The 120,621-nt window shown below is 38.9% G+C and overlaps 1 protein-coding gene across 1 annotated transcript; it reads left to right on the top strand.

Annotated features, from left to right (window-relative positions):
* Positions 1-45,651: 45,651 nt before the first annotated feature.
* On the top strand, positions 45,652-87,658 carry LOC103567342 (nuclear envelope pore membrane protein POM 121-like). The gene is made up of 3 exons (XM_008543986.2): positions 45,652-45,674; positions 56,548-58,050; positions 80,915-87,658. Exons 1-3 carry the CDS (start codon positions 45,652-45,654, stop codon positions 80,916-80,918), a joined length of 1,530 nt encoding a protein of 509 aa, XP_008542208.2. The 3' UTR covers positions 80,919-87,658.
* Positions 87,659-120,621: the final 32,963 nt, after the last annotated feature.

Below are 120,621 nucleotides of genomic sequence, written 5' to 3'. Positions count from 1 at the left end.
AAGTATACAACAAAGCTGTAGTAATCAAGGTCCCATGATACTGACAGAAAAACAGACACACAAATCAAAGGAACTGAATTGAGAGCCCTGAAATAAGCCCACACATCTAAGGACAGCTAATTGTTGACAAGGGAGCCAAGAATATACAATAGAGAAAGGAAAGTCTCTTCAATAAATGGTGTTGGGAAAACTGGACAGCCTCATGCAAAAGAATGAAAGTAGACCACTATCTTACACCATACCCCAAAATTAACCCAAAATGGATTAAAGACTTGAATTTAAGACCTGAAAACATAAAAATCCTAGAAGAAAACATAGGCAGTATGCTCTTTGACATTGGTCTTAGCAGTGTCTTTTTGAATATGTTCCCTCAGTCAAGGGAAACAAAAGAAAAAATAAATGAGTGGGAATACATCAAACTAAAAAGCTTCTGCACAGCAAAGGAAGCCATCAACAAGACAAAAAGACAACCTAACAATTTGGAGAAGATATTTTCAAATCATATATCTGATAAGGAGTTAATATCCAAAATATAAAGGCCTCATACAACTCAACAACAAAAAAGCAAACAACCCGATTAAAAAATGGGCAGAGGATCTTAACAGACATTTCTCTAAAGAAGATATACAGATGGCCAACAGGCACATGAAAATATGCTTAATATCACTAATCATTAGAGAAATGCAAATAAAAGCCACAATGAGACATCACCTCATGCCTATCAGAATGGCTATTATTAAAAAGACAAGAAATAGCAAGTGCAGAGAAGATTTGGAGAAAAAGGAACCTTTGTATACTGCTGGCAGGAATGTAAATTGGTGCAGCCACACTGGAAAACACTGTGGAGATTCCTTAAAAGATTAAAAATAGAACTACCATATGATCCAGCTATTCCACTTCTGAGTATTTATTCAGATAACATGAAAACACTAATTTGAAAAGATATATGCACTGCAGTGTTTATTGCAGCATTATTAACAATAACCAAGGGGCCGGGTCTGTGGCTGAGCGGTTGAGTTCATGCGCTCTGCTGCGGCGGCCCAGGGTTCGGATCCTGGGCTCAGAGATGGCACCACTTGTCAGGCCACGTTGAGGTGGCGTCCCACATCCCACAACTAGAAGGACCTGCAACCAAGATATACAATTGTGTATGGGGTGGGGTGGGGGGGTGGAGAGGTAAATCAGAAAAAAAAAAGATTGGCAACAGTTGTTAGCCCAGGTGTCAATCCTTAAAAAAAAGAAAATAACCAAGACTTGAAAATGACCTAATTGCCCATCAACAGACTAATGGATAAAGATGATGTGGAATATATATACAATGGAATACTACTCAGCCATAAAAAGGATGAAATATTGCCATTTGAAACAAAATGGATGGACCTTGAAGGTATTATACTAAGTGAAATAAGCCAGACTGAGAAAGCCAAATACCATATGATTTCATTCATATGTGGAAGATAAAACAACAAAAACAAGCAAACACATAGATATTGAGAATATATTGGTGGTTACCAGAAGGGATGATGGGGGAAAGGCGAAAGGGTGACATTTGTATGGTGATGCATGGCAACTAGACTTGTGGTGGTGAACACGATGCAATCTACAGAAGTTGAAATATAATGATGTATGACTAAAATTTATGCAATGTCATAAACCAATTGTGACCTCAATAAAAAAAATACTTTCAGATGAGTGAAAATGAACACATAACACACCAAAACTTATGGGATGCAGACAAGGCAATGCTTAGAAGGAAATTTATAGCTGTAAACACCTGCCTTAGAAAAGAAGGAAGATCTCATCAGTAACCTAACCTTCGATCCTAAGACAGTAGAAAAAGAAAGGCACAACTAAGCCTAAAGAAAAAAGATAGAAAGAAATAACAAAGATTAGGGTGGAAATTAATGAAATTGAGAATGGAAAAACAATAGAGAAAATTAATGAAACAAAAAGCTGGTCCTTTGAAAAGATCAATGATATTGACAAACTTTTAGTTAGGTTGACCAAGAAAAAATAGAAATACAATGTAAATTAGTAGAATCAGAAAGGAAAGATGGGACCCTACAAGAATAAAAAGGATTATAAAGGAATACTATAAACAATTGTATGACATGAAACTGAGATGAAATGGACAAATTTCTAGAAAGATATAAACTACCAAAACTACTTCAGGAAGGAATAGATAATCTGAATAGACCTATAAGTAAGAGATTGAATTAGGAATCAAAAAACTACCCACAAAGGAAAAACCCAGGCCCAGATGGCTTTGCTACTAAATTCAATTAAACATTTAAAGAAGAATTGATACCAATTGTTCACAACCTATCCTGAAATACAGAAGAGAAGGAAATGCTTTCCAACGTATCCTATGAGGCCATTACTACCCTGCTACCACAACTAGACAAAAACATCACAGAGAAAGAAAACTACACCCCAATGTCTTTTATGAGTCTACATGCAAAAATCCTCAACAAAATACTAGCATACCATATCTGCCAACATATAAAAATAACTATACCCTGTGACCAAGTGGGATTCATCCTAGCAATGCAAGGTTGGTTTAACATCTGAAAATCAATTAATGTAGTACACTAAAAAACAGAACCCATAAGATCCTCCGAATCATTGTATAAAAAATGTTTGACAAATCCAGCAGCCTTTCATGATAAAGCACTGAGAAACTAGGAATAGAAGTGAACTTCCACAGTCTGATAACTGGCATCCATGAAAATCAACTAACACCATTGCTAATGGTGAAAGATTGGATGATTTCTCCCTATTGTCAGGAACAAGAGAAAGACATCTGCTCTTGCCACTCCTATTCAACATTGTATGGGGGTTCTAGCCAGGGAAATTAGGCAAAAATGAAATAAAATACATCCAGATTGGAAAGGAAGATGTAAAATATCTCTATTTGCAGATGACATGATGTTATACATGTAGAAAAGTCTAAGGACTCCACTAAGAAAACTATTAGAACTAACAAACAAGTTAAGTGAGGTTATAATGCACAAAATCAATACAGTCATGCCCACGTAAGGACGTTTTGGTCAGTGATGGACAGCATATATGACCATGTATAAGATTATACACGGAGCTGAAATATTCCTATCACCTACTGAGGTAGTAGTTGTCAGAACATTGTAGTGCAGTGCATTACTCCCATGTGTGTGGTGATGCTGCTGTAGAGAAAACTACTGCGCTGCCCGTAGTATAAAAGTATAGCCTACACAATTATGTACAGAATATAATTCTTGATAATGATAATAAACAACTATGTTACTGGTTTATGTATTTACTAGACTACACATTTTATCATTATTGTAGAGTGTACTCTTTCTACTTGTAAAAAAGTTTACTGTAAAACAGTACGCTGTGTAACTCCAGCAGCCACCTCATACATCTTGTATTTACCACATCTCTTGATTGCAACATTTTCTCTTGTGCCTGATTTAATCTCGTGTTGTTTTGTTTGTCGTGGCCCCTAAGTGTACAAAATCCACTGCTAATGTTGCCAGTAAGAGGCCATGTTGAGTGATTGCCTGGAAACAAAATTAAATGTGATTAAAGTCTATGAAGGTGGAAAATCTGTGATGGTTATTGCTCACCAGTCAGGAATGTCCCATTCCACCCTAGCTATGATCTTGAAGAACAAGAACAAAGTTACAGAAGCTATTAAGGGATCTTCTTCATTGAAGGTAAAGAGACTAATTAAATTCAAGAAGAGCCTATATCAGACAGGGAGCAACTTGTAATGACCTGGATTGAAGACCAGACACAGAAGTGTATCCCTCTCAGCACCGTGATAATCACGCCAGAGCAAAAAGTTTGTTTGCAATGTTGAAAGAAAGGACTGGACCTGACTATGACGTCGAATCTACTGCTGCCTCTGGGTGGTTTAAATGATTCAAGAATCCTTGTTCATTACACAATGTGGAAGTGAGTGGTGGGTCTGCGAGTGCTGATGTGAAGGCAGCTGAAGAATTTTTGGAAACTCTAGATAAGCTGATTGTGGAGGGAAATTACTTGTCAGAGCAAATATTCAATATGGATGAAACTGGAAACAGGTGCCTGAAAGGGCTTTCATCCATAAGGAGGCCAAGTCAACACCAGGTTTCAAGGCTTTTAAAGACAGGATAAAAGTTCTGCCTGGGGACAGTGTGGCAGCCTACAAACCCTTTGTGATCTGGCACAGTGAGAACCACAGAGCCTTTAAGCATATCAAGAAGCACACAGTGCCAGTGTGCAAGAAGTCATGGATGACCCAACTCCTCTTCCAAGATGCCTTCCTGCATTGCTATACTAGAAAAATGGAGAAGTACTGTTTAGAGAATAACATATCTTTCAAGATTTTGCTTATTGTTGATAATGCTCCTGGAATCATTTTATTGGTGATTTTCATCCCAATACCGAAGCAGTGTTTCTCCCTCCAAACACCACTTCTTTGATCCAGCCAGTGGATCAAGAAGTTATAGCAGCTTTTAAGGTCTACTACCTGAGGGGGACCTTTGCCCAGGCTATTGCTGCAACTGAGGAAGACACTGATGCAATTCTGGAAGGATTACAACATCTATGACTGCATCAAGAACCTTTCTTGGGCTTGGGGTGATGTCATGAATGTGTATGAATGGCATCTGGAAGAAGACACTCAAGAAATTTGTCCATGACTTGAAATGATTTTCCAAGCATGAGGAGGTTGCAAAAGTCAACAAGGCTGTGGTTGAGATGACAAACATTATGGACCTGGGTGTGGGTGAGGATGACACTGAGGGGCACCTAGAGGTGGTTCCTGAGGAGCTGACTAATGAGGAGTCGTTGGAACTGGAACAGGAATGCATAGCTGGAGAAGAGGCAAGAGAAAGGGAAACTGCAGGAGAAGAAAAGAAAAACCCCTAAGATAATTCACAATGGAGGGTTATCAGAAGGTTTTGCAGACCTCAACAAGCTCCTAAAAAGTTTGAGAGATTGGACCCTAACACCAAAAGGTTTTCATTAAGAGAGGAATGATCATGGTGCATTATCTGCTTACAAGCAAATCTATGATAAAAAAAAAATAAACCAAGCAAACAACATGGACATATTTCTGAAAAGAGTCACTCCTCCTCAAGAAGAGCCTCAGGCAGATCCTTGAGGAGCTGATCCAGAAGAGGCCTTATTATCACAGGAGAGGACAGCTCCATGTGCATTATTATCCCTGAAGACCTTCCAGTGGGACAAGATGTGGAGGTGGAGGACAGTGATATTGATGATCTTACTAGCCCAGACCTACTAGTAGGCTAATATGTGTGTTTGTGTCTTAGTTTTTTGTTTGTTTCTTAGTGAGGAAGATTGGCCCTGAGCTAACATCTGTGCTAATCTTCCTCTATTTTGTACATGGGTCACTGCCACAACATGGCTGATGAGTGGTGTATGTCCACACCCAGGATCTGAACCCATGAACCTGGGCCACTGAAGCAGAGCATGCTGAACTTAACCACTACACCCCTGGGCTGGCCCCTGTGTCTTAGTTTTTAACAAAAAAGTTTAAAAAATAAAAAATTTTAAAAGTAGAAAAACCTTATAGAATAAGGATATGAAGAAAGAAAATATTTTTGTACAGCTGTACAATGTGTTTGTGTTTTAAGCTAAGTGTCATTATGAAAGAGTCAAAAAGTTAAAAAAATTAAAAAGTTTATAAAGTAAAAATGTTATAGTAAGCTATGATTAATTTATTATCGAAGAAATAAAAATATTGTCTATAAATTTAGTGCAGCCCAAGTTACGGTGTTTGTACAGTCTTCAGTAGTGCCCAGCGACGTGTGAGGCCTCCACACTCACTCACCACTCACTCGCGGACTCACCCAGAGCGACTTCCAGTCCTGCAGCCTCCATTCATGGTAAGTGCTGTATGCAAGTGTACCATTTTTATCTTTTATACTATATTTTTATTGTACTTTTTCTATGTTCAGATACACAAATACCATTGCTACAGTTGCCTACAGTATTCAGTGCAGTAACATGCTGTACAGGTTTGTAGCCTAGGAGCAATGGGCTATACCATGCAGTGTGGGTGTGTAGTAGGCTATAGCATCTAGGTTTGTGTAAGTGCAATCCATGATGTTTGCCCAATGATGAAATTGCCTAATGATGCGTTTCTCAGAACGTATCCCCGTTGTTAAGCAACACATGAGTGTATACAAAAATTAACTATTGCTGTACACTAGCAATGATCAATCTGAAAATGAAATTACAAAAATAATTATATCTATAATAGCATAAAAATAAAGTACTTTGGAATAAATTTAACAAAAGAAGTAAAAATCTTATACTGTGAAAACTACAAGACATAGTTGAAACTTTCAAGAAGATCTAAATAAATGGAAAGATATTTCATGTTTTGGGATTGAAAGACTTAATATTGTTAAGGTGGCAATATTCCCCAAACTGATCTGCAGATTCAGGTAATCCCTATCAAAATCCAAATGGCCCTTTTGCAGAAATGGACAAGCTGATTTGAAAATTTGTATGAAAGCCCAAGGTACCCAGAATTGCCAAACAATCTTGAAAAAGAACCGCAAAGTTGGGACTCACAACTTTCTGTTTTCAAAACTTACCACAAAGCAACAGTAATCCAGACAGTGTGGCACCGGCATAAGATAGACATAAAGGTCAAGGGAATAGAATTAAGAGTCCAGAAATAGACCTATTTATCCACGATCGATTGAGCGTTTTGGGTGCCAAGACGATTCATTGGGGGAAGGATGGTCTCTTCAACAAATGGTAGTTAGAAAGCCACATGCAAAAGAGTGAAATTGGACCTTTACCTCATACCACATACAAAAATTAACTCAAAATGTATCAAGATCTAAATGTAAGATCCAAAGATACGAAGAAAATGTAAAGGTAAATTTTTGTGACCTTGGATTTGGCAATGGATTCTTAGATATGACCCCCAAAGCACAAGCAACAGAAGAAAAACATGGATAAATTGGACTTCATCAAAATTAAGAAATTTTGTGCATCAAAAGATACTATCAAGAGAGTGAAAAAAGCCCACAGGATGTTTGAAAATATTTGCAAATCATATATCTAGACTCTATAAAAAACTCTCATAATTCAATAATAAAAGACAAATAATCCAATTAAATATGGGCAAAGAGTCTGAATAGACACTTCTCTGAAGAAGAGCTACAAATAGTCAATAAGAATATGAAAAGATACTCAACATCATTAGCCATCAAGGTAACGTAAATCAAAATCACAATGAGATGCCACTTCACACTTACTAGGATGGCCATAATAAAAACAATGGAAAGTGACAAGTTTTGATGAGGAAGTGAAGAAATTGGAACCCTCATACACTGTTGGTGGGAATGTTAAATGGAGCAACCACTTTTGAAACAGTCTGGCAGTTCCTTAAAAAGTTAAGCATAGAGACACCAATTTCGCTCCTAGGTATATACCCAAGAGAAATGAAAACATATGTGCATGAAAAAATGTGTACATAGATGTTCATAGCATCATTATTTGGAAAAGCACAAAGTTGGAAACAACTCAAATCTCCATTAACTAATGGATGTATAAGTAAAATGTGGCATATGCATTCAATGGAATATTATTCTGCTATAAAAATGAATGAAGTACTGATACATGCTATAACACAGATGAAGCTTAAAATCTTGAGGCTAAGTGAAAGAAGCCAGTCACAAAAGATCACATATTGTATGACTCTACTTGTATGAAACGTCCAGAGCAGACAAATATGAAGCAACAGAAAGTATTTTAGTGGTTGCTTGGCTCTCGGGGGCATAAGAGCATAGGGCAGTGATAGCTAAAGGGTACAAAGATTTCTTTTAAAGTGATGAAACATTCTAAAGTTGATCATGGTGTTGGTTGGATATACAAAGAGCCAATGAATTATACTCTTCAAATGGACAAATTCTATGGTATATGACTTAGTAGCACAGTTTTATACATTAAATGGTTAATAAATACATAAACTGCAATAAGTATGCCATTTTACCCTGAACAAAACCTCAAGGTTCTTGTGGAAATGGTTGTTGGAAAGGTTGCATCTTATAAGACATTGTGAAGTGGTGGAAGCGAGCTTATCTGAAATTGGGGTGGGATGGAAAGTTGTTATACCAAATGTGGATAGGTATGGTTCATAACACACATGTGATGAAATGACGGAGCTGGTAGGTGTTGGAGGTGGATGCTTTTGTGCCTTTTGTGCACTTCTACATCTGAATCAGCTGCGACTGACTACAGTTTTATGCATTCACTAGTGTTTCCTGCAAATGAAATCACCAGGAGCAAATGCAAAATTCATGTTATGCTGAAATTGTTCCCTAATATATTGTGTTGGATAAAATCCAAATATTCAAAACAAGCATTACAGCACAACTGATTATAGCTGTTTCCTGATATTTAAAATGTCTCTGGTAAACACCATATAGTTGAATCAAAAGAAAAAAAAAAACCCAAACAAGTAGACTGACAATCTTTGACTTTAGTCCATTTACACTTAATGTAATTACAGTCAACCCTCTGTATCCACAAGTTTGGAATTCCTGGATGCAATCAACTGCTGATTGAAAGGCCTATGAAGGTTGCATCTGTACTGAACATGTACAGACTTTTTCTTGTCATTATTACTCAAACAATAGAGTATAACAACAATTTACATAGCATTTACATTGTATTAGGTATTACAAGTAACTGAGAGATGATTTAAAGTATACAAGAAGATGTGAATAGTTTATACACAAATACTACCTGAGCATCCTTGGATTTTGGTATCTTTGGGGGTGGGGGTGGGGTGATGGAACCAACCCCTTGAGGGAGGATAGTACTAAGATATTTTGGTTTATGTCTACCATCTTGCTATTTGTTTTCTATTTGTCCCATCTTTTTGTTGTTAATTTATTTCTTCTTTCTTACTTCCTATGGATCCATCAAGTGGTTTTTTAAAATAGAATTCTATTTTTTAGAATAGCTTTAGGTTCACAGCATAATTGAACAGAAGGTACAGAGATTTCCCATATAACCCCTATTTCCACACATGCACAGCCTCCCCCATTGTCAACATCACCTACCAGACTGGTACATTTGTTACAACTGATGAACATACATCGACACATTACTATCACCCAAAGTCCATAGTTTACATTGGGGTTCACTCTTGGTGTTGTACATTTTATGGGTTTATACAAATGTATATATTCACCATTACAGAGTAGTTTCATGCCCTAAAAATTCTCTCCTCTGCCTATTCATCCCTCCCTATCCTCTAACCACTGGCAACTACTGATCTTTTTACTGTCTCCATTGTTTTGCCTTTTCCAGAATGTCATATAGTTGGAATCATACAGTATGTAACCTTTTCAGATTGACTTTTTTCACTTAGTAATATGCATTTGAGGTTCCTTCATGTCTTTTCATGGCTTGGTAGCTCATTTCTTTTTAGCGCTGAATAATATTCTGTTGTCCAGATGGATCACAGTTTATTTATACATTCACCTGCTCGAGGACATCTTGGTTGCTTCCAAGTTTTGGCAAGTATGAAGAAAGCTGCTATAAACATCCATGTGCAGGCTTTTGTGTGGACATAAGTTTTCAACTCCTTGCTGGACTGTATGGTAAGTGTATGTTTAGTCTGTAAGAAACCCATCAAACTGTTTTCCAAGTGTACCATTTTGTATTCCCGCCAGCGATGAATGAAATCTCCTGTTGCTCCACATCCTCACCAGCACCTGATGTCAGTGTTCTGGATTTTGGCCATTCTAATTGCTATGTAGTGGTATCTCATTGTTGTTTTAAGCATTTCTCTGATGACATATGATACTGAACATCTTTTCATATGCTTGCTTGCTATCCATATATCTTACTTGGTGAGGCGTCAAAGTCTTTGGCTCATTTTCTAATTGGGTTGTTTGTTTTCTTATTGTTGAGTTTTAAGAGTTCTTTGTAAATTTTGGTAACAGATCTTTATCAGGGTGTCTTTTGCAAAGATTTTCTCCCAGTCTGTGACTTGTTTGATTGTTCTCTTGACATTGTCTTTCACAGAGCAGAAGTTTCTAATTTTAATGAAGTCAGATGATTTCTTTTACGGATCCTCTCTTTGGTGTTGTATCTAAAAAGTCATTGCCATACCCCAGTCATCTAGGTTTCCTCCTATGTTAGGAGTTTTGCATTTTACTTTTAGGTCTATAATCGATTTTGAGTTAATTTTTGTGAAGAGTGTATGGTCTGTCTGGATTTATTTTTTAACATACAATGTCCGATTATTTCAGCACTATTTGTTAAAAAGACTATCTTTTTTGCGTTTGATCCTTTGTCAAAGATCTGTTGACTATATTTATGACGCCTATTTCTGGGCTCTCTATTCTGTTCTAGTGATCTACTTGTCTATTCTTGTTGCCAGTCCCACACTGTCTGGATTGCTGTAGCTTCGTGGGAAGTCTTGAAGTCAGGGAGTGTCAGACCTCTGATTCTCTTCTTCTTCTTCCGTATTGAGTTGGCTATTCTGCGTGTTTTGCCTCTGCATTTAAACTTTAGAATCAGTTTGTCCATATCCACAGAATCAGGTGCTGGAGGTTTGATTTGGATTGCATTGAGGCTATAGCTCAAGGTGGGTTAAGTGTTTTTCACTACTATATTTTTTATCTCCTATTAATGTGGTAGATTGCAGAGATGGCCACCATCCCTTACTTGTCCCTGTGTCCACGCACTTTTACAATGTGACTTTGCAGCTTCTCCCATGAAGAGCTGATATTGATTTCTTCCTTCCTTGGTGTCTTGTCTTCCTTTAGCCAAGAGAATTTGGGAGAAGTGACAGTGTGAAGACCTTATTCCTTTGCACTCTGAGAATCTGCCACCACACACGTACATGCCCAGAGTGGCCTGCTGGAGGACAGGAAGCAGAGGGGTCACTGGCAAGTAATGACTCTGCTGTGACTTGCAGATGAATGAATTCTAAATGTTTAATGCACAGAACAGAGAAAACAGGCCGAAAACTGGAGGGCTTTTGATTTGCAAGTGCTAGAAAAAAGATTTTGGCTTGGCCAGAAAAGGCGGAGTGTGGACTCAGACCACACAGTTTGTAAAATGAAGTCACAAAATAGGGCTGTAGGTATGGTCTAAGAGGCATTTCTCCCAGGAAGACATGTGTGTCATAGTTCAACAAGAAGAAGGGTAGGGACCTGAGTAGGAGTCTGATGAGGGTGGGTCCTCAGAGGGACCCAGTGTTCCTAGTACATGGGCCTTGGCCCAGAAGGGGGTCTTGAGATGATGGCTGGGGCATATCTCAGGGCATGGAGGCAGTGCTCTGTTTGCTTGGGATTACCCAGGAATAACATGGGCAGTACAGAGAAGCCCATGTCCAGCATCGTGCTGGAGCCCTCTGGCCTGTGGACAGTAGACAAGTGAGGGCTGAGGGAGATGCCCACAATGACAGGCCCAAGGCAGCCTCCCAGAGAGGAGCCCACACAGTGCAGGCCAGGGAGGCTGAAGAGAGGAACCATTCCCATGACAACAATGCAGGTGTGGCTTGGAGGCACCATGATCACAATAGGATGTCACAGTAGGGCCGTGGCACCAGGCAGCCCAGCCACACACCAGCGGTCCAAGACAGAGGAGACCCCAATCTTGCTGCTGAGGGTGGAGTGGACTTCAGGGAGCCTCTGTGACATCCAAACTTAGATCAGCCTCAGGGAGGAGAAGGACACAGAGCGGAGGAAACCTTGACAGACAGAGCGTTTACCAAAAGGAACCTGAGTCAGCCTGAGAGGATCTGAGGTTCAGTCTAGAAATGGCTGAACAAACATCCAGGCACAAGTTGCGTGTTTACCCCATCTATGGAAATGGAGGTGGTGCCTGAGAATAATTTCATTCAATTATGGATAAAGAAACATACATTTCTGTGCCTCTGAGTTATAACGTGTGTATGTCAAAACCTCCACATTTGTGTGTGAGATGGAAGCCCCACGAAACGATTTGGTTAAATAAATCAATATAGTTACTCATCGTGGGACACAAGACAGCTATTGAAAAGAGGAGCCTGCTTCGTATGTGCTGATGAGCAGAGACACCTACGACATCTCATCAAGGGGAAAAAAGCAAGCGACAGAGCAAAACACACAGTGTGATCCCCTTTAAGTGAGATAAAGGAGAGCAGGTGGGTGGGAAGGCTGAGCAGGCCTGGGCCCTTGGAGTGGAGGAGGAGCAAGCCTCCTTGCGCTGGAGCCCCTCGTACACACCAGCAGCCCCGCCCCATCCTCATGGGCCGTCCCACCTGTTAGTCCTCATTCCTTCCCTGCACAGGGCATGCCCACGACTTCATTTCCCTCCAGGTTGTCCTACATGGGGACAGTACCTCATCCTCAAAGACCTAACGGGCTTGTGGGAACAGGATTTGATTCCTTCTGTCTGTCTCTGAACGACTGATTTAGGGGACAATCGAATTTTCAAGTGGTTCAATTTTGTTTCTGAAGACCTTGCATAATTGAAAACAAACACTTAGCACGACTGATTTTTCCCTTAGCCCTGGGTGTGTGTGCGTGCGTCTCCTTGGTTTAAGGCTGTCTTCCCTCTTCTCCAGTTGTCTCTTCTACTTCACAGACTGTCTGGGACCGAGTCATGGCATAACCCTGGCAGAGTTTGCCAATTTGCCACATGTAATTTCAAACAGTGATTCTTGTTTGTGGCTCCCAGCTCTGGCACTAATGCTGCCACCTAATGCCAAGCTCACACTGTGATAAGAATTTTAAGACAGCAGAGTCACAGAGGCCGCTTGCAGAAGGCCGGATGCAGGGGTACAGCAGCCTGGGTTTCAAGATCCTACACAGCCATGGCAACAATTTGGTCACTGCCTAAAGGTCGCCACCGTGTGGCCATATTGCGCCACGCGGCCACGAGCTCAACACATCTTTAAAAATCACTGCCCCTCTTACCTTTTTAATTTAGAGGGATTCACATTATCTTCAAAAACAGTGTGTCAAGGTGAGGCTTTATGAATGACTTTTAGCATGCAATTTCAAATTCATATAATTTATACCTATAGAAAACAAGAGTGTACCAGGAGACGCTTGAGCTGAACTACTTTGAAGAAGAGCTGCGTAGACAATATGAGTCAAGAGGGTCCATCTTTCCTCTTTCCACCTGTGCTGGAATGCTTGTGCCCAGAGAAGAAAACCCCTCTTTAAAGCCGGTGACAGATCCGGTAGTGGTTGCCCTATTTACCTGGCACTGACTATGGTCAGCCTCCATGCTAAGCATTCCACGCGTTTACTTATTTACTTCTTCATTCACCGGTTATTTCTTGCCCTCCTACCATGTGGCGGGCACTCAGGATATAGGGGTGAATGAGCAGGAGCTCCGTGCTCCTCTATAGAATCTACTGGCCTCACCACAAGCCTGTGAGGTATGTACTATGCCAATCTTCGCTTTTCTATTGGGGAACTGAGTCACGGCGCAGTGAACTGACTTGCCCATGGCATTACTCCATCAGTGGTTTGAGATGCCTCTGCCCTCCACGGTTCCCAGCAGAGGCATCTCTTAGGGATGGATCACGCAGTCAGGCAGGGCCACAGACGTGAGGAGCGCTGCCTAGCACACCAGAAGATCTCCACAGACCTCTGTCACTTGTGGATTTCCCACTTGCTCGCTCACTCAGCAGAGACACATGGGTCCTGTGGAAGGAGCTCTTGGAGGCACACGTATGAACAACCCTTCAGGGCTCCGAGTGGGAACCTGAAGTTGGAAGGGCCCTGAGAGATGATCCAGCTCGCTGTCTGGCCTAGCACAGCACCCTCTGCAGAGGCCTCTGCAGGGGCCTTGGCCTGGGCTTGTATACTTTCAGTGACAGGGGGCTCAGCCCTTGTAAAGCAGCTGGTAAAACAAGTCTCTCTCTCTCTCTCTCTCTCTTTTTTTTTTTTTGAGGAAGACTGGCCCTGAGCTAACATCCATGCCTATCTTCCTCTGCTTTATATGTGAGATGCCTGCCACAGCATGGCTTTCCAAGTGGTGGTGCCTAGGTCCAGGCCTGGGATTGGGGCTTCTGAACCGGGTTGCCCACCTGGAGCACAGGAAATTAACTGCTACAACACCAGGCCCGCCCGCAAGTTTCCCTTTATATTTGAAGAAAAACAGAAGTGCCATAAAGAAGTGAATCTTCATTTTCAATTAGTATTTTACCCACTCATAAAATTAAGTAAGACTTAAGTATTTCTTTGCCAAAAATGCTGACTACTTCACACACACACATTGAGCAGCCCTCCAGACCCTTGAGCGACGGAGCTCGGTCATTTATGCCACGTGGTAAGGCTGGTCTGAGATGGTCTGTTTCCGGGCTCTCAGCTCTGGTCGATTTATCTACCTCTGCACAGGACCAAACTGTCCTAATTATCACAACTTCAGAACGAATCCCGAGATTTTGTATAACAGATCACGTCTCTTTATTTTCTCTTTTGGAAGCATCTTAGTGATCCCAATAGTGAGTCCATAAATTTTGTGTGTGTGTTTTAATGTAAGTTGATTCATTATTTGTGTGAGGCTAGGCCAACAGGTGATGAGAAGACTGTCATTGAGAAGATCCCAGGAGGAGGGAACAGCCTGCCACACCGTGGGGGCCACACAAGGAAGCACAGGGGGCAGGCCGGAGACAGCAAGAGCCTTTATTGTGGTTTCTGCAGGAGGAAACAGGGCGAGGCAGGGCAAGCAGGCTTAGGAATAATTTGAATAACTTCAGGGGACTCTGGGGTGTAGGAGCTGCCCCTAGGTGTCTGGTACCCGGCCCTGGGGTGATTAGGGCAAGTGGCCTGAACGCGAGAGCCCCATAGAAGAGGTGGTTGGGGGTGCGGTCTGGATTGGGTGCTTTGCATTTGAAAATCACGCTCCCTAGTGAGTGGTTCACTCTCTGGGAATCGGTGAACCCTGGGAGGGGCAGTCCCTCCAGGGTCAGCAGGCTCCAGATGTTAAAGCATCAGAATCCAGGAAACGAAAGAAATGTTAGTACTGTATCCATTTTAAAATGTATTTAAAAATTTACCTATAATAAAATCTGTGATACACAGCTTTATAAATCTTGCCAAATGCATAGACGGGTGTATCAACTACCATACTCATGATACACGAGAATTCCATCACTCCCCACATTCCTTCTTGTTGCCCCCAGCCTCAAGCCCTGGCAAGCACTAGTCTAGTTGGCGTTTTCAGAATATCGTATAAATGCAGTCATGCAGCAGGTAGGCAGTCTTTTGGGTGTGGCTGCTTTCACTTAGCGTAATGCTTTTGACACTCATCTAAGTTGTGTGTATCAGTAACTAATTCCTTTTTTACTGAGGTAGAATTCACATGACCAAAGTCACTATTCTAGTGTGCTGTTCAGTGGGATTTAGTACCTTATAATGCTGTGCAGCCCTCGCCTCTGTCCGGTTCCATACCATTTTCATCTCCTTCAAAGGAGATGCAGTACTTATTAAGCAGTCATCCCCCACTCCCCGCTCCTCATCCCCCCGCAAACACAAATCTGCTTTTGGTCTCTGTGATTTGCCTATACTAGATACTCAGATAGGTAAAACCACACAATGTGTGTCCTTTTGTGTCTGGCTTCTTTCACTGAGCATGTTTTTGAGGTTCATCATGTTGTAGGCTGTGTCCTGCTTCGTTCCTTTTTGCGACTGAATGATATTCCATTGTATTATTGCTTACCCACTCATTTGTTGATGGAGATTTAGGATGTGTCCACCTTTTGGCTATTGTGAATAGTGCTGCTATGAAGACGTGTTCATGTACGTGTTTGAGTACCTGTTTTCAGTTTTTTGGGGTACATACCTAGCAGTGGAATTGCTGAGTCATGTGGTAGTTGTAGCTTAATTTGTTGAGGAACCGTCAAACTGTTTCCATAGCAGCTGCGTTATTTTACATTCCCACCAACAATGTATGAGGACTCCAGTTTCTCCACATCTTGGCCAACACTTGTCATTTTTTTCTTTTCTGGATTATGGCCATCCTTGTGGGTGCGAAGTGGTAACTCATTGTGGTTTTGATTTGCATTTCCCAAATGACCAGTCACATTGAACATCTTTTCATGTGCTTGTTGGTCATTTGTATATCTTCTTTGGAAAAATGTGTATTCAAATCCCTTGCCCAGTTTTTAATTGGATAGTTTGTCTTTTTGTTATTGACTTGTAGGAGTTCTGTATATATTCTGGATACTAGAACTTTATTGGATATATGATTTGCAAATATTTTCTCCCATTCTGTGGGCTGTCCTTCCACTCTTTCAATAGTGTACTTTGAAGCACAAATTTTTTTTCTTTTTTAAAAATATTTTTTGAATGTATATTGATTTTTTTTTTTGGTGTGAGGAAGATTGGCCCTGAGCTAACTTCTGTGCCAATCTTTCTCTATTTTATGTGGGATGCCGCCACAGTGTGGCTTGACAAGTGGTGCTAGGTCCGCACCAGGGATCCAAAGCAGTGAACCCTAGGCAGTCGAAGTGGAATGCACAAACTTAATCACTACACCACTGCGCCAGCCCAAAGCACAAAAATTTTTAATTTCGATGAAGTCCAGTTTATTTTTTCTTTACCGCTTATACCTCAGATGTCAGATCTAAGAAACCATAGTTAAATCCCAAGTCACAAAGATTTATCCTCACCTTCTTTCTATGAGTTTTATAATTTTAGCTCTTACAGTTAGATCTTTGATTCATTTTGAGTTAATTTTTATTTACAGTGTGAGACAGGGATCCAGTTCAATTCTTTTGCATGTTGGATATCCAGTTGTCTCAGTACCATTTGTTGAAGAATCTGTTTTTTCCCACTGAATTGTCTTGGGCACCCAGGTTGAAATTCAATTGACTATAGATGTATGAGCTTATTTCTGGACTCCCAATTCTATTTCATTGATCTCTGTATCTATCCTTATGCCAGTACCACACTGTCTTGATTACTGCTGTTTTGTAGTAAGCTGAAATTAGGAAGTGAGTTTTCCAATTTTCTTTTTCTTTTTCAAGATGATTTTTGTAGTTCCCTTGCAATTCCATATAAATTGAGAATTGACTTTTCCATTTTTAAAAAAACTGCCATGGGATTTTTTTTTGAATTTTTATTTTTTTCGGATGTACATCATATTTCAAATTCTGGATACAGTACATCATGTTCACTACCCAAACACTAATTATAGTGCCTCCCCTCACATGTGACCCTAATTACCCTTTTTGCCCTCCCCCCTTCTCCAATGGTAACCACCAGTCCAATCTCCAATGCTGTGTTTTTGTTTTTGTTTTTGTCATTTTTATCTTCTACTTATGAGTGAGATCATACGGTATTTGACTTTCTCCCTCTGACTTATATCACTCAGCATAATACCCTCAAGGTCCATCCATGTTGTCACAAATGGCTGGATTTCGTCATTTCTTATGGCAGAGTAGTAGTCCATTGTGTATAAATACCACATCTTCTTTATCCATTCGTCCCTTGATGGTCACCTAGGTCGCTTCCAAGTCTTGGCTACTGTGTATAAGGCCGCAATGAACATAGGGGTGCAAGTATCTTTATGCCTTTGTGTTCTCAAGTTCTTTGGATAAATACCCAGCAGTGGAATAGCTGGATCATATGGTAGATCTATCCTTAATTTTCTCAGGTTACTCCAAACTGCTTTCCATAGTGGCTGCACCAGTTTGCACTGCCACCAGCAGTGAACAAGGGTTCCCTTCTCTCCACACCCTCTCCAACATTTGTTGTTTCCTGTCGTGTTAATTATAGCCATTCTGACCGGAGTGAGGTGATACCTCATTGTAGTTTTGATTTGCATTTCCCTGATAGCTAATGATGTTGAGCATCTTTTCATATGCCTGTTGGCCATCCATATATCTTCTTTGGGGAAATCTCTATTCAGATCTTTTGCCCATTTTCTAATTGGATTGTTGGTTTTTTTGTTGTTGAGCTGTATGAGTTCTTTGTATATTTTGGATATTAACCCCTTATCTGATATGTGATTTGCAAATATCTTCTCCCAATTGTTAGGTTGTCTTTCCGTTTTGTTGATGGTTTCCTTTGCTGTGCAGAAACTTTTTAGTTTAATGTAGTCCCATTTGTTCATTTTTTCTTTTGTTTCCCTTGCCTGGTCAGACATAGGACTTGAAAATATGCTGCTCAGACCAATGTCATAGAGCGTGCTGCTTATGTTTTCTTCTAGAAGTCTCATGGTTTCGGGTGTAACGTTGAAGTCTTTAATCCATTTTGAGTTGATTTTTGTGCATGGTGTAAGGGAATGGTCTACTTTCATTCTTTTGCATGTGGTTGTCCAGTTTTCCCAACACCATTTATTGAAGAGACTCTCCTTTCTCCATCGTATGCTCTTGGCTCCCTTGTCGAATATTAGCTGTCCATACACGTGTGGGTTTCCTTCTGGGCTCTCAATTTTGTTCCATTGATCTGTGTGTCTGTTTTTGTGCCAGTACCATGCTGTTTTGGTTACTATGGCTTTGTAGTATAATTTGAAATCAGGGAGTGTGATACCTCCAGCTTTGTTCTTTTTTCTCAGGAATCCTTTGGCTATTCGGGGTCTTTTGTTGTTCCATATAAATTTTAGGATTCTTTGTTCTATTTCTATAAAAAATGTTGTTGAAACTTTGATAGGGGTTGCGTGAATCTATAGATTGCTTTAGGAAGTATGGACATTTTAACAATGTTAAATCTTCCAATCCAAGAGCACGGAATATCTTTCCATTTCTTTGTGTCTTCTTCGATTTCTTTCAACAATGTTTTATAGTTTTCGGTGTACAGATCTTTCACCTCTTTCGTTAAGTTTATTCCTAGGTTATTTATTCTTTTTGTTGCAATTGTAAATGAGATTGTATTCTTAATTTCTCTTTCTGCTACTTCGTTGTTAGTGTATAGAAATGCAATGGATTTTTGTACATTGATTTTGTATGCCGCAACTTGACTGTATTCCTTTATTATTTCTAAAAGTTTTTTAGTGGACTCTTTAGGGTTTTTTGATATAAAATCATGTCGTCTGCAAAGAGTGACAGTTTCACTTCTTCTTTTCCAATGTGGATCCCTTTTATTTCTTTTTCTTGCCTGATTGCTCTGGCTAGGACTTCCAATACTATGTTAAACAAGAGTGGTGACAGTGGGCAGGCATCCTTGTCTGGTTCCTCTTCTTAGCGGGATAGCTTTCAGTTTTTCTCCATTGAGAATGATATTTGCTGTGGGTTTGTCATATATGGCCTTTATTATGTTGAGGTATTTTCCTTCTATACCCAATTTATTTAGAGTTTTTATCATAAATGGATGCTGTATCTTGTCAAATGCTTTCTCTGCATCTATTGAGATGATCATGTGATTTTTATTCTTCATTTTGTTAATGTGGTGTATCACGTTGATAGATTTGCAGATGTTGAACCATCCCTGCATCCCTGGAATGAAACCCACTTGATCATGATGTGTGATTTTTTTAATGTATTGTTATATTCGATTTGCTAGTATTTTGTTGAGGATTTTTGCATGAATGTTCATCAGTGATATTGGCCTGTAATTTTCTTTTTTTGTGTTGTCCTTGTCTGGTTTTGGTATCAGGATAATGTTTGCTTTGTAGAAGGAGTTAGGAAGCCTCCCCTCCTCTTCAATTTTTTGGAAGAGTTTGACAAGGATAGGTATTAAGTCTTTGAATGTTTGGTAGAATTCACCAGGGAAGCATTCACCATCTGGTCCTGGACTTTTATTTTTTGGGAGGTTTTTAATTGCTGTTTCGATCTCCTTACTGGTGATTGGTCTATTCAAATTTTCTACATCTTCTTGGTCCAGTTTTGGAAGGTTGTATGTTTCTAAGAATTTATCCATTTCTTCTAGGTCATCCAATTTGTTGGCGTATAGCTTTTCATAGTATTCTCTTATTATCTTTTGTATTTCTGAGGTGTCCATTGTAATCTCTCCTCTTTCATTTCTGATTTTATTTATTTGAGCCTTCTCTCTTTTTTTCTTGGTGAGTCTAGCTAGGGGTTTGTCAATTTTGTTTATCTTTTCAAAGAACAAGCTCTTGGTTTCATTAATTTTTTCTATTGTTTTTTTTTAGTCTCTTTCATTTATTTCTGCTCTGATTTTTACTATTTCCTTCCTTCTGCTGATTTTGGGCTTTGTTTGTTGTTTTTTTTCCAGTACCTGTAGGTGCCCTTTTAGATTGTCTATTTGGGATTTTTCTTCTTTGTTGAGGTAGGCCTGAATTGCTATAAACTTCCCTCGTAGAACTGCTTTTGCTATGTCCCACAGATTTTTGCATGTTGTGTTTTCATTTTCATTTGTCTCCAGGAATTTTTTGATTTCTTCTTTGATTTCTTCATTGACCCAATCATTGTTCAGTAGCATTTTGTTCAATCTCCACATTTTTGTGGCTTTTCTGGTTTTCTTTCTGTAGTTGATTTCCAGTTTCATACCTTTGTGGTCAGAAAAGATGCATGGTATTATTTCGATCTTCTTAAATTTATTGAGATTTGCTTTGTGGCCTAGTATGTGATCAATCCTGGAGAATGTTCCATGGGCATTTGAAAAGAATGTGTATTCTGTGGTTTTTGGATGGAATGTTCTGCATATATCTACTAAGTCCATCTAGTCTAATGTGTCCTTTAAGGCGAGTGTTTCCTTATTGATCTTCTGTTTGGATGATCTATCCATTGGTGTAAGTGGAGTGTTAAAGTCCCCTACTATTGTTGTGTTACTGTCTATTTCTCCTCTTATGTCTGTTAATAATTGCTTTATATATTTAGGTGCTCCTATGTTGGGTGTGTAGATATTTACAAGTGTTATATTTTCTTGTTGGATTGTTCCCTTTATCATTATGTAGTGCCCGTCTTTGTCTCTTATTACAGTTTTTGATTTAAAGTCTATTTTTTCTGATATAAGTATTGCTACCCCCCCTTTCTTTTCTTTGCCATTTGCGTGGAATATCTTTTTCCATCCTTTCACTTTCAGTTTGTGAGTGTCTGTAGGTCTGAAGTGTGTCTCTTGTATGCAGCATATACATGGATCTTGTTTTTTCATCCAGTTGGCCACCCTATGGCATTTGATTGGAGCCTTTAATCCATTGACATTTAAAGTAGCTATTGATAAATATGTATTTATTGCCATTTTGTCACTTTTTCTTTTTTTTTGGGTGTTTTAGTAGTTCTTCTCAGTTCCTTTCTTTTTCTCTTGCTCTCTTCACTTGTGGTTTGATGACTATCTTTAGTAATATGTTTGATTTCTTTTGTCTTACTTTTTTTCCTGCTTGTTATAGGTTTCTGGTTTGTGGTTACCCTGAGGATCCTATTTAATATACTATGCATATAACGGTCTATATTGAGTAGATAGACTCTTTAGCTTGACCTCTTTCTAAAAGCTCTACTTTTTCACTCCCACATTGTATGTTTTTCACATCATATATAGTCTTTTGTTTAGTGTGTGTCTATCCATTACCCTCTTATCATTGAAACAGGTAATTTTAGTACATTTGTCTTTTAACCTTCATATTACCTTCACAGGTAGTTGACCTGCTGCCTTTACTATACTTTTACCTTACAAGTGATTTTATTGCCTGTTTTTTCTTGTTGTTGTTTTGGGTTTTTTTGATAATTTTTTTTCTTTTATCTCTATTTGTGGTCATTACTTTCCCACTTAAATAAGTCCCTTCGGCATTTCTTGTAGAACTGGTTTCTTAGTGATAAACTCCTTTAATTTTTGCTTGTCTGGGAAGCTCTTTATCTCTCCTTCCATTCTGAATGACAGCCTTGATGGATAGAGTATTCTTAGTTGTAGGTTTTTTCCATTTAGCACTTCAAATATGTCATGCCATTCTCTTCTCGCCTGTAGGGTCTTGGCTGAGAAGTCTGCTGAAAGCCTGATGGGCTTCCCTTTGTATGTCACTTGTGGCCTTTCTCTTGCTGCTTTTAGGATTCTCTCTTTGTCTTTAATTTTAGACATTTTCATTATAATATGTCTTGGTGTGGGCCTCTTTGGGCTTCTCTTGTTTGGAGCTCTCTGTGCTTCCTGAACTTGGATGTCTGTTTCCTTCCTCAGGTGAGGAAAATTTTCGTCTATTATTTCGACGAATAAATTTTCTGCCCCTTTGACTCTCTCTTCTCCTTCTGGGACCCCTATAATCCGAATGTTAGCACACTTGATATTGTCCCAGAGTTCCCTTACACTGTTCTCATTCTGTCTAATTCTTTTTTCTCTTTTCTGTTCTGCTTGGGTGATTTCCTCTAATCTTTCGTCTAGCTCGCTGATCCGTTCTTCTGCTTCCTCTACTCTGCTATTGAGTCCCTCTAGTGAATTTCTCATTTTGAGTATTGTATTCTTCATTTCTGATTGGTTCTTTTTTATATCTTCCAATTCTTTGCTGATGTGCTCACTGTGTTCATCCATTCTTCTCTGCATATCTGTGAGCATTCTCATTATATTTTGTTTGAATTCCTTGTCAAGGAGGTTGCTGGTTTCTGTTTCACTTAGTTCTTTTTCTGGTGTTGTGTGGTGTTCCCTTGCTTGGAAAGTATTCCTCTGCCTCCTCATTATGCCTCTTTCTCTGTGCTGTTTTCTTTGTACTAGGTGAGTCGGCTATGTCTCCTGATCTTGGAGAAGTGGCCTTATGTATGAGATGCCTTATGAGGCCAAACAGTTTGCTTCCCTCTCGCCATCAGACCATAAGAACCAGGAGTGACTCCTTTGCGGGCTACTTGTGTTCTTCTGCTGTGGCAGGGTTGCTCCCACTGCAGGTACCCAGGGAGTCCGATCTTTCCTTCCCTGGCCAGCTGTTTGTAAATCTGGTTTGGAGGGGCCTCAGCACTGTTGGCTACAAAGTCTATTAGCACACTCTTATTGCAAGTGTCCTCTTAATTGGGTTGGTACCCAGTGTAGCTGGTTGCTAGGCTCAGGGGTGTACAGTTGTGATAGGCCTGAGGCCAACAAGGCTGATGTCAGTTCTCTTAGGAGTGCAGCTGAGTGGGGCTAGCCCTTGGCATGGAGGCACTCAGTTGTTTCAGGCTTTGGAATGTGGGGCTGATCCTTTTTATGGCTATTTATGAAGCACAAGTCTTCTGCCGCTGATAAGCCTCACCCCCCCCCCACTGGACCACATACACTGCCAACATGGTCCTGGTCCATGCACACTTCTCAACCCCCTGGAGTGTACCCCAACTCCAGCCTGCAGAGGTCCCCACCTCTGCCCCAATGCCCCCCACATTTCACCTGGTCCTCACACAAGCCCTGCTCTACAGAGGCAGACACACTTGCCTGCCTGTAGAGGATCAAGGCATTCAGTCAATGCAGGCTGAAAAGTAGCCTGAGGGCTTGCTGTTAGGTGGGGCCAGTCCCTAGGGCGGGTTGCCTGCCCTGGCTGAACTGGATTAAATCTGTGCTCCAGTGGGTGTGGCAGACCCCTGGGCTAACAGCCTAAGGGACGCACGCACCTCAGTGGCCCCCACCAGTGTCTGTATCAGCACGCCTGGACCAGCTCAGAACAACGGCCCCCCACCAATGTCTCAGTCTCAGGAGAGGATCCTCCTCTCACCAAGATGCCCCCAGAGCCCACCAGGTGAGTCTTGTTTCACCAAAGGACAGTCAGCCTGCTCTCTGGTGATTTTAGGTTGCTACAATGAGTGAGTTTGTGCATGGGCCCTTTAAGACCCGGATCTTTCTGGCTTTCGGCCGATAGCTTTTCTGGAGTGTCCTCGCTGCAGTTAATAGCCAGCAAAGCCAGATAGTAAGACCCCCATCTCAGTTGGGCTGAGTCCGAAGGATGGTTATAGCAGTATTGCCCCTGCTCCGGACCTAACTCCTCCAGGGAGGGCTGCGTACCTTAGGGTGGCTCCCGCCTGGCCAGCTGAGAAGCTCCGCTGCTCCCAAAGGTGGCTTTTTTCCTCTCCGGCCAGACTTACTGCCTCTTCTCCTTTCGTCAGGACTGTCCCTTGTCATGGGGGTTCTTTTTATCCAGTTTTCAGTTTTCAATCCAGGGTGATTCTTCCCAAAATTGTTGTAACCTGGTTGTGTTCGTGGGAGGAGGCAAGTTCAACGTCTGCTCACGGCGCCATCTTGACGAGAACTCCTGCCATGGGATTTTGACAGTGATTGCACGGACTCAATAGATTGCTTGGGGAGACTTAATTAACAATATTAAGTCTTCCGATCCATGAACATGGGATGTCTTTTGCTAGTATTTTATAGAGGACTTTGTATCTATATTCATGAGGGGTACTGCTCTGCAGTTTTTTCCTTGTAGTGTCTTTATTGCTATCAGGATAATGCTATCAGGTGTTGCTATCAGGATAATGCTGGCTCATAGAATGAGTTAGGATGTGGTCTCTCCTCTTCTATTTTTTGGAAGAGTTTGAGAAGAATTGATATTAATTCTTCTTTAAATGTTTGGTAGTATTCACCATTGAAAACACCTGGCCCTGGGCTTTTTTATTGGGAAGGTTTTGATGTACTGATTCAAGCAATTTACTTGTTATAGGTCTTTTCAACTTTTCTAATTCTTCTTGAGCCAATTTAGGTAGTTTTTCTGTTTCAAGGAATTTGTCCATTTCATCTGTGTATCTAATTTGCTGGTAGCAAATATCATCATCTTGTGATTCTTTTTTATTTGCATAAGGTCAGTTGTAATGCCTCCATTTTCATTTATGATTTAAGTAATTTGAGTCTTCTCTTTTTTCTTAGTTGTTGTAGCTAAAGGTTTGTCAATTTTATTGCACTTTTAAAACAATAAACTTTTATTTTCATTGATTCTCTCTACTGTTTTCTATTCTCTTTTTTTTAATTCATCTCAACTCTAATCTTTATTATTTTCTCTCTTTGCCTAGCTTTAGATTTAGTTTTTTCTTCTTTTTTAGGTCTTTAATGTGTTAAGTTAGGTAATTGATTTGAGATCTTTCTTTTTATTAACATAAGCGTTTACAGGCATAAATTTCTTCCTAGGCACTGCTTTCAGTGTAGCCCATAAGTTTTGGTATGTTGTGTTTTCATTTTTACTTTTTCACTTTCTGTATATTTGTGAATTTTCTACTTTTCCTTTTGTTATTGATTTCTAGTTTCATGCCATTCTGGTTGGAGAAGACAATGTATGATTTCAGCACATTTTAAAATTTTACTTTTAAATAAATTTGTTGAGACACTTTATCTCCTCACCTATTGTGTATCCTGGAGAATGTTCTATGTGCACTTGAGAAGAATGTGTACTCCACTCTTTGGGTGGAGTGTTCTGTAAATGTCTGTTAGGTCTTGTTGGTCAGGTTGTCTATTTCCTTATTGATCTTCTGTCTGGATGTTCTATACAATATTGATGTTTGAGTAGTGAAATCTCCAACTATTATTGTACAGCTATGTATTTCTCCCTTCAATTCTGTCAATTTTTTCTTCGCATATTTTGAGGCTCTGTTGTTATGTGCATGTATTTGTAATTGTTATATATTTTGATGGATTTACCCTTTTGTCAACATCTAATGTCGTTCTTTATCTCTTGCAATAATTTTGACTTAAAGTTTATTTTGTCTGCTATCAATATAGCCACACAAACTCTCTTTGGACACTATTTGCATGGAGTATCTATTTCTTTACTTTCAATCTATTTGTGTCTTTGGATCTAAAGTTAGTTTCTTTTAGATAGCATATATTTGGATCATGTTTTTTTCTTTTTTATTCATTCTGCAATTTCTGGCTTTTAACTGGAGAGTTTAATCTATTTACTGTGATTAAAAAATTATCCATAAGGGAGTGTTTACTTCTATTATTTGGATATTTGCTTTCCATGTGTCTAATATCCTTTTTGTTCCTCCATTATTATCCTATTTTGTGATTAATTCACTTTTTCTAGTGTACTATTTTCATTTCCCTGTTACTTCCTTTTCTGTGTATTTTATAGTTATTTTTTAGTGGTTACATTGGGGATTAAAACTGATATCTTAAATTTATAACAATATCATTTGATTGAATACCAACTTAGTTTCAATGGTATACAAAACTCTGTTCCTACACAGCACATCACCCCCCTTATGTTGTTATTGTCACAAATTACGTCTTTATTCATCATGTGCCATTACTGTAGATGTATAATTATTTTTCTATGTATTTGTTTCCTAAGTTGTATAGAAAACAGAAATTACAAACTAAAAATTTAGTAATACTGACTTTTATATTTACCTGGGTAGTTACATTGAATTGCACTTTTTGTTTCTTCATGCAGCTTTGAGTTACTGTCCAGAGTCTTTCATTTCAGCCTGAAGGACGTCTTTTAACATTTCTTGTAGGGAAGGCCTACTAGCGAGGAACTCCCTCAGCTTTTGTTTTTCTGAGAATATCTTAATTTCTCCTTCATTTTTGAAGAATAGTTTTAACAGGTCTATTTCTTGGTTGACAGTTTTATTCTTTCAGCACTTTAAATATATCATTCCACTGGCTTCTGACCTCTGTATTTCTGATGATAAATCAGCTGTTAGTCTTATTGAGGGTCCTTCCTATGTGACGAGTCACTTCTCTCCTGCCGCATTGATCATTTTCTCTTTGCCTTTGCTTTTGACGATTTGATTGTGTGTCTTTGTGTGGATCTCTAATTTTATCCTACTTGGAGTTTGTTGAGCTTCTTCGATGTGTATTTCCATATGTTTCATGAAATTTGGGAGTTTTTGGACATTATTTCTTCAAACACTCTTTCTGCCCCTCTCTCTCTTTTCCCCTTCTCAGATTTCCATTGTGCATATGTTAGTATGCAGATGGTGTCCCATTGGTCTCCAAGGATCTGTTTATTTTTCTTCATTCTTTCTTCTTTCTGCTCTTCAGACTGAATAATACCTAAATTTGTTGATTTTTCTACCCATTCAAATCTGCTGTTGAAACCCTCTGGTAAATTTTTCATTTCATTATTGTACTTTTCAGATTCAGAATTTCTTTTGGTTCATTTTTATAATTTCTATATCCTTACTGATTTTATGTGTTCAGACATTCTCCTGTTTGTTTTTTTTATTAGTTCTTTGTCCATGGTTTCCTTTAATTCTCTGAGTACAGTTAAGATGGTTGGTTTTAAGTCTTTGTCTAGTAGGTCCAGTAACTAGGCTTCCTCATAGTTTCACTTAAATCTCTTTTTTTCCCTGGACCATACTTTCTTTTTTTTGCAAGCCTGATAATTTTGTTGTTGTTGTTAAAAACTAGACATTTTAAATATTAGAACATGGCAACTCTGGAATCTGATTCTCCTCCTTTCCTAGGATTTGTTGTTGATACTTGTTTTGGATTGTTGTTGTTTGTGTAGTGGCTTTTCTAAACAATTTTTTAAAATTTGTGTTCTTCGTTGTGTGTGGCCACTCACGTCTATGTATTGTTAACTTAGCAGTCTCATTATTTGACAGAGATTTCCTTAAATGACTGGAGACCCCCAAAATTCTCCCAGTATTTTAAGATTGATTTTATGTTGAGGCACACCTTCAATGCTTACCAGGCTATTTACAACTCTGCCTTAACCCCTCTTCCTTTTTGCTCATAGCCTAAAGGTCAGCCAGAGGTGAAAGTTTAGGATCTTCTCAGGTCTCTTTTGAGCACACATCAAGCCCTGGGCCTGGATATGGCATTCCAGATTCCCCAATATAGGCAGGAGATTTTCAAAGCCCTTATTCCCCCAAGTATCTGCTTCCCAGGTTTTTGCTTTGAGCATTTCTCGCCCAGATGGTTATCCTTTGCCCCAGCAACTGCAGCAAATATATTTGCAGTGAATACTTTTGCCTTTAAATACTTTTGACAAATGTCACCCAGAAAGCTACTCAGTTCTGGAAAGGCTCCAAGGCAGGTGAAACAAGAGCAAGCTCTTGAGTTGTTCCTTCAGGGAGCCGCCAGACTGGTCAAAGATACAAGCACAATGAGAATAGGTCTCTACTGATCTCTCTAGTGCCAGCAACCTGCAGCAGCCTGCTGCTGTCTTTCTGGCTGCTTCCAAGTTGGGAAGTGGGGGAAACTAAGCAGGTAAGTTAAAATGCCACAGGACTTTCAGTGAAATTCAGCAGCTTCATTAAGCATTCATTATTATTTATTAATACTTCATTAAGCATTCCCTTGTTGCTGTAAGTTTTTGATTAGATTTCAGAGTTATTAAAAACTTGATTCTGAACTTTTTGTAAGCTTCTTTGTTGCTTTTATGGAGGGATGGAATGTTAGAGTTCCCTACTCTGCCATCTTTGGTTACAGCACTCAATTACTTCCTTTTAAGTGCCCAATAGTATATTCCATTGTGTGGATGTACCACTGTTTGTTTATTAACCAGTTAGAAGACATTTGTATTAGTCTCAGTTTCTGGCAATTATGAATAAGGCTGCTGTAAACAAGCTTAGTTAACATAAGCTTTTCCCCTAGGAATAAGATTGTTGGCTAATAAGTGAGTGAATAACTTCATAAGAAACTGCAAAACTGTTATCCAGAGTGTCTATACCATTTTGCATTCCTGTGAGCAGTGTATGAGAGTTTTGGTTACTCTGTGGCTTTTTCAGCACTTGCTATTGTCACTTTTTAAAAAATTCAGCAATTCTAGTGGGTGTGTAGTGTATTTTATTGTAGTTTTATTTTACATTTCCATAATGATTAGTGATGTCGAGTGTCTTTTTGTGTGCTTACTTGCCATCTTCATATCTTTTTAGGTGTAGTGGGTTCAGATATTTTGTCCCTTTTAAAAAATTGGTTTTTTTTATTGTTGAATTTTAAGAGTTCTTTATATTCTGCATACAAATCCTTTATCAGATATATGATTTGAAAGTTTCCTCTCCCAGTATGTTGTCTCTTCTTTCATTCGTATCTAAAAGCTCATTGTCAAATACAAGGTCACACAGATTTTCTGTTTTCGTCTAGAAGTTTTATACTTGTATATTTTACATTTAGGTGTATGATCCATTTTGAGTTAATTTTTGAATATGGTTTGAGGTATGGATTGAAGTTATTTTGTTGCATTTCTATGTTCAATTGTTTCAGCATCATCTGATGAAAAGACTGTCAGTCTTTTCTTTTTAATCTCTTTACTGGCTTTGAAATCTGCCATAGAAGTAATAAATACTTGGTTCCATTTGCTATCATTTTTTCAGTATATATGATCTAAAGTTTTTTTCATCTCATTTGAAATATTTAATTATTTAATACATCCAGGGTTCATTTAATATGTAAGTTTATAACCGAAATATGTAACTTATTTCTACCAAATTGTTATACCATTTATCATTACATTACCGTCAACTCTATACCTACTCCTGCTTTAAAAAAGCTTACTTTACAAAAAAAGAAAAAAGAAATAAAAAAAATAAAAGTGAAGCATCATATCAATTTTTTGGCTTTCCATTCTGTTCCAGTACTCTGTATTTTGACTTTTGTACCAGTATCAATAGTTTTAAGGTTTGTTGTTTTATAATATACTATAATATTTGTTACTAACTGAGTAGTCCTTTGCTGTTCATACCTATTAATTTTTTTCAAGAGACTTTTACAGTTATTGTCTTAAATATCCTTTAAGGAATTAGATTTTAATTTCATTGAATTTGTTTGCATTTAGCAATATGTATTTACATCTTGGTACTTGTGTTTAATACACTTCCTCTTGTACTTGAATTTTCATCTGTTTTTCCTAATAAAACTTTGAGGGTTTTTAATATAAAATAATCTATTTTTTAAAAAATCAATTGATCAGAGTGATGTCAGCATCATAGTAGAGTGAGCTCTTCCCTTAGACTCTCCCCCTGAGATACAACAAAAAGGACATTCATAAACCAACAGTGGACATTCACACAACATGAAAGATATCTGAGAGACCCACACAGCCATACATCTGAAAGTGGAGGTGCTGGAGCCTCCAGAGGAAGTGGAAGGAGGTAAGGGGATCTACTCTTCCTCCCTCAATGGCAGCAACCCAGGGTGTGGGAGCCTGTGCAGCTCTGAGAGGAGATAGGGGAGAGGCAGTGCTCCACAGGAACATCTTCACCCTCCAAGTTCCCCCATGACCCATGGGAAAGCCCCACACAAAGGTGGCTATGCTATTGCAAGGGTGTCTTCATCAGGCTAACACCCCAAGAGAGCAGATACTGAGGGCAGGGCAAGAACACCCCTGGGATCATGCTGGTGAAAGAAAGTGTTCCTCCCCCTGCCTGGCACTGCAGCTCAGCCAGTTGGCCAGAGTACCACATAGACAGAAAAGCAGTGACTGCGAGCAAGCCATGGGTCATGGCTGGCTTAGAATACACAGCTCTTGACCCCCACCCACTGGCTGCAGGTGGAAGCTGCAACCAGATACTGTCACTATGCAGAGGCACAAATCCATACCGTCAAGCATTATGAAAAATACATTAACTCTCCAGAACAGACGGAAAATGACAAGCACCCAGAAATCAATCCTGAAAGCACAGACATTTATAATCTAAATGACAAAGAATTCAAAATAGATATCATAAAAAAACTCAATGAGTTACATGAAAATACAGATAGACACTTCAATGAAATTAGGAACATAATTAATGAACAGAGGGAATTATTCACAAAAGAAATTGAAACTATAAAGAAAAACCAATCAGAAATGTAGGAGATGAGAAAAATAATGGACGAGATAAAGAAAAACGTGGACTCCCTAAATAACAGAGCTTATATTATGGAGGAGAGAATTAACAGTCTGGAGAATAGAAATATAGAAATGCTTCTGATGGAGAAGGAGAGAGAACTAAGACTAAAAAGAAATGAAGAAATTCTCCAAGAAATATCTAACTCAATTAGGAAATGAAATATAAGGATTATAGGTATTCCAGAGGGAGAAGAGAAGGAGAATGGAACAGAAAGCTTGTTCAAAGAAATAATAGCTGAGAACTTCCCAAACCTGGGGAAGGAGCTGGAAATACAAGTGAAAGAAGCTAATAGAACTCTTAACTATATTGATGTAAGAAGACCTTCTCCAAGGCATATCGTAGTAAAGCTGGCAAAAGTCAATGACAAAGAAAAAAATTAAGGTCAGCAAGGCAGAAGAAAATAACTTACAAAGGAACCCCTATCAGGCTTTCAGCTGATTTCTCAGCAGAAGCCTTACAGGTTAGGAGAGAGTGGAATGATATACTCAAAACACTGAAAGACAAAAACTTTCACCCAAGAATACTCTATCCAGTGAAAATATCCTTCAGATATGTTAGAGAAATAAAAACTTTCCCAGATAAATAAAAGCTAAGGGACTTCATCACCACAAGACTCCCCCTACTATAAATGCTAAAGAAGGCCCTCATACTTGAAAAAAGAAAAGAAAAAGGTTACAAAGCCTCAAAAAGGAGTTAAACAGGTAGACAAAAGTGAGAAAATTGCAGCTCTGTATCACAGCAAGTTAGCAAACAATTATAATATTATAGGTAAAGGGAAGGAATACATAAAAAATAAATACAATCTCAACATTTTAACCACAAACTCACAGCACAAGTTGAAATAAGTTAGGACAATAGTAACTTAGAAGGGGAAAGGGAAAAGGATGTAGTCAGGTTAGTCTAAGGAAATAAGAGGCTATCAGAAAATGGACTATCTCATCTATGAGATTTTTTATACAAATATCATGGTAACCACTACACAAATAATCAGAACAGAGACGCAAATGATAAATAAAGAGAAAGCTGAGAACAGCTTCATAGAAAACTACCAAACTGAATCTGTAGTCAGAAATACACAGGATGAGAAACAAGGGAAATGCAGAAGAACCAGAAAGTGAGTGATAAAATGGCAGTATTAAACCCTCATATATCAATAATCACTCTAAATGTAAATGGGTTGAATTCTCCAATCAAAAGACACAGAGTTGCTAGATAGATTAAAAAAGAAGATCCAAGAATATGCTGCCTCCAGGAAACACATCTCAGCTCTAAAGATAAACACAGGCTCAAAATGAAGGGATGGAAGACAATATTCCAAGCTAATGGTAAACAAAAGAAAGCAAGTGGTGCCATACTTATATCAGACAAAGTAGATTTCAGGATAAAACAGGTAAAGAGAGACAAAGAGGGGCTGTATATAATGATAAAAAGGACACTCCACCAAGAAGACATAACACTTATAAATATATATTCACTCAACTCAGGAGCACCAAAGTACATAAAGCAACTATTAACAAACCTAAAAGGAGATGTTAGCAACAACACAATAATACTAGGGGACATTAACACCCCACTTACATCAGTGGATAGATCATCCAGACAGAAAGTCAACAAGGAAACAGTGGATTTAAACAAAAACCTAGACCAGATGGACTTAAAGACATATAGAGAAAACTCCATCCAAAAACAGCAGAATACACATTCTTCTCAAGTGCACATGGAACATTCTCAAGGATAGATCATATGTTGGGAAACAAGGCAAGCCTCAATAAATTTAAGAATATAGAAATCATATCAAGCATCTTTTATTACCATAATGCTATGAAACTACAAATCAACTACAAGAAAAAAGCTGGGAATGGCACACATATGTGGAAACTAAACAACATGCTACTGAACAACCAATGGATTAGTGAGGAAATTAAAGGAGAAGTCAAAAAACATCTGGAGACAAATAAAAGTGAAAATACATCATACCAACTCATATGGGATAGAGCCAAAGCAGTCCTAAGAGGGAAGTTCATAGCAGTGCAGGCTTACCTTAACAAACAAGAAGAATCCCAAATAAGCAATCTTAAAATACACCTAACAAAAGTAGAAAAAGAAGAACAAACAAAGCCCAAAGTCAGCAGAAGGAGAGAAATAATAGAAATTAGAGCAGAAATAAATGAAATTGAAACAAACAAAAAGCAGTAGAAAGGATCAATGAAACATAGAGTTGGTTGTTCAAGAAGAGAAACAAAATTGACAAATCCTTAGCCAGACTCACTTAGAAAAAAAACAGAAGGCTCAAATAAGTAAAATTAGAAATGAAAGAGGAGAAATTACAAAAGATACCACAGAAATACAAAGGGTTATAAGAGAATAATATGAAAAACTATATGCCAACAAATTGGACAATCTAGAAAAAATGGATAAATTCTTAGACTCATACAACCTCCCAAAAATGAATCAAGAAGAAATAGAGAATCTGCATAGACCAATCACAAGCAAAGAGATTGAAACAGTAATCAAAAACCCCCTCCAAAATGAAAGTCCAGGACCAGATGGCTTCTCTGGACAATTCTACCAAACATTCAAAGAAAAGTTAATACCTATCATTCTCAAACTATTTCAAAAATTGAAGAAGATGGAACGATTCCTAACTCATTGTATGAGGCCAACATCACTGTGATCCCAAAGCCTGACAAGGACAACACAAAGAAGGAAAATTACAGGACAATATTGCTGATGAACACAGAGACAAAAATCCTCAACAAAATTCTGGCAAACCAAATACAGCAGTACATTAAAAAGATCATACACCTTGATCAAGTGGGATTTATATCAGGGACACAGGGATGGTTCAACATCTACAAATCAATCAATGTGATACACCACATTAACAAAATCAGGAATAAAAACCACATGATCATCTGAATAGACACAGAGAAAGCATGTGACAAGATCCAACAGCTATTTATGATAAAAACTCTCAATAAAATGGGTATAGAAGGAAAGTACCTTAACATAATAAAGGCTACATTTACAAACCCACAGCCAACATCCTACTCAATGGGGATAAAATGAAAGCCATCACTCCTAGTACAGGAACAAGACAAAGGTGCCCACTCTCACCACTCTTATTCAACATAGTACTGGAGGTTTTGGCCAGAGCAATTAGGCAAGAAAAAGAAATAAAAGGAACCTAAATAGGCAATAAAGAAGTGAAACTCTCACTGTTTGTAGATGATACAATTTTATATATAGAAAACCCTAAAGAATCCATTGGAAAACTACTAGAAATCATCAACAATAAGAGCAAAGTTGCAGGATACAAAATCAACTTACAAAAATCAGTTGCATTTATATACTCTAATAATGAACTAACAGAAAGAGAACTCAAGAATACAACTCCATTTACAATTGCAACAGGAAGAATAAAGTATCTGGGAATAACTTTAGCAAAGGAGATGGAAGCCCTATACAATGTAAACTATAAGACATTATTGAAAGAAATCAATGACAACATAAAGAAATGGAAGGACATTCCATGCACATAGATTGGAAGAATAAACATAGTTAAAATGTCCATACTACCTAAAGCAATCTACAGATTCAATGCAATCCCAATCAGAGTCCCAATGACATTCTTCATGGAAATAGAACAAAGATTCCCAAAATTCACATGGGTCAACAAAAGACCTTGCATAAATAAAGCAATCCTGAGAAAAAAGAACTAAGCTGTAGGCATCACAACCCCTGACTTCAAAATATACTACAAAGCTATAGTAATCAAAACAGCATGGTACTGGTACAAAAACAGACACACAGATCAATGGAACAGAATTGAAAACCCAGAAATAAAACCACACATCTATGGACAGGTTGTCCTAGACAAAGGAGCTAAGAACAGACAATGGAGAAAGGAAAGTGTCTTCAATAAATGGTGTTGGGGAAACTAGACAGCCACATGCAAAAGAATGAAAGTAGACCATTATCTTTCACTATACACAAAAATAATCTGAAAGTGCATCAAAGACTTGAAGGTAAGACCTGAAAGCATACAACTCCTAGAAGAAAATATAGGCAGTACACTCTTTGACATCGGTCTTAGAAGCATCTTTTTGAATACCATGTCTACTCAGACAAGGGACACAAAAGAAAAAATAAGCAAGTGGGACATCATCAGGCTAAAAAGCTTCTGCAAGGCAAAGGAAACCAGGATCAAAATGAAAAGACAACTCACCAATTGGGAGAAAATATTTGCAAATCGTATATCCGACGAGGGCTTAATTTCCAAAATATGTAAAGAACTCCCACAACTAAACAACAACAAGAACAACCTCATCAAAAAATGGGCAGAGGATATAAACAGATGTTTTTCCAAAGAAGATATACAGATGGCCAACAGGCACATGAAAAGATGTTCACATCACTAATCGTCAGGGAAATGCAAATCAAAACTACACTGAGATATCACCTTACACCTGTTAAAATGGCTATAATCACCAAGAAAAAAAAGTAACGATGTTGGAGAGGATGTGGAGTAAAGGGAACCCTCATACACTGCTGGTGTGAATGCAAACTGATGCGGCCACTATGGAAAACAGTATGGAGATTTCTTAAAAAATTAAAAATAGATCTACCATAGGACCCAGCAATCCCATTACTGGGTGTTTATCCAAATAAGTTGAAATCAACAATTCAAAGAGACCTATGTTCATTGCAGCATTGTTCACATAGCCATGAAGTGGAAGCAACCCAAGTGCCCACTGACTGATGATTGGATTAAAAAGATGTAGTATATAGATATAAAATGGAATACTACTCAGTCATAAAAAAGACAAAATAGCCCCATTCACAACATGGATAGACCTTGAACATATCATATTAAGTGAAATAAGCCAGACAGAGAAAGAGAAACACTGAATGATTTCACTCATATGTGGAAGATAAACTAACACACGGACAAATAAAGCAGTTTAGTGGCTACCAGAGGGGAAGAGTGTTGGGGGTGAGCAGAAGGGGTGCAGGGGCACATTGATATGGTGACTGACAAATAATAATGTACAACGGAAATTTCACAATGTTATGAACTATTATGACCTCAATAAAATAAAAAGAGTTAATTGATCATTTATGTGTGGGTCTGTTTCTGGACTTCGCAGATCTACTTGTATATCTTTACTCCGATGACACACTACCTTGATTCCTGTGACTTTTAAAAAGGCTTGAAATCAGGTAGAGCAAGTCTTCCAACTTTGATCATCTTTTTCAAAGTTGTTTTGGCTATGCTAAGTCCCTTGCATTTCCATATGAATTTTAGAAACAGCTCATCATTTTCTGTTTTAGAAATATTCTGTTGGGCTCTCAATTTGAATTGCATTGGGTCTATAGATCAATTTAGGAAGAAATGACATCATAGCAATATTGAGTCTTCTGATTCATGAACAGAAAATGTCTGTCAGTTTACTTACATCTTTTTAAAGTTCTCTCAGCAATGTTTTGTAGTTTTCAGTGTATGGATCATGTATATTTGTTGTCAGAGTTATTTGCAGGTTAAAAAAATTTTAATTTTTAATTGTGCTTCTTATTTCTTAATTTCAATGTTTTCTATTTCTTTTCTTTTTTGGTTGTTTTTATTGCTTTATAAATTTCAATTCCAATAGTCCTTTGCAAGCCTGTCGAAATACAATTATTTTTAAAAATTGAGGTCACTTTGATTTATAACATTATATAAATTTTAGGTGTATATAATTATATCTCGACTTCTGAATAGACTACATTGTATTCACCAAGAAAAGTCTAGTTGCCATCTGTCACCATACAAACGTGCCCCTTTATTCCTTTTGCCCTCCCTCCATTCTCCTCCCTCTCTGGTAACCATGAATCTATTGTCTGTATCTATGTGTTTGCTCGTTGTTGTTGTTTTATCTTCCACATCTTTGTGAAACCATACAGTTTTTGGCTCTCTCTGTCTGACTTATTTTGCTTAGCATAATACCCTCAACGTCCATCCATGTTGTTGCAAATGGCAAGATTACATTTTCTTTTATGACTGTGTAGTATTCCATGTAAATATACCACATCTTCTTTATCCATTCATCCATCGATGGGCACTTCGATTGTTTCCAAGTCTTGGCTGTTGAGTTAGGAGGCATCCCTCCCTTTTCAATTTTTTGGAAGAGTTTGAGAAGGATAGGTATTAAATCTTCTTTGAATGTGTGGTAGAATTCACCAGAAAAGCCATCTGGTACTGGACTTTGTTTTTTTGGAGATTTTTGATTGCTGTTTCACTCTTCTTACTAGTGACTGGTCTATTCAAACTCTCTATTTCTTCTTGATTTAGTTTTGGAAGGTTATATGATTCAAAGAATCTATCCATTTATTCTAGATTATCCAATTTATTGGTGAATAGGTTTTCATAGTATTCTTGTATAATCCTTTGTATTTCTGTAGTATCCATGGCAATGTCTCCTTTTTTGTTTCTGATTTTATTTATTTGAACCTTCTCTCTTTTTTTCCTAGTGAGTCTAGATAAAGGTTTGTCAATTTTGTTTATCTTTTCAAAGAACCACCTCTTAATTCCATCGATCCTTTGTATTGTCATTTTAGTCTTTATTTCATCTATTTCTGCTCTGATTTTTATTATTTCCTTCCTTCTAATGACTTTAGGTTTTGTTTGTTCTCCTTTTTCTAGTTCCTTTAGGTGTACTTTTAGATTGTTTATTTGAGATTTTTCTTGTTTCTTAAGGTGAGCTTGTATTGCAATAAACTTCCTCTCAGTACCACTTTTGCTGCATCCCATAGATTTTGGTATATTGTATTTGCATTTTTATTTGTCTCCAGTTACTTTTTTATTTCTCACTTGATTTTTTCATTGATCCAATAGTTGTTCAGTAGCATGTTGTTTAGTCTCCACATATTTGTGACTTTTCCTGCTTTCATCTTGTAGTTGCTTTCTAGTTTCATACCATTATGGTCAGAAAAGATGCTTGATGTGATTTTCTTCTTCTTAAATTTATTGAGACTTGATTTGTTTGCCAACATGTGGTCTATCTTTGAGAATATTCCATGTGCACTTGAGAAGAATGTGTATTCTGCTGCTTTTGGAGGGAATGTTCTGCATATATCTATTAAGTCCATCTGGTCTAATGTTTTATTTAGGGCCAGTGTTTCCTTGTTGACTTTCTGTTTGGATGCTATATCTATTGATGTAAGTGGGGTATTAAAGTCCCCTACTGTTATTGTGCTGCCATAAATTTCTCCTCTGTTAATAATTGTTTTATATATTTTGATACTCATGTTAGATTCAGATATATTAACAAATGTTACATCTTCTTGATGGATTGTCCTCTTTATCATTATATAATGTCCATCTTTGTCTTGTTATCTTTTTTGGCTTGAAGTCTGCTTTTTCTGATATAAGTATGGCTACATTCACTTTCCTTTGGTTACCATTTGCTTCGAGTGTCATCTTCCATTCCTTCACTCTGAGCCTATGTTTGTCTTTTGAGCTGAGATGGGTCTCCTTGAGGCAGCATATTGTTGAGTCTTGCAATCTAATCCATCCAGCCACTCTGTGTCTCTTGATTGGTGAACTCTATCCATTCACATTTAGGGTGATTATCAATATATGAGGACTTAATATTGACATTTTTATCTTTTGTTTCTTGTTGCTCTATATTTCCATAGTTTTTTTTTTTTTTTAGTTTGGTGGGTTTCTTTGTGATGTGTTTCTCACTTTCCTTTTTTTAAAGAAATTATTTTATTGAGGTCATAATGGCTTATAACATTGTGTAATTTTAGGTACACTTTATTATATATCAGTTTCTGTATAGACTATATTGTGCTAACAACTAATAGTCTAATTTTTATCTGTTACCATACATAGGTACCCCTGTACCCCTTTCACCCACCCTCCTGACCCCCTTCCTCTCTGGTACCCACTAATCTGTTCTCTTTATCCATGTGTTTGTTTATCTTGCATGTATGAGTGAAATCATACACTATTTGCCTTTCTCTGTTTGGCTTATTTCGCTTATCATCATATCCTCAAGGTCCATCCATTTTGTTGAGAATGGGAGGATTTCATCTTTTTTTTTTATTATTACTGAGTAGTGTTCCATTGTGTGTAATATATATATATATATATATATATATATATATATATACCACATTTTCTGTGTTCATTCATCAGTTTATGGGCACTTGAGCTGCTTCCACATCTTGGCTATTGTGAATAACGCTGCAATGAACAAGGAGTGCATAAATCTCTTTGCATTCTTGATTTCATGTTCTGTGGAAGAAATACCAATAGTGTGAGAGCTGGATCATATAGTATTTCTATTTTCAATTCTTTTGGAAATATCCGTACTGTTTTGTGTAGTGGTTGCACCAGTTGGCATTCCAACCAGCAACGTATGAGGGTTCCCTTTTCTCCACATCCTCTCCAACATTTGTTATTTTTTGTCTTGTTAATTATAGCCATTCTGACATGCGTAAGGTGATATCTTGTAGTTTTGATTTGCCTTTCTCTAATGATTATTGATGTTGAACATCTTTTCATGTGCCTGTTGGCCATCTGTATATCTTCTTTGGAAAAATCTCTGTTCATATCCTCTGCTCATTTTGAGCAGCTTGTTTGTTTCTTTGTCATTGAGTTGTATGAGTTCTTTATATATTTTAGAAATTAAACCCTTGTCAGATATATGATTTGCAGATATTTTCTCCCAGTTGGTGGGTTGTCTTTCATTTGGTTGATGGTTTCCTTCGCCTTGCAGAAGCTTTTTAGTCTATAGTCCCATTTATTTATTTTTTATTTTGTTTCCTTTGCCTGAGTAGAAATGGTATTTGAAAAGATACTGCTAAGACCGATGTCAAAGAGTGTACTGCCTGTGTTTTCTTCTAGGGGTTTTATGAGTTCAGGTCTTATATTCAAGTTTTTAATCCAATTTGAGTTAATTTTTGTGTGTGGCAAATATAATGGTCTAATTTCATTCTTTTCATGTGGCTGTCTAGTTTTCCTAGCACTATTTATTGAAAGGTTTTCCTTTCTCCATTGTATATTCTTGGCTCCTTTGTTGAAGATTAGCTGTCCATAGATGTGTGGTTTTATTTCTGGGCTTTCAATTCTGTTCCATTGATCTGTGTGTCTGTTTTTGTACCAGTACCATGCTGTGTTGATTATTATAGCTTTGTAGTATATTTTGAAGTCAGTGGTTGTGATGTCTACAGCTTTATTATTTTTTTCCTCAAGACTGCTTTGGCTATTCAGGGCCTTTTACTGTTCCATAGAAATTTTTGGAATCTTTGTTCTATTTCCATGAAGAATATCATTGGGATTCTGATTGGGATTGCATTGAATCTGTAGATTGCTTTAGGTAATATGGACATTTTAACTATGTTTATTCTTCCAATTCATCAGCATAGAATATCTTTCCATTTCTGTATGTTGTCATCGATTTCTTTCAATAATGTCTTATAGCTTTCAGTATGTAGGTCTTCCACCTCTTTCATTAAATTTATTCCTAGATATTTTATTTTTTTTCTTCCAATTGTAAATGGGATTGTATTCTCGAGTTCTCTTTCTGTTATCTCATTATTAGTGTTTCAGAGTGCAACTGAGTTTTGTAAGTTGGTTTGTACCCTGCAACTTTGCTGTAGTTGTTGATTATTTCCAATAGTTTTCTGATGGATTCATTAGGTTTTTCTCTATATAGATTCATATCATCCACAAACAGTGAGAGTTTTACTTCTTACTTTTAAATTTGGATCCCTTTATTTCTCTTTCTTGCCTAATCGCTCTGGCCCAAACCTCCAGTACTATCTTGAATAGGAGTGGTGAGAGAGGGCACACTTATCTTGTTCCTGTTCTCAGAGTAATGGCTTTCAGTTTTTCTCCATTGAGTATGATGTTGGCTGTGTGTTTGTCATAAATGGCCTTTATTATGTTGAAAGTACTTTCCTTCTATGCCATTTTTTGACGGATTTATAATATCATAAATGGATGTTAGATCTTGTCAAATGCTTTCTCTGTGTCTATTGAGATGATCATGTGATTTTTATTCCTCATTTTGTTAATGTGATGCACCACATTGATTGATTTTGCAGATGTCTAACCATCCCTGCATCACTGGTATAAATCCCACTTGGTCATGGTGTATAGTCCTTATAATGTATTGCTGTATTTGGTCTGTCAATATTTTGGGGGGGATTTTTGCATCTATATTCAGCAGCGATATTGGCCTGTAATTTCTCTTCTTTGTGTTGTCCTTGTCCAGCTTTGGGATCACAGTGATGTTGGCCTCATAGAATGAGTTAGGAATCATTCTACTTTCTTCAATTTTGTGGAATATTTTGAGAATGATAGGTATTAACTCTTCTTTGATTGTTTGGTAGAATTGTCCAGAGAAGCCATCTGGTCCTGGACTTTTGTTTTGGGGGAGGTTTTTTGTTTATGGTTTCAATCTCTTTACTTGTGATTGGTCTATTCAGGCTCTCTATTTCTTCTTGATTCAGTTTTGGGAGATTGTATGAGTCTAAGAATTTACCTATTTCTTCTTGGTTATTCAATTTGTTGAAACAGTTTTTCATAGTCTTTTCTTATAATCCTTTGTATTTCTGTGATATCTGTTGTAATTTTTCCTCTTTCATTTTTAATTTTATTTAATTGTGGCTTCTCTCTTCTTAGTGAGTCTGGTTAAGGATTTGTCAATTTTGTTTATCTTCTCAAAGAACCAGCTCTTACTTTCATTGATCCTTTCTATTGTTTTTTTTTGTCTCTATTTCATTTATTTCTGCTCTAATTTCTATTATTTCTCTCCTTCTGCTGACTTTGGGCTTTGTTCTTCTTTTTCTAATTCTGTTAGGTGTAGTTTAGATTACTTATTTGAGATGTTTCTTCTTTGTTAGGGTGAACCTGTTTTGCTATGAATTTCCCTCTCAGGACCACTTCTGCTGCATCCTGTATGAGCTGGTATGATGTATTTTCAATTTCATTTGTCTCCAGATAATTTTGACTTCTCCTTTAATTTCCTCACTGATCCATCGGTTGTTCAGTAGCATGTTGTTTAGTCTCCACATGTTTGTCACTTTCCCAGCTTTTTTCTTGTGGTTGATTTTTAGTTTCACAGCATTATGGCTGGAAAAGCATCAGCATTATCCTTGATGTGATTTCAGTCTTCTTAAATTTATTGAGGATTGATTTGTTTCCCCAAATATGGTCTATCCTTGACAATGTTCCATGTGCACTTGAGAAGAATGTGTATTCTGATGTTTTCAGATGGAGTGTTCCATATATATCTATTAAATTCATCTGGTCTTATTTTTCATTTAATTCCAATATTTCCTTGTTGATTTTCTGTCTGGATGATCTCTCCATTGTTTTATGTCAGATGTTGAGGTCCCCTACTATTATCGTGTTGCTGTTAATTTCTCCCTTTAGTTCTGTTAATAGTTACTTTATGTACTTTGGTGCTCCTGTGTTGAGTGTATAAATATTTATGTGTTGATTCTTCTTGATGGAGTATCCCTTTTATCATTATATACTGCCTCTCTTTGTCTCCTATTGTCTTTTTTATCTTGAAGTCTGCTTTGTATATATGGCAACACCTGTTTTCTTTTGTTTGCCATTTGCCTGGAGTATCATCTTCCATTCTTTCACTCTGAGCCCATGTTTGTCTTTAGAGCTGAGATGTGTTTCCTGGAGGCAGCATATTCTTGGGTTTTGTTTTTTAATCTGCCCAGCCACTCTGTGTCTTTTGATTGTTGAATTCAATCCATTTACAGTTAGAGTAATTATTGATATATGAGGACTTAATATTTCCATTTTATCTCTTGTTTTCCAGTTGTTCTCTGTTTCATTGTTCATTGTTTCTTTTCCTTGGCATTTCTGACTTTATTTCTCTTTCATGCCTTGGAGGAAGTCTCTTTGCATTCATGTAATTAGGAATTCTATTGACTTCATGTACTTGCAAGTCCAGTTACTTCCTCAGGTGTAGGAAGTTCTCAGCTATTATTTCTTTGAATGAGCTCTTTGCTCCCTTCTTCCACTCTTTTCCCTCTGGAATGCCTATAATCCTTATGTTGTTTTTCCTAATTGAGTTGGATATTTCTTGAATAATTCTTTCATTTTTTAAAAATCTTAGTTTTCTCTCCTCCTCTACCAGAAACATTTCTGTATTTCTGCCCTCTAATTCACTAATTCTATCCTCTGTAGCATCAGCTCTATTTTTTATGGTTTCTAGATTATTTTTTGTCTCCTCAATTGTGTTCTTCATATCCACTATTTCTGTTTGGTTTCTTTTTTACAGTTTCAATCTCTTTGGTGAAGTATTCCTTCTGCTCATTAATTTTATTCCTGAGCTCATTGAACTGTCTCTCTGAGTGTTCTTGTAACTCATTGAGTTCTTTGTGACAGCTATTTTGAGTTCTCCATCATTCAGATTGTAAATTTCTGTGACTTCAGGATTGGTTTCTGGAGACCTGTCATTTTCCTTCTGCTCTGAAGTGTTACTATAATTGTTCATGGTGTTTGATGAGTTGATCCCTTGCTGGTGAACTTGTGGTAGTACTAGGTCACAGATTCCACCTGCCACTGCTGGTGGGGGTGCAGGAGCTGTCTGCAGGAAGTTGTTCAGGTAGGGCTGCTCTGCATTTGTGCATGCTAGCCACAGCAGCTCTGCAGGTTGCACTCATGTGGGCAGGACCTCTTTGCTGGGCAGATGGATCATGCACCATAGGCAGGTCTTCTGTGCTTGGTGTATGGGTTGCTCTTGCCCAAGTGGGGCTGCTTCACTCAGCAGTGGACTAGCTGAGCTGCTGCACTAGGTGGGAGGGGCGCCTATGTGGGGACCGAACCACCACTCAGTGGGTTCTGTGGGCTGCTGTGCCCCATGGCCAGGGTGCCTTCTGAGTAGACAGAGCACCTTCTCATCTGTGCTGCACTTGGCAGACAGGTGCCTTCCCAGGGGCTGAGATGCTGCCAGTTGGTGTAGAGCTTTCCCATCAGCAGGGCTGTCATGGTGTGGTGGGTGCTCTCATAAGACAGGCTGCCCCCTCATTACAGTTGTGCTGGCTGCTGTGTGAGCATCTGTGGTGTGGCTCACTGCTGCCAACGAGGGGGAGGGGTGCACTCACCTAGTTCCACTGGTTCCTGGGGATCCAGTCCACCCACCTTCAGGTGCACCGCTGTGTGGATCTTTCAGACATCCTGTTGTGCTGTGCAGGGAATCCTCTTCTGCTTAATGAATGTCCATTTAGTTGTAACTTAGAGGGGAGAGACTAAGGGGAAAACTCACTCTGCTGTGATGCTGACCTCACTCTAACTAATTTCCTCTTTTTTTTATGTTTCATGACTCTTGCCTGAATTTTTGTTTTGTGGTTACTGTGAGGCTTGGGTAAAAGAGTTCATAGAAAAGATAGTCTTTTTTGTGCTGATAGCTTGTTGTCTTCATTTGCCTATGCAGGTTGTGTCATTTTCCTCTTTCCCTTCTTTGTTTTTGTTGTCACAAATGATGCCTTTTTATACTGTGAGCTCATTACCACATTGAAATGTTTATTGTTATTTTTAATCCTTCCTTTCCCTTTAACCTTTGTGATATAATTAAGTGCTTACTAACCTATTCTGACATAGAGTTGAAATTGTCCAATTTTGTCTGTTACAAGCTTGCTCAAAGCTTTGTAAACCTTTGCCTTTTCATTTCAGATTGGAGAGTCCCTTTCAACATTTCTCTTAAGGCAGGTCTGGTGGTGACACTCCCTCAGCTTTTGTTTGTCTGGGGAAACATTTATTTCTCCTTAATATCTGAAAGATAACTTTGCTCGATAGAGTATTCTTGGATGAATTTTTATCTTTCAACATTTTGAATAAATCATTCCACTCTCTCCTGGTGTGTAGTGTTTCTGCTGAGAAATCTGTTCATAGCCTAGTGGGGGTTCTTTTGTAGGTTATTGTTTTTTTCCCCTGGATGCATTTAATATTCTTTTTTGTCTTTGACTTTTGATAGTTTCATCATCATGTATCTTGGAGAAAGCCTTTTTGGGTTGAAATAATTGGACATTCTACTAGCGTCATGGATTTGAATATCCAGTTCCTTCCTCAGCTTTGGGAATTTCTCAGCTATTATATCTTTAAATAATCTTTTTGCTCCCTTTTTTCTATCTTCTCCTTCTAGTGGAGTCAGATAATTCTTGTAGAATTTCTTCACTTAAAAAAAATCTTAGTTGTCTCTCTCCTCTTATACCTGCATCATTTCTAGGTTTCTCTCCTTGAGCTCACTAATTCTGTCTTCCATATGGTCTGCTCTATTTCCAATGCTTTCTCATGTATTCTTCATTTCATACATTGAGTTCTTCACCTCCAGAATTTCTGTTTGGTTCTTCTTAGAGTGTCAATCTCTTTAGTAAAGTACTCCTTCTCTTCACTGATTTTATTCCTGAATTCATTGATCTACCTCTCTGAGTTTTCTTGTAGCACTTCATGTTTCTTCGTGGCAGCTATTTTGAATTCTTTATCAGTTAGGTCACAGTCTTCCGTGACTTTATGTTTGGTTTCTGGAGATTTGTTATTTTCTTTTTGTGATGTTGTGTTACCACCACTTTTTGTGTTGCTTGCTGAGTTATTCCTCTGCTGGTGCATTTGTCATAGCAAACATTTTTCCTATTTAGGTATAGTTTTTTTTGTTTTGATTCAAACCATTCAACCAGTTGGAGATTAGAGGCCTTTCTTTTGTTTTTCAGTAAGTGGTGACATAGTGCCTGTTTTTAGTTTCTCTTACCTGAGCTGTGTCTGGCTGTGTCTGAGGATTGGCATGTTACAACCTTCACCATCTGTATCCCAGCTGTTGCTGGTACTCTCACCTTCACTGTCTGTGCCTCTGCAGTCACCAGTGCTTTGCCATTGCCAGTATTGCTGTGGTTGCTGTCTTTGCCACCAGGAATAAAGGGATGGCTGATGCCTCTGTCACATCCATGGTCACCTGGGTCAGAAGCTCTGCTGCCATGTCGGTGGGTGGGGGAGGGTGGAGTGGAAGCCAGGTTTGTGAGGCACTGCCTTTGCTGTTACCCATTACCTCGTGGCCATGGGAGCCACTACAGTTGCGAGGTGAGCACTGTGGTTGTGAGCCACAGGTGGGAGCCTGGGACCATGGGGCTCCACGTCTGCTGCTGCTCTACTCCCCATGGCTGCAGGCACGGCCATGGCTGGCTGGCCAGAGTCTCACTCATGCTTCTGTTGTTGCCCACTGGGTTCTTTGGGGCCAGGGGTGGCTGGCTTAGCTGTTGCAGCAGGGGGTATAGGATCTTAGGCACCACTTCTGCTGTTCCCCTGTTCCCCCTCCTATATATGTACTTTAATCCACCCACCTTCATATGTATTGATATGTTGATCTCTCTGGTATCTTGATGTGTTGGGCAATGTGACCTTTGTTGGGTTATGGATCTTTTACTCACTACAGATTGAAGGGGAGAGACAAAGGGATCCCCTCATGCTGCCACAATGATGACATCCCTGGATTTGTTTATTGATCTTGTATACTGCAACTAACTCATTAGTTCTGGTAGAGTTCATTGAAATTTCTACATAGAAGGTTATGTTGTCTCGGAATAAAAAGTTTTACTTCTTTTTCAATCTGAATGTCTTTTATTTCTTTCCCTTGAGTTATTACACTGGCTAGAACCTCTAATGCAATGTTGGTTCTAAGTTGTATGAGCAGATATCCTTGTTTGTTTCTGATCCTTGGGAATAGCATTTAGTCTTTCACTATTAAGTGTGATGAGCAGTGACATCAGAGGCTGAACATTTCAGTGGAAACAGACTTCACAGGAAAGTCACTAAACCAACAAAAAAGAGTGTAAACAAGTTCTGGGGGATCAAAATTCAGGGTTGCTACAATATATTGTCTAAAATGTCCAATATTCAACAAAAATATATGATACATACAAATAAACAAGAAACATATATAGCAAAAAATGCAGGCAATAGAAACTGCCTTTAGAGGGCCCAGATGTGGGATTTAGCAAACAGAATTTAAAGCAGCTAGTGTAGTCATGTTCAAGGAACTAAGGAAAACTGTGTTTAAGCAAATAAAGAAAATTATGATGATAATGACTCATAAAATGGAGACTATTAATAAAGTACAAATTATTAAAAATAAAAGGAAACAAATGGAATTTCTAGAGCTGAAAAAAAAAGTGATACAAAAAATTTCTAGAGGGCCTTCACAGTTGATTTGAGCTGGCAGGAAAGAGAATGAATGCACTTGAAGAGAGATCAATAGAGATTATCTGAAAGAAAAAGGAATGAAGAAAAATGAACAGAGCCTTGACTTCTGTGGGACACAACTAAGAACAATCAATGTTTGAAGAATAAAAGTACAAGAAGAAGCTCAGTGAACTCCAAGTTGGATATATTTAAAGTTATTCACACTTATCATAGTCAAACTGTTGAAAACTGGAGACAGTGAGAAAGTTTTGAAAGCAATGAGATAAAATTGACTCGTCATGTACAGGGTAACAGCAATAAGAATAACAGCTGACTTCTCATCAGAAACAAAGGAGGACACACGTGTGATAAAGTATTTAATGTGATAAAACAAACAAACACTCTCAAGTAAGAATCTTATATCCAGCAAAACTATCTTTCAAAAATGAAGGTGAAATAAAAGCATTCCCGGATAAACAAAAATTTAGAAAAATCATTGCTAGCAGACCTGCATTATAAGAAATACTAAAGCAATTTTTTTCAGTCTGAAAATAAGTGACACCAGACAGTAATTGAAGAATAAAGGATGAACACCAATAAAAGCAATTATATAGGTAATTATAATACAGTATAAGTTTATATTTTCTCTTTCTTCTCTTACCTTATTTAAAAGAAATTGCATAAAACAGTAATTATAAAATTGTATTGTGGCCTGTTAGCATATAAAGATGTAATAAATATAACGATAATAGCACAAAGGAAGCGGTAGGAAATGAAGTTATACTGAAGCAAGGAAACAACACCAGACAGTATATTGAATCCATAAGAAGAAATTGAGTACCAAAAATGATAAATACGTAGGTTAATATAAAACAATTCTGTAAATGTATTTTTCTCCTTCTTATAGCTTCTGTGAAAGACACATTTATATAAGATTATATAAAACAATAATTATAACACTGTATTGTCGGGTTTATAACATATATAGATGTAAATATGACAATAATAGCAGAAAGAAGAGGGAAGGAATGGAGGTATATTGGATCAAGTTTCTGTATTTTACTAGAATTAAGTTAATATTAATATGAAACAGACTCTCATAAGGCATATATTATAATCCCTAGAGCAACCATGAAGAAAATAGTTTAAAAATCAATAAAAGATTTAAAGTGGTACACTAGAAAAATCCACTTAATAGAAAAGAAGCCAGTAAAGGGAGAAACAGTAGAACAAAAATATCATGAGATATATAGAAAATAAATAGAAAAATGACAGATGTAATTCTAGCCATATCAATAATGACATTAAATGTGACTAGATCAAGCCATCAGATCAAAATGAAAAGATTTTCAGATTGGATAGGAAAACAAGTTCCAGCTGCATGCTGTGTAAAGGAGACACTTTTGATTCAAATATACCAATAGGTCAGGAGTAGGATTATGCAAAAAACTATGCCATGTAAACAGTAACCACAAGAGATTAGGAAAGGCTATATTAAGGTAAAATAAACTTTAAGGCAAAAAGTGTTGCCAGAGGCAATGATAATTTATAATGATTAAAGTCACAATTAGTTAAGAAATATAACAATTATAAACACATATGAACCCAACAATAGAGCCTTGAGATATATGAAGTAAAACTAACCAAACTGAAGGGGGACAAGTAATTCAACAATAATAGTTGGAAACTTCAATACCCCACTCCCAGTAATGGATAGGACAACTAGACAGAAAATCAAGAAAAGTGTAGAAGATTTGAATAGCACTATCTGCAAACTACACCTGACTGACACCTATTGAACACTCCACCTGACAACACCCAGAATGCACATTCTTCTTAAGCGTCCATGGAACAATCTTCAGGATAGACCATATACCATTCCATAAAACAATTCTCATAAATGTAAATAAATAAATAAATGACAAATAAATAAAATAAATGTATAGAATTTAACAAAAAGAAATTTGGGAATCCATATATATGTGAAAATTAAGTAATACATTTTCAAGTAACCAATAGGTAGGGGAAGAAATCACAAAAGAAATTAGAAATTAAGAAATTGAGCTGAATTAAATAAAAAGCACAATGAACCAAATTTATGGAATGCACATAAAACAGTGTTTAGAGGGAAATTTATAGCTAGAACACATATATTAGAAAAGAAGAAAGATCTCAAATCAATAATCTAAACTTCCACCTTAAGAAACTGGAAAAACAATAAGAAACTAAATCCAGAGTAAGCAGAAAGAAGGAAATCATAAGAATTATAGTGGAAATAAATTAAATAGGAAACAGAAGAAAATAGAGAAAATTAAGGAAACCAAAAGTTAGTTCTTTGAAACCATTTTTAAAATTTGACAAAGCTTTAGTAAGATTAACCAAGAAAAATGAGAGAAGACACAAACTGGTAAAATCAGGAATTAAAGAGAGGCTATCACAGCCAACTTTACAGAAACCAAAAGAATTTTAAGAGAGTACTATAAAAAACTTTATGTCAACAAATGAGACTCCTAAAATGAAATGGAAAATTCCTAGAAAGATACAAGTTACCAAAACTGAACCCAGAAGAAACAGAAGATCTAAATACATCTGTAAGAAGTAAATATTATAACAATTAAAACTCTTCTCAAAGTAGTGAGTGTGGATGTAGTTATTAAGGGTAACATTAGAGGGCCTTGTGGTGATGGTAAAGTTCTGAATCTTGATCGTGTTAATGGTTACGTAAATCTACACGTGATAAAATTGCATAGAGCCACACACACATGCATATGCACACACGCACACATACACACATACACACATAAATGAGTGCATGTAAAATGATGAAATCTGAATATATTCTGTGCATCGTACCAATGTCAATCTCCTGGTTTTGATATTGTGCTATAACTATGCAAGATATTACCATTTGTGGAAACTGGTACACAGGATCTCCCTGTACATTTTTTTGCAACTTCTTGTGAATGTATAATTATTTGAAAATAAACAGTTTAAAAAATATTCCCACAATAAAAAAGCCCAGGCCTAGATGGGTACACTTGTGAATTCTTTCAATAATTTAAAATAAGAAATAATACCAACCCTTCACAAATTCTTCCAGAAAATAGAGGAGGAAGGAATACTTCCAAACTCATTCTATCAGGCCAAGATTATCCTGGTAGTAAACTTAGATAAAGACGTCACAAGAAAAGAAAACTATAGGCCAATATCTTTCATGAATATAAACACACACACAAAGAAAAATCTGAGCAAAATAAAAGCAAACTGAATCTGGAAAATATCAAAATGATTATACGCCATGACCAAGTAGGATTCATCCCAGGAATGCAAGGTTGGTTTAATATCTGAAAATCAACTAATGTAATTCATGATATTAACAGAATAAGGGACAAATACCATATGATCATCTCAATAGATGCATAAAAATGTTTCACAAAATCCACCATCCACTCATAATAAAGTTCTTCATAACCTAGGAGTAGAAGTAAATTTCCTGAAGCTGATAAAGAGCATTTGGAAAATATCCACATCTGACACCAGACTTAATGGTCTTAGTGGTGAAGACTAGATGCCTTCTACCTAAAATCAGGAACAAGAGAAAGAAATCCACTCTCATCATTGTATTCAACATTGCACTCGAGCCTCTATCCAGTGGAATTAGGGAAGGAAAAAAGCCCATCCATATTAAAAATAAGTAAAACTGTCTTTATTCACATAGAAAAAGTTCCTATATATAGAAAATTCTAAGGAATACACAGACAAGGAGACACACACACAATGTGCTTCTACAACTAAAAAAGGAGTTCAAGAAGGTTGTAGGATAGAAGATGTATATACAAAAATTAATTTCATTTCTATAAACCAGCAATATACAGTCTGCAAATGAATGTAAGAAAAAGAATTTCATTCACATTAGCAGCAAAAATAATAAATACTTATGATTAAATTTAACAAAAGATGTGAAAGACTTGTACACTGAAGACTACAAAATATTGGTGCCAAAAGTTAAAGAAGTCTTAAATAAATGGAAAGACGTCCCGTGTTCATGGACTGGAGACTTAATATTGTTCAGATGGCAGTATTCCCTACGTTCATCTACAAATTCGTGCAATTCCTATCAAAATCCAAGCTGGTCTTCTTTTTTTTTCTTCTAGAAATTGACAAGTAGATCCTAAAATTCATATGGTAATGCAAGGAACTAAGAATAGCCAAAACAATGTTTAAAAAATAATAAATTTGGAGGACATATACTTCCCAATTTTAAAACTTAACTACAAACCTACACTAATCAAGATAGTTTGATAGTGGCATTAGAAAAGACACATAGGCCAACGGAACAGAATTGAGACTCCAGAAATAAACGGTTACACTTATGGTTAATCGATTTTGGACAAAGGTACAGACAAAATTCAGGGTGGAAAGGATAGTCTTTTCAATACCCAACACTGGTACAACTGGATAGCCACACGCAAAAGTATGAATTTGGACCCTTACCTCACACGATACACAAAAATTATCTCAAAATAGATCATATACCTAAATATAAGAGCTAAAACTATAAAATTCCTAGAAAAAAACATAGAAGTAAATATGGAGATATTGTTATGTAAGGAAAACCTCACTCTTCTTCCTATGTGTTTCTCCTTTACTCTTACACTACTACCATGCTCACAACACTTCTGACACCAGATGTGTGGGATTTCCCCCATACCAAGCAATTCTGTGACACCGTTGGGTGTCCTACAATTTTACTCAATTCTGACACTATCTACCTGGAGATAGCGTTTCAGATGCCACAGGTTGAGTCAGTCCCACAAGAGTGCCCCCTTACTCAAGTGCCAAAGACAAGTAGTAGGTCCCCAGGTTACTCACAACTCTGTCTGACTTGGCTTTCAACCAAAGCTTCCTGTGACCTCCTTCCCTTCAGATTCAATTATTTGTTAGAACACCTCATAGAACTCAGGGAAACACTTACTTGTGTTTACCAGTTATATAGTAAAGGATATGATAAAGGATGTGGATGAACTGCCAGATGAAGAGATAGACCAGATGAGGTCTGGAAGGGTCCTGAGTGTTGGAGCTTCTGTCCCCATGGAGTTGGGGTGCACGACCCTTATGGTACATGGATGTGTTTACCAACCTGGAAGCTCTCTGAACCTCGTCGTGTTGGAATTTTATGGAGGCTTTCTCCATAGGCATGATTAATTATTAACTTTATTTCTAGCATCTCTCTCCTCTTTGGAGAATGGGAGGTGGGGCTGAAAATTCCAGGCTTCCAATCATGGCTTGGTCTTTCTGGCGATCAGCCCCCATCCAGGAGTCATCCAGGAGCCCAACCAGTTACCTCATTGCAACAAAAGATGCTCCCAGTGCTCTTATCACTTAGGAGTTTACAAGGGTTTAAGAACTTTGTGCCAGGAATGGAACAAAGACAAAATATATATTTCTTATTATAAATCACAATATTACACCTTGAGTTATGCAAATATTTCTTAGAAATAACACCAAAAGCACAAGTGATAAAAGAAAAAATGATAAACTGGACTTCACCAAAACTAAAAATTTTGTATTTTAAAGGACACCATCAATAAAGTGAAAAGATATTTTCAACTTACTTGTCTGCTAAGGGGCTTGTATCCAGAATACATAGAGAACTCAAACTCAGTAATGAGAAAAATGATCCAATTAAAAAATGGGCAAAATATTTGAATAGGCATTTTGCCACAGAAGAAATTTGAATGGCCAATAGTCTCATGAAAAGATGCTTAATATCATTAGCTATTAGAGAAATGCAAATTAAAGCCACAATGAAGTACCACTTCTCACCCACTGAGATGGCTACAGATGAAGACAGACAATAAACAAGCGTTGGTGATGACCTCAAGAAATGGAAAGCCTCATACATTGCTGGTGGGAATTTAAACTGCAGCAATCTCTTTGAAAAAACAGTTTGGAAGTTTCTTCAAATGTTAAACATAGATTTACTGTATCACCCAACAATCACCCCAGCCAAATGAGTCCCCACAAAGACTTGTATGTGAATGTTCATAGCAGCATTGTTTACAATAGCCAAAAAGAGGAAAGAACTCAAAGGTCCATCAGCTGTGAATGGATTAAGAAATGTGGTATAGCCATGCAATGAAATATTTTTTCAGTCATAAAAAGTAATAAAGACCAAAGAAAGACAATGTGAAGACACAGGGAGAAGATGGCTATCTAAAAGCCAAGGAGAGAGGCCTCAAAAGAAACCAACCCTACTGACACCTTGATCTCAGACTTCTAGCCTCCAGAACTGTGAGAAAATAAATTTCTGTTGCTTAAGCCGCCCAGTGTATAGCCCTTTGTTATGGCAGCCAAAACCAGATTTGTTATGGCAGCCCAAAACAGATTTTGGTACTAGGAAGTGGGGTACTGCTGTAACAAATACTAAAGAATGTGGAAGAGGCTTCGAAACTGGGTAACGGGTAGAGGCTGGAAGAGTTTTGAGGTGTGTGTTAGAAAAGCCTAGATTGCCTTAAAGAGACTAAATATGGACATTAAATGTGATTCTGTGAGAACTCAGAAAGGAAGGAGAACTGTAGAGAAAGTTCTACTGCCATGTATATGTGTGTGTGTGTGTATATATATGTACCATGTGTGCATTCATATCACCACAAACAGGATGTTGGTAGGAATGTGAACATCAAAGATACTTCTGGGTATGTCTCAGAGGGAGATGAGGAACATGTTATTGGAAACTGGAGAAAAGGAATCTTTGTTAATAAAGAACTTGGCTACATTGTGTTCTTGTGTTTTGTGGAAAGTAGAACTTGTGATGAACTTGGACCTTTAGCTGAGGATATTTCTAAGGAAATGTTGAAGGCATGCCTTGGGTTCTCCTTGCTGCTTATAGTAAAATATGAAAGGAGCTAATTGGAAAAGGAATTATTAAGCAAAAAGGAACCAGGACTCGAAGATTTAAAAAATTCTCAGCTTGTGCATATTACAAAAAATGAGAAAGTGTGCTCAGGAGAGAACACCAAGGGTCTGGCTGGACAACCTTAAAGAGATTATGCGTCTGTGCCATATGGATCCAATCAACCATCTCAGTAGAATCACTGCCAGCTTGGACTGAAGAGGACAGAGGTAGGGTGAAATCCAAAAAGGCTGTCAGACTTCTGGGATTCTACAGGCAGGAGACGGGACCATATATCTGTCTGCCTGCAAACATGCATTATCCTTTAGGAACAGGGAGGAATGACCCTGAAGGTGGGTCAGAGGTCAGCAGGGCTGCCACTGTCACCAGGGGCCAGAGGGCACAGGCCCAGGCAGCAAGACTGTCTTCTCTTTGGTTCCAGTGGGTTCCAACAGCAGCCCAGGGCTGAGGGGGCCCGGCCACCACCCTGGATGGCCTAGAGGACAGAACACTGAGCCAAAGAGGATTATTCTCGAGTCTTAAAATCTAACAGAATTTTATACAAAAGCTTCTTAAAATTAGCTGCAGATATCAATGTCCATAATTGTGTGCTGTAGAAATATTGCAGACTGGAGAGTCAAAGATGTAAGTTACAGTTCTGACGTTGATATGATACACTAAATCTTTGAATAAATTAAAAATCTAGTGGAATTTTCCCTGCTAGATTTCAGACTTGCTTAGAGCTGGTCCCCTCTTCCCTCTTTCCAATTTCTCCTTTCTGGAATGGGAATGTCCATCCTATGCCCCTCCCACTGTTATATTTTGGAAGCAGATAACTTGTTTGATTTCACAGGTTCACCACTGGAGAGGAATTTTCCTTCAGAATGAATCATACCTCTAGTTTCACGCATACCTGATTTAGATGCTATTTAGATGAGATTTTGGACTCAGAGTTGGTGCTGGAATGGGTTAAGACTTTTGTGGCTGTTGGGATGGGACAAATGTATTTTGCATTTGAGGACATGGATTTGGGGAACTAGATGGTGGAGTGTTATGGCTTAAGTTGTCTCCTTGCAAAATTCATATTGAAGTCCTAACCCCCTAGTACCTCAGAATGTGACCGTATTTGGTCTTTAAAGAGGTGATTAAGGTTAAATGAGGTCATTGGGCGGGCCCTAACCCAATGTTCCTGGTGTCCTTAGAAGGAGATTAGGACACACACACACACACACACACACACGGAAGACCATGCAAAGACACGGGGAGAAGACACCATCTACAAGTCAAGGAGAGAGGCCTCAAAACAAATCATCCCTGCTGACACCTTGATCTCAGAGTAGTGACAAAATTAATTTGTGTTGTTTGAGCCAAAAAAAGTAATGAAGTACTAATACCTGCTACTATATGGATGAACCTCAAAAACATGCTAAGTGAAAGAAACTAGACACGAAAGACCACATATTCTAAGAGTCCATTTATGTGAAATGTCCAAAAAAGGCAAATTTACAGAAACAAAAACATATTAGTGGTTTGATTCTTTTTCTTCTTATCTTTTTACCTTATCCCAAGCGGAGAGGCAGCTGTCATTTTGTGTAACCGACAGCTAAAGGGGTGTCCTTTAATGAGATACACAAATGGCTTCTAAAATTCAGGAGTTTGACTTTCATTTTTGTGCAAAAATGGGCCTATGAACAAGAATGAGAAGTGATTGCAAATAGGCATGAATTTTCTTTTTGGGTGAATGGAAATGTTATAAGGTTCGATTGTGGTGAAAGTTACACTTTGTAAAGTTACTGAAAACCCTTGAAGTGCAATCTTAATATAGGCGAATTTTATGGTGTGTAAATAAAGCTGTTTAAAAAATTAATTGCTGAAAAGAATTATTCAAGATGATATTTGTTGGGTCACAAAACATGATTACATTTTACTTTAATGAGTCTATAATTAAGATTTATTTCTTTAATTGAGAAATGGATTACCTTTAAACACGTGGGATAATTCCCTTAATATTGTGGTGGTATAGGCACCCCATCGTGAATTTTTCTATTTCATTTTAAAAAGGGCTTTGAAGCGCAACAGGCTGATACAACACGGGGAGGTTGAGAACTCAATATTGTTAAAATCTTTTTGCACAAAAATGAAAGTCAAACTCCTGAATTTTAGAAGCCATTTGTGTATCTCATTAAAGGACACCCCTTTAGCTGTCGGTTACACAAAATGACAGCTGCCTCTCCGCTTGGGATAAGGCAAAAAGATAAGAACAAAAAGAATCAAACCAAAGAAGGGGGGGGGTGTAACTATCAGAACATCAAAACATTTTAAATAGTCTGAATATTTGAATGTGTTCACCATTCAACTAATAATATTAACTTCAGTCAGAAGGTTTGTAAGGAGCCAAATTCTGAGTCCCAACTTGCATTGCCAGGTCACCTCTCCCATCCTGTAGACACAGATTTACCGAGAAAGAACGCTGCGGAGGCCTCCAGGATCTGCGGGGGCGCGAGGCGCAGAAAGTAAAGATTCGGGCGATGGCAAAGCATGGCCTTCAAAATAGGAATTTAAGTTTTAGGTACCAGATAATACTGGTCCTGGCTGTCGGAGCCGTCCAAAAAAATGCCAGTCTTCTCCCTCTCAGTTCTGATTTCTGTTCATTATAAACTGTCTAGAATCCTTACTTTCCAAGCGACGGGAGGCGGAGCCAAGAAGGGTATCTGGGAAGGACAGGGGTAGGGGCAGCGACTCTGGCATCCGACGGTCGGGTCCGGAGCAGCTCCCTTCTCGGTGGCGGGGGGCGGGGGGGGGGGCGGGGACCAGGAGGGAAGGACGGGCGGACGGCGTCGACCCCGAAACTCCCGCCGGGAGTGGGCGCTGCTGAGCCAGAGCCGTTCTCGGGCTCGCGGGACCACGGGCCTGCACCGTCCCTGTCCCCCCGGGAGCTGGCGCCTGGCCTGCGGAAGGCAGCTGCGCCCGCAAGGAGCCCGTCCCCTTCCTGCCAACACCGCCCGGCAGCAGCAAGGCGTCGGGCAGCTCCGGCCGTCGCGCGCCCCTTCTTCGCTCGCGCGTTCCAACGAGTGCGCGCTCGGCGCCGGGCCCTGGGGCAGCTAACGGAAACCTCGCTGAGCCGCGGACTCCGTTGGAAGGACGCGACCGTGCAGAGCTGCTCCTCATGGGCGGCTACCTGAGCCGGCCTCGCCCTGCGCCGCCGGCCTCGGCTGTTCTGAGCGGGGACCCCCGGGCGAGACCCGAGCGCCTGGGGCCGGCACACCCCGCCTGCCGCGGGCCCCCGGCCGGCTGCGTCCACTCGGCCGCCCCGACCCTGGAACCGGCTCGCAGGCTGTCTTACGAGGATCTTGTGGCTTCGCCCCGTCGTCGTCGGCACCGTCGGCGGATTGTCATAGTCCATCGGCGGCAGTATCCAGTCCAGCAGGCCCGGTGTTTATTTCTGGGCGTCTTTTCCTCGGTGCCCCGGAGCGGCCCTCAGACGCAGCCAGTGCTGTCCGCTTGCGGCTCTAAGAGGCTCTGCGCCTCGGTGATCCTGAAAATGGCATCTGCTAGGGGCAAAGTGACGCTCCGTTTGGCTCTGAAGCAGACAGTCCTCTGTATGTGGTCTTCACTAAATGGTCACCTCCCAGACCCTTGCGTAAGGGAGACTCTGGTGAGGGCTCTCGAAGGGAGCGGTCAGCTGAGAGCCAAGAAAGAGAAGGACCTGAGTGTCCTGACTGAGAGCGGGAAAGTGCTAGCAAAACAGGAGGGGCACCCAGGCGCCGAGACGGTGGAGGATCAGAGAAGGGGCTCCAGCAGCAGCGGGGGTGCGCGGTCCGCGTTTAGGAGCCTGATGGTCAACGGAGTCCTCTCTTCCTTCGTGCCCAGGCCTGGGCCTCTGGGGAGAGACTTCTGTTTCCACAGTTCAGAGAACAGCCTGATTGAGAAATCTCAGACCTGCTTTTTGAATTCCTGCAGCAAACGAAATGCCATCATCAGTTCATACAGTTCCACTCGAGGGTTCCCGCTGCTGCAGAGAAGCGGTCCAGGCACAGCTCGGCTCCAGGGCCCAGCAGCATCCCCTCCCCACGTGCCTGCAAAGAAAGCCAGCGAGGAAAGCCATCAGTCTAGATCTTCAGCCTCAGTGGAACCGCAAAGTCAGACCAAGCATGAAAAGGCTGCAGATGTCCCCTCAGGGCAGAAACAAAACTTGAGGAACTGCTCACCCCCATTGGACCGTTCCAGGCCCCGGAAACGCAAGGTTCCTCTGCTGCTGCCCTCTAGGCGAAATGGCCCACTGATCCTCCCCCCAGCCCCGCAGCTAGGTTACAGAGTCACTGCTGAAGACCTTGACTTAGAGAAGAGAGCTGCGATTCGGAGGATCAACAAGGTCTTGGAAGGGTAAGACAGGCGGACTCAGACCGCGGGGCCCTCAGCCTTCCTGTTCCTCCACGCCCGCCTGCTGCACGGCCTGGCCCCCTCCAGTCCCCAGCAGTAATTCACAGTGGAAGAGCTTCCAGCAGGTGCTGAGCTCCCCAGGCTCAACCAACTGCCCTTAATCAGCTGGAGTGGCTGCTTCTGTGGGCTGTTGGTCTTCCTTCTCCCCAAACCTCCGCCTTGCTCAGCCTGGCTTTAAAGATTTGGTTCCCTTTCCCGGGCCCACCAGGGTCTGTTCCCCAGTACTTTGCTGCTTGGCCCTCGCTGGTTCCTTGGAGGAGCATTGTAGGAGACGATGAGAGTCCAGCTTTGCCCTTGAGGGGCCTAGGGTGCTGCTCCTGGGGGCCACTCCCGCCGCCAAGTCGGTCAGCTCTCTCCAGAGAGACAATGTTTCATCCCCATCGTCTTTCTGCCAGATGTGCCCCTAGAAGTTGGGTGGCTGGAACTTGTTAGCCTGGCGCAGCCCAGTGGTCAGGATCCCTGAACAGAAGAGGGAAGCAGGAGGCCCAGTGCTGCTGGAGTCGTCTCCTCCCACCTTCCCAGTTTGCTGAATTGGGCCCTTGTCCATCTTTCTTAGAATCTACATAATATTCTCTCTCTCTGTGAACATTTGGTGTACCACATGAAGATTCTGTAAATGAACAAAATCATATCTTTCACGTATTTATAGTCATAGATATTTGTACATGTCACATTATTTTTATATAGTCATGTATGTGTATAATAATATATATGTGTATATTATATGTAATATGTATATATTACACACATAATGTAATATATAAGAATACATAATACATATATATTATATATGTACAGCAATTATGTATATCTGTATAACAATATATGTATGTATGTATAATTAGCATATAATTATAGTTTAATATATAATCAATATGCAATATATATTATATGCATATTACTTACATGTGTGTAATATATGTAATATGTATAACAATGTGTATTACGTATATGTGTATATAACCTATATACATATATAATATGTGCAATATATTATGTATAGAATATATTGTAATATGTATTATATTACATATAATAATATATATTGAATATATATGTGACCTTCTGTTAATTTACTGAATGTTCCTGTGTCTTTGCTCTTTGAATCCAAGTGGAAGAATAATTGACTCCTGAGCGGCCGGACCTAACCGTATCAGGTTGTCTGTGGTCCAGCTGATGGGAAAGTAGCACTACTTTACGCCTCTGGATGTTAGCTCCTGATTCCTGTGTTTTGCTTCTGTAAGATGGCGACCCATGCACTTGCCTTTTCCCTCTTCTGCTTCTCACTGCCCACCTGACCTCCCTATTGGTTAGGTCATGCCTATTGTGTGTTAGGAAATGACTCGGTCTTTTAAATTTTTTGAATTTGATGTAATTTTAGAGTTACAGGAAGTTGCAAAGACAGCACAGAGAATCCCCGTCTAGTCTTCAGAGAGCTTCTCCTAATGTTACTATCTTACAGAACAACCATTGAAACTAGGAAATTAATATTGATACAATGCTATTAGCAAAACTTCAGACTTTAATTGGATTTCCCAAGTTTTTCCAGTGAAGTTTTCTTTCTGTCCCAGTATCAGTCCAGAATCCCACAATGCCTTGTCTTGTCTCCTTAGTCTTCTCCAAACTGTGACCGTTTCTCTGTCTTAATATCTTGTGTGACCTTTATACATTTGAAGAGTGCTGGTTGGGTATTTTGTAGAATTTCCCTCAGTTTGGGCTTGCCTGCTGTTCTCTGATGAGTATATTCAGGTTACGGGTTTTTAAGAAGAATCTCACAGAGGTGGTGTTCCCTTCTCAGCATCTCATCTCAGACGGTGCCTAATATCCATGTCTTATTATAGGAAATGCTAACCTTGGTCACCTGGTTAGGGTGGTGGCTGCCGTAGTTCTCCACTGTATAGTTACTATTTTTTCCTGTGTAATAAATATTTGGGGGCTATACTTTGATGCTACGCAAAAATCCTGTTTATCTTTCAACTTTCACCATTGATTTTAGCATCACCAGTGGATCTTGCAGCGATTATTATTGTGGTGTTCTAATGGTGATTTTCTACTTCCCTTGTTTTGTTTACACTTAATTAGAATTCTTCTCTAAGGAAGAGTTCTCTCAATTTATTTGTGTATTCAGTCACTTATATCTGTATGGACTCATCAATATTTATTTTATTCTTTGGGCTATTATCTAGTATCACTATGAATTTGGTTGCCCAAATTGTTCCAGAATTGACCATTGTGAGTTCTTTTGGGTTAGCTCCTGAGTCCTTTTCACATGCCTGCATCCCCTTCCAGCTTTTTTCAAGGACTTTACCTTCTAGCCCTACAAGGTGCTCCAGGACCCTCTTGTCCTTTATTTGCCCCAGTCTGGAGTCAACTACTTCTCCAAGGAGTTCTGGTTCCTTTTATTGAAGAACGGAATTTGAAAAAACAAGTTCCGGGTGCTCAGGTGTGCTCATAGCTGCTAGGGAGTCTCTCCTCCCAGGTCCTCAGCAGACAGAACTAGGAAGTATATGTTCCCATTTAGACATACTTACCTATATTTCTGTATTTATTTATGCATGTGTGTATGCATGTGTGTGTATAAATGCGTTCATACTGATGCCTCAGACTCTAATCCAGAACCACAGGGTTCATTCTAGAAATGTCTCCTTTTGCTTATGTGTAACTTTTCTCCAGAGAAACCTGGTCTAATTATCTGCAATATATTTACTTATTTGTTCAGTCCTAGAATACATGTAGAGTAGTTTCAGAGTTGCCAACCCCGCGAACAACTTACCAAAGTGTTTGTGTACAGTTCTTTCCTAGTTAGCTTCACCCTATCCAGTCAAACACTACTTTACATAAATTACTCCGTTCAGCTCCTTTCAGCTCCCCTTCAGCGAGGTTATGTGATCCTCTTGTAACACTCAGATTCATTTGTCATGATCTGCATTTGTCACAATCTGCATTCCATTTTGAGTTCCTCTAGCAACCTGGTTGATTTTAATTTGCAAACAGTAAAATTCACTCTTGGTGGTGTACAGTTTGCTTATATTTTGCTGACTGTTTTGCATCTGTGTTCATGAGAGATATTGGTCTGAAATTTTCTTTTTCTTGTAATGTCTTTTCTGGTTTTGGTATCAGAGTAATACTGCCCACTTAGAATGAGTTGGGAAGAGTTACCGCCTCTGTTTCTGGAAGAATTTGTAGAAGGATTGGTATAATTTCTTCTTTAAATATCTGGGAGGATTTACAAATCACATCATCTCGGCTTGGGTTTTTATTTAGGGGAAGATTTTAAATTACTCTTTACGTGTGGTAAGGTCTACCAAGGTTTTCTGTTTCTTCTTGAGCCAGTCTCAGTACTTGGTTTCTTTCTGGGAACGTGCGCATTTCATCAAAGTTGTCTAATTTGTTGGCATAACATTGTTCATAGTATTTCCTTATAATCCTAATATCTGTAAGGCAGGAAATGATGTCCTCTCTTCAATTCCTATTTTTTTTTAAATGTGAGAGAGTTTTTTTTTTAAAAGATTGGTACCTGAGCTAACAATTGTTGCCAATCTTTTTTTTTTTTCCCTGCTTTTTCTCCCAAAATCCCTCCAGTACATAGATGTATATTTTAATTGTGGGTCCTTCTAGTTGTGGCATGTGGGATGCTGCCTCAGCGTGGCCTGATGAGCCAGTCTGCATCAGTCCGCACCCAGGATCCAAACCGGTGAAACCCTGGGCCTCAGAAGCGGAGCGCGTGAACTTAACCACTGGGCCACGGGGCCGATCCCCAATTCCTAATTTTGTTAATGTCTTTTTTTTTCTTTCTCTGTCTGTCTGTCTCTCTCATCCTTGCTTTTGCTCTCTTTTTGGTCAGTGTGGCTAAAGTTTTGTCAATTGTGTTGATTTTTTTAAGTAATCTATTTTTGTGGTTTACATTTTCTCTGTTGTTTTGCTGTTTATTATTTCATTAATTTAGACTTTAATCTTTATTATTTCATTCTTTCTGTTTCCCTTGGGTTTACTTTGCTTTTACTAGTTTTTTTTAATTGACTTCATAATAATTTACAACATTGTGAAATCCACTTGTACATTATTGTCTATCACCATCTAAGTGCTCCCTTTCACCCCCTCTGCCCACCCCCAAGCCCCCTTCCCCTGGTAACCACTGAACTCTTCTTTGTCCATGTGTATATCTTCCACATATGAGTGAAATCATCTGTTGTTTGTCTTTCTCCATCTGGCTTATTTCTCTTAAGGTAATACCCTCCAGGTCCATCCGTGTTGTTGCGAATGGGACAATTTTGTCTTTTTTTCATGGCTGAGTAGTATTCCATCGTATATATATACCACATCTTCTTTATCCAGTTGTCAGTGGATGGGCACTTGGGTTGTTTCCATGTCTTGGCTATTGTGAATAGCGCTGCAATGAACATAGGGGTGTAGAAGTTGTTTTGAATTGTTGATTTTAAGTTCTTTGGATAGATACCCAGCAGTGGGATAGCTGGGTCATATGGTATTTGTATTTTCAGTTTTTTGAGAAATCTCCATACTGTTTTCCACAGTGGCTGCACTTGTTTGCATTCCCACCAGCAGTGTATGAGGATTTCATTTTCTCCACATCCTTTCCAACATTTGTTACTTTCTTGTCTTGGTGATTATGGCCATTTTAACTGATGTAAGGTAATATCTTAGCATAATTTTGATTTTCATTTCCCTGGTAATTGGAGATGTTGAACATCTTTTCATGGTCCTGTTGGCCATCTGTATGTCTTCTTTGGAAAAATGTTCATATCCTCTGCCTGTTTTTTGATTGGTTTTTTTTGTTGTTGTTCAGTTGTGTGAGTTCTTTATATATTACAGAGATTAACCCCTTTTTGGATATGTGATTTGCAAATATTTTCTCTTATTCGGTAGGTTGTCTTTTTGTTTTGAAACTGGTTTCCTTTGCCTTGCAGAAGCTCTTTAGCCTGATGAAATCCCACTTGTTTATTTTTTCTTTTATTTCCCTTGTCCAAGAACACATGGTATTTGAGAAGATCCTTTTAAGACTGATGTCAGAAGTGTACTGCCTATAGTTTCTTCCAGAAGTTTTATGGTTTCAGGTCTTACCTTCAAGTCTATTTCAAGTCAGTCTATTTTTGTGTATGGTGTAAGATAGTGGTCTACTTTCATTCTTTTGCATGTGGCTGCCTAGTTTTCCCAACATCATTTATTGAAGAGACTGTCTTTTCTCCGTTGTAAGGTCTTAGCACGTTTGTCGAAGATTAGCTGTCTGTAGATGTGTGGTTTTATTTATGGGCTTTCAATTATATTCCAGTGATCTGTGTGTCTGTTTTTGTACCAGTACCATGCTGTTTTGATTACTATAGCTTTGAAGTATACTTTGAAGTCAGGGATTGTGATGCCTCCAGCTTTGTTCTTTTTTCTCAGGATTGCTTTAGCTACTCGGGGTCTTTTGCTGCCCTGTGTGAATTTGAGGATTCTTTGTTCTACTTCCATGAAGAATGTCATTGGGATTCTGATTGGGATTGCATTGAATCTGTAGATTGCTTTGGGGAGTATGGACATTTTAACTATGTTTATTTTTCCAATCCATGTGCATGGAATCTCCTTCCATCTCTTTATGTCATCATCAATTTCTTTCAATAATATCTTATAGTTTTCATTGTATAGGTGTCTCACCTCTTTCGTTAAATTTATTCCTAGGTATTTTATTCTTTTTGTTGCGATTGTAAATGGGATTGTATTCTTGAGCTCTATTTCTGTTAGTTCATTGTTAGTGTATAGAAAAGCAACTGATTTTTTAAGTTGATTTTGTACCCTGCAACTTTGTTGTAGTTGTTGATTAATTCCAATAATTTTCCAATGGATTCTTTAGTGTTTTCTATATATAAGATCATGTCGTCTGCAAACAGTGAGAGTTTCACTTCTTCATTTCCTATTTGGATTCCTTTTATTCCTTTTTCTTGCCTAGTTGCTCTGGCCAAAACCTCCAGTACAATGTTGAATAAGAGTGGTGAGAGTGGGCATCCTTGTCTTGTTCCTGTTCTCAGAGGGATGGCTTTTGGTTTTTCCCTGTTAAGTATGATGTTGGCTGTGTGTTTGTCATATATGGCCTGTATTATGTTGAGGTAATTTCCTTCTATCCCCATTTTGTTAAGAGTTTTGATCATAAGTGGCTGTTAGATCTTGTCAAATGCTTTCTCTCCGTCTATTGAGATCATCATGTGGTTTTTGTTCCTCATTTTGTTAATGTGGTGTATCAAATTGATTGATTTGTGGATGTTGAACCATCCCTGTGTCCCTGGTATAAATCCCACTTGGTCATGGTGTATGATCTTTTTGATGTATTGCTATATTTGGGTTGCCAATATTTTGTTGATGACTTTTGCATCTATGTTCATCAGCGATGTTGGCCTCTAGTTTTCCTTTTTTGTGTTGTCCTTGTCGGGCTTTGGTATCAAGGTGATGCTGGCCTCGTAGAATGTGTTAGGAAGTGTTCCATATTCCCTAATGTTTTGGAATAGTTTGAGGATACGTATTAAATCTTCTTTGAACATTTGGTAGAATTCACCAGGGAAGCCATCTGGTCCTGGGCTTTTATTTTTTGGGATGTTTTGATTACTGTTTCAATCTCTTTACTTGGGATTGATCTATTCAGATTCTCTATTTCTTCTTGATTCAGCTTTGTAAGGTTGTAAGAGTCTAAGAATTTATCTATTTCTTTTAGATTGTCCAATTTGTTGGCATATAGCTTTTCATAGTATCCTCTTATAATCATTTGTATTTCTGTGGTATCCATTGTAATTTCTTCTCTTTCATTTCTATTTCTATTTATCTGAGCTTTCTCTCTTTTTTTCTTTGTAAGTCTCTCTAGGGGTTTGTCAATTTTGTTTATCTCCTCAAAGAACAAGCTCGTGGTTTCATTGATCTTTTCTACTGTCTTTTTTGTTTCAATTGCAGTTATTTCTGCTCTGATTTTTATTGTTTCCCTCTGTCTGCTGACTTTGGGCTTTGTTTGTTCTTCCTTTTCTAATTCAGTTAGGTGTAGTTTGAGATTGCTTATTTGAAATTTTCCTTGCTTGTTAAGGTGAGCCTGTATTGTGATGAGTTTTCCTCTTAGTACCACGTTTGCTGCATCCCATATGAGTTGTATGGTATGTTTTCATTCTTGTTTGTCTCCAAATATTTTTTGATTTCTCTTTTGATTTCTTCAATAATCCATTTGTTGTTCAGTAGTGTCTTGTTTAGTCTCCACAACTGTGTTCCTTTCTCAGATTTTTTTGTTGTAGTTGATTTCTAGTTTCATTGCATTGTGGTAGGAAAAGATGCTTGTTATTATTTTAATCTTCTTAAATTTATTGAGGCTTGCCTTATTTGCCAACATTTGGTCTATCCTTGAGAATGTTCTGTCCACACTTGAGAAGAATGTGTATTCTGCTGCTTTTGGATGGAGTGTTCTATATATATCTATAAAGTCCATCTGGTGTAGCTTTTCATTCAGTTCTGCTGTTTCCTTGTTCACTTTCTGTCTGGATGATCTATCCACTGATATGAGTGGAGCGTTGAAGTCCCCTACTGTTATTGTGTTGTTGTTAATATCTCCTAGGTTTGTTAATAGCTGCTTTACATACTTTGGTGCTCCTGTGTTGGGTGCATAGACATTTATAAGTGTTATGTCTTCTTGGTGGAGTGTCCCTTTGATCATTATATACCGCCCCTCTTTGTCTCTCTATACCTGTAATACCTTGAAGTCTACTTTGTCTGATATAAGTATGGCAACACTGCCTTCTTTTGTTTGCCATTAGCTTGGAGTCTTCCATCGCTTCACTCTGAGCCTGTGTTTGTTGTTAGAGCTGAGATGTGTTTCCTGGAGGCAGCATATTCTTGGATCTTCTTTTTTAATCCATCCAGCCACTCTGTGTCTTTTGATTGGAGAATTCCACCCATTTACATTTAGAGTGATTATTGATATATGAGGGCTTAATGTTGCCATTTTATCACTCATTTTCTGATTCTCCTGCATGTACTTTGTTTCTTGTCCCATGTATTTGGTCTATCAATTCAGTTAGATAGTTTTTTATGCTGGATTTCTTAGTTTTCTCCTTATTTATTATTTGTGACTCTGTTCTCCTTTTTTTTTAGTGGTTACCCTGAGGTTTCTATGAAAAATCTCGTGGAGGAGATAGTCTATTTTCTGATGACCTTTTATTTCCTTAGACTAAGCCAATTCAGTCCCTTTCCTCTTCCCCTCCTAAGTTATTTTGGTCACATCTTATTCCATCTTGTTTTGTGAGTTTGTGGTTAAAATGACAATATTATCTTTGTTTTTGGTGTTTTCCTTCCCTTTATCTTTAATGTTTTACCTTAGTATTTGCTAACCTGTTCTGCTAGATAGCTCTAATTTTCTGATTTCGTCTACCTATTCATCTCCTTACTCAGGGCTTTGTAACCCCTTTCTTCTTCTTCTTTTTTTTCTTTTTAGATATGAGGGCCTTCTTGAGGTTCTCTTTTAGGGGGTCTTGTGGTGATGAACTCCCTTCTTTTGTTTATCTGGGAAAGTTTTTATTTCTCCATCATATCTGAAGGATGTTGTCACTGGATAGAGTATTCTTGGCTGAAAGATTTTGTCTTTCAGAATTTTGAATATATCATTCCATTCTCTCCTAGCCTGTAAGGTTTCTGCTGAGAAATCCACTGAAAGCCTGATAAGGGTTCTTTTGTAGGTTGCTTTCTTCTGCCTTGCTGCCCTTAGTATTTTTTCTTTGTCGCTGACTTTTGCCAGCTTCACTACTATATGCTTGCAGTAGGTCTTTTTACATTGATGTAATTAGGAGACCGATAGCCTCTTTCAAGTGGATTTCCATCTCCTTCCCCAACTTTGGAAAGTTCTCAGCTATTATTTCTTTGAACGTGCTTTCTGCTTCATTCTCCTTCTCTTCTCCCTCTTGAATGCCTATAATTCTTATGTCGCATTTCCTAATTGAGTTGGATATTTCTCAGAGACTTCATTTCTTTTTTAGTCTTAGTTCTCTCTCTTCCTCCTTCTGAAGCACTTCTATGTTTCTATCCTCAGTGATCATGATTCATCTCTCTGTTATCAGCTCTACCATTCAGGGCTTCTATATTCTGCTTTATCTCATTGATTGTATTGTTCATCTTAATATTTCTGGTTGGTTCTTCTTTATAGTTTCAATCTCTTTTGTGAAGTAGCACCTGAACGCATTGTATCATCTATCTGCATTCCCTTTTAACTCATTGAGTTTTTTAATGATAACTATTTTGAATTCTCTGTCATTTAGGTTATAGATTTCTGTGTCTTCAGGATTGATTTCTGGGTACTTGTCATTTCCTTCTGGTCTGGAGATTTAATATATTTTTTCATACTGCCAGACAGCATGGTTTTGTACTTTCACATTGTCATAGTGTTTGATTGCCACTTCCACCTTTTGCCACTGTGTGGGGGTCAAGAGCTGAGTATTCTGAGCTCGCTGGGATCTGCGGGGACAGCTCCAAGGTGCTGGGCTGTGGCTCCAGGTGTGGGGGAGGGACAGTTTCTTCTCCTGCACAATCTCCGGGGCTTCTCACTCTGCCCTCACATCTGCTCCCTTGGGGTGTTGACTTGATGAAGACACCTCCGTGATAGCTAGTCCCTTCTGTGAGGGGCTTTCCTTCAGGCTGTGAGGGACCTCAGGGATCTATGGAGTTCCTGGAGAGGGCTGCTTCTCCCTTCCCCCCGCTGCTTTCTTCCCAGAGGCCAAGCGCACTCCCTGGGCCACTTTCCTTTGGCAAGGAAGAGGAGTGTTCTCTTACCTTGTTCCACTTCCTTGGGAGGGGCTCCAGCACCTCCACCTTGTGATGCATAGCTGTGTCCCTCTCTCAGACATCTTTTGTGTGGATGTCCTCTGTTGGAATATGAATCTCCTTTTCGTTGTATCTTAGAGGGGAGAGTTTACAGTAGCGCTCACTCTGCTATGATGCTGATATCACCCCTTTTATTAGTTTCTTAAGATGGAAGATTGGCCTATGGGTTTGAGACCTTTCTCTTTTCTAATGTGGGTGTTTAAAGCTATGAAGTTCCCTCTAAGCACTGCGTTATTGGCATTCCAAAAAACATTGATGTTATATTTGGATTACATTCAGTTCAATATGTTTTCCAATTTCCCTTGTGATTTTTTCTTTGACCCATAACTTTAGAAATGTGGTCTTTAATTTTCAAATATTTGGGGATTATCCCATATTTCGTTCCGGTTTTGATTTGTAATTTTATTCCACTGTGGCCTTAAATGTACATTTAATGATTTCAATCCTTTTAAATTTATTGGGGCATTTTTATGGCCAACCATATGCTCTACTTTGGAAAATGTCCCATGTGTCCTTGAAAAGAAGGTGCGTTCTGCTGTTTGGGGCAGAGTGTTCTATAAATATCAGGTCAAGTTGTTGGATAGTGTTGTTCAGGTCTTCTTAGCGTTACTAATTTCCTGTCTAGTTTTTCTGTCAGCTGTTGAGAGTGGAGTCTTAAAATACTGAACTATAATTGTCTTATTGTCTATTTCACATTTCAATTCTGCAGTTTTGGCTGCATGGATGTTGGGGCTCTGTTGTTAGCTGCATGTAAGTTTTAAATTGTTATATCTTCCTGATTATTGATTCTTTTGCCACTATAAATTGTCCCTCTTTTTCCCTAGTAATATTTTTGGCCTTAAAGTCAGCTTTGCCAAATATTGCTACAGTTACCCTGCTCTCTTATGGATACTGTTTGCAATGAATATCTTTTTCCATTCTTTTAATTTCAACCTACTTGTCTATTTGAATCTAAGGTTTGGATCTTATAGTTAGCTTATATTTGAGTCTTGATTTTTAAAATCCAATCTTTGCTTTTGTGTTGGGCTTTTTAATCCGTTCACATTTATTGTAATCATTGCCATGATTGGATTTACTTTTTCCATTTTGCTTCTTATTTTCTATTTGTCTCATGTTGGTTTTTTTATCTTCTCTGTTCCTGCTTTGTGTTACATAGATTTTTTTAGTGTATCATTTAAATTCCCCCACTTCCCCTTATTTTTGCTATTTTTTAAGGTATTTTCACTATTTTTTTGAGTTATTTTCTTAGTGATTGCCCTAAAAATTACAATGTATATCTTAAATTTTCAAAATTCTACTTTAGGACATACAGATGACAAATAAGCACATGAAAAATGTTTAACACCATTAGCTACTAGGGAAATGCAAATTAAACCCACAATGAGATATTACTACACACCTATCAGAATGCCTAAAATAAGTAGTGATAGTATCAAATGCTGGTGAGGATGGAGAGAAACTAGATCATCATCCATTGCTAGTCTAAGTGCAAAATGATACAGCCACTCTGGAAAACAGATTGGCAATTACTTTGAAAACCAAAAATGGACTTACCATATGACCCAGCTGTTGCACTCTGGGCATCTGTCACAGAGAATGTAAAACATATTTTCATGAAGGAACTTGTTCACAAATGTTCATAGCAGCTTTATTCCTAATAGCCCCAAACTGGAACCTACTCCAAACTCCTTCAATGGGTGAATAAACAACTATGTACATCCATACTATGCAGTACTTCTCAGTAGCAAAAAGAACTGAACTGTTGATACACACAGTTTAGATGAACCTCAAGAGAATTATGATGAGTAAATAAAGCAAACCCAAAAAGGTTACATAGCATGTGATTCCATTTATGTAACATTTGTATTATTCTTGGAATAACACAAGTATAGAAATGGAGACAGATTAGTGCTTGACAGGGATTCAGGATGAGGGGGGAGTGGATGGATGTGACTATAAAGAAGTGTCACAAAGGAATCTTTTGGTGATAGATTAGTTCTATATAATGATTGTGGTGGTGGTAGCATGATCTACACATAACAGAATTACATAGAGCTGTATGCATGCACACATAATGAATGCATGTAAAATAGTGAAATATGAATAAACTTTGTAGATTCTACCAGTATCATTTTCCTTTTTATATTGTACTATAATCATACAATATGTTATCATTGAGGGAAACTGGGTGAAGGCTACAGAGGAACTCTCCATACTTCTTTTTCAATTTCCTGTGAATATATAATTATTTCAAAATAAAAGGTTAAAAGAAATATTCCTCAGATTAATACTAATTAATTAATACTAATTTATTTCCAGTAAATAAGAGAAACTTTGCTTCAATAAAGATACATTCTCTCTTCTCTCCTCTGTAAACATACTGCATCTTCATAAGCCCAGGTTGATAATTATTGTTATGCAGTCTCACACCTTTTAAATCACAGGAAGAAGACAAAAAATTGATCAGTGTTTATGTTTACCTGTGTATTTTCGTTTTCCAGTACTCTTTGTTTATATGAGTTCAAGTTAGCGTCTTACCTGAAGGGCTTTCTTAGTTCTGCTTGTTCAGCAGGTCTGCTAGCACCGTATTAAGTCTGGGTTTTTCTTTATTTCACCTTCATTGTTGAAAGATGGTTTTTGGATATGGAATTCTTGGTTGATGCTTTTTCCCCCTTTTATCACTCTGACTGTATCGATCCACTGCATTCTGGCTCCTGAGTTTCTGACATGAAGTTAGCTGTTAATTTTGCTGTGATTGCTCTGTAGGTGATGAATCGTTTTCTCTTTCTGTTTTCAGGATTTTCGCTTTGTCTTTAAACAGTTTGGCTCTGTTGTGTCTAGGTGTGGATCTATTTGTATTTATCCTATTGGAGTTCAGTAAGCTTCTGGGATCCATAGATCAGTATGTTTTATCAAGTTTGAGAAGTTTTTGGCCATTATTTATTCAAATATTTTTTCTTCCCCCTTCTCTCCTATCCTTCTAGGACTCCCATTATACCTCTGTGTTGTTTTCCACAGGATTCTTGGCTTCTGTTTATTTTTCTTCATTTTTTCCTTTCTGTTCATGAGATGGGATAATTTCTGTTGGTCAATCTTGAAGTTCACTGATTTATTCTTCCGCTATCTCAAATATGCTGTTTTTTCATTTCAGTTACATTTTTGACTCCATAATTCCCATTTCATTATTTAAAAAAATTTCTTTCTCTTGATTGAAATTTTTAATTTTATAAGTCTGTCATATTTTCCTTTAATTCTTTAAAAAAATTTTTTGCAGGGAAAGATTCTCCTGAGCTAACATCTATTGCCAAGCTTCTTCTTTTTTTGTTTTTTTCCCCAAATCCCCAGTGCATGGTTGTACATCCAAGTTGTAAGTCCTTCTAGTTTTTCTATGTGAGCCACCCCCACAGCATGGCAGCTGGATGGGTGATGTGGTTCTGTGACTGGGAAATGGATCCAGGACCCCCGAGTGGTGAGAGTGCCTAACTTTAACCACTAGACCATCAGGGCTGTCTCCCTTTAATTCTTTAAACATTTTCTTTTAGCGTTTGGAACATATTTATAATAGCTGCTTTGAATTTTTATCTGCTGTGTCCAAGAAACTGGCCCCTTCAGAAACTGTTCCTATGGTCTAGTTTTTTCCATAAGTATGAGTCACAATTCCCTATTATTTTGCATTTAAAATTAAATTTTTGTTGTTGTTGAAAACTAAACTAGACATTTTAGATAATGCACGTAACAAACTTGAATTCTGACTCTCCCTACTCTGAAGGTTTTTTTTGTTGTTGCTTTTGTTTGTCTGTTTTAGTGACCTGCCTGGGCAAATTCTGTGGAGTCTGCCTTTTCCGTGGTGAGCAGCCACTGATATCTATGCTCACTTTTTTTCTTGTTTTGATTTTTTTTTGAGGAAGATTAGCCCTGAGCTAACATCTACTGCCAATCCTCCTCTTTTTGCTGAGGAAGGTTGGCCCTGAGCTACATCCATGCCCATCTTCCTCTACTTTATATGTGGGGACCTGCCACAGCATGGCCTGATAAGCGGTGCGTGGGTCCACACCTGGGATCCAAACTGGCGAACCCTGGGCTGCTGAAGCAGAACATGCGAACTTAATTGCTGTGCCACTGGACTGACCCCTTGTTTTGATTTTTAAGCCTGGCTTCCTAGAGGTTGTCTGTGCATCAGCATATCTTTGTGATTAGCCAACAACTGGTCAAAAGTTGTGCTGAAACATTTTGAGCCAGTAGGGTTTCCACCCTTTGCTGGTAGATCTGTGTGTGGATTGGGGAACACATCAAAGTTCAGGCACTTATAAGTCTAACTCAAACTTTTACTTCTCACAAAGTCTCTGCATATCCCCTGTGCATGCATTAAGAGCTCACCTTTGGATGGTGACTTGCACATGGCTAGAGCCTTCTCTAGTTTTTCCTGAGCCTGCATTCAGCCTTGACCATTGTGCATAGACTTCCAGATCTCTAGGTGTATGTGGCAATTTATTAAGACTCACTATGCCTTTCTTGCTTCCCAGATCTCATTACTAAATTTCTGACTATTCTTCTAGTCTGTTGCTTGCTGTAACCAAGAAATCCAACCTTAGGCTTCCTGTGATATTAGCCTTCCCATTTTGTTCTCCATCAAGATTGCCACTGTTTCCAACAACACACTCAGATGTGGTTTATTATATTCTCTGCTACAAATAGAGTCAGCCACCTGCAATAGAAAGTTTCTGGTTTTCACAGCTGGCTCTTCTCTGGTAGAAATACTGTGGTGACGGAGCTGGGGGTGGGCAGATGGGAATACCCAAGCTAAATGCACCATACTGCCATTGTTCTCTCCCGAAGTTCAGTAGTTTTTGTTGATATTTCTCAACTTGTATGCCTTTGGTGGATTACTAAGAATCCTGAAACTGTTATTTATGACAATTTTTCCCAGTCTTATCATTGCTTTTAAAATTATGATTTTTAATTAATTATATATCACAGACAATGTACAGGAGGGTCCTGTGCACCTTTTACCCAGTGTTAATATTGTGACTCACTATGGTACCACATAAAAAAGGGGAAACTGACATTGGTACAATCCATAGAACTTACTGAGATTTCACCAATTATACGTGCATTCATTGTGTGTGTATATATAGCTCTATACAGTTTCATCACATGGAACGTCATGTAAACACCACATTTACTATGCTAACTGTACCATCCCCACAAGACTCCCTCCTGCTACACCTTCATAGTCACCCCACCCATCCCTAACCCTTGTGAACCACTTGTCTGTTCTTCGTTTCTATAATCATGTTATTTCATAAATGTTATATAAATGAAGTCATGCAGTATGTATCTCTGATGTGTGTTTTCTAACACCAGCAGGCTATTAACTCAATGTTGACACTAGCTACCTGGAGATAGCATCAGATCCCGCATGTTAAGGGCTCAGTCCCGCAAGACTGCCTCCACTTCAGACTCCATTCACAAGTCCAAATTGTTACCTGTGCTTCTGACTGACTAGCTGCAAACTGGAGGCTCCTACAACCCCCTCCTCACATTCAATAAATTTGCTAGAGTGGCTCACAGAACTCAGAGAAGCATTTACATATGTTTACCACTTTATTATAAGGGATATTATAAAGATACAGATGAACAGCCAGATGAAGAGGTACACAGGGTGGTCCAGAAGGGTCTCCAGCACAGGAGCTTTTGTCCCCATGGAAGTGAGGTGTGCCGCCCTTCAGGCATGTGGATATGTTCACCAACCCAGAAACTCTCAAAATCCTGTCCTTTTGGGTTTTTATGGAGTCTGCATTCCATAGGCATGATCGATTAAATCATTGGCCTTTGGTGACTGAACTCAATCTCCAGCACCTCTCCCTTCCCCAGTGGTTGGGGTTGGGGATGAAAGTTCCAACCCTCTAATCATGGTTGGTTCCCCTGGCAACCAGCCCCTCTCCTTAGCTTACGTAGGGGTTTTCTAAAAGTCACCTCCTTAACAAACTCGGGTGTGGTTTAAAGGGGCTTACTGTGAATAGCAAGATACTCCTTTCACCTTTATTGTTCTGAAGCTATTTCAGAAACTGAGGACAAAAGAAAAATTGTTATAACAAAAGATACTTCCATTGTTCTTATTACTTAGGAAATTACAGGGGTTTTAGGAGCTCTGTATCAGAAACAGGACAAAGACCAAATATATATTTCTTGTTTTAAGTCACAACATCACAGTATCCTTTGGAGATTGGCTTTATTCACTTAGCATAATTTCTTTGAGATTCATCCAAGTTATTGTGTATATTGATGGTGATTTCTTTAATTGCTGAGTAGTCTTCCATGGTATGGAGGTACCACAGTTTGTTTAACCATTTACTCATTGAAGAACCTTTGGTAGTTTCCAGTTTGGGTCTATTAGAAATAAGGCTGCTATGAACATTTATGAACAAGTTTCTTCATGAAAATAAATTTTCATTTCCTTATGATAAATGCTCAAGAGTGTAATTATTGGGTCATATGGTAAGTCTATTTTGGTTTTCAAAGGAACTGCCAGACTGTTTTCCAGACTGCTGTATCATTTTATATTTCAACCTGCAGTGCATGAATGATCCAGTTTCTCTGCATCCTTACCAACATTTGGCATTATCACTACTTTTTATTTTAGCTACTCTGATAGGTGTGTAGTAATATCACATTGTGGTTTTAATTTGTCCCTAATGGCTAACGATGTTAAACATCTTTCCTTTCTTATTTGCCTCTGTATATCCTCTTTGGTGAAATATATATCCACATCTTTGCCCATGTTTTAATTGGATTATTTGTTTTACTGTTGAGTTTTGAGAGTTATTCTTATATAAGAATTTTAGATATAATTCCTTTGTAAGGTATGTAATTTACAAATATTATCTCCCAGTCTGTAATTTGTCTTTTCATACTCTGAACAGTCTTTCTCAGAGCAAAAGATTTTAATTTTGATGAGGTCTAATATTTCAATTTTTCCTTTTATGGTTCATGCTTTTGGTATCAAATTTAAGAATTCCTTGCCAATTCTAGGTCCAGAATAGTTCCTCTCGTGGTTATTTTTCTAGAAGTTTCATAGTTTTGCATTTAAGTTCATGGTCATTTTGAGTTACTTTTTCTGTAAGGTGTGAGGTTTAGGTCATGTGTCACTTTTTTGGCCTATGTATATTCAATTGCTTCTGCTCCATTGTTTGAAAAGACTATCCTTTTTCCATTGAATTTCTTTCATCCTTTATCAGAAATCAATTGGGTATGTTTGTTTCTGGGTTCTGTACTTTTTTTTCCATTGGTCTGTTTGTCTCTCCTCTTCTGGTACCACATTGTCTTAATTATTGTAGCTATACGGTAAGACTTAACATTGAGTGATTCCACCACTTTTCTTCTTTTAAAAATTGTTTTGAGTATTCTGGGAGCTTTTCTTTTCCATAAGCACTTTAGAATTAGCTTGTCTATGTCTGTGAAAAACCTTGCTGAGACTGTGATAGGGACCGTGTTAAACCTATAGATGACCTGGCATCTTCATTATGTTGAGGTTCTAGTCCTTGAAGATGGTATGTCTCTCCAAGAATTTAGGTCTTCTTTCATTTGCATTTTGTAATTTTTATCACACAGATCCTGTGCATATTTTGTTAGATTTATACCAAGTATTTCATTTTCTCTGAAGCAATTATAAGTGGTATTGTGGCCTTGATTTTGGTTTCTACTTGTTCACTGTCAGTATGAAGAAATGCAATTCATTTTTGTATGTTGATCTTGTATCTGAGACCAGATCAAACTCACTAATTCATTTTTGGAGGATTTTTTATTTGTAGATTTCCTTGGGACTTTCTACATAGACAATCATGTCATCTGGAAATGGAGAGAGTTTTACTTCTACCTTTCCAATAAATATCCCTTTTATCACTTTTAATTGCTTTATTACAGTGGCTGGAATTTCCCTTGTTGAATAAGAATGAGAGTGAATACTTTTGCCTTGTTCCTGATCTTAGAGGAAAAGCATTCAATCTTTCACCATTAATTATGATGTTGGCTGTAGGTTTTTTGTAAGATTTTCTTTATAAGGTTGAGGATGATCTCTATTCTTACTGTAGTAAGAATTTTTGTTTTTCAAAATCATGAATGGCTGTTGAATTTTGTCAAGGTTTTTTCTGTTGCCAACTGATATGATCATATATGATTTTTCCTCTTTAGCCTGTCAATATGGTAGATTACATTGATTGATTGTAGAATATTGAACCAGCTGTGCATACGTGGAATAAATCCTACTTTGTCTTGGTGTATTATTATTTTTAAGAATCAACATTTTTTTTTTAAAGTTTGGCACCTGCGCTAACATCTGTTGCTGATCTTTTTTTCTTCCTTCTTCTCCCCAGAGGCCCCCAGTACATAGTTGTATGTTCTAGGTGTAGGTCCTTCTGGTTGTGCTATGTAGGATGCCGCCTTAGCATGGCTTGATGAGTGGTGCGTGTCCACGGCCAGGATCCCAACCTGCGAAACCCTGGACCAGAAGCAGAGCATTCAAACTTAACCACACGGCCATGGAGCCCGCCCATACTATTTTTATACATTGTTGGATTTGATCTGCTAAAATTTTGTTGAGGATTTTTGCATCTACATTCATGAACAGTTTGGTCTTTTTGTTTATGGGCTGTATTTATCTGGTTTTGGTATCAGAACAATACTGGCTTCAAAACATGAGTTGAGAAGTATTCCATTCTCTTATATTTTCTGGACAATATTGTATAAAATTAGCATTAATTCTTCCTCAAATATTTGGCAAATACTCCAGTGAAACTATCTGGGCTTGGAGATTTCTTCTTTGGGAGATTTATGATTACAGATTCAATATCTTTACTAGTTATAGGAATATTCAGGTTATCTATTTCACCAGTCTTAGTAGTTTGTAGTTTTGAGGAATTCCTCCATTTCTTCTAAGCTGTCAAATTTATGAACATAAATTTATTCGTAGTATTCCCTCATTATTCTTTTAATGGCTGTGAGATCTGTTGTCCTATCCCCTTTAGTTACAGATAATTGGTGACTAGTGTTTTCTATCTTTATCAGCGTTGCTAAAGGTTTACCAATTTTCTTTTTCTTTTTTAGAGATCTAGCTTTTTGTTTAATTTTTAAAATATTTTCCTGTTTCAATTTCATTGACTGCTGCCTTTGTCTTTATTAATTCTTCTGCTCACTTGATATTTATTTTTCTTCTTTCTCTAGTTTCTTGAGATAGGAACTTAGATCATTGAGTTCTACTCAGTTCTTTTCTATTTTCTAATGTAAGCATTTGTTGCTATAAATAACTTTGTCAGCACTGCTTTAGATGCATCCCACAAATTGTGATATATTGTGTTTTTATTTTTATTCAAATCTATGTATATTTCATTCCCTGTGGGACTTCCTCTTTGACTCATGAATGATTTAGAAGCATGTTGTTTAATTTCCAAGTACTGGAGATTTTTTTCTTGCCTTTCTGTAACTGATGTCTAGTTTTATTCTAGCATGGTCAGAGAACATACTCTATGATTTCAATTCTTCTAATTTGTGAGGTTTGTTTTATGACCCAGGATAAGGGCTACCTTAATAAATGTTCTATGGGTGCTGCAAAGAGTGTGTATTCTGCTGTTGTTGGGAGTGTTCTATAAATGTCAATTAAATTATTTTTATTGATAACATTGTTCAATCCTTCTATTTTGCTGATTTTCTGTTAGTTTTATCAATTGATGAGTGGGCACTGAAGTCCCCAACTACATTTGTGGATTTATCTATTTCTCCTTTCAGCTCTTTCACTTTTTGCTTTATGTATTTTGAAGCTTTGTTGGTTGGTACATACACATTTAGAATTACTGTATCTTCTTGGTGGATCGATCTTTGTGTCATTATGTAACGTTTCTCTTTGTCCCTAATAATTTTCTTTGCTCTGACGTTTACTTTACCTAATATTAACATAGCCACTTCTGCTTTTAAAAAAATAATGTTTACATACATGTTTTGTCTTTTTTCATCCTTTTACTTTCAACCTACCTATGTCATAATGTTTGAGGTGAGTGTTTTGTAGGCAATGCATGGTTAGGTCTGCCAATCTTTGTCTTTTAATTTGTGTATTCAGATCATGCACCTTAAAGTAATTATTGATATGTTAGGGCATGCTTCTGTCATCTTATTTGTTGTCTGTTCCCACTATTTCTCATTCCTCTGTTTCTTCTTCCTTCCACCCTGTGAGTTACTTGAACATTTTTTACAGTTCCACTTTATTTGCAATGTTTTTCAGCCTATCATTTTTGTATGGTTTTCTTGGTATTTACTAAAGGCATAAACATAAGTATATGTAATATCACAGCCTATGGTGTTGATGTCTTACCACTTCAAGTGAAATGTAGAAACTTTACTTCCCTTTACCGTCCTCACTTTTTAAATACAATTGTCTTAAGTATTTCCACTATATACATTGAGCACCATGTCAGATGGTGTTATAACTTTTGCTTCAACAATAAAATGTGATTAAAGAAGCTCATGAGGTGAAAGATTGTATATTTACTTCTATTTTTATCCATTCTGATAATATTTCTTTTCTGAAGGTCTCAGCCTCCCTCTGCTACTATTTTCTTTCTGTTTGGAGATCTTCCTTTAGTGAATGTTTAAGGGTAGATTCTGCTATCAATAAATTCTATTAGTTTTCCTTTGAGAATATCATTATTTCCTATTTATTCCTGAAGGATAGATATGTGGAATTCAGGATTGACAGCTCTTTTCTTTGAGCACTTGAAAAACGTGCCACTTCTTTTTGGCCTGCATTGTTTTAGTGAGAAATCTGCTGTCATTAAAATTGGCATTCCTTTTTATGTAATATCTTGCTTCTTTGTGGCTGCTTTAAAATTCCTTGTTAGTTTCAGAAATTTAATTATTAGTTTTCAGAATTTTAATTATGTTGTGTCTTGGTGTGGATTTTTTTTACTATCCTTTTTGTGATTTGCTCAGCTTCTTGAATCTGTAGGTTTGTGTCTTTTGCCACATTTTGGACATTTTTAGGCATTATTTCTTCCACTACTTGAGAGTATGTTCTCTTTTTTTTTTTGTCTCTGTTCTCTCTCTTCAAATTGAGTAAATTCTATTGACTTGTTTTGAAGTTCATTGATTCTATCCTGTTATCTTCACTTACTATTGAGTCCATCTAGTAAGTGTAAAACTTTTAGTTATTTTATTTTTCAGTTATATGATCTCCGTTTTGTTCTTCTTTTACAACTTCTAATTTTATTACTTAAATTTCTAATTTTTTTTCATTTGTCTCAAGAGAATTTGTAATTGATTATTGAAGCATATTTATGACGACTGCTTTAAAATTCTTGCCTGATAATTCCAACATCTGTTGCATCTTGGTATTGGTGTCAGTTGATTGTTCTTTCTCATTCAAATTGCAGTTTCTGTAGTCTTCAGTATGAGGAATGATTTTCTATTTTCCCTGACATTTGGCTGTTATGTAAGAGACTCTTGAACCTATTTCAGTCTTCTATTTAGCAGGCTGTTTGTCTGTGTAGGTTTAGCCTGTAGGTTCCAGCCTATTTTTGTGAACTTGACGGTTTAGCTTTCAGAGCCTTGCAATGCTCTTCTGGTCTGCTTCATTCTTCTGGAGCTCCTGGTGCTCCTGTTCAATGCCTGCTGGTGCTGTCTTTGGGACAAAAAGTGTTTCCTGGTGTCCCTGGGCCACCTTATATTGGAAACGGGGGTGGGTCAGAAGCCACTGCTCTCCCGTCTCCTTATGCCATTGGTGATGGCAGGCAGACCAAGGACTTTGCTGCTGATGCTGCTTTGGGCATTTGAGGTAGCTGGCTGGTGACTCAGTTGTGGAGTGAAGGTTGAGGCTCCCCACTCAGTCTCTGTTGGGCTTCCCTTTTATTGTCCTTTGGCCAGAGAGAGCAGGCTTTCACTGTTATGTTTTTTTGTCTATGCCTGTTGGTTGATCCAGGTTTCAGACCTCTCTGGCACCAAGTCCTGGGTATATAAGAGATTAAAAAGAAAAACACAGGGAACTCATCACATGTCATTCCTCAAATCCTGAGGTCCATAGTCAGTTTGCTTTATTTTTTCCAGTCTTCAGAGTCTTTTTATTGTTGTCTGCTTAATAATTTACAAGGTAGTATTTGCATTAGAGGGAAGAAGCAGAGAAAAGTAAGTATACATCATCTCCACAACCTACACCAGTTGGATCTGGTGTCTCTAACATTGCTCTTTGAGGAGAGAATTTTCTGACCTCCTTGCTCTGCCATTCTGGAATTCCCATCCCCAAATCAGTTTAATTATAAATTTTCTAACAAAAGTAACATTTTTCCCCCATATTTGTATCCTCTTCACAAGGGTCCTAGCACAAATATCCATCAACTATTCCCATGGATTTTTTGTTATTTGGACATTTATGTTCTTAAAATGGGTAAACAAATTAATTATATTATATAATTATACATTTCTGGGGCCATTTTTCTTGTATCCCAGTCTATTCTCTGGGCCCTCTTTTGCCCTGCTGACATTATTCTTCAATAGTTCTTCTGGTGATGCTGTGTGGGAGGAAGCTCTCTTAGTAATTTCATGTCTTGAATGATTTTTTTAGCCCTTACTTTTGAGAGATATATAGGTTGGTATAAAGTTTTTGGGTTGACACTTAAATCCCCTTGCCACCTGGATACTAGGGCGTGGTCATCTGAAGACACTCTGAGTTTTGAGTCCATTGGGCAAATGCATTTCCATGGTAAGATTTTGTGTTCTGGTGTCAGGGTCAGCCATTCAAATGTGGATCCTGTACAACCCAGTATGTGTCTTGGATAAGTCACTGACCCTCTGTTTACTTACAGTAGAAATGGGGATAATCATAGTAAGTGAGAGTTATACTTGCTCATGTGAGTCCTCCATGAGGTCAAGTGCTTCGCGTTTATTAGCCCTTTTATCCTCTTCATGTAGTCACTATTATTTTTATCTTTTACAGGTAGTGGAGCTAAGACCCAGAGCAATTAAATAACTTGAGGATGGAGACATCATGATCATCTGCTTATGAGCTGACCTTCAAACCTGAGTGCCTAGGCTGTGTTCTGTACATGTAGTGGATTATCACATTCCATGTAGAGTCACTTTGACACTTAAAGAAGATACTCATCTAAAATGCTAACTGTAGTATCTGACCTATACTTAAGTGTTCGGGGCATGTTATCTCTTATTATGATTTCCTCCCCTCTCGCTCCATCTGTGGCCCAAACAGCCCTTTAGAGAACCCTCCCACTTCCCTTGGCCATCATGAGAGCTCCTCATCAGGGTACTCCTCAATCCTTCTTTCCTCAAGGGCACCATACTGATCACAGCTTCCATGCAGAGCCTGGGGGAAGTGCCCCTTCCTCCTCTTGGAGCCACTCTCTGTGTCATGCCACTGAAGAATCTGTGCTTTTGTCCAGAGCATCACAAAACTCCTCTTCAGTGGCACCATCAGCTTCAACCTCTGATTCAAGTCAGATAATATGGGACCAGGTTGAGGACAGATGCCAGTCCACTGTCCTGCACACACCCTCCTTCTTCTCTCTTGTTTCTGTTCTCCATAAATTCCACCTACCTTCCCACCCCACTGTCCTGCTTCCAGCCACCCATTTTTTCACCTACACATCTCCTCTCCATTGCTAACTTGATTGAATCCAATTTAGTGTCCTGCTCTCGGGTAGTGAGGGCTACAGGGCAGCACTTCAACGAGCCATGATAAAAGAGAAGCAGGGCCCGAGACCTGCCTCAGAGGTAAGTCCTGAAGGAGGAGGGAAGACTGGGGCAAGATGTCCCACCAACACTGGGGCCAAAGGCCCTGTGTGGCCAGCACCAGAAGAGGGCCAGACTGTTCTAGAATGGGACAGGGACAGGACTGGTGAGGTGAGAACCTAGCGTTAGATACAGAGCAAAACAATCCCACTCTAAATCATCCCCCAGGCACCCCTTCACGGGTGTGGAGGATGGAAGGGTACCATAGCAGCCTGTCCTGGGCTAGGGTCACTCACTGTGAAATGACAGATGCCAGACAGGCATTATATGACCCTCGCTGCTTAGGGCTGGAGCCTGGCATTGTTTGCTGAGCACCAGGGGGTGGCAGCACCAGGGGACTCAGAAGGTTGGCTACAGCCAGGACTCTCCTCCTTCCTTTAATAGTGACAGACAGCTACACAGTAGGCTGGCCCTCAGCTCAGGGTCTCAAGATATGATGAGTGATTCAGGAGATTCACACCAGATTCCTCAAGGCTTAAGTGCAGGACGAGTGTCTAGCACAACTTAAGAGACTCTGGGTTCTTGGAGCAGAAGCCCCTTGGATGAGGCAAGTACTGACCTGGAACAGGGGCCCCCACCACTGCCACTTCTGTATGGTGTCCTGCAAGAACACAACACCCCTGCTTCTGCAGGTGAGACTCTCTTCTAGAGGCCTTAGGTTTATTATTGAGATGGTGAACTTTGTATTGTATTCTATTTTGTGTGTTGGGGCCGTGAAAGGCAGGGTCTGGATCTTTCCTGAAGGATGTGGATAGCATTTGTATCCCTCATCTTGTACATCAAGGTGTCCACAGACATGGAAAGGTGGATGGGAGCCAGGCAGAAGAGGGAAGCTTGGGGACAGGTGATTGTTTCCCTGTGAGGTCAGTGAGGTCATAAGAGGTGGGTGCCCCTTCTTTGAAGTGCAGCTTAAAAAAAAATCTTTTCCCCTCCTCTCCCTGCCTTTAACCAATGTTAATGACATTCTCATGTGAATATATATGTATAAACATAAATGGCACCCAGAGAAAGTTGGTCACCATTTGGTTTACAAAAATGGGATTATGATGTATGTATTTCTCTGCATCTTACTTTTCTTCCTAAACACATCTGAGAAATACACATGAATCAGATGATAGGGATCTAGCACATTCTTTTTAAGACCTAATCCGGACAGTCACTTTAATCCTAAGGACCTAAGCCTAAGGTACCAACCCAAATCTTACCTGTGAGCCTCACCCCAACCCTAACTCAAACTCTAACAGTAGGATCCTCACTGGAACCCTAATCCCCATGCCCTAGTCCTACAAACCCTAACACTAATTCTGAGGCCCTAACCCACAGTGGAAATAAACTGCAATGCACTAGGCCTCTCACTATTGAGGAGCACCAGGAAAAATTTTGCAATAACATCCTTGTATGTGATCTTAGTGATTATTTCCTCGGAATGGATATCCAGGAATGAGATGACTGGGTCTAGGGGCAGATATATTTTAATGCTATTGGACGTTGTCAAATTGTCTTTCCAAAAAAGAAAGTTGTTTGTCCCTGCGATATGTAAGAGGACCTGTTTTCCTGCCTCACCACCTGAAACAGGATTCCTTACCGCGGCGAACTTCTCTCCACTTGAAGTAGCCTTTGACCAGCGGAGGTAGGTGGGAGAACAGGGCAGGTCTCCACTCAATCATTACTAAACCTTAAAGGGGCTCCCGGGCGCCCAGGGACCCCTCCCGAGATCCACATCCGGGGAGGGAGAGAGACTTGGGAAGAGGTGCTCTCACCCCCATGTTGACGTCCTCAGGGAGACCCCGTACGCCGCTCCTTGGAACTGGGAAGAAGGAAAGAACCAGTTTGCCTGGCGCTGGCCGAGCAGGGACCCTCTCCAGCTCGCAACGTCTGGCCTGAGACCTTGGCGGGCCCAACATCCAGCGTCCCCGACCAAAGCGGGGGGCGCTACGACCAGGCGCTGCTGCTGTGGGCCAGCCGCCCTACGCCTTTAAATGAAACACCTGTTTCACTTGGGGTGGGAAAGCCACGAGAGAAAGGGGAGAATTTCGAAGAAAGAAGGGGGGTCAGACAAGCAGAAGCCTGAAAGAAACTCAAGCTAGCACGGAAAGGGATGCAGAGAGAGTGAGAGGGGCCGCGGGAGACTCGGAAGGAGCTGGAGCCCCGAGGCAAGGTCCGAGGGAGAAGCGGTTGGCTCCGGGCAGCGGGCGTTCCAGCGTTGGGGGCGAGGCAGAGGCGCGGGCTCAGGGAGCGCTGTCCGCTCATTTGCGTCCGGCCCTCCCGATGGGAGCGGGCCTTCCACCTGCATTTAGGGGATGATAAACAAATAAGCAACAGGATATATTGGAGGATATGAGAAAACCACTTGATTTAAAACTAATTCAGCTTGACCTCGTTTTTCCAAAAGGGCCTGGCGTGGCCTGTTGAGCATACGTTGTACATCTCCTTAGAATATTTACTATGTCCGAAAGACAACAATGATGCCCTTCGAGATAGGGATGTAACTTCCCCTCATATTGGCATTTCTTTAAGGATAAGCATCACTTCTCAGAAACTAAAGATTAATTACTGACCTGCTGTGCTCACCTTGTGACCACTGACCTGCTGACCACTGATCTGCTGTGCCAGCCAAGCATCTCATGACAATTGCAAAAGGGACATTCCTGTCATATGTGATGTATGCTCTTTGTTCCAAGACGGTATATAACCACTCTGTACACCCCACTTCTTTGGTGCCCTTCCTTGGCGAAGGAAGTCCCCCAACTAGTCCTCAGATCTGACTCATAATAACTCACCCCAATTTTGATTTATAGATTGATTATGGATTATTTGCATCGACAGGGGTTTCCCCCCAGGGTGAGAGCCAGGTTCCTGGAAAAGGCCCTGAGGAGGAACAGGGTTGCCCCTCTCCATTAATGCACTGAGCAAACCCATTTTAAGAGCATTATCAAAACGGAGAAAAGTGGAGAATTTCTAGGGAAGAAAATGGAGAGAACAGAACAAAGGAGAGTCTGAGGGCAAAGAGGAGAAATAAGGGCTGGGCTCCTGTCTCCAGGCTCGCTGCCTGGTGCAGGCAGGGTGTGACAGTCTGAGTGACCAGCTTCTTCTCGCTGGAGTCTTTCTCTGGGGGAGAGAGGGAAAGCCTAGGACAGCAATGAGTGGGAGTATGGGGCAACGGTGGCCATTCGGTGCTCACAGCCTCCAGGAGGGGGCAGTACTGGGGGTTCTAGAAGGTTCGGCATGGGAAGCAGAGCAGAGAAAGCTCCAGAAGGTGGACCTGAGGCGACTCTTGTCCAGCTCTGCTTGTCCAGAATGAAGACACTCACCCTGGCGGGGAATCCGGGAAGGAGGACACTCCAGGGACACTCCCCAACTCTGTACCGGGTCTTCCATTTCAGCTTTCATCTCCCCTGGAAGGCCAGATACTTCTGGTCAGATTGCTCTGTCTTGTGCCATGAGGCAGAGATTCCCTCCAGCTGTAAAGGAGAAAATTCCAAGACATTTCTAAGATTTTGAAGCTGAACACTGTCTCACATATCTTCAAATGGGGACCCTCATCAGGAGATCCTGCTTTCGTCACAGTTGGAATGCATCTCTGGCCCTCTCCACCATCTCCAGGCCAGCAGGACTTCCCATTGGCAAGGCCTGGGGCCCTGGTGGGCCTGGGTGGAGAGAGGTTGGCAGTGACAGTTCCTCCCTGGGCCAGATGGGAGCCTGGTCAACAGGAAGAGGAAGGTTTAGCAGCAGATCAGAGGCAGCGGCCATCCAGAGACCTTGAGAGGAAGGACAGAGCACCTGCCTACTGCTGCCAGGAGGATGTGTGAGTTTCCTATCGTCGCCAGAACAAATTCCCACCGTGTTAGCACCTTAAAACAACATTTATTCTCTCACAGTTGTGGAGGTCAGAAGTCTGGAATCACTGTTACTGGGCTGAAGTCAATGTGTTGGTGGGGCTGGCTTCTTCTGGAAGGTCTGAGGGGACAATTCATTTCCTTACCCTGGCCAGCTTCTAGTGACCACCTGTATTCATTGGTTTGTGGCCCTTTCTTCTATCTTAAAATCACATCACTGCAACCTCTGCTTCCATCATCACATTGCCTTCGTTCTGACTGATTTCTCCTGCCTCCCTCTAACTGGGACATGCAGCCCACCCACGTAATCCAGGGTACCCTCCCATCTCAAAATCCTTAACTTGATCACATCTACTAAGTCTCTTTTGCTACACAAGGTAACAAATTCCCAAGTTCTGGAGCCTGGGATGTGGACATATTTGCAGGCCCGTTATTCAGCCTACCAGAGAAGACTTGCTGGCTCCCCCACCCCAGGAGACTGACCATACTGGCTGGCAGGGGTCCTCTCTGCCCTGAGGCCTGTGGAAGGCAGCCTTCGTAATTGAGGAGACCAGGGGCAGGGGCAGGCTCAGCAGAGCTGCCTCACGGGCACAGGAAACAGGACTGCAGTTCACAGTGCCCCCGCCAGCGCTGGCCGAAAGGACTCTCTTCTTCCTGGGTGGAGGGAAGTCAGCTGGGGCTGCAGTATTTGGCCTTACCCACCTGCTGCATTTTTCCACCCCCGGCCAGAGACAGGGAAAGAACGCAGCTCCCTCTACTCCCCCGCATCCCTCCACCTCGGGTGTGGTGTGGGATGGGCTGATTGCCCCCTGCACATCACTTGGAATACGGGTCTTCACTGTTCTTCATTTTGTATCAGTCTGATAGGTCTAAGTAAGATGATAGCTCATCATTTTATCATAATTTCAACTTGCATTTCCCACTACTAGGAGAGTCCTTTTCAAATATGTGTTTGCTATTTGTTTAGTTGCCCTGTGAATTTGATACTGATATGCTTTGACTGGTTTTTTCTTTTAATTTTGTTTTCAATTTGGAAATCCATATGTTGTATATTTTTTTATCTTATTCATTTACATATATATATATCCATTTTCCCCAATCTACTTTTCCTTTCCATATTGTTTATCATATTTTTTGCCTTTCGTATTTTTTATGAGTTTAAAAACATATTATTTGGTTAATAAATGGATTTTGGGTTTCACGTCTTGGTTTGAAATTGCTCCCCAACTCCTAGATTATCTCTTCAGCCTCTGTGGTAGGCAGAATAATGGCCTTCTCAAAGATGTCCGTGTCTTACCCCAGAACCTGTGAACATCTTCTATTACATGGCAAGGGGGAGTAAAGGAGTGAAGGCTGCAGATGGAATTAAGGATGCCAATCAGCCAACCTTGAGATGGGGAGATTCTCCTGGATTATTTGGGTGGGCCCAATGTAGTCACAAGAGTCCCAGTCAGTGAAAGAGAGAGGCAGGAGAGTGAGTTCTGAGTCAGAGAAGGAGCTGTGAGGACAAGAGAGGCAGAGGCTGGAGGGATGCAGTTGCTGGCTTTGAAAGTGCAAGAAACCAGGAGCCAAGGAATGCAGGCAGCTTCTAGAAGCTGTAGAGACAAGGGATTGGATTCTTCCTTAGATGTTCCAGAAGGAGCACAGCCTTGCTGACACTTAATTTCAGTTCAGTGAGACTCACATGGGACTTCTGACCTCCAGATTGTGCGATAGGTTTGTGTCGTTTTAAATCACTAAGTTTGTGGTAATTTGTTGCAGCAACAATAGAAAACCAATACATTCTGCTAAGGTTACTTTTTGTTTTTCCATATTTAAATATTTGTTTAATCCTTAAGCACCGCATTATATCCTTTAAGGTTATGGTCCAGTATATTTTCTTACAGATAGTCAGGCACTGCAGCATCATTTATTAGATAGTCTATTTTTCTCTCACCAAAATACCAACTTACTTATAAATAAAATATTCTGGAATCTTGCTCCTGGCTCTAATTGCATTATTTTGTCTTTACCCTTATTAATAGTAAACTGTTTATTACAATGGCATTGTGTTTTCTAATGTCTAATAAAGTTGCCATTATTATTTTTCTTATTTAAAATTTGTCTGCAATTAACCAGTGATATTGTCTTTCATATAAATGTTAAGGTCACTTTATCCAATCACCACAGAAGCCCTAGTGAGATTTTAAGTGGAATTTCGTCATCTAGAGCCGGACGTGAGTGTGCAGGACCAGCCTGCAATGCAGCCATGAGGTCGTGGGTAAAAACATGCAGTCCTGAGGGATAGTAAAACAGGGGAGACTGCCTCACTATTGACATTTTGACATTATTGACATTAAGAGTTTCTCTAGAAACTCTTAATCAATGGGGAAGGCAAGGACTTAAATTTGCATTTGTTTATTGTGCTTGTCTGGTAACCTCCTGTAACTGACTCCCCCTACCCCCAACATCCTTCTTTGTCTTTTAGCTGGATATGATGTTTGGGGTGGTGGTTTCGGCCATCTTGGCGAGTTGCTGGGCTTGCCTGAGCCTCTCCCATCTATACATTGACAAATAGAAATGGCAAGCAATGGGATGTGTTGGAGTACATGAGGAACCCATTTGGTGTAAACCTAATTCGGCCTGACCTTGTCTTTCCAAAAGGGCCTGACCAAGGCGTGCATTGTATATCTGCTTTAAAACATTTACTATGGCAAGAACAAAGGCCCTTGAGATAAAGGTGCAACTTCCCTCCCCTTCCCAACATTGGCATTTCCTTAAGGATTAAGCATCTTCCCTTAGGCTAGGAACTGATTTCTGCGCTCACCTGTGACCGCCCAGCTCGAGACAATAGCCTTGCCTCCTGCTATGCCCACTAAGATGGCAGACCCACTACTTGCTGTGTCCATCAAGCGCTGTGCCGACAGGGTAATCTTTTGAATATTGTGGGAGGGACATTTCAGTCATATGTGAAACATCCTGTTTGGGGGTATATAACCACTCTGTGCACCCCACTTCTTCGGAGCCCTTTCTTCCATAGGGAAGAAAGGCCCTGGGCCATGGTCCTCATAAAGCTTTGTTTAATTTTCTCCTGCTATTCTGTCTCATGTGAATTTAATTCCTTCTCCGGCCAGATGAACCCAGAGAGGGTAGAGGAAATGTCTTCCTCCCCTACAGTTCTTACACAAACCTAAATGGTGTAGCCTACTGCACACCTAGGCTCTATGGTACTAATTTTACGGGCTCACCATTGTATAGTTGGTCTGTCATTGACTGAAACATTGTTATGGGGCACGTGACTCTCTAAATAAAGATATTTATTATAAGGAATTGCTCCAGATAATCATGGACACTGAGAAATTCCACAATCTGCCATGTGCAAGCTGGAGACCCAGGAAAGCTGGTGGTGTAATTCAGTCTGAATCCCAAGGTCTGTGGACCAGGGAAGCTGATGGTGTAGATTCCAGTCCAGATCTGAAGGCCTGAGAACCGGAAGCACCGAGGGCAGAAGATAGATGCCCCAGCTCAAGTTATCAGATAGGAAGAAAAAGGAGTGAATTCTTTCCCCTGCCTTTTGTTCTGTTCAGGCCCCCAAGGCATTGGCTGATGCCCACCCACACTGGGGAGGGTCATCTACTCTACTGAGTCCACTGATTCAAACGTTAATCTCACCCAGAACCACCCTCACCAACACACCAGAAAAAAGGTTTAATCTGGGCACCCTGTGGCCAGTCAAGGCCTCTTCACTTTTGCCAGTTGTTCTGCTGGAGTCCCTGTTTTATTTCTCTTTTGGATTTTTCCATGGGGAAAGACAGGTGTGCTTTATTTTCTGAAAACATACATCACGTACCACATGTACCTGCAGTGTGCTGGATGTAGAGACACACTGCCTGGCTCTCCATCTAAGGGAAGACTTGCCGCCTTCCTGTGAGGAGTCTGTTCAGTGGACGGCTCTGGCTGCAGACAGATGCCTCCAGAGGCCAGGCCCTCCCCTGGAAGCCCCTTCCTGTGCCTGAGAGAGAGGGGTGCATATAAAGATCTGGCCACCTTGTGTGGAGCCAGCCAACTCTGACGGGTTGTGCTTGTTCTGGATCCCTGTCAGCAGGCTGAAGTTTTCCTGAGCCCCGTGTCATGGTTTGACTCCTCCCTCTGCCTGAGCCTGCTTCTGCTTCCTTCTTTCCTGGGTGTTCGTCCCTCATTGATTCCCCCTATTCCACAGGCTCCACATCATGTGCTCTGAAGAACCCAGCCTGTGACACAGAGTACGTATTGTTTTAAACCCTTTTTTCAGTTAATTTGGCAATATTTTGCAGTCACTTCAATGACAACATAGTCACAGCATCATTTTTAATACCTGCATAGTAGTCCATTATATGAATCTTATGTTTAAATAATCGCATATTTTTCTTAATTTTGCTATGATACCCAATGCTTGTGTAATCCTTTAACTTACTATCCCTTTTTCTACTTAGCAGAATCTGAAGGACAAATTCATAAAAGAGGAAGAGCTAGATTAAAGCGGATGCACTTTTAAGAAAGCCTTTTGATTCCTTATTCCAAAAGGCTCCCAGGGAAAGCATCCCATTTTTCCTTTGCCCTCTAGCAGTTTCCGATGGCGCCAGTTTCCACGTACTCCTGGAAACACTGGGTGTTACCTATTTTATGACGTTCCCCAGCCTGGCAGGAGAAACCATCTTCCATTGCTCTAATTTGCTCAGAAGCTCTCCGCAACCCAGCGGCATCTGTCATTCGCCTGCTCCATCACTGAGCTTCACCAGCATTTGAGGTTTTCCCAGCATCACTGAAGCCGCCACACAGTGACCACAAAGAGGCGCTGTTCCTCTGTCAGTGTCCTGCGGTCACACCCTCTCCAGGACAACCAGCAGCGTTTCTGAGCCAGGACTGCAAAGTTCCACGCTAGTTGTACAAAGATTCACTAAAGGGCATCAATACCTAAAGACGGGGACGCAGGTTTCTAAGTCGTTTTTCTCGCCTCCAGCTGGGATTTCAACAGTGGTCGGTTAGAGTCCAGGCGGGAACCTGCAGCCCCCGAAGGCGGCATGTCCGCACCTCCTGCTCACGGTCCCCGGTCCCCTGAGTCTCAGGGGCAGACCCCCAATACCTCACCCGCCACGCTGGCGGAGCCCCCAGGGATCCGGCTCAGGACGGCGCTCCAGGAGACTCTGTCTCCAGGGCCTCAAGTGGGCCGGGTCAAAGGCGGTGGCGGGGCCTCTTTTCAGAAACTTCCGAGGGGCAGCCGCGCGCTGCGCCCGGAGCCCGAGGCCACGAGGGGCGTCCCCGAACGCGGAGCCGCCGGGACCTCGCTCCGCACTGCACCACTGAGCTGGCCCCTATTGCCATGTTCTTTCTATGAGGATTTCCAGGGTGTGATTATCCCTTTTATGCACAAATAAAGTAAAAGGTTTTACATAGTTAGGTAGTCCTGAGGCAGGCAGTACTTGCAGAGCTCGTTTTAGTCTTATAAAATCCTGCTCATGTTTATCTTCCCAAGGAAGGGGTTCAGGGACTGAAATTCTAGTAAGTTCAAGGAGTGGGGAAGCTCATGGAGAAAAGTTGGGAACTCATAGCCTGCAGTAACCAGCCAAGCCTAGAAACCCAGGAAGCTGTCATTTAGCTGTGGGTCTAGGAAATTCCTGGATTAGTTTAATTCTTTTTGGAGACGACTGAATTTCTTCAGTGCTTAGGTTATGACCTAGGTAATGAAATAATAAACATACAGTGTCTATAGATAACTGTATTTTTTCTTAGAGACTTTGTGTCCTTTTTCAGCCAACTGTTACAGCAAATAAATGGAATCCTTTATGGATGCCTCTTTGGTAGCTAGCACAAGAAGAGGTCATCCATATATTGTCAAAGGGTCCATTTCCCAAGGAACTGAAGGGCATTTAAATCTTGGTGGAGCACGTGGAAGAAATAAGAAGGGGCCTCAGTGAACCCTTGAGGCATGACTGTCCAGGTAGATTGTCGATTGTTCCAAGTAAAGGCAAATAGACATTAGCTTTGGGGTCTACAGTGATGAAAATAATAAGAATAATAATAAGTTTTCACATATTGAGGTATATGGGGAAGCCATTCTGGTTTAAATCTTATTCAGTCTGAAACTTGCTTTTCCCAGAGCAGCCTGATTTATACCCCACCAAACATGCCCTGAACATCTGCTTCAGACATTTTCCCAAAGCAGAGAATGCAGTCTTTAAAGATGGGGGATTGAATGGATGGATCCCTCTCGCTGACGCCAATACCAGTACGTCTTTGAAGATAAGCTTTTCTTCCCAGAGAACCAAGGTCAAGTTGACGTGTGGCAAAACATCTCCTTGTGACTTTGGGAAAAAAATTGTATTCCTGTCCTGCTTGCTGTATGTTCTTTGTTCTGAAACAGTATGTAACCTGCTGTGAACCACCTTCTCTGGAGTGCTTTCTTCCCTGGGCAAGACAGCGCTTCTGGGCTAGTCCTCACATTAGCTCATTAACTATCTCTCTTATCTATTTGTGTGGACAACAGGAATGCTGAAAAAGGCTGAACAAAAGTCTACAACCATTAAACCATTTTGAATCAGGTGAAACTTGTGACAAAAGGGTTTTCAGGTTCAGGACAACTGGGAAATGGAGGATAACTTGTTAATAGCTCTTTAGTCCTGGACAAATTGCCAGCCTCATCCATGGGATTTCTGAGCTGGCAAAGATTGGTGAGTTGCAGGGGCTGGTACAGAGCACGGTCAGCCCTTGGGGGATCAGGTCTTCTACTATGACTATGAGGCCCTGCATGGCCTTGACACCAAGGATAAAGGAGTTAAAGTTTCCCTGATTAGGATGAAACTGTGCCTGTACCCACCAGGTTAATGTGTTAAACAAAGTAACCAAAGCTTCTGAGCTGCTTTGCAGAACAGCAGGAGGACCGCTGATAAGAGGGTAGCTTGCTGACAGCCCTCTGCCTCACTAAGCATCACACAGGAGCACTGAGAAGTTAAAAGGGCCCATTGTGAGCTTTGCACTTCATAGACTAAAGACCCACCGTGTGCAACACATAGAAACCGCCCCTCCCCATTTACACAGGCAGCCCATGGAGAACTTCAGCCCCCAAGGCCACATGCTCCCCTGCCGGTCTTATTCTCACAATGCGCTTTGAAAAAATGCTTAGAACTGCATGTAAGCAAGCTAATCTGTAACCAGGAAAAAGAATAAGTTAGTAGAAAATTTCTTTGTCCTCTGCCCAAACTGTTGCTTCCATGCCAGATAAGGAAGGAACTGAGGTTTTCTTAGTTTCCTCAGGAATGTTGCATTCAGCAGATCCGCTATGGAGAGGCGTCCAAGAGTCTACGGTCATCCATCAGCTCATACTCCTGAGCCCCTCCCCAACCCTGTTTGCCTTATATAAGTCACCTCCAAATCACCTCCAATCTCTTTAAGATGGATTCTTTTTAGGATGATAGTACCCCATCTTCTGATCTGCCAGCTTATTACTTATTAAAGTTCTTTCTCTACCACATCCTGCTTGGCCTTTTATCTCGCAGCAAGCAGATTGAGCCCTTGCTTGGTATCAGCTTCAGGCTTTAATGGATATTGAGGTAATTTAGGGAGAGGTTTAGCTATATCTTTTTAATCTTTATAGGTTCTGCAATTTTTATACTTCCAATGTCAGCACTAGAAGTAGCCCGCAGATTTTCAGGCACCATGATTAAATCAGGGACTTTTGTTGACACTCCTCCTCTTCTATTCAAGGCTGGACTGTAAGAAACACATGTACAGCTTGGTCAGGACATGCCAAGATGAGGTCTCCATTGAAAGCAAAATGTATTAGCCCTTTTTCATTTGGAAAGGAGATCTCTGCTTAGTAGATTGACTGGAGCTGTATCACATTGCAAAAAGGAATATTTATCAGTAAAAGGTCCCAGAGTCATTCATACTGGTTGAAATAAAAATTCTCTCTAAACCTTATTAGATATCCCCACTGTGGAAACTTCCTTTTTATTCCAAGGGATTTGTTGTCCTATGGGGGTGGGGTTTGAAGTAGCTCCAGTATGAACTAGGATTTGGCATGGTTTCCCACGAAGTTTGCCTTTAGTTTCCCCTCAGCTGTGTAAGGGGATTACTGGTATCAGTTTACCAGCAACCCCTTGGAGTCTTGCCAGCTGTGGGAGGGACCCTCCTTTGAAGGTAGATATGAGGACATTCGAGAAGTATTTGCATAGGACCTTTAAGGGCAATCTGTTTTCCAGAGTCCTAGTTGATTACAGCTGAGACATTGATCTTTGGACCAGCATCTTCTGATGATGGAACCCTAAGAGGGTGTAATGTGGGAGGCCCAGGTGTTATTTGGGTCTCTGGCCTTGGAGCTTGTAGCCATAAAGCTACTATCTTGGTGGGTTTTTGTTTGTGATCTGTGAAAGGATCCTTTGAAAGGATCTCCAGGACCCTTTCAAAATGCTCAGCTATAGTCATGAGTTCAGTCAGGCTGATAGACTCTCATCCTATTTTCTGCCTTTTAATCAATCCACTAATCTCAGGAGATAATCCATTTACAACGGAGGCAGCTGGAGCAGGCTGGTGACCTTATTTATTGTATGGAACCTCAATGCCATAGAAAGAGGGCTTCCAAGCTTTAAAATCTGCGTGTTTGTGTAACAGGCCACTCAGCATGAGCAGGGAAGACTCTAGGAATGGCTTATAAAAGTTCCATTGTGGGACCAGCCTTGTGGTGTAGCAGTTAAGTTTGAATGCTCTGTTTTGGCAGGTTGGGTTCATGGGTTCAGATCTTGCGCAGAGACCTACACACTGCTTATCAAGCCATGCTGTGGAAGCGTCCCACATATAAAACAGAGGAGAATTAGCACAGATGTTAGCTCAGAGACAATTTTCTTCACACAAAAAAAGTTCAGTTGCTACTTTGCAAGCCATTTCTGGTTGAGGACCTCAAATATCATCCTCAAGGGTTTGCCATCTTGTTTCCTCCATCTATTTTTGGGCTTCCCCAGATCCTACCAACGTGTGTATGAGCTGATGAAGATCCAGAACTTAGAGTTATAGGCCTGATAATGACTCTAAATTCTTCAAAAACTTTTGGGGTTGCACCCTAGGTTTAAGAATTCTTTAACTATAGCTCTTAGTTCCATCTTTGACCAAGGGGTGAAGGATGCCTGAGGGGTCTCGTCTGCAACCTCAGGTACTTTTATTTTAAAAGGTAACTGTCTAATAGTCTCTTCAGAATGGAAAGGCAGCTCAGACAGAGAATTACTAACATGTGATGACTCAGGTAAAAAAGGATAGAGAAGAGCAGTAAGAGTCACATCCATCTTATCATCTTTTAGGTCACCTCTTATGCCTTTAATTTTTCATCACCCTTTTGAAATGAATCTTCTAAGGAAGCTATTTTGGAATCTTGAAGCCCTTTGGAAGCTTCTGCATACCAATTAAAACAGGGATCTCATTCTGTTTCTTCAACTTGGGATCCCTTGCTCTCAAGTGCACTTCTTAAATGAATGATCTTGTCTAATAGGAAGTTCCCCATAATGGCCACTGTAATTTTACTTTGTTTTTAGTAAAATTTTGCCATGTTGCTAACAGCTGCAACTTCCAGGACTACAGTTCTTATACATAATATAAGCAGGTAGGACAGAAGATGGCATACTGAACTCTGTGGATATAAAGAATCCCATTTAAACAAAGTTTTATTCACCTGAGGCCTCCCAGTGGACCCAGGCAGCCTAAATCAGACCTAATCCCATCCTGTTTCCAGTCCAGTTCTTAAATTGGACCCAGTATAGCTCAGATATGACTCAGTCCAGTTTTTAAGTCAGATCTAGTCTGACGTTGGCTGGTGACCCCCAACAATTCCCATGGGACTTTGGCAAAAGCCCAGGAATGGTGATCTGAAAGTCTAGGGCTTTGGCTTTAGGCGGAACCATCCACCAGCTCAACTGGGCTCCAGGTAGAACTGTCTACTGAGTCAAGCTGCCCTGCCCTGTAAAGGAAAGCCGGTGAGACTGGGAGCTTGAAGCAAAGAAAGTGGAGCTCAGAACCAAGAGGAACTTGCCAGTGGCCCTCAGAAATGGCAAGAAAGGCAGAACTCAAAGGGTTTGGGAACTATGCCTGTGTTTCTCATTGCTCTAGAAGCTGCTGGAAGTCTCTTTTGGTCCTGCTGCTGCCACTAAATCTGTTAATGAACAAAAATTCAACTAAGTAAATTTGAAGATCTGATTGGCTTTGTTCAATGATTCATCGATGCGGCAGCTTCCCATCTAGTAAATAGAAAGGTGCTCTGAGGAGCTATACAAAAAAAAGATTTTTATAGTCAGAAACTGGGCAGGACAAGAAAGTTATTAGCAGAAGAAACGAAAAGATTGTTTCAGGCAAGGTAACTTTTCTTTGGAGCATGGTTGCTGGGTCTTAGCAAATAGATTACCTCACTAGTGTTGATCAGGAATTTCTGGACTGATGGGCTTTAAGGTCATACTCGGGAGGGGCTGAAACTGCAAATAGGTCTTGATTTGTTGTCCTGGGGGCAAGTGACTTCACCTTGGGTCTGTTTTATTGTTTTTAAACAATATAATTCCATTTTCTCTTAGCATATCAATTATATGGCTTTTTAAAATACTTTTTTTTAGTAGTTGACCTTGAATTTGCAATATATGATTACAACTAATCCAAATACACTTTCGAATAACAATGTACTACTTCATGGGAAGTACAAGTACCTTACAACAGAGCATTCCCAGTTCCTCCTTCCCATCCCTAATAGCATTGCTGTCATTCATTTCACTTATTTGTAAGCTACAATCACCAAATACATTGTTACTCTTATTATTTTGAATAAACCGTATCTGTTAAGTAATGAAGAATAAGAAAAGTAAAAGATTTTACTATACGTTCATTTGTTCTTTCTCTAACATTCTTTCTTCCTTTATGTAGATCCATGTTTCCAACCTGTATCATTTTCTACCTCTGACAAATTTGTTTTAAGATTTCTTGCAAGGAAGGTCTACTGGTGACAAATTCTCTCATTTTTCTTTTAATCTGAGAAAGACTTTATTTCTCCTTCACTTTTGAAGGGCCATTTCACTGGATACAGAATTCTAGGTTGGCATTTTTTTTCTTTCAGCAGTGTAAATATTTCACTTCACTATCTTTTTGCATGGCTTCTGATGTAATTCTTATCCTTGTTCCTCTACAGATAAGGTATTCCCCCCTTGTCTCCACCCCCAACTTCCTTCAAGACTTTGTCTTTGATATTCTGATGCTTGAATATGATATGCCTAGATGTATAAATATGTATTTTGATTATTTTTTGAGGTCATATTGGCTTATAACATGGTGTAGATTTCAGGTGTACCTTATTTTATTTCAGCCTCTGTATAGACTGCATCACGTTAACCACCAATAGTCTAGTTTTTATCTGTCACATACCATACCTATGTGCCCCTTTACCCCTTGTGCCCTCCCCCACCCCCTTACCTCTCTGGTAGCTACCAATCTGTTCTCCTTATCTATGTGTTTGTTTATCTTCCACATATGAGCGAAATCATATGGTATTTGTTTTTTTTCTGTCTGACTTAGTTGCCTTAGCATAATACTCTCAAGGTCCATCTATCTTCTCACAAATGGTACAATTTTGTCTTTTTTTTAAGGGCTGAGTAGTATTTCAGTGTATATATACAGCTCCCTGGGATCTCCTTCACTTTGCACAACGTGAGAAGCAAGAAGATGACTGTCTACGAATCAGGAAGTGGGCTTTCACCAGGTATCAGACTGGCTGGCACCTTGACTATGGACTCCTCAGGCTCCAGACTGAAAAATAAACTGGTTAATAAGCCACCTACCCAGTCTGTGGTATTTTCTTATAGCAGCCTGAACAGACTACGATGGTGATATTATCTGAAGCATCTCCAACCCAACAAAGCTGACTACTGTGGACACTTTCCCAGTGGATTTGAGTCTCTCTTTCCTGGACAGTATTCAACTAACACCTAAGTCTGTCTCCCTTTTATCTAAACCTTTTGCAATTGACCCCCTTTATTTTCCCATACTGCTTTTCAGATGGAGTAGCCAGTGAAAGGTTGACTAGCTTTCTTTTCTTCCCAGTTTTATTGAGATTTAATTTACATATAATATTGTGTAAGTTTAAGATGTACAACATGATGATTTGGTACACAAATATATTGTGAAACGATTACTACAATGAGATTAGTTAACACATCCACCACCTCACGTAAATACCCCTTTTTTTTGATCTTGCTGAGAACATTTAAGATCAACTTTCTTAGCAACTTTCAAGTATATAATACTGTATTGTTAACTATACTCACCCTACTGTACACTAGATCCCCAGAACTCATTCGTCTTATAACTGATGATGATGTGCTATTTGACCAATATCTCCCAATTTCTTCGGCCATCTAGCCTCTGGAAACCACCAATCTACCCTATTTCTGAGTTCAGCTTTTTAGACTCCCTGCATAAGTGAGATCATGCAGTATTTGTCTTTTCTGTCTGTCATTTCATTTACCATAATGCCCTCAAGGTCCATCCATCTTGTTGCAGTGGCAGGATTTCTCATTTTTTATGGGTGATCTCTCTCTCTCTCTCTCTCTGTAATCTATTTATCATTTTCTTTATCCGTCGATGGACACTTAGGTTGTTTCCATGTCTTGGCTATTGTGAATAATGATGCAGTGAACATGGGGGTGCAGATATCTCTTTAAGATAGTGATTTAATTCCCTTCAGATATATACCTAAATGTGGGATTGCTGGATCATATGGTAGTTCTTTTTAAAGATTGGTACCTGAGCTAACATCTGTTGCCAATCTTCTGGGTTTTTTTTCTTCTTCTTCTCTTCAAAGCCCCCCAGTACATAGTTATATGTTCTAGTTTTAGGTCCTTCTGGTTGTACCGGGTGGGACACAGCCTCAACGTGACCTGATGAGTGGTGCCATGTCCGCACCCAGGATCTGAACCCGTGAGACCTGGGCCGCCAAAGCAGAGTGCACGAACTTAACCATTCAGCCATGGGGCCAGCCTCTGGTAGCTCTTTTTAAAATTTTTTGAGTAACATCCATACTGTTTTCCCTAGTGGCTGTAATAATATACATTTCCACCAACAGTACACAAGGGTTCCCTATTCCACATCCTTGCCACACTTCTTATCTCTTGTCTTTTTAGTAATAGTCATTCTAACAAGTGTGAGGTGATATCTCATTGTTGTTTTGATTTGCATTTCCATGATAATTAGTGATGTTGAGCATCTTTTCATACACCTCTTGGCCATTGGATGTCTTCTTTGGAATAATGTCTATTCAGGTCCTCTGCCCATCTTTTAGTCATATTATTAGGCTTTTTTGTTGTTGTTATTGAGCTGTATGTGTTTCTTATATATATTGGATATTAATCCCTTATCAGATATACAATTTGCAAATATTTTCTCCCATCTCATAGGTTGCCTTTTCATTTTGTTGATTGTTTCTTCTTTTTAAAAAATTTATTTTTATGTAAGAACAATGCAATCTTTAGTCCCCCAGATTTCCCCAAGGAGGATGCTTTTCATAAAACACTGACTGCTCCTCACTCTTCACTCAGGACATAGACTAACTGACAATGTAACTAATCTATGATACAGTCAGGCATTTTATAATGGGGCTTTTACTGTGTTTGAGTTATGCTTTGCCTCCTAATAATGCTAAATGACTAAAAAGACAGCTCATCCCTTCCTTTCATTTGCTCAAGGAAAAAACTTATGTTATTGATTTCTTCTTTTGTAGAAGCTTTTTAGTTTGATGTAGTCCCACTTGTTTATTTTTGCTTTTGTTTCTTGTGCTTTTGGTGTCATATCCAAAAAATCATCGCCAAAACCAGTATCAATGAGGTTTCTTCCTATGTTTTCTTCTAGGAGTTTTATGGTTTCAGGTCTTATATTTAATACTTTAACTCAACTTGAGTTAATTTTTGTGAATGGTGTATGACATGGGTCTTCAACCACATTTCAATCTTTTGCATGTGGATATCCAGTTTTCCCAACACCATTTATTGAAGAGGCTGTCCTTTCTCCATTGAGTATTCTTGGCTCCCTTGTCAAATATTACTTTGTTGTATATGCATGGATTTATTTCTGGGCTCTTGATTCTATCCCATTGGTCTATATGTCTGTTTTTATGCTAGTACCATACTGTTATGATTAATATATCTTTGTAACATAGTTTGAAATCAGGAAATGTGATGTCTCCAGCTTTGCTATTCTTTCTCAGGATTGCTTTGGCGATTTGGGGTCTTTTGAGATTCCAGAGGAATTTTAGGATTGTTTTGTCTACATCTGTGAAAAATGTCCTTCAAATTTTGATAAGCATTGCATTGAATCTATAGATGGTTTTGGGTGGTATAGACATTTTAACAATATTAGTTCATCCCATCCCTGAACACAGGGCATCTTTCTGTTTATCTTTGTCTTAATTTCTTTCATCAATGTTTTATAGCTTTCAGTGTACAGATCTGTCACCACCATGGTTAAATTTATTTCCAAATATTTTATTGTTGATGCTATTGTAAATGGGGTTGTTTTTATTTCTGTTTAAAATTTTTATTTTTTATTGCAGTAACATTGAATTATAGCATTATATAGCTTTCAGATGTACATCATAATATATTTTGAATTCTGTGAAGATTACATCACGTTCACCATCCAAAAACTAACTTTACTTCTTTTTCAGATAGTTCGTTGTTAGTGTATAGAAACATAACTGATTTTTGTATGTTTGTTTTGCATCCTGCAACTTTGCTAAATGTGTTGATTAGTTCTACCAGTTTTTTGGTGGAGTCTTTAGGATTTTCTCTATATAAGATCATGTCATCTGGAAACAGAGACAATTTTATCTCTTCCTTTTATTTGTTTCTTTTTGTTGTCTCTGTCCAGGACTTCCCATATTATGTTAAATAGGAGTGGTGAGAGTGGGCACTCTTGTCTTGTTCATGATCTTAGAGGAAGAGCTTTCAACCTTCTACCATTGAGAATGATGTTAGCTATAAGCTTATCATATATGGCCTATATTATGTTGAGGTAGGTTCCTTCTATACACAATTTGTTGAGAGTTTTTATCATGAAAGGATGTCGTATTTTGTCAAATCTTTTTTCTGTATCTGTTGAGACAATCGTATGATTTTTATCTTTCATTCTATTAATGTGGTGTTTCACATTTATTGATTTGTATATATTGAACCATCCTTGCACACCAGGGATAAATCCCTCTTGATCATTGTGCATGATTCTTTTAATGTACTATTGAATTTGGTTTGCTAGTATTTTCTTGAGGATTCTTGCATCTGTGTTCATCAAGGATATTGGCCTGTAATTTTCTATTATTGTAGTGTCCTTTCTGTTTAAGTTTAGCAATTATGAATAAAGCTGCTATGAACATCCATGTGCAGATTATTTCTGTGGACATAAGTTTTCAACTCCTTTGTGTAAATACGAAGGAGTGTGATTGATGGATCATATGGTAAGAGTATGTTTAGTTTTGTAAGAAACTGCCAAACTATCTTCCAAAGTGGCTCTACCATTTTCCATTCCCACTAGCAATGAATGAATGTTCCTGTTGCTCCACAGTCCTCACCAGAATTTGATATTGTCAGTGCTCTGGATTTTGCTTCTAATTGGTGTGTAGTAGTATCTCATTGTTGTTTTAATTTGCATTTCTCTGATGACATATGATGTGGAGCATCTTTTTATACACTTATTTGTCTTCCAGATATCCTCTTTAGTGAAGTACGTGTGAAGGTCTTTGGTCCGTTTTTTAATTGGGTTGTTTGTTTTCTTATTGGTGATTTTTAGAGTTATTTGTATATTTTGGAAGACAGTTGTTTATGTGTCTTTTTTTATCCCAGTCTGTGGTTTGTCTTATTGTTCTCTTGACATTTTATTTCACAGAAAATTTTCAATTTTAATGAAGTTTAGCTTATCAATTGTTTCTCTAATGGATCATGCTTTGGTGTTCTGTCTGAAAATCATCCCCACACTCAGGTCATCTAGTTTTCCTCCTAGGTTATCTCCTAGAACATTTATAGTTTTTCATTTTACATTTACTGCCTGATCCACTTTGAGTTAATTTTTGTGAAGTGTGTCAATTCTGTGTCTAAATTCTTTTTTTTGTATATGGGTGTCCAGTTCTTCCAGCACCATTTGTCAAAAAGTTTATTTTTGCTCCAGTATTTTGTCTTTTCTCCATTGTCAAAGATTGCTTGGCTATATTTATGTGGGTCTATTTCTGGGCTCTCTATTCTTTTCCATGGATGTGTCTATTCTTTCACCAATACCACACTGTCTTGATTATGTAGCTTTATAGTAAATATTGACGTTGGGTAGTGTCAGTCATCTTACTTTGTTCTTCTTGTTTAACAATGAGTTAACTATTCTGAGTCTTTTGCCTCTTCATATAATCCTTAAAATAAGTTTTTAAATAGCCACAAAATAACTCAATAGGATTTTGACTGTGATTGCATTGAATTCATAGATCAAGTAGGGAATAGCTGCCATTTTGATGATATTAAGTCTTCCTGTCCATGGAACATCCTTCTATTTCTTTAGTTTTTTTTTTTTATATTTTTTGTCAGAGTTTTGTAGTTTTACTCATATGGATATTTTATATGTTTTGTTAGATTTATATCTAAATATTTTATTTTTGGGGTTGTTAATATAAATGGTAATATGGTTTTGGGTTTTTTTTAAAGCAGTTAGGTTCACAATAAAATTAAGAGGTAGGTACAGAGAGTTCCCATATACCCCCTGCCCACACACATACGTAGTCTCAGCCATTATCAACATTCTCCATCAGAGTGGTACATTTGTTCCAATTGACATACCTACATTGACAAGTCATGGTCACTCAAAGTCCATAATTTACATTACAGTTCAATCTTGGTGTTGTATGTTCTATTGGTTTGGACAAATGTATAATGACATGTATCCATCATGGTAATATGTTTTTAATTTTAAATTCTGCTTGTTCATCATTGGTACATGGAGAAATAATTGACTTTTGTATATTAAGCATATATCCTATAACCTTGCTATAATTACTTATTAGTTCCAGGAGGTTTTTATCAATTATTTTGGATTTTCTACATAGATGGTCATGCTATCTGCAAAGAAAAACAATTGTATTCCTTCCTTTTCAATCTGTCTACTTTTTATATCTTTTTCTTGTCTTACTGAATTAGCTAGCTCTTCCAGTAAAATATTGAAAAGCAGTGGTGAAAGAATAAATCCTTACCTTATTCTTGATCTTAGTGGGAAAGCTTTGAGTTTCTCACCATTAAGTATGATGTTAGCTATAGGGTTTTTGTAGCTGTTCTTTATCAAGTTGAGGAATTTCCCCTTTATTCATAGTTTGCTTACTTTTTTTTTTTTTATCATGAATGGATGTTGGATTTTGTCAAGTGCTTTTCTGCATCTATTGATATGATCATGTGATTTTCCTTCTTTAGCCTGTTGTCCAGGAGAGAATTTTTGCTTTAAACACTTACACTATACCAAAGCAAAGAATGATGCCCTTAAAGATAGGGATGTATGCCTCCCTCCCATATCAGAATTTCTTTAAAAATAAGCATTTCTTCTCAGAAAGTAGAGTCAAATTGACCCGCTGTGTATGTCTTGTGACCACTGACCTGCTATGCATAGGAAAACATCTTGTGAATGTAGTGAAGAGGAAAAAAATATATTATTGTCATAGTTGATGTATGTTCCTTGTTCCAAAATGATATATAATCATGGGTTACACCTTGCTTCTCTGGTGTGCTTCCTTCCCTAGTGGGGGTCACTTCTCCTGGGCTAGAGTCCTCAAATGGCTCATACAATTAACTCACCCCAACTTTGACTTATAGATTGATTGTTGATTATTTGCATTGACAAAAGCAAGAGAAAACGAAAGCTGGAACTGGGAAATAGCATTGGTGAAAGTTCTCAGAGAAGCAGGTAACCAAACCTCCAAGTGGGAACTCCCAATTATTAAAATTACTGAAAATTCTCTCTAATACAAAACACAAGACTTACCAAAACAACTTCAGAGAGTCAGCATCCTCAGTTCTACATACAAAAATCATACTTTTGTAAGACAATTTGTTACCACCCAAGGGGACTCATCTGCCCACTGCAAGACATGCCGATAGACAAGAGGCAAGGTAGTAGGAGAAAAAAGGTTTTATTATAATTTGCTAGCAAGGAGTAAGATGGCCAGCTAATGTCTGAAAGAAACATCTTACAGAACAAAGACTACAGGCCAGTTATATAGAGGGTTGGTCTTCTGGTGGGGGAGGCATCTGATCTCTGGGTGTGTGCAGACATCTGGTGTTAGTTCCTGATAATCTTTTGTTTTACTGGATATGCATCAGAGACCAGACCAGACTATGCCCTATACCGAGATCTTTTCAGTTGTCATTGATGATGGCTATGATGGGGTTCAAGGCAGGCCACCCCAAGATGTGCCACTCTGGTATGCAGATTATTTCAAGCTGAAGACAATAAAGGCTCAGAAGATTCAGGAAGAACATTTGATCTTCCCCCAAACTGCCTAAAAGAATTTAACACAGTAGGCCTGATCCAGGAAGGAGCTAATACCACAAGATAACTATAGTATAATGTCAAATAGGTGTGCTAGGAAAGGCACCAACAAGCCCATCTTATCGAAGTCCTGTCTCTTGGGCCACATTCTCTATAGGGGGCCCAGCAAACAGATGTCTAAGAAACATTTGCTTTTCCATCTCCATGTAAATTTCCTTCCTCCTCTTTGAAGTCCCAAACCACTACCCCCAGCCTCCTCCTTTGTCTTTAGCTGAAGATGATATTTAAGGTGGCAGCTTTGGTCATTCTGGCTAGTTGCTCAGTTTTCCTGGGTTTCTCTCATGTAGATATGTCATTAAACTTTGTTTTATTTTCTCCTGCTAACCTGCCCTTTTAATTATTTGGCCAGCCGTAAGAGCTAGAGAGAAAGGGCTAGGGAGGAATTCTCCCTCTTCCCCTACAGTTTTGGTGTTGCTGGCAGGATCCCCACTGGCTGGCAAGTTGCCTTCTCTGGCTGGAAGAACTGCTTTCTCCCTGGAATGACTGCAGATGAGGAGATCTTGGGTCACCTGATGAAAGCTGGCAGAAGGTAAGTTTTCTTACTATGTCAGCCTCCTGGAATTTATCTGTGGAGTCGGGTGGAAGTGGAAGCAAGTGGTGATAATTTTTTCTCTTTCTAAATTTAGATTGGCAGGAGAAAATATTTGGGAAACTAGTTTCCTGTGTTTTTAGTGACTCTGGTGAATTCAGTAGAGTGTTCTTGGCTCTATTGATCCTTTCCTCCCAGAGATAGTCATTGTTTTTCTTTTTTCTTTTGTGTTGTATGTCATAAGAAGGAAATACCCTAGGGTAGAACGTAGGCATAGGCCGTATAGCCTGTTGTGTGGGCCAGCCTCACAGGCAGGTGAGTTTGCAGTCTCACCAGATGGACGTCTGTTTAGACAAACTATGCTGTGGCTTAATATGCACATGAAGTGAAAGCTGTTGCTAAGGGCATTTTGGAAGCTAAAAATGCTGCAAACTTGGTGGATGTGGCTTGAGCAGTTAAGAACCCATTAGGGTTCTCATCACTTCAAGAAGTCTCCTGTGAAAGGATAAATTGGGTCATGGAATAGCGTAGATGACAGAGGTCCTCTGCCAACTTCAAGAAAACGTCCATGCAATGACAAAGTACTCTGTAAAACCACACATGTTCCCCAACCCTGCGGCATCTCCCTCTTAGGTATTAATTTGGCTCCAAGAGACCCAAGGCTTAGCTAAAGCTGTCATTGTGCATATAAGGAAAAAAACTGTTAAAGAAGAGTGGTGAAAGTGTGCATACTTGTCTGGTTCCTGTTCTTAGAGGGGTAGCTTTCAGTTTTTCTCCATTGAGAATGATATTAGCTCTGGGTTTGTCATATATGACCTTTATTATGTTGAGGTACTTTCATTATATATCAATTTTATTCAGTTTTTTTAATCATAAATGGATGCTGTATATTGTCAAATGCTTTCTCTGTATGTATTGAGATGATCCTGTGATTTTTATTCTTCATTTTGTTAATGTAGTGTATCACGTTGGTTGATTTGCGGATGTTGAACCATTGCTGAATCCCTGGAATAAATCCCACTTGACATGGTGTATGATCTTTTTAATGTATTTGATTTCTAGTATTTTGTTGTGGATTTTTTGCATCCATGTTCATCAGTGATATTGGCCTGTAATTTTCTTTTTTTGTGTTGTTCTTGTCTGGTTTTGGTATAAGGGTGATATTGGCTTCATAAAATGAGTTAGGAAGCTTCCCCCCTTCTTCAATTTTTTGGACTAGTTTGAGAAGGATAGGTATTAAGCCTTCTTTGAATGTTTGGTGGAATTCACCAGGGAAGCTGTCTTGTCCTGGACTCATGTTTTGGGAAGTTTTTGATCACTGTTTCAATCTCCTTACTGGTTATTGGTCTATTCAAATTCTGTATTTCTTCTTGATTCAATTTTGGAAGGTTGTATGACTCTAAGAATTTATCTATTTCATCTAGAATATCCAATTTGTTGGCATATAGCTTTTCATAGTATTATCTTATAATCTTTTGTATGTCACAGGTGTCCATTGTAATTTCTCCTCTTTCATTTCTGATTTTATTTATTTGAGCCATCTCTCTTTTTTCTTTGTGAGTCTAGCTAAAGCTTTGTCAATTTTGTATATCTTTTCAAAGAACCAGTTCTTAGTTCCAATTATTTTTTCTATTGTTCTCTTAGTCTCCATTTCACTTATTTCTGCTCTGATTTTTATTATTTCCTTCTTTCTACTGATTTTGGGCTTTGATTGTTCTCTTTTTCAGTTCCTTTAGATGCACTGTTAGATTGTCTATTTGAGATTTTTCTTGGTTGTTGAGGTAGGACTGTATTGCTATAAACTTCCCTCTTAGAACCACTTTTGCCATATCTCACAAATTTTGGCATTTCATGTTTTCATTTTCGTTTCACTCCAGGTATTTTTTACTTCTCCTTTGATTTATTCATTGCCAATCTTTGTTCAGTAGCATTTTATTTAATTTCCACATATTTGCGGCTTTTCTGATTTTCTTCCTCTCGTTGATTTCTAGTTTCACACTTTTGTGGTCAGAAAAGCTGCTTAGTATTATTTCTGTCTTTTAAATTTACTGAAACTTGTTTTGTGGCCTAATATGTGATCAATTCTGGAGAAAAATCCATGACTATTTGAAAAGAATGTGTATTCTGCAGTTTTGGGAGGGAATGTTCTGAATATATCATCTAAGTCCATACGGTCTAATGTGTCATCTAAGGCCACTGTTTCCTTATTGATCTTCTGTTTGGATGATCTAACCATTGTGTAAGTGGAGTGTTAAAGTCCCTTACTATTATTGTGTTACTGGCTATTTCTCCTCTTATGTGTGTTAATACTTGCTTTATAGTGTTTAGGTGCTCCTTTGTTGGGTGCATAGATATTTACAAGAGTTATATCCCCTTGTTGGATTGTTCCCTTTATCATTATGTAGTGCCCTTCTTGTCTCTTGTTACAGTTTTTGTTTTAATGTCTATTTTTGTCTGATATAAGCATTGCCACCCCAGCTTTCTTTTCTTCACTGTTTGCATGGAGTATCTTTTTCCATCCCTTCACTTTCAGTTTGTGAATGTCTTTAGATCTGAAATCTGTCTCTTGTATGCAGTGTATATATGGGTCTTGTTTTTTATCCAATCAGCCACCCTATGCCTTTTGATTGGAGCATTTAATCCACTGACATTTAAAGTAACTATTGATAAGTATGTAATTACTGCTATTTTGTTGCTTTTTTTCTGAGTGTTTTAGTAGTTCTCTGTTCCTTTCTTCCCTTGTGGTTTGATGGCTTTCTTTAGGGTTATGTTTGGGTTCCTTTATCTTAATTATTTGTGTGTTTATTATAGGTTTCTGGTTTGTGATTACCATGAGGTTTATATATAATAACTTATGTATATAGAAATCTATATTGAGTTGATGGTCTGTTTAGTTTGATCTCCTGCTAAAAGCTCTACTCTTTTACTCCCCTCTTCACACATTTTATGGTTTTGATATAATATCTAACCTCTTTTTTTGTGCACGTGTATCTGTTACCTTCTTATATTGAAATAGATAATTTTAGTACTTTTGTCTTTTGACCTTCATATTATCTTTCTCGGTGGTTGACTGTCTACCTTTACTGTATATTTGCCTTTACCAGACATTTAATGGACCTTTTTTTGGGCTACTTTTCTTATTCTTATTTTTACAAGATGGTCTCCTCTTTCCTATTTAAATAAGTCCCTTTAGCATTTCTTGTAAAACTGGTTTCTTGCTGATAAACTCCTTTAGTTTTTCTTGTCTGGGAAACTCCTTATCTCTCCTTCCCTTCTGGATGATAACCTTGCTGGGTAGAGTATTCTTGGCTGTAGGTTTTTTCCTTTCAGCACTTTAAATATATCGTGCCTCTCTTTTCTAGCCTGTAAGGTTTTTGCTGAGAAGTCAGCTGATAGCCTTGTGGGGTTTCCTTTGTATGTTACTTATTGCCTTTCTCTTGTGGCTTTTAGGATCCTCTTTTTATCTTTAATTTTTGACATTTTGATTATAATGTGTCTTGTTGTGGACCTCTTTGATTTTGTCTTATTTGGTCTTCTCTGTGCTTCCTGTACCTGGAAGTCTATTACCTTCTTTAGGTTAGGAAAATTTTTAGCTATTATTTCTTCAAATAGATTCTCTGCCCCTTTGTCTCTCTCTTCTCCTTGTGAGACAGCTATAACATGGATGTTAGTGTACTTGATGTTGTCCCAGAGGTCCCTTAGACTGTTCTCATTCTTTTTCTTTTCTCTTTTATCTGTTCAGCTTGAGTGATTTCCTCTTGTTTTCATCCAGCTCACTGATCCGTACTTCTGTATCATCTACTCTGCTATTGAGTCCCTCTGGTGAATTTTTCATTTCCCGTGGATTCTTAACTTCTGCAGGAGCTCCTATTTTTAATGGATGCTTAATAGCAGCCTTATTACAAGCTATTCACCTCCCTTCTAAAGTTGCTGATGTTCATTGTTCAGCCCATACTAAGGAGACTGATATCTTATCTTTAGGAAATGACAGGACTGACAGAGCTGCTAAATATGCAGCACACAACAGACCCCCTTATCCTTTTCCCACTCAACTTTTAAACCTGCCTTTACCCCTGACTGATATTAACTGTCAGGCAAATGCCCCACAATCTGAGAAAGACAATTGGATGCAAAAGGGTGCCAAACAATTATCAGATGTATTATATATTGAGACAAATGGACTTCCTGTAGCTCCTGCTCTTTTCAATTTTTGCTTGCACTTATCTCCCACCAAATGGGACATATGTGCAAATGGGGGATGGCTAAGGAACTAAAAGACAGTTGTTTTCTCCCTGGCATCCATAAGATTTCTGACCAAATTATGTCCCAGTGCACCACTTTCAAGTCTCACCAGGTTTCTGGGCAGGATCAGCATACCCCAGGAAGGCCTCCCTGGCCCACACTGCCCTTTGCAACACTCCAAGTGGACTTCATAGACTTGCCTCTGGCTTTAGGCTACTCTCGCTGTTTGGTTATGGTCTGCATGGTTAGTGGAGGGACTGAATGCTATCTGACTAGACATATGGATGCCACAACAGTGGTAAAGAAATTAATAACTGAAGTTATTCCTCATTTGGGCATTCCTTTACGGATTGAATCAGACCACGGAACTCATTTTACAGCAGAGATAAACCACTTGCTTGCAAAAATTCTGGGGTACTCATCAAAATTTCATACCCCATACCACCCCCAGTCTTCAGGGCAAGTGGAACATAAAAATCTAGGCATAAAAAGGACTTTAGGAAAGGTCTGTCAAGGAACTGGACTTAAGTGGCTAGAAGCTCTGCCCTTGGCCCTGATAAAGATTTGAAATACTCCAAATAGGAGACATGGATTGACTCCTTTTGAAATAGTTTTTGGACACTCAGTGCCTACTGGCATCTCTAAACCTTCCATTTCCACATTAAGTGGATGTTATGGGAACTTAAGTGAACAATTTGATGCTATGACTAGCTATATACAAAAATTAACTAGTATACTTGAAGCATATCATCAACAGGTAAAAGGAGGGCCCCACCGTCTGACAAGCCTTGCCATCCCTTTTGACCAGGATATTGGGTGTACATCAAGGTCTTTAGAAGAAAACACATGCTGTCACCTCAATGGCAAGGACCTTATGCAGCCCTACTGACCACCTACACTGCTATCAAAATAAAGGAAAAGTCTTCCTGGGTCCATGCAAGCCACGCCAAAATAGACCCAGAACATCACTCCCAAGACAACCGGGAGACAGTCCCCACAGGTGGCCTTAAAGTAAGGATTTCAAGGGTCAATTCCCAGGCTCCAGAAGCAGCTGTCATCACAAAATAAACAGCTTTTCCCAAGATCATAGATCAAGAACACTCAGGTTCACCTATTTTCTCCCCCTTGCTTTAAAACTCCATATACACATACACACACATAAAAATACAACCAAACACACACACACACACACACACACACACACACACACACACCAAGAAAACCTATTAATGAGTATATGTATTCATTCCAATAATTTATTAGAAAACTGACTGGAGAACACTGGTCTCTATCTGTCCTACTTCCCCTCTCTTAATTTCCACTCTGGGCTGTTTTCCAACGTGTGTCTTGCTTTTACTAACCCTCCCTTTTTCAACAGGTTGAGCACAGATCAAACACCCCCTTATGCCAGTTTACCAAACCCTGGCCATGCTAACTAATCATTCTGACTGTTGGTTACGTCAATAGCTAGATAGCACAAAAGAATCTGTCTAGTCTCTGTTCCTGCTGATGTGAACACCAGGTGGGCTAACTACGGAAGATGGATGAACGACAGGGTATGGCATCCTTGACAAGGAAGACATCACTCTGCCTCTTCTCCTGGTGAGTCACTTGGGCCCAGGAAAGCCTCTATAGAAGCCCCAGGACTGTCCCTTGCCCAGGTAAAGACAACAGGTGGAAGTTTTTCCCTCTGCATTGAAAGTAAACATGACACAGGACAATGTTGCAATCAAACTCTGTGGTTTGATTCCACAGGTGGCATCTTCAAACCTCTCAAGGGAATTATAAGTGACTCTAGCACTACTCCTTTCAGCACAAACATTTGCCAAAGCACCAAATGTTCTGGATGGCTTATGAGCCACCCGTGTACAACTTGGGGTATTGCAGCTGCCCTCATGGTTAAGCTGCCCAATACCACAAACTATATATGGGTGGATAAAAAATCTGTACTCTCTTGGTCAGGTGACAATACCAGGCTTTATAGCTGACAAAATCAGACTGCAGGCCTCCTGTACCAGCTATTCCTCAATCTGTTCTGTTCTCACAGATTGAAAGAACTGCATGGAAAATGAAGTTGTTTAGGCACTAACAGTACCAGTGGCAAAGGTCATGGAATACTCCAGACCCTGGGAACTACAGGTTCAGTTCTAACCTTGTCTATGAACCACACTGGTATTTTTATTTTATGTAACAGCAAAGTAAATAAAGGATTCCCACTTAAGTGGTCAGGACAATGTGGACTTGGATACCTGGCCCCTTCTGTCATCAAATACTCCACTGTAAATGCCAGCCAAATTGCAAACTTGTATTCCTTTGTTTCATAAGATTGTGCCACATAAACGTGCCAGTTGAGAAATTGTGTATAATCTTCTTGTGTATTGCAACTCCAAGTTATTTTCAACATTGAGAGTCTAATTGTTACTAGACACATACTCAGGTTCTTTACCCACCACACAAGAGGGGCCAAATATAAACTGGAATGCCAGGTTTATGGCAAGGAAAGGGTTTTTATTTGGGGCGACATCAGCTGGGAGACAAGAGTGAGCCCTCAAATTTCTCTAATCTCCATGAAAGATGGGAGGCAAGGGGTTTTAAAGGTTGTGAGGAATATGGCTGCTTGTAGGGAGGGGGAGTCTGTGACCTGGCTGGTTGGCACTTTCCCATCAGCCTGCATTTGGCCTTGTGAGGCTGTTTGCAAGAACGAGAGGATGGCAAGACAAGGGAATCTACAGGTGGATGTCCTTGGTTGTCTTCCTCCATGGTGGATGGTGGATTCTGGTGCCAGGAAGCCAAGGAGTAAGCAGGGAAAGGGAATGGATGTTTTTGGTTTTAACCCCATATATGCTGGATTTAATGTAGGTTAACTGATATCAGGGTTGGTATCAATTTACCCCCTATTTTATGTTCATTCCTCCATTTAGTGATTTAGGATGATGACTAATCTAGTTACTTCCTGCTGAATCAGGGTGTAGATCTGGGTTAGAGGAATGAAACTGTTTAGCACTCATTTGGAAAGATTTTTTTGTTCCCAGCTTCAGGTTGACGTTTTGTATTATTAGAACTTTTGTACCTTGTTCAACAGTTTGGAGCAACACCTAAAGGCACATTAAATATCTTACCAGAGTGTAAGAAGTATAGACAATCCAAATTTTAATAGTCCCTGAAAAATAGAGTTAATCCCTTGGGGAACCCAAGAAAACAGACTTGCAAATCAGTCTGGACATGATATCTCTGGGGATACCTGCTGATAAGGGGCATAGGTTCTTCCACTTCTTGAACCAGTTTCTTAGTTAGGTGGTGATGCAGGTAGGCTCCCAAAGCTAGGCCTATATTGTGTATGTAAGTAAGCATGTATTTAATAAGAAGTATCTCTAGATAAAGAAAAAAAACAGGTTAATGGTGCAAATTATAAATCAGTTCCCGAGCCCAGGGGGCAGCCAATCAAGAAGATTTCCAGAACTCAAGGTCAAAGCATTTTTTTTCAGTTTGAAATGTCTCTGATGGTGTCTTTGGGTATTCAGGTATCTTTCTGAGTGGGCTACACAGCAACTGGAATGACTATTTTTAAAGTTTATATCAAGATGTCCCACTTCAGTTTTCAGGGCTTCATGAAAAAGGGTAGTTTCAGTTTTCCATGATTGCAAATGAAAATGATGGAAAAAATGGAAAATGTTAGTTTGGAGATTTGTAGCCAGATATTTCAGGAGACTAGAATAATTAAAAATATATCCCAGTTTACAGGTAGAAAATAAAACCTCAAAGACAATGAACAGAACCAAAACCTAACATCCACAAATGTGTGTTACTGTTTTAATTGAAACAATTTTTCTCTCTAAAATCACCCTCATTTTTTACCAAAGACAGCCTAAGACTCATTGGCTTGCAAAATAAGTCTAGTTTTAGTAAACTTGGCCCAATTACTTAGATAAGTACAGCAAGAATAGCAATTGACCATATCAGCTCTTTTAAATCTGCTTTACTGGAACTTTTTATAAGGAATCTCAGATTGAACTTTAAACGCCTTGCGAGGCCAGGAAAGCCAGACCAAGGACTTATCATCAGATTCTGCCTGAAATACCTACAGATTCTGGTGAATTTCTCTCTTCTTGAGGTCCCCCAAATATCCTGGGATACTCTGCACCTACCAGAGAAGTGACCTGCTTTACATACCTGGTAAGGTTGCTGGGAACCCTGTAAGCAAGGTATCAGGCCAATATTTCCACGTGGCTTTATTTTACCAAGTCCAATCTTTGTTCTTCAAAAGCTGTCTGGTCATATCTGAGTTTGTATGTATCTCTCAAATATGATATTCATGTCAAAGCCTTGGTAATATAACCAGTGTTTCCAAATGTGTCCTGATATAAGGAGAACAGATTCTTATTGAACTTATGCAAACAACCATATTGCCATGAAAATAATACTTGTTCACTAAGAGTTTCTAAATTCTGGAGGGATAAGGTAGGAAGAACAAGGTAAATGTTTCAATTCTATTTACAAAAGTTTAATTTTCCAAATTGTTATGTCATATTTACCTTAAGAAAAAGAGAAAAGGTTTTCTTTAAACCTGAAAAAATCATTAAAAATGAGCAATATTTCAAACAAAATGTCATAAAAATCATAATCGTCCTTATCAGTTCATTTAGTTTCATGTAACCACCTCTTGATCTTCTGTTAGCAGTTTCCTGAGGCCATCAGTTTTTCAGTTACAGTTCTGTAATTTTTTACCCAGCTCAGTTTCATAATCTAAAAGTTTATCAGAAACCTGTATTTTTTTTTTTGAGGAAGATTAGCCATGAGCTAACATCTGCTGCCAATCTTCCTCTTCTTGCTGAGGAGGACTGGCTCTGAGCTAACATGTGTTCCCATCTTCCTCTATTTTATGTGGGACGCTTGCCAAAGCATGGCTTGACAAGCAGTGCATAGGTTCATACCTTGGATCCAAACCTGCAAACCCTGGGCTGCCGAAGTGGAACACGCAAACTTAACCACTGTGCCACTGGGCTAGCTCCAGAAACCTCTATTTTAGAGCAAGTGTCAGAGTCCTTTCTATGAATCTCTCTGAAGATGAAACACATTTGCAAAAACATCAGAGTAAAACAACTGTGTGCAAATGACAAAATACTTAAAAATGGCAGTTGACAAAGAAACTTGACTATTTCTGTGGCATACAACACCTTAAGATAATAACCAGAATTATGAATCATCATCAGAATAGATCAGAATTTTAGGAATCTTGTATAATTTTTAAAACACTTAATAACGTTTATGCACACAATATAACCTAGGAAGGCTTATTATTATTTATTTGATAATATTTCCCATGTAATTTAACATACCAAATAAATCTAATCAGTTTAGCACCTTCCTCTTTATAGAAAGTGAGAACAAATTCTTTGTGAAGTCTCAAGGCTGATTGGAAATTTTAAAAGTTCCTTTTTAATTCAAAAGAAAGACTTTAATTTTGGGGGAAGTTTGTCAAAAGTATCAAAAAGTTTTAAAACACTTGGTCAAATAGGAAAGAATGCTTAGTTATCCATTCAATCAAGGTGACAACAGAAGATGTCAAAGAGAAACAGAGAGTGAAAACAGTCAAAAAACCTTAATAGAGAGACCTCAGTCCTCTTGAACATAGGAAATTATTTTAATAAAGTATAGATATTCTGTCCTTTAGGTAGACTTACTCAAAAATAAAGAAAGGCCTTTTATAACTTCATTATCAAGAGCAGATCAGGGGCTGGCCCCACGGCCAAATGGCTAAGTTCATGCACTTTACTTCAGTGGCCTTGGATTCACCAGTTTGGATCCTGGGTGCAGACATACACACTGCTCATCAAGCTGTGCTGAGGTGCTGTCCCTTATAGAAGAACCAGAAGGACCTACAACTAGGATATACAACCATGTGCTGAGGCTTTGGAGAGGAAAAAAAAAAGAGGATGATTTGCAACAGACGTTAGCTCAGGGCCAATCTTCCTACACACACACACACACACACACACACACACACACACACACAATTTATTACAAAAAGGAGCAGACCAAAAGTTTAAGAAAATTACTTTTTTAAGAGAGAAAGCCAAATTCCTAATTTTCCACCAGCTTACTTTAGTCAACTTGACTATGCACAAAACTCCTCAGGGCTTTACTTTCACAAATCTTCTGTCATTTACTTTTTATATTCAGAATTTGTCCCATGTCTTTATTCCTCCCCCCCCACATACTTTAGTACACATTTATCTTTCTTAACAAAACAAAGAAAAATATCTCTATTCTTCATACCTTCTTTACTGAAAACATACATTTTACTTTTTTTGTATACAGATTTTGTAAAAATACATGCTTTATCATAGAAGACATCAGCATGTACAAAAAATGTTTATCAATAAACTTGAGCATCTTTTAGTTTCTCTGAGATAAGAAACCAAAGGCAGACAAATCTATGTCCAATAATCAATTTTTAATATTTTGTTTTATGTGGAAATGACCCAGATACTTAATAAATTTTTATTATTTAAATTAATTTAGCAAAACTCTAAAGTTTTAAGTTACCAAAAGATTTTGGAAGTTTCTTTTTTAAGCATATACCATAAAACATAATTATTGTACCCCAAAACTCTTATTTTTGTCTCTCTAAATTATTTGTTCCCATTAATTATGTTTAGATTATTCACAAAAACTTCATGTGACATTAAAGCAGTTAGTTATCATCTTAGGTTGTTTTAAGTATATACACCATAATGTGATTATTGTTAAAAAGTTCCCCCAACAACTTTTTTATAACTATTTAGTTTACCTATCCTCAATACTTATATTTAGATTGCCTACAAAAACCTCATGAAACATCAGTCGGATATTCTAAGTTATTACCCTTACTGACAAATTTCGTAACACACATAACATGAGCTCATTTGACCAGTAAACCCAGGCTGTACACCTGTATTATATCCAATGTTGGTAACTTTGAGGTCATGCCTATTTTAAATCAAACAAGCAAACTTAAATAAGCTCTTATTTACCAAAGGTTATTTCATATCACATTAACTTGAAAGATTTTTGGGTTAGTTTCATTAGTTTTAGAAATAATTTATATAAGTACTTACTTTAAGCCAATTAAATAGAGCTCTTAATTTTGGCCATTCCATCTGGAGGTAAAACATCATATATATATATAGACACACATACGCATGAAGACTCTACAATTATTATTTTAAAACTTTAGGACAATGTACCACACTTTAAAAAGTCTGCACAAAGCACTTAACAAAGGCCCTCTTTCTAAGTGTACAATTTAACCTTAGACGAATTTATCTGGGGGAGAGGCACTTTATTATCTTTTCAGCACCTGATGTTAGCCTGTAGTTTTTATTTCATATGATGTGAGCTCAGGCAACCTTACTGCCTTCTCTTTAGTGTGTTTAGTTAACATTGTCTGAAGGGCAGATTTATCCCCACAATACAATCAGGCAAAAAGAGATGTAATCATTTTATATAAAGCCCACTTAAATATACCAATTTTTATAAAACTTTATCTTAATTTTATTAACTCATACTTCTGATTACAACTTATATTACGGTTTAATTAACAAGTTTTGGTATTATAATACTGTGTAGGGGAAGCATTCCCAGCCAGACATATTCATTTCCAAAAAAATGTCCAGGAAAAGTTGACATAACTTCTTTATATAATATCAGCTTAAACATTTTAATCTATATAGTCTTACCAAACTTAGCAGCCCAACTGTTGCCCCAAACAATTGTTGGTTATGTTTCCCACTGTGATTTCTGCCTCTGGCTTTTTAAATTTTTTCAAACTGGGGTGAATAGAACAGGCCTGTCTGAGGCCTTTAATGTTGGGGGGTCATTAGAGAGTCCCTTTAGCCCATCCGGCCTTGGACAGTGTTTTATTAAAAGCTTTATTTTAACTTTATTCATGTCTATTCTATTCATCCCATTTTTCTTTTTAATAGCTAGTCGAAGACTTCCATCCTGTTTCGATGAGTCCTGTGACTCTTACTTTTCTGATTTCTCTTTGGTTTTTCCCCTTTAATACTTGTCTTATTTATCTTCTTCTTAGTATTATTTTGAAAAAACTTTTAAAAATTGTCACCTTCTTGAAAAGAGTCCTGTAATTTTTCCTCAGCTTTCTTTTGTTCTTTTGTTAATTTAATATTTTCGTTAGCATAAGACCATGAGAAGAAGCTGAGACCCCAAGTTTGGTTAAGTTTTAAGACTAGTCATTGTATTCTAGTTTTAATTTGGAATTTTTTAAATTTTTATTTATTTCAGTAACATTGGCTTATAACATTATATAAATTTCAGATGTATATCGTTATATATTTCAATTTCAGTGTAGATTACATCAGGTTCACCACTCAAAGACTAATTACAATCCATCACCACACACATGTACCTCATCACCCCTTTTGCCCTCCTCCCTCCCCCCTTCCCCTCTGGTAACCACCAATCCAATCTCTGTCTCTATGTGTTTGTCTGTCGTTGTTTTTATCCTCTACATATGAGTGAGATCGTATGGTATTTGACTTTCTCCCTCTGACTTATTTCAGTGAGCAGAATGCCCTCAAGGTCCATCCATGTTGTCACGAATGGCCAGATTTCATCATTTCCTATGGCTGAGTAGTATTCTATTATGTATATATACCACATCTTCTTTATCCATTCGTCCCTTGATGGGCACCTAGGTTGCTTACAAGTCTTGGCTATTGTGAATAATGCTGTGATGAACATAGAACATGCATGTATCTTTATGAATTCGTGTTTTCATGAAATAACCAGTAGTGGAATAGCTGGATCAAATGGTAGATCTATTCTTAATTTTCCAAGGAGTCTCAATACTGTTTTCCATAGTGGCTGCACCAGTTTGCACTCCCACCAGCATTGTATGTGGGTTCCCTTCTCTCCACATCCTCTCCAATACTTGTTTCCTGTCTTGTTAATTATAGCCATTCTGACGGGAGTGAGGCTCTATCTCATTGTAGTTTTGATTTGCATTTCCCTGATAGTTAATGACGTTGAAAATCTTTTCATTTTCCTGTTGGCCATCTGTATATCTTCTCTGGAGAAATATCTGTTCAGATCTTTTGCCTGTTTTTTAATTGGGTTCTTAGATTTTTGTCGTTGCTATGTATGAGTTCTTTGTATATTTTGGATATTAATGCCTTATCAGATATATGCTTTTCAAATATCTTCTCCCGATTGTTAGGTTGTCTTTTCTTCTTGCTGATGGTTTCCTTAGATGTGTAGAAGCCTTTCAGTTTGATGTAGTCCCATTTGTTTATTTTTTCTATTATTTCTCTTGCCTCATCAGACTTGATACTTGAAATATGCTGCTAAGACTGATGTCAAAGAGCGTACTGCCCATGTTTTCTTCTAGAAATTTCATGGTTTCAGGTCTTAGCTTCAAGTCTTTAATCCATTTTGAGTTAATTTTTGTGTATGGTGTAAGATAATGCTCTACTTTTATCCTTTTGCATGTGGCTGTCCAGTTTTCCCAACACCCGTTATTGAAGAGACTTTCCTTTCTCCATTGTATGTTCTTGGCTCTCTTGTCAAAAATTAGCTGTCCATAGATGTGTGAGTTCATTTCTGGGCTCTCGATTCAGTTCCACTGATCTGTGTGTCTGTTTTTGTGCCAATACCATGGTGTTTTAGTTACAATAGCTCTGTAGTATATTTTGAAATTAGGGAGTGTGTGACTTCCAGCTTTGTTCTTTTTTCTCAAGATTCCTTTGGCTACTTGGGGTCTTTCGTTGTTCCATGTAAATATTAGGATTCTTTGTTCTATTTCTGTGAAAAATGTTGTTGTAATCTTGATAGAGATTGCCTCGAATCTGTACATTGCTTTAGGAAGTACGAACATTTTAACTATGTTAATTCTTCCAGTGAAGAGCATGGAATATCACTCCATTTCTTTGTGTCTTCAATTTCTTTCAACAGTGTTTTATAGTTTTCAGTGTACAGATCTCTCACTTCTTTGGTTAGTTTATTCCTAGATATTTTATCCTTTTTATTGAAATTGTAAATGGGATTGTATTCTTAATTTTTCTTTCTTCTACTTCGTTGTTAGTGTATAGAAACACAACTGAGTTTTGTATGTTGATTTTGTATCCTGCAACTTGACTGTATTCATTTATTATTTCTAAAAGTTTTTTGGTGGATTCTTTAGGGTTTTATATACATAAAATCATGTCATCTGCATTAGTGACAGTTTCACTTCTTCCTTTGCAATTTGGATCCCATTTCTTTCTTTTTCTTGCCTGATTGCTCTGGCTAAGACTTCCAATATGATGTTAAATAAGAGTGGTGAAAGCGTGCTTCCTTTCCTGTTTCCTGTTCTTAGAGGGGTAGCTTTCAGTTTTTCTCCATTGAGAATGATATTAGCTCTGGGTTTTTCACATATGGCTTTATTATGTTGAGGTACTTTCCTTCTATGCCAATTTTATTCAGAGTTTTTATCATAAATGGATGTTGTATCTTGTCCAGTGGTTTCTCTGAATCTATTGAGATATCATATGTTTTTTATTCTTCATTTTATTAGTATGGTGTATCATGGTGATTGATTTGTAGATGTTGAACCATCCCTGCATTCCTGGAATAAATGCCACTTGATTGTAGTGTATGATCTTTTTAATGTATTGTTGTATTTGATTTGCTAGTATTTTGTTGAGGATTTTTGCATCGATGTTCATCAGTGATATTGATCTGTAATTTTCTTTTTTTTGTGTGTTGTCCTCGTCTGGTTTTGGTATCAGGGTAATGTTGGCTTCATAGAATGAGTTAGGAAGCTTACCCCCTTCTTCAATTTTTTGGAAGAGTTTGAGGACGATAGGTATTAATCCTTCTTTGAATGTTTGGTAGAATTCACCAGGGAAGCTATCTGGTCCTGGACTTTTATTTTTGGTGAGGTTTTTGATCACTGTTTTGATCTCCTTACTAGTGATTGGTCTAGTCAAATTCTCTATTTCTTCTTGATTCAGTTTTGGAAGATTGTGTTATTCTAAGAATTTATCCATTTCTTCTAGATTATCCAATTTATTGGCATATAGCTTTTCATAGTATTCTCTTATTACCTTTTGTATTTTTGAGGTGTGCATTGTAATTTCTCCTCTTTCATTTCTGATTTTATTTATTTGAGCCATCTCTCTTTTTTTCTTGGTGAGTCTAGCTAAGGGTTTGTCAGTTTTGTTTATCTTTTCAAAGAATTAGCTCTTGGTTTCATTGGGTTTTTAAAATTGTTTTCTTAGTCTTTATTTCCTTTATTTTTGTTCTGATTTTTATTATTTCCTTCTTTCTACTCATTTGGGGCATTTTTTATTCTTCTTTTTCCAACTCCTTTAGGTGCACTGTTAGATCTTTTGGGGATTTTTCTTTGTTGTTGAGGTAGGCCTGTTTTTCTATAAACTTCTCTCTTGGAATGGCTTTTACTCTATCTCATAGATTTTGGCATGTCATATTTTCATTTTCATTTGTCACTAGGTATTTTTTTTTGATTTGTTTCTTTATTTCTTCATCAACCCAATCTTTGTTCAGTAGCATTTTGTTTAATCTCCACATATTTGTGGCTTTTCTGATTTTCTTCCTGTACTCTATTTCTAGTTTCACATTTTTGTGATCAGGAAGCTGTTTGGTATTATTTCAATCTTCTTAAAATTAATAAGATTTGTTTTGTGACCTAATATGTGA

This window comes from Equus przewalskii, chromosome 13 (genome assembly GCF_037783145.1).
Source record: "Equus przewalskii isolate Varuska chromosome 13, EquPr2, whole genome shotgun sequence".
Lineage (NCBI taxonomy): Eukaryota > Metazoa > Chordata > Mammalia > Perissodactyla > Equidae > Equus > Equus przewalskii.
Note: the sequence above shows the minus strand (reverse complement) of the source record. Positions and strands in the feature narration are given on the sequence as shown.

What these genes read in the sequence shown, in the direction of transcription:
- LOC103567342 (XM_008543986.2), top strand. Translation starts at nt 45,652, where the DNA reads ATGGGAGCCACTACAGTTGCGAG. An exon ending in GGAGCCACTACAGTTGCGAG is followed by an intron (nt 45,675 to 56,547) that starts GTGAGCACTGTG and finishes CTGCTGAGCCAG; the next exon opens with AGCCGTTCTCGGGCTCGCGG.